Raw genomic sequence first — 116,888 nt, 5'->3', positions numbered from 1 at the left:
CAACAGACAGTGAGTTATTCCCACTGGTGTGCGCTGATGGTCACCAGTGGTCAATAATTCCATCTCAACTCCTGCAAAAGTCTCTAATGCTTCGCAATAAAAGGCCATTCGAGCTTTCCTCCGAGCTGGGAAGAAACCAGAAAGCATCTTGCTGTACTTATCCTAATGCACTCCAGCTGCAGGACCAGCTCCAGGTGCCAAGTTTGACCCTCAGAGCAGCCACTGAGATCCACTGAGCAGCGCTGCTCGGCTCAGGCCGCTGCTGATTGAAGAAAAAGACACCTCAGAACCGAGCACTCTGGAGCTGTCTACAGTTTCAGGAAGGCAACACTGCACTAGTTTTTGGTCCTGAGGTAATCATAACTCTGAAGGTTTGGGGTTTAGGTGTCCCTCTCCCAATCCTTTGGAAGGATGAGAGAAATTTATGAGCTCTCCAAAACCTATGCACAAATAAATTATGTTGACTCCCACAAACCGTTGAATTCCTACATATTACTAAAATAACTTCTCTCTAATGCTACAGCTTACATGAACAAGCATCACTCTATTTAAAAAACCAAGTACTTTTACAGTTCCACACCCTGCCTTTGCAGAAAGTTCAACCAGACAGAAAAGACTCTTTATTGTTACCAAAACTACAGAAAGGGGTGGGGAAGAAAGAAATAAATCCAGACAGTTACCATGTATGTTTCTAGGACTTGCACGCAGGTTAATAGACCAGTTAAACACTAAAATACATTGAAATGAATATTGACCAGAGAATAATACTAAACAAAAATTATATGAAGGAAACTGAAATTATTTTTAATTACCTTTTCCATCAATACAAAAGTTGTGTCAAAGTCCCATTAATAACTTTTAGATAAAATACATAAAACCTACATTCTGAAATGATTGCGTCAAAGAGATCTTGTTGTGCTAAACTAAATGATCCATCTCTATTTAATACTGACCCTAAACAAAGAGACTGAGCTCAAAAGATGAAATGCCAAAGAACTTCTGAGGGGACAGCACTGATGGCAAAAGGTTATCTGCAGACTGGAGAAGGCTTTGAGAATCTTAAGATAGTTGGAAAAAAGGTGGAAGACTGCAGAATCAACAGAACTAATCTCATGGTTATTGGATGGCCCACTGGGAGACACAGACATCCTACACAGGTCCATTCAGGGCTGGTTTGCCCAGCCCCTCCTTGGCTGAGTGATTAAGATACAAACACCATTGTGTTCTGACATCTCAATCCCACGGCAAGTGCCCATCTCATTCTTAACTCACATATCCAAAAAAAAAAAAAAAAAAAAAAAAAAAAAAAAAAAAAAGTACACAAAAAGAAGGCACAGCAGAACTGCTTCAGATGAGGACCTAAGAGGAAACAGGAAAGGAAACAATACACTCCAAACTCCTGGAAGAAACTGGACAAGGGGATGGATACAGTACCTGACAACCATTCTCTTCCACAAACACTGCTCCTACAAGAAGACACTGAAGAGAACTGACAGATCAGAAAACGCATGAGAAAGCACCGGAAAGGAAGAAATGGAAACAAAGAGAAAACCACTGCCACATAAAAAAGGAACATGAGAAACCAACAATTTATTACTAAACATACCAAGGAGGGCATTGAAAGGTACAACAGACAGCAAATCAAGAGGTCAGCATAGTTAAGAGCTTTAGAAAGAGCAGGAGATATGAAAGCAGAATATGCTTAGCAAAGACATACAAAAATGTGAAGAGATTAAAAACAAGACTGGGGAAAAGAAAAGGAAAACGGTGAAAGAAACAGGATATAAAAAGGAAGAGAATGAGAAAGGTAGGAAGGTGGGAGAAATGTAATGAACTTTTGAGGAACTGGCATAGGGAGCAGCAAAAAGGAAGACAAGCAATGTGTGTATTGGTTCAACTGAAGTTTTTTCAAATATACTTGGTAAGGTTTCTTTGCCTAGTAGCACAGACATGGTAAGAAAAGAGGAAACTCAGAAGTCATGGCACTGGAAGAAGGAAACAGGAGAGGAAGCTGAATTGTGCAGATTCAGAGAAGGAAGACAATGTGAACAAGAGATCACCCACTGCTATTTTCACTAACAATTAGTGGTAATGGAAAAAAAAAAACCAGTATGCACAGGGAACAGTATTCCTCAAGACTCTGTTTCTTATAAAAACACAAGGGATACTAAACATAAGGAATACCACAAAAGAAAAGATGAGGGTTTGCTAAGAGTATGGAATGAAGCAAGTTATTAACATCAACTTCTATGGGATGTTCCCAAATGTTTTATCCACATAGTGGCAGATTTTGCTACAAACTGGGTACACAGTGCACAAGGACAACATTTCATGCAGTTTAAGCAAAGAAAGGCACCAGTGCGAGTTAAAGGAGCCATATTTTCCTTTCTTCAGGCCTGGATCTTTCTTGCCTTATTCAGGCAGAAAGTCAATGGAATTATGTTGTAAAGTGAAGTGAACTGGGAGTCTGGTACAGGCTACAAGAATTGTGCCTGTTCTTTTTGCTTTATTAGTTTTATCTGTGTCATGCTATAAGCAACACACAAGCAGAACGAGAAGGGATGGAAACACCAGTGAACAGTGGGATCAGTCTCAGCCCTGGACTGGCTCCCCAGGAGCAAATGTGAGAAGCTGCTCTTGCCTTTGCCTGGAGAACAGTGGGACTGGGGAAAACAAGAACCATTCACCCTCTTCTTACCAGTGGAGATCCCACTGGAGCTCAAGGGCACCCTGCCCCCGTGTGTCCCACTGCACCCACAGCTCACACACTGCACACTTGTCTGGGGAGGAAATGGACACAGACACAAATCATCGGTTTTCAGGACGGTTTTTCCTGTTTGCAGAAACATTTTAAGTTTCCATGTGTAAATACAAAGGTGACTTTTGAATGTTAAAAGACCCTCTGGAGCTCCTGTCTGTGCAGCTAAAGCTCTGCATTGCTGGCAGTAACAGACACAGGTGGACAGGCACAGGCAGACCCAGTCAAGCAAACTGTTTTGCTGAGCCAGTTCACTGAAAGTGATGGAAATTATATTTAAAGATGCCAGAAACACTTTGCATGTCTTCTCAAATACCACAAAATACAATTTATTATGATGTGCTTGAGTCTGGAATAAAAATAACGTTAATCTACTCGTTTTTCCAGAATCCAAGTTCTCACCATACTGCATTATCCCATTTTAATGAGAGTTAAAAATATCCATAATACATTGTTGTAAGGCTTGTTTTGGTTATGTATATGGGCTTTTAAAATGTTTTTTTTACAAGAGTGACATATTCTTTCTTTGGCCAGAGAGTATTTTGAGGAAACTTTGCCTTTCAGCATTATCAGAGGCAGGCAATGTACTGACCTTCCTCAGGACTGAGGACAAATTCCAGCACAACAAACAAATGCATGACGTGTTTGTCCAAAAAGCTCCACATCTCCAGGATCTACAGCTGACACTGCAGAATGAGGCAGGTCCTCCCTCCACCTTCTTCCAATGCTCATTTATACAATAAGCTTCCAAATGAAATGTAAAGGAAGTGAACACCAGCAATGCCCAAGGAGCTCATGAACGTCGGCTGCTCTGAGTGATCTAATTTTAGACAATATTCAATATTTTGTTTTGTAATACAAGCAGTATATATACCAGAAGAATTCACATTCCAATCATCATTACTTTGCAAAATAATTTCAAAAAAAAGCTTCATAAGTAAAAGAAATTAAATAAAATTTGATCTGTCTTAGGCTAGATAACAAAACAACTTCAGGGATACTAAGGCAGTACAAAGAAAGAGCAATCAAGATACACCCCACACTTGCAGATAGAAGAGCATTTAAAAATTTCAAAGCATGTGTCACTACCTCTAGCTGTTAACCAGGAAGATAAATGACATAAACACACATCCATCAAATGTCAAAAAAACCTAGTAGAAAATACAAATATGTTTCCTGAGTTCTATGATTAAATCACTGGCACCAGCCAGCTACTAAATTTGCATCCAAACTATAGTGAAGATTTCTCTATAAATGAAACATTTCTGAATCTGATTCTTTCCAACTGAATGCTGAGAATGGACATTTACCACATCCTTTTGCTATGAAAAGACATGGCAACTTGCAAAAGTGTCTCTGCTTCATCACAAGCAATGGAGGAGTGCTAAAAAAAATAAAACCGGCCCTAAAAAGGGACTGGTGGCTCTACTGAAAGTGAACTGCACTGAATGTCTTCCTCTGCTGCATCACGTGCCAGGAGACACTCTGAGGAAAGCTACTGAAATGAATGTTGTGACAGCTCGTGTAACTTGATTCATTGTTCGGGAAGAAATCAGAGTACAAAGGCAGAGAATGCATCCATTTATTAAGGAGATGCACACAAGGGTTTGCCTATCCATTCACAAGTTCTGTATTTTCTTTGACTTCAAAGATCTTAGCATTTATGACAGAGAAGAAAATACCCCAGTTTCTAGAACCAATAAAGTACTCCTGCAGTCTCTTTCCTCGGCCTTCAAAACAAGAGTTTGTTCACTCGTTCCACCCCCAGTTACCAGAAACTGCACATTAGAAGATTTCAATTCTTGCAGCCCATAATAAATCCCCACTCAGCAGAAAATGCTCAAAGCCTTGAGGTCCTGCCTCATCTCACAAGGAACACTCCATGGTGAGGGAGTCCTCTAAGAACTTACAGGTTCAAGTACAAGAAGCAGAGCTGTCAATTTTGAGAGACAGCAGCTTTCAAACTCTCAACACCAGCACGGACACAGGAGCAGAGAAGCAACTTCATCTGCAGCTGTGTCATCTGCAGGATGACTGCTGTTTTCTCTCAAAGCAGACTAAAGTGCACCAAAACTTCAGGGAAAATGTTCCAAATGCCACATTCTCACCTTTGATGCCTCTGCTCAGAACTGCATTCAGAAGCAGCACTTAAGAAGTGTTTCAATAACACCACAAGATGTCAAAAAACCCCAAACAAAATCCTCATGACAAGCTGAACAGTGACCACCAGCTCTGCTTCTGACCTGGCACTACAAAGGCAGATACCAGGACTCTGCTAAAAGACTTTTTCTTGATCTAGCTAAATGTAGCAATAAGATATTTTCTTGTATTTAAATAACACCATCCCTTTAAAAGTTTTTCTGTTTCAGTGTGAGAACTCCACCTGGTGCCTTGCCATGGATGTGACTTAGTGAGGAATTCTGCCATTGGTGAGAAGTGTTCTTAGGAAGCTAAACCAGCCAGAACTTCTGTTAGCATTCACTAAGTTTCAATTGACCTGGTATAATTGATTAGTTCATTTATTTGCTCTATTCTTTCTCTAGCATATTGACAAAGGTTTCAGACTTAGGCATACAAGTAATTTTATTCTCAATGGAGCAGTCCATTAAAGCCTATTATATCATTAGCACAATGATACACATCTATCTTCCAAGCACTTACATCCAGGGATAAATCTGACACTTCTGTTCTAATCCAGCCACATGCCTAATGTATTGACTGCACTGAGAAAGTTTTCTGTCTGCACTCAACTACCCAAGTCCTTCTGTTATCATCACTGCAGCACTACCCCTGATCTCACGTTAACACTCATATTGATTTGAATTCATCAATTAGTTTAAGCACATCAATAGCAGAGTTAAACAGTTCTCCTGTCCTGACAAAAAGGTGCCTCTCTGATGTAAGTTTTCAAAGTGGAGTTGGGCAGATTTAGCAGCTCCACAGTGATGAAGGAATCCAAATTTTCCTTGCTACTTTCTCTAGCAATCATGTCACTCTGTCATAGATACAATGCTCACTTGACTGCGTCACAACCCAATTCAGCTCACTAACCTGGCAGAAAATTAATAATTTTTCTTTTGTGGTGACTTTTCTTTCAGTTTATCAGGCTGCTGCCAGGACAGTCAAAGTGGGAGGGAAGAAGCAGCAGCACATCACAACATTCATGCTATGTTTTCCAGCTTCACTCACCTCCCAGAGATGGCAAAACAGAACAGATCCAGTGCTGTGTGCACCGACACTTCTGATTTCAAACCCAACTGGAAACACATTAATGGACTGCAGCCTCATCTGAGCGCTTGATGTCAATGGGACTAAACATGTTAATGACTTTAACCACAAGTCTGCTTGATACAAGGAAACTTTTACAGCAGAAAGCAGCTGTATGTCTGGTAAAGTGGTGGAAGGAGACACAAAGTTCATTACATCCAAGTCAACAAAACCTTCACTACAGATGTAGCAACTCCATTTAAGGGACGCTTGTGCTGTGGTGACACAAACTGCCAATAAAGTTATTTCAAGACATAAAAGACATGATCCACATTGGGACTGGTTTATCAGTGCAGCGTTCAAACCTGAGCTGTGCACCAAAGCTTAGTAAAACAAACCCACACAAACAAGAGGTTCTATAATTCTAAAATCACTTTCTTTCAGTCACCACCACACCCAGCCTAGGCAGCCCACAAGGTGGTCCATGCCCATCAGCAACACAGAATCCTAGAATGGTTTGTGTTGGAAGGGACTTGAAAGATTATTTAGTTCCAGCTCCTGGCCATGGACACCTTCCCCTATCCCAGGTTGCTCCAAGCCCCATCCAATCTAGACCTGAACACTTCCAGAGACAAGGCAGCCACAGCTCTGGGCAGTATCAGGGCTCACACCCTCACAGGGAAGAATCTCTTCCCAATGCCTTAGCTAAACCCAGTCTCAGTTTGAAGCCATTCCCTCTTCTCCCACCTCTACAGTTCCCAACAAGGAGTCCCTCTCTGGTTTCCTTGTAGACACTGAACGTGCTGTGAGGTCTCCATGCATCTTCTCTGAACAGCCCCAGCACTCTCAGCCTGTCTGCACAGGAGAGCAGCTCCAGTTCTCTCACCAACTTTGTGGCCTCCTCTGGACGTGCTCCACCAGCTCCACATCCTTTCTGTGCTGGGACCCCAGAAGTGTACACAACACCCCAGGTGAGGGAGGGCTCATCAGGGTGGACCAGAGGGTCAGTCACCTCTCTCAAGACGCTGCCCACACTCCTGTGGATGCACGTCATTCCCACAGCACCCTGGCCCTTGGCAGAAATGTGCCATTACTACATAAATAAAGTTGCTGTGCCCGGTGGGAGCAGGCTACCTTCTGTTTAAAGCAGCGTCGCTCACAGAAACCAAAGCCTTCGACAGTTTACAGTGTTCACGTGGCCACACCCTCTGTTGTATTTAATTATCTCAAGCATTACCTAATGAAACTGTTGCAGCAACCAGAACTACAGCGAAGAGACAGCAAACCTTAGCCCGTCCGTGCAGACAGCCTAGAGAACATCGAGAACTGAATCCCTTACAGCTCCACAGGTTTGTCCCACAAACACCTTTGGCCACCCTACTTCGAGTTTTCAAATCACTACAACAGTTGAAGCAGCTTAAGATGCCACATCCCCCACCTCAACCTCAGAAACGACCAGACAAGTGTTAAATTTTCAATTTCAAGACAGTGGATTGTTCATCTACACAACGAAGGTATTTATTTGACAGACGAACCTCTACCTGCAGACTCACACACTATGCCAGGAGACGCTCGGCTGCTGAGCTACAGTTTATATCCAGACAGAAACAAGGAGAGAATCAGACGATACTCAAGGTTGGAAGAGACCTTTAAGATCATCAAGTCCAATCGTTCACCGAGGGCATCCCTCAAACCACACCGCCAGATCCAGACACATCCTAAACACCTCTGGGAGTGGTGACTCCACCACCTCCCTGGGCAACCCGCTCCAGAGCCTGACCACCCTCACTTATTCCACAAAAGCTACACCGACAGCAGGCAACACACCGCACAAAACTGCATCCACAGGAAAAAAACAAACGCAAACCCCAACACAGTCATACTCGTAGGGAAGCCTTTATGCCTCCAAGAGGCACAGTGGACGGCAGCGATGAAGCCAGAGAGCGCTCGGGGCAGATGCTGCCGGGGATGTCAGGAGGACTTGGAGCGGGCAGACACCGAGCGATGCCGCAATGCCGGGGCAGGACGCCCTGGCACAGCACGGGCACCAGCAAAGCGCACATTTAAACTTTAAAAGCGCCGTCCCGGTGCTCGGGGCGGCTCCGGGGGCAGCGAGGCCACTCCGGGTTATGTTTGTTTCCCCACAGAAACACCCGGGGCCGGCGGTTTCCCCCACAACGCGAAAAGACAACAGCGGAACGGAGCGCCCCGACCCTCTCCCTTCCTCCGCCACCCCCCGGCACGACAAGCAGCGGAAAACAAATTAAAACTAGAAAGAGACTTAACGGGTGAAGCGGATGCCGCGGAGCCGCCGGAGCCGGGCGGAGCGGCCGAGCCAAGTGACAGCCGGCAGCTCCTCGGGCCGGGCCCGCCCCGGCCCCACCTCGCCCGACGCCCCGGCGGGGCGGCACCGCCGGCCGAGCGCGGCCTGGGGCGGCGGCGCGGGCCGCTCCCGCCGCCTCCTCACCTGGTGGAGGCCCGCAGCGCCGGCGGCAGGTCGCGGCACATCCCGCGGGGCGCGGCGGGCGGAGCGCGGCTCGAGGCCGGTGCGCGGCCCCTCAGCGGGCCCTCAGCGCCGCCATTACCGGCCCGCGGCTGACACGGAGAGCGGCGGCGGCGGCGCACCGGGAAGTCTCGCGAGAACCGGCCCGCCCGACCTCCCCAGCATGGCGCCGTCCCGCCGGGGCCTCGGCGCCGCCGCCATCTTGGGTGCGGCGCGGCCGCCCTGCCCGCCCCAGCCTCGGGAAAGCCTCGCTCTCCGGTATTTCCCTCAAGCTTTTCTTTTTCCTCTCACAGTTCTACAGGCTCGACCTGCCGGGTCAGTCCCCTTTGCGTTGTCTGTGCGAGCCCTGGGTGTTGGTGCGGGGCCAGGTCTTGGCAGTGCTAATTAAAGCAGCGCTGATGTTGGCATTCCTGAGGCGGCTCCGGCCGAAACTGGGGCACCGCTTTTTAGTCATTTGTGTTCACAGCTAAGTCATCTTTAGAAAAAGAAATTGTTTTGTTTTGTTTTGCCAGTGAAAGCGGTCTCCAATTACACCCTCCCAAATTTAAATTTAAATAAACGTTTGCAGGACTTCAGAGACACGACTGGGCACCACCGGCTCCATTTCACTGTTAACACTCATTATGGACACGGAATAATATTATTTGTTAGTGTACTGACTTCTAATGCATGGATTCCAGCCCGAAGATGCATTAAAACCACCCACGCTTCAAAAATAGGTCTAAGATATTACCCAGCTATAGCAAAATTATTTCCACTGAAGAAGGAAAGTTATTAGAATAGAAAAAAAAATAATTTCTTCCTACAGTTATTTTGGGAATGTTCCCTTGAGGGCCTGTCTACAAGTTCCCCAGTCTGGTTTTCAGTCATTAGTGTGATTGTTTGGTGCCAGATTTCTTGGGGGAGCACGGGGTGGAGAGTTGTCTACCCCAACACCAAAGGATCACAGTAACTGCTGGAGATACTTATTTTGAGGTTGTTTTGTTTTGTTTTTTACTTTACTAAAAAGAATTAACCTATTTTTACATAGCCTCTCCTCTAGTAAATGGCCAACATTTTGCATGTAAGTTATTCCAGTAAGGGAACATCATAGGAAAAACAGCCTAAATACTGACAGATTACAGCTATAAAGTTTAGGCAATGCAGAATTTAATCACGTCACAATTATAGGATACTCATTTAGCCTTAATTTGGATCTTTTACATAGACAAGCTAATTACAGAGTGCATTTTCCTGCATAAGCACACCTCCTTGGAAAGAAGAGGTAAGCTTGAGATGTCAGTGGTTAAACCTTTGGAAATTATTTTGTTTTGCCAGATGAGGAGAAAAAAAAAAGCCTGAACATGGAAAGAGAAGCTCAGCTCCAGTGGGAAAGAAAGGTAAGTAGTGCCAAATTCCCTCCTGGGTCCTCAAAGAGCGAACTTGCTGCTCCCAAATGCAGGAGACTGTAAGTAATAATAATAATGGCAATTTCAGTCAATGAAAACAATATTACTGCAATGTATGGAAGCCCTGATTGCAGACTAGGGCAAATGAAATTATTACATTCCCCATCATCACATAGAGTTTGTTTAAATTTACTGCTTCATATTGCTGGACTGGCAGCCTATTTAAATTGTTCCGCACTTTCGTAATGCACTGCCTCTTTAATTATGCTTTTAAACATAGTTTCTCTTTTCTGCTTGAAAGCAGTTAGTCTAGTTTGACACTCCTTTCTCATCGGCAGGCAAACTTGGCATCCCATCAGGATTTTCTCAAATCACTTCGTTTCAGCCAAATAAAATTAAAAGGCAGTTGTTCCTATGCTGGTTTTGCTCCTATTTGTTAGATTGCACTTTCAAAGATGCTCCTTGCAGCGAGCTGAAAGCTCTGACGGGCGAGAGAAGAGAAAGAAAAAGACATCCTCGTGGAAGATGCAATCACCTTGTGAAATTCTCGGGGGTCAGAAATAAAGAAACCGTTTACCTGCAGACGGGCCCAGCTGAGGGGACGGCAGGAGTTGAACACTCTCCAGCTGGACGAGCTCCCCAAAGGGGAAAAGCAGCGCAGGAACAGCAGCGAGCGCTGTCCCGGCGCTGGAGGTGGTGCACGGAGACTCACACAAAGTTAAAAGTAATGAGCCACATTCTCATCTTTCACTACCTCGGTTATTGCAGCTTTAAGAGAGAGAAGTTTGGAAAGTTTTCCACTCCACACTGTTCTTGCACACCCCTTCTAAAATTAGAAAGGGGCAGCTGGCTCCTGCAGCCCAGAGCCCCCAGACTCCCTCCCCCCTTTCCCTGATTGACGCGGCTCCCGAGGGCCACGGAGGAATTTGGGGAAGGGTGCTTCCACCTGTTGGACATGGAATGAGATTTTCCAGGCATACAATTATAAATCCAACTGTCAAGAGCTGACAATAAAACAGGACGCAGGACAGCTGTGAGGACTCCGGGACATCCCCCTCCCTTCTGGGCACTCCTACAACTTTGCGAGTCCATCTGACAGCAGAAACAATGCATGAAAAATTGTTCTCTTACAAAATAAAGGCATCACTTCAGATTTCTTCCCACACTTTTCCAACTGTACCACTGGGTCCTAACACAGAATCTGGCAAGTTGTTCATATTTCTTTACACCAGTCCAAAACCAGATTCTTTTTCCTAAAAACAGCATGATGGCAATTGCACTGCAGATGGGGCAAATAGCTGTGTCCTGTGCAGAAAATAATTTTATGCCTGCCTTAACATGGAGCTCCCACCTTACCTTTTGCACTCAGTTTGAACTGAACTTTTCGTTCAAAACAAATATAATTTTCAAAAACAAGGACATTTTTTTTTTTAATTTGCAGAAAGTATTATTTTGTTGATGTGAAAAAATGGGGGGTAAAAATGAATTCCTTTTTCCAAACCTGCTTAGCACGCTCCAAACTCAGCACACTGTGACTCAGAGCAGGGTGTGAGAGACAAGGTAACAACAGCTGGGCCAGTGCTTTGTTCTGGGTCCCTTTCACAACCTCCACTGCTGAGGGCAGTGGGTATTTCCATCCTGCAGGTGCCCACAGGTGACAGCAGGAGAGGGGCCACACTCCCCATTCCACCTGCAGCTCCATCTGCTCACAATCCCAGGAGCACTTTGAGCATTTCCAGTCCAATTTTCAGAGTGCTGGGAATCTTGTCTGCAGCTTGGTGTGGAGCTGGTTCAGACCCCCCCCTCTCCAAAAGATCATATTCTACTCAAAGTTTTCTTTGCTGAAGGCCACAGAAGAAGAAAAATCCCCTTCTTGGTCTCAAGGCCAGATCTGGTGTCTTTGCTCTGTAAAACCACATTTTTTCTGTCACAAACTAATTTCCTCATCTGCTGACAGTCAGGGACACTTCAACTTCACAAGTGAGATTTCTCCAGAAGCCAAACTCTTTTACAGTTTGGAAAACATCAAATGACTCCGTTTGCCCGAGGCAATGAAATAATTATACAAGGAGGATAGTAATCAGCTGCCTGTGAGGAACACAGACAGACATTACTCTTCACCTCTGGCTGAGTAGGAGTTGCTTAATGAGATCTGCATTAAGTACCTGTGGATATTTAATGAGAGCCTTTTAAGGACAAAGCCACAAAAAGCTACAAAAGGACCTGCTGCTTCAAGAGCAGGAATTCTTCGAATCCTGAGCCTTTCCCCCTCCCTATGGAAGGGGGAACTGGCTATACCACCTTGTTTTTCACCTTTTTCATAAAGCAGCACAATATATTTGGAAATACACCCTTGTAGGCTTTCCCTACAGCTCACAACAGAAAAAAAAAAAAAAAAAAAAAAAAAAAAGTTATTTTCCTTTGGCTAGCCCAACATTAATCTTTAGTTTCCAGACATCTTCCTATTTTCTCTTGAACCAAGAATATAGCTCTTTAATACCTACAAGGAAGAGAAGTTTTAGAAACAGAAAATAACCTCTATTAAATTATTAAATATGTTTTAACTGTATCTGTGTGGAATCTCCTGTCTTCTTTCATATCATAAGTTTGTCCTGTTTTTTTTTTTTGGTTTTTGTTTGTTTGTTTGTTTGTTTTTGTTTTTGTTTACGGTGGCCAGTTCTGGTAATTCTTTTTTAAGTTACTTTTCAGTAAGACTGTCCCTCCAGTCAGTTCACAGTGCACCAGCTTGCAACACCAAAGGTACAGAACGTGCAGCTAGGAGTGGAACAAGAATGAAGTCATCCCTTTTGTCAGCTGCTGACTCTTGTATTGGGCTAATGAAACAAGTGAACCATATCTTATCATTAGTTCCAGCTGAAATCAGAACTGGGGAATTAGTAAAGAACACCAAATAAAAGACAATTCAGAGCCATTTCCTGAAACATTCCCTGCCAGACAAAAGCCCTGATATTATGAAATACATGCATCTGCATCCCAGTAGCTACCACTCCACTGAAGTTTCTTAAAAGTTCTAAATTTTGCAAAAGGTTGTATTTTAGGCATCTGTAGTTGGTCAGAGGTGAAATGAGCAATTTAAACATGGGGGAAAAAAAGTCTGACCACTTAAAATTCAATGGGCGAGTCTTAAAACAGCTTTATAAAACAAACAAGTGTGTTTATTTTGAATCATTACTAAAATAGTTTACATAATATACAAACAAATATGCTATGAGGAGACATTTGAAAACAAGTCACAGTCTTTTTTAATAAAAAACATTTGTCCAGTGAAATGTTCAAAATGTAAATGCCACCTTTTCCTTCCTGAGCTATTAAACATCCAGAACAACAGCACTTCCATGTCTTCTTACTGTTTTTATTTCTGCCCATTAAAACAGGAAACATTACCCATTGCTGGCTCTCAATAGTTAGAACAAATCCACCTCTGGTTTAAGTGACCACAGCTCTGTGTCTCTCAAACTCTGCTCTTTTATATGTTTCAGGTGGTTTTGGTCAATTCCACTGAACACCCCCAACCTTGCCTTGCACAAAAGAGCCAGAAGCTCCAGCCCCTCAACAGGTTTTCCTAGTTGAAAAGGATTTTTCTTTTTTTTGCAACAGGACAGTTTAAAGGGCTTGTGAATGAAGGATGGGCCAAACCTCTCAGCTGTTACAAGAAAGCATCCTATTAATTTGAGAGCATCTTCACATGTTCCTTCATACCCAATTAAACTAAATGGACATGGACCAATAGCTCAGAGCATGAAGTAACAGCAATGAAATGGAAGTGCTGCTATTCTTTTTAATTTTTTTACACGAAGTACTTAACAATAAAAGCAGGTTTTTAATCTGGTGTGAGGAATTCTTGACATGAGAAACTAAAAAACATTTTAAAAGCATGCCCTGCAAATCTGTTCTTTGCTAGATATTTATACAGCAAGCAGCCAGCACAGATACAAGGAGTTATTTTTTTCAGGATATCAAGTACCACAAATAAATAGATTCTCTCAATGCAAAAATAATTATCTTAGTAAAATGAGAAATGACCTATGTCTTCCTAAAGTTTTATTTGGAAAGGAGATAGTATGTACACAGGGATGATACTTTATCACTTTCATCCAAATTTTACAACTTGTAAAACTTTGAAAAAGAGTAGAGGACTCCTGCAAGCAGCCAGGCAAAGAGGTACTGAGCAATTATTTAACTGACACGAGTACTACTGACTTTAAGCAACCTTTGTACCTCAGCTTTTATCTTTCTCCAGAACTGGGGCAGGCTCATTGAAGGAAGAAATGCTTGCTGAAATGTTCTCTATGGGTCACAGACCTTTCAAGCATTTTTGCCACTTCTGCAAGTGGCCAGAGATAGCTGACACCTATGTTGTGATCCAATGGATCAGGAAGAAGCTCGTGCTTAGACTCACATCACTTTATCATCATTTTCAGTTTATTTCTTATGTTAGAAGAGAAGTAAGCGATTCTAGGAGATGAAGGTGATGGTTTTACATTCTGTTGGCTTGTTAAATGTGACACCAGCCTTATGCACCACCAGAGAAGGAACCTCACAGCAAAGCCAACAGTGCTTCAACACAGGTTCAGAGGCAGATGAGTAACCCTGATGCACAGCAATGCCCTGGTCCAGGACACCAAGGCGGAATACATCTCTGAATACAATTTACCAGCAACCAGCAAGTTCCTTGCTTACACTCTGGAGTTTACTTAGAGAAGTCCCAGTTACTGTGGCAGAAATAACCCTGCCAGTTGGTGCAAAGTCTCTGCACAGAAAGGACTGGTTTGCTGCTGCCTGAGCTCAGCACCCACACTAAGTTCTTCCCTGTTCTGCCCTGCAACACACATTTTGTGTCTGACTCCTTTTTCAAGTGCCCTCCCGCAACTTTTATGTGCATCCCTCCAGAGGAAGGCCCTTTTCAGGCCAAACAGGCAACACAAGATGAGAAATCCGGCTCCACAGTCCACTCAGCTTATCTGTGTCCATGCCATTATAAGAACTGGGAACATCTGAACTGATGAACTTTGCCCAGAGGAAATCCCGGACTTTCTCCTCCACTTCTTGGAAGGTGAGGCTCCTCCTCAGTGACTGCTCGTCCAGGAGCACTGTCAGCAGGAGGGCCACGTCCTTGAAGGCTGCATTCTCGTGGTCACAGTACTTGTAAAAGATCAGTGTGGAGCCTGCAGGCAGGGACTCGAAGCGATGCACCACTGCCACCTTCTTGCCCCCACTGAAGCCAGAGCTGAGCTCTGTGTCCACCTGCAGCTTGACAGTGTCGCTGTCCAGCACCGCCTTGTCTGCCCCGTTGATGCTGATGGTGGTGGCGTTCTGGGAGGAGGCAAAGGCATCAGCAATCTCCTTGCTCAGGCACCTCAGGGCCTTCTCAGCTTCCCTGCCAGCTGTGAGCAGCAGGATAGCCGGCTCCAGGTGCATGTGGGAGGAGTTCAGACGTTTCTCAAGGGATGCATGAGCTCTTCTCCACAGGTTGGGGTCCTGACTTTGGTAAGTATCCTTAAGTTTCTTCATCCGGGCCCGAAACTCTTGCAGAATTTCGGCATCTTTCCTTGAGGGGGTTCCACCTTGAATTCCACTCCACAGGACATAAAGCAATGGGACACTAATTAACAGAACCAGTAACAAAGTCCACGCCTTGTGAAATCCATTCTGCGATTCATCGACATCTACAGAGAGAGGGAGCAAACAAGAAGAAAACAAGGTTTTAAAAGGCATCAGAAGCCAAGTTCTTAAGTGTCACTTTCCTTAAGTGAAAGGAAAATAAGAGGAAAATAGTGAAATCATCCCATTCTCAATACTAGTACAGTAGTTGAAGAACATAGAAAAGATGATTAGTTAAAAAAAAAAAACAAACCCACAAAACAGAACGCAGTTTGGAACTTCTTAAGTCACTTAGTGAAGTGACAGCATAACATTTTTACATGTTCCCAGATTGACTAAGACTAAATTAAACCTTCTTCTGAAAAAGGAGCTCCTAAAGTTCACACATAATTCATTCAATTTAATAAAATCCAAACTAAGAGCTTAAAACGGTTCTGAAAAAGGTCAACACTTTTCCTGCATTCATGGTCTGCAGAAAAGATCCTATAGAAAACCTGGCTGCACCAGAATGGTTTCTGTGTTATTTCTCTTTCCTATTCTCATAAGGATAAAAATAGTTCCTGCAGCAATTTTTGCATCTCAAACACTGGCGGTCAATGCTATCAGAAAACGCTGTGGCCTTTGGATTAGTGAGCTTCACAAAGTACACACAGCAAATAGTGCACATCAGATATCAGATATTCTGATTTGGTTTTGTATTTGAACAGTAAAATTAACACTTGTTTCACATACTGCAAGCAAAAGGCTCAGTTCTGTTCCCAGTAAAATGAGTGACAAAATACATCCATCTTCCTGGAAACAGGAAGAACTGCATTCCTTTTGTTACCTTTTTACACCCTGACTTTTATCAGGACAGCAACCCAACAATGGTTAAATAACACCACCACTAGCCCTGCCTCAGCTTTAATCTTGTCAACATTACAGATGAAAGACCTCTCTCTAATTCAGGTGAAAATGTTACTCATTGTACAACACCCTTTCTTTCCTTCATGCTGATGACAAGTCCTGGCAAGTAAATCATCTGTTCTGGCAAAGGACCCTCAGCTTAACACCCACCCCCTGGAACTGAAATATTTGGAAAGGCATGGAAATGGTTAAATGTTACACAAGCACAAAACAGAAGTGAAAGCAGAAGTCTTACTTTTGGCCAAAGGCTGGGACTGCTTCTCTGTATGGGACTGATACCGAGATTTACTTCTGCCTGTTGAGAGATTAAGGAAGGAACATGAGAAGAACACTAAGACAATTATGACAAATCTTCCAGCAGGGAGTTGAAATCACCAAACTGCATCATTTCCAACGAAAAGCTGTTCCTAGTTACGCTTTTACCAAAAAAAAAAAAAAAAAAAAAAAAAAAAAAAAAAATACCCTGCTGAAGCAAACACAGTCCTGCTAAGTCAGAGCAGAGGTGAGGCTGTCACCTCATCCCAGGTGGGGCTGTGTCAGGTTCAGGGTTTTCAGTTCTCTTCCTCACCATTCGCTTGTCATGCTCAACAGAATCATGTTGAGCAAGGAAAATGACACCATCACCACATTTATTTTCCAGCCTGAGAAGTCTCACTCAACTCTCAGAGCAAATCTCCATCTCTGCTCTTTGCCAAATGCCAGCTCCCAAGCCATCCTGACAATCTCACCTGGAAAGCACAAGTCCCCAGCCTACCACAAATCACCCCCAAAGATTTTCAACTCCTGAAGAATTATGCAAATAAAACTCAACTTCAAGTACAAGGTGATAAAATGGAAGAGATTCAACAATCTGTTATTTTCTGCACAAGAATCTCACGTCTCAATTAAGTTTCCTGATTTTGCTCAAGAATTTGAGAGGTGTAAAAATGGAAACTTAATTAATGGACACACTAGATAAACAAATGCAAGACATAAATAGAAAAAACAAGGCAATATGTTAAATGCACAGTCTTATTTTCCCTTTCCATGTAGCTTGGGTTGGAGGCCTGCTTCATCAGCAGTCAGTTTCCTGGGATGAATTATGCTTTTAAAGCAAAGTGCAAGCTTTCAACTTCAAAATATACTTTTGATCTATTTAAATGGGCTCAGACAGCAAAGTACAAGAGGCATTATCCATAAAGTGTTATGAAAAACTTTCCCCAGAAGCCAGTATGAATATATACTGTGCAATTTTTGGTCAGTATGTTTTCTGCATTTAGCCAGTTAATTAAAAAGAAAGGAGAACTTATGTCTCCTTGTGAACTACAGCAACTGGTTCAAAGCTGAAGGCTCTTTAATAATATATAACCAAATCAGGACACTGTCAATGGCACTATTGAGAATAAACTGAACAAACATCCCCTGCAGTAGTTATTTAAAGACACTGAAATAAACTCTATAACCTTGTTTCTGTATGAATGTAATCACAGAAGGTGCTAAAAGCAGCTCTGGTTAAAGCTGGGGCTTAACTGGCTTAATGAACTGCCCTATTCTGTAATTTCAACCCCCTACCCCAAAAGGGCACAGCCATGGAACTTGTCACCGGCTCAGCTTATCTCAATCTTCTATGAGTTAACAGCTCAAAATCACCTCAATTCAGTAAAACAGAGTCAGAATGCAGCTCTGCTTGCACAGATCAGGTTTCATATTTAGATGACAGCTGTAACTCATACACTAAAGGGAAAAAAAAAAAATCAATAAACAGTCTAAGAATTAGGTCTTATTTACAAAACAGTTTTCATAAAGGCCCAGTAAATTTTGTCTTGCTTAATTCAAAAAGTCTAACTTCTGCAGACACCTTAAAGATCCCAGAGTTTTAAGTGATTTTCCAAGGTTCTTCACCCAACACACAACTAATCACTCCTACAGTGCCTGGAGTGGCACAGAAAAGTGAAAATACCAGACAAGAGAGAACTCCCTGCATCAATTAATTTTTCAAAGACATTTCACAGAGGTACAGCTACCACAAGATGAGCCTCTCTTCCTGAAGGCACCATGGTTTTCAAAAAAAAAACAAACAAAAAACAAAACCAGAAAGAAACAAAAACCCAAGCAACCCCCTGCAGGTTCTTCAGACTGAAATCTCATTTACAAGACTTTGTGTATCTATACCTGTTGAGGATAGAAACAAGCATCAAGATTTTACTAAGAATTCAGAACATTTTTTTTCTTCTTTTTCCAACAGAGGAAAAAAAAAAAAAAAAAAAAAAAAAAAAAAATAAAAATAAAAAAGCAAACCCCCAAAAAATCCCAAAACTCTGAAACACTGGGAGCTGATCATTAGATGAGCAGACTGGATTTTGCCAGCAAAGAAAAATGCTGCTCCTTTCCAAGAGTATAGAACAAGTAATTAGACCACAGCAAGCCACCCCTTCACAGGGAAAGGATAAATAGGGAAGGTTTGTGTACCAACTAACATTCACTGCCACCAAAAGGTGAAGGTTTTGTTCCCATCCTCAGCTTACTCCCAAAATGCTTCTCCTCCACTCTCTGCACTTACTGTCCCATAAGCCAACTCCAAAAAGAAAAGTAAAAGAGAAAGTGGAGCATTTTCTGTGGTCAGCAAGTTGAAGAACCTCATAGAAATGCTCTGACTGGAATGTGCTGCCTTCCCCAGCTTCTGTTTGAATCTGCTCCTGAGTGTCTGTCCCTCTTCCCAGACAGTGTCCCAGGGTACAAGAAAAACCAGCAGCAGAAGAAAGGAAAATAACTCTGTCCTTTTCATCTAATGACAGGGAAAGACTAGGTTCTCTTGTTTTACTTACTCTGTGGTGCAGCAGTTGAGTAGCACTCTTGATTTTTCTCAAGGAAGTCAGCCTTTATTTCTGAAACCAAAGCACAAATGGGAGAACTCAGTTACCACATCAGAGGTCAGAATAACACAGACCAGCCATTCATGCTTTTAGCTCTTTCTATGAAATCCTCAAAGCTTATTAGGGCAGGAGGATATGGGGTGCTGCCAGACCAAGCCTGCAGCATGTGAACAGCCTCTTGGACCCCTCTGAGCTGGAGAAAGCTACTGTTATCTATTAGAAAGGGCTTAATCTGGCCCTTCACCCTGCCTTTGCCAATATGATAAATCATTCTTATGTCTTCTTTTAAAAAGATATATAACTTCCTTCTGTGGCTCAAAATTATCCCATTTTTTTTCTCATTGTACCTTCCCACTGCTTCTGTAATATACACTGAGAAAAATCTCTGAGCAAAGTGCTCCCTCACCTTGAAATCACTTGGTGTAGCCACTGCCCCTGCTAAAGTCAAAGATAACTCACCTTTAAAAAAAAACAGCTTTAGTTTTCTTTGCCTGGGGCAATTAAAGATCCACTCAGAAGTTTTTTGAAGCAGGTATGATATTACTCTTACTTTTGTTTTGCTTTTCAAAAACCACACAGTTGGGTATTTATCAAAGTTGAAATCTGCCTTTTCTTGAACTTTGAGGTTTTTCACCCAAGCAGATTATCATCATATTATAATCAGTTTTACTTTGGCTCAGGCAGGAGTACACACTGAAACTTTATTAAAAAAAAAAAACCAACCTTTTTTATCCATTCAGATTTCAGCTCAGAAACTCCCCCTTTTCTAACAGAACTGAATGATTGTCATTTTACTACATTTAAGCAATCATTTGTTACACCACAGAGAAATTACTGATAAAAGCTGTTACCTTTTAATGGTGTAGAAATGTTTGGTTTCTCAGTTTCATTACTGTCAAAAGCCTTTGCATTTTCCTTTACTGGATTCTCTTCAAAGTAAACTGTAGTACCACCTGTCAGGAGCAAAAAAAGGAGCAAAAAGAGGATTGGAAACATAAATCTGAAAGACCAAGTTGTAGTTTCTGAATATCCACGACCTAAATCAGTGATTTTCCAAACTGTGAACTCCCAAAAGTCACTCTCTTAAAATGAAACAAAAAGCAACTAAGACTTGAAATGCTTATGGTAAATTTGAGTTCACTAGAAATACAGCTGTCTACACCACCACACACTTCTTTAAAAAAAATTAATTTTTTGAAGTTCTTGGCTTAAAAACATGAATACTTGGAGCCAAGAAATTCCTTACATTTGGGGGATTCAGTGTAAATGCCATGGGAGTATAGAGAGGTTTTCCCACAGCTTTGGGCACTCAACTTACAAACAATAATTGTGCTGTCTTATGCAGCATTGGGCAGAGGGGAAAAGAGACAAAAGCAAATATAGAAAATAAGTTCCCTTTTAATGGAGCCCAAGCCATCCTTTAGTTAGGTCTCATTCTCTCCTAATCCATACCAGCAACCTAATTTCACCCCTCAAGGAGCTGGAAAGAATCTAAACCAACATCTTTCAGCTGTTTGCCACATTACAGGGTCATTCATCTGTGAAACCCAGCTCAGTACATGTCACTAAATAGAGAGAGTAGAGCCCTGTGGAGTATCAGACGTCACAGGGCAAAGCTCAGGGCTGGGAAACCAAATGCAGGAAAGGATAAAGTGCAATCCCAGAATCAAGGGGCTGGTAAGAAAAAGCTCAGGTATAGAATAAAAGAAGCTATGGAACAATTGGGGAACAGAGATCATGGCACAGCTATCAAGCATCAGCAGAGCAACAGCAAAGGGAAGAATACAATTGGTAAGTTTTTTTTCTAACATTCACTCTGGGCCCTTTTACTCTTTAAACAGCCCAAGGTTCTGCTGGGGTTCAGTGTGTTTCTGTAGCTCTTTCAGCATATGCCAAGGGCAATGCACAGCTTGCCACCTAGTGTTTAGTAGTTTTACTTCAACAAAGAAAACAGCCTTTTTCTAATGTGTTCTGGCAGTTTCAGCACACCAATGTATGTCAAACATACTAAGGATTAAAAAAAAAAAACCAAAAAACAACCACACCAGACCCATCCAAACCACAAAAAAAGTGGGGAAAAGCTGTGAGTTTTAAACTATGGTAAGTCACAGGTGCAACAGTAAAGTATTTGCACACACTTAATGGGGCCCTATGTGTTAAATCCATCTTAAAAAGCTGTTAAGTGACTGATTTCCCACAAAGCTCAGAACTCAAAGCTACTCACCAAATTACTTTATTTTCAGGAATGCCAAACCACATATCCATAATATTTCATTATGTACCGAGGTTTTACAAGGAAAATCTCCTTTGTAATTGTGACCAGAAGACCAAAAAGATCTATGAATCTAAAGAGGGCTACTCAGGCAGTCCCTCTTAATTCCTTTCCCCTTCTTGCCATCTATCACTACTCTTTGTGTCTCAAAGACTTCTTAGAGTTGTAGAAAAGAAAGGTATAAGACAACTTCCATGGAGATTGCTAACGAGATTGCTAACATGTATCTTCAGCTCACTGACCTAGAAGCTGCCTGATTCAAGGCAGGGGTTTTTAGGCTCTTAAAATTCTGCAAGCTCTTCTTAAAGCTCTTAAAGCTTTTCAGCTCCCCAAGCATGTTGCCTAACCTGTATTTAAAACCTCTTAGTAGAGGCCAGGAACCAGTTTTCTCAAGGTGTGGTTTTGCTTTCCATTCTGTTCTCAGGGAAGCAGAACAATTATACCACCCTAACAACCCACCCTGCTTATTCCCCTGCCTCACTGACCAACCCCTAAACTCTGCAGGAAAAGCACAAACACTGCACATCTACAGATGGGAGGACAAGTAATCCTCTGCTTCTATATAAACAATTAGAGTCTGTTATCATACTTTCACACCTGTTGTGCCCATAATCCAATACAGCTGTTAAGAGCTGGGGAGGGTGAGGGGGTGAAGAGCCTCATTTTTAGAACCATCTAATTAAAACCCCAACCCTCAGCTGTACCTCCTGAAGCAGCACAGCCAATTAAAAACACTAACCCTATTATGCCCTGTTAGCCACCATGTGGGAGCAAGAGCTTTTTGCACAGACAAACCTCTATACTCATCATAATCCTGCTCTTCCTTCCTCAAGATAAGATTTTTTTTTCCATGCCTCCTGGAAATTCTGCTTTTGGAGCAGAATACAGGCAGACAGCCCTTGGTGACAAAAACACAGATGGGAATGGAGAACAGTGCCAGGCTAGCCCAACTGATCCCTAAGCACTGCCACAACTGATCACGTATACACGCCAATATAGAGTAAAAGGGAAGTACTATTTATTCATTTCCTGGCAGAATGACACATAATTGTGTTACACTGAGCTAGCATGTTTCTATAGTTTTGAGGAAGACACAGGTTTCATCAACTACAGCAACAAGTAGGTGCCACACAGTGCTAACACAGCAGCCTGTGCAGCCCAGTGTCCAGGAGCAAATCCCAGAGCACGCCTGGTGTTTCAAAGGAAGGACAAGCCCCAGCTGTGCACTTCCTCATAAGCAATGCAAGGGGCACAGCCACTGCGGACGGATATCCTGAGTCTGCAGCTCAGGATACCTCATTTAATCCTGCCTTTCAAATCCAAGCAGCGCCAGTAAAATTTGAATGCTGTGGTGAAATACTGCTCCAAGTGATGCAGTAGGACACCAAAGAGCCGCCTGAGGGTTTCGGCGTGCCCTGCACGCACCGAGCCTTTAGAGAATTCTCTGCTTCTCCTTCCATCCCTTGTATACGGGATAAGAACCACATGGGATTTCCTCACCTGTGTGCCAGAGCCACGGTAACACTGCCAAGGAGCCAGACCCCAATAAACCACATTTCCCTAAATTTGGGCCATTCCAGCCCGCTGCCCGCGGGGCGGGCTGTGAGCCGGGGGAGCCGGCGCCTACCTGGCGATCTGTACGCTTTTATGGGGGGCCGCGTCAGCGAGTCTGGGGTCCCAAAGTGATGCTCGTTCCCTGAAACGAGAAACGGGTGAGGGCCAACTCAGCTCCGGGCCACGGGGCCCAGGCCCGACAGCCTCTCGGGAACACCAGACCCGCCGGGAGCCCGCGCTGCTCCCGTCCCGACACGCCCGCGGGGGAACCACACGGCGCCCGCCCGCCCCGCTTCGCGCCGCCCCTCCGCGCCCTCAACCACAGGATCCACCGCGGGCCGCTGCGCCCGCCCGCGCCGCTTACCGCGCAGCGCGCCGTGCTGGGTCGCGCTGTCCACCTCGTCCCCGGGCCGCCCCTCCGGCCGCGCCGCCGCCAGCCGGGGGCTCTTCCGCCGCCGCTTCAGCCCGGGGCCGTCCTGCGGGGCCAGCCCGGGGCCGTCCGGCGGGGCCGCCTCCTCATCGCCGCTGCCCACCATATCGCCCGCCGCCGCCCCGCGCCGCCTGCCCCGGCCCCGTCCCCTGCCCCGTCCGCCCGCCGCCTGCCCGGGCCTGTGGCTGCCGCCTCCCCGCGGCGGCGGGGGCGGCTCCGCGGGCCTCACTTCCCGCGGGGCGGGACCCGCGCCCGCCGCTTCCGCCCGCGCGCCGAGCGCCCGCCGCGGCCTCACGTGGTACCGGGCCCGCTCCGCCATCGGCACCGCCCGCGGGCACCGGGATCGGCACCGGGATCGGCACCGGGATCGGCACCGGGACGGGCACCGGGATCGGCACCGGGACGGGGATCGGGCCCCGCGGGAGGAGCCCGGCGAACGCCCGTCCGGTGGCCCTGCGGCTGCTGCCCCCCAGTGAAAAAAATGCGGGGCGGGCGCGGCCCCCCAGGGCGGCGGGGCGGCCCCTGAGGCGGCCCTGACACACGGGTGTCTCCTGTGCGCCCCGACGGGAGCGGGACACCGGCACGGCGGCAGTTCTCGGAGGGAAAAACCCCACCGAACTATGAACACAAATAGCATCTGAACAGCAGAGAGAGGTACTCAGGGGTACTTTGCAGGATGTGAAATCCTCTGGCGCTGATAACGTTGCAGTGCTCTGTTCCTTACTGTGGGAATCATTTTGGTTAATGAGAACTGGAATATCTCACTAGGCATTTGTCTTTCCTTAGCAGTTTGTTCAGATGCATTACTGGTAATCAGGAGTTTTAAAATGTGTTTGCATTCTTGATAAAGCATTTTTACCCAGGCATGTGGTAAAGTTCCCATAACTGGAGATTTTCAGGATGCAATGTGACTGCATCTACTACAAGATCTCCTCTAGACCCCCTCCCTAGCAGCTCAAGACCACCTTGGAAATGAATTGCTAAGCAAATAGAGACGTTTTGCTTTTCCAAATTCACAGAATCACAGAATTGTTGTGGTTCAAAGGGTTGTCTGGAGATGATCCAACACGGCTGCCAAGGCAGGGTCACCTGGAGCAGGGGACAGAGGAGCACCTCCAGGTAGGTTTGGAATATCTCCAGAGAGGGACACTCCATGCCCCTCCCTGGGCAGCTGTTCCAGTGTTTGCCACCCTCAACAAAAAGAAATTCTTCCTCATGTTGAGGTGGAACTTCTTGTGGTTTAGTTTATGGCCATTGCTCCTTGTCCTGTCACTGAAAAGAGTCTGGCACTCCTGTGCAATCCAACAGGAAGGCTGGGTGAGGGAAGTGCCATTCAGCCTCCACTCCTGTGCCTGTCTTCTCTGTACAAAGATTTCAAAACAAAAAATATCTTAAATTCTTTACTAGCACACCGTAAATGCTGCAGTTTAACCCAAAAGCAAGTGAATATTTGTGAGATAAGTTATACGTACGTCCTACTATACCAGCAGTAAATATTGTCATTCTTTTCAGTCCTAAAAGCAGAACACACACATCAAGCATTATTTTCTAAAGCAAAAATAAAAGGATGTAACAAATACCACATCAGAAAAAAAAATCAACATAACAATATCAAGATCCTTTTTTGTAACTTTCGTGATGACTTCATGCCCTCGGCCAGCCAGTTAATTTTCCTGCCAAACAACTTTTTGGGAACCGGGTTCTCAACCTGCACAGGCTGAAGATACCCCTTGATTTTGTCACACACTTGCACCAGTTTTGTGACACTTGTGCTTCTGTGGAAAGGGTAACCCTCAACCCCAAACACCTGCTGTGTTGAAGGGCCTGGATGGTTTTAGGGACAGAGGGATAGAAAATATTTGGATTTTCATTAAGGCCTTGCCACCTGCAGCTCCTCTCTGCTGTTCCTTACTGATGGAGATCAAGTCAGGATGTGAGATTGATGGCAGCCAGGAGCAGGGCCCTCAAGGTCACCTTGTCCTGACGTTTTCCTTCCTGGTTTTCTGTTCTCCTGGTTTTACAGCCTCTGCTGCACCTGGTGAGAGGTTGGTCATGACAAGGGAATATGCTGAGTCTGTCATAGCCACTGTCTCCTCTCAGGCTCTGTGGGTGACAGAGGAAGAAATAAGGTGCAGTGGCCAGCACACCTCACCTCATCACCTTCCTGACATGAGCAGTGTCATTATTGATGCCTGTGCACATGCTGACAGCCCTGGGTAACATGGTACACACATTTTACTGACCCCTCTGACATTGTCTCTGTGCTCCCTGGGCCAGTGAGGGCTCCTCCATAGCATAAAAAAGTATTTTTTCTTCCCATTTGAACCTAACCTCTTACCTGTTTTACAAGTGCCTCCAGTACTAGTAAGGGGGCGGGGGGGATTTAGTCAAATTGAAACGAATCAAACATTAGTCCAATCCCCCTTTCAGCCCTCTGCTCCCCAGACTGAGGAGTCCCAGCCACTCCATGCCTGCTCCTCTCCAGTGCTCTTTCAGTTGTCTTTCCCTGTGTTTTCTCCCAGCCATTTGCTGCTGTGCTCCTCTGGGGATGCTGCTGAAAAGGCAGCAAGTTGAGTTTCTGGGGCATTTTTGCTGTCTCTGTTCTGCTGCTGCCTCTCCCCTGGTGTGCTCCATGCTGCTGCTTCCCATGAAATGTGTCCTGGGCAGGGGCAATAGGGAAGGGGTTGGAACATACCCGTTCCTATATGTGCCACTGTGCAGGCACCACAAGTTGGAACAGAATTTTTTTGGAAAAGCATTGCCTAAATGAGGCCAAGGGCTGACACACACACACCTGTCAGACCTTTGCCCCCTTTGCAGTCTCTGGAGCACTGCAGGGAACACTGGGTGGGCTCTGCATCCCTTTCCTTCCAGAGATGCTGAAGACCCTCCATTTCACATACTCCCCACCTCCCTGCACTGGCAACGTGACATTTCCAGAGCCCCGGGCTTTGCTGCCTACGTGTTTGGGTTGCTTTTCTTGTAGTAGTTTTCCTAAATAACTCCCAAACCAGTTCCCTCCTCGCTCTGGTTTCCTCGCTTCCACCCGCAACACTGTTACTGAATGCAGGAAGTAGCCGGTCATGCAATGAGCCCGAAAAAAAAACGCGCAACCACAGAGCCGCGGAAACACGGCCAAAAAAAGGGAAGTTATTGTTTCCTGAGGGCTCCCGAGAATAACTGTGGGAAGGAAAACTACAGCTCCCAGCAGGCAGCCGGGAGGCAGGGAAGGGCAGAGTTCGCCGTCGCGTTTGCAGCGGAGGACTCGGGGTGTGCGCTGGTGTCCTGCCGCCAAAGGGCCTCTGGGGCCGAGGGCAAGGGGAAAGGCCAGCGCTGGCCTCCTCTGGCCGCCCCTTTGCTCCTGATCGCCGCCCTGACCGGCCCCGAGCCTGCCCGGGTAAGCGTCCGGCTCCACTTTGTTGTGCTGACCTCCTTCTCCTGCCGGAGCGTCGGCACCGGGAACAGGGCGGGGAGGGCCGGGAGCCGGGCAGGGAGCACCCCGCGCCCCAAACCGTGTGCTGGAGGCAGTGCTGGGGGCGAGGTGCTCCCCTGCGCCGAAAAGCTGCCTAGGAGGCTGGGCTGGAGATTTCTGTACACAAAACCGCACGGACCACTCTCCAGCGGGGAAAGTTTCCTGGGAGTTTTCCATGCCTCCTTAGCTGTGCTTTGGAAAAGCCATCGGCTGGGTTAGGGCAGCGAGCCCAACCCTGTGTGTGCCCTGTCCTGAACTGCTTTACCCGGGGGGAACCATCTCCGGAGGGGAGCAGGAGCCAGGCTGAGGCACTGCTGAGCCCGCGGGGCGGTTCTGCCGGACCCATCCGACACTGGAGCGCGGAGTGAGGGAGGAGCAGGCTCAGAGCTCCCTGTCGGCCTGGCTGCGAGTTACCGGGTACCCAAAAGCAGCCTGCCGAGCCCCAGACTCTGGGCCGGCCGGCCGGGAGCGCAGCCGAGCCCTTCGGGATGAGACAGCAGTGCCTCACCCCGCTGGCATGTCCCGGGATAAAGGCGGCTTGCATTAACCCCTGCACTGACGGGAAAACAGCTGACGGCCCACGGGCTGAAGGTTCATGGTTATGGGCGACATCCGCCCGTTTTCACCTTGGGAACCGCGGAGGAGGAGCCTTCTCCACCGTGAATCACCGCTCCTGTGTTTGTGCTTATCAGGTTTGTGGGCGTGTAGCTGGAATTGCCCGGCCCGGGACGGGATGGTGTCTGTGAGGGGGGCCGGACTCGGGCAGCCTCTCCAACAGCAGCGACTTACAGCTCCCTATGAGCCTCGGAGAAAGTGAAACCAAACAGTGCAGAAGCCGCAGCTCCAGGGGAAAAGGAAAATGGAAGAGAATCCGAGCCTGGGTGTGCCTGGAGGTAAGTGAATCCTGGGCTTACTCCGTCTGCTGGGAAAATCCCTTTGCTGCAAGTTTCCAGCAGTGACATGGGAAACCTGTGCAAAAGAAAAACAAACCAGTAAAAGAATCCCATCTTTTCCAAGCCAAGGAGAGCAAGTTGCTAACACTTTTTAAAGGGTGAAAGATGAACAAATTACTTTCAGTTTTCGATTCCGATCTGCAACAGGTTTAGATTCTGTCTCAAGATGGCAGCACAAGGAATGCTGAAGAGAGAGAGATCCAGGCTGGAAGAGCTTTCTTCCCTACATCCTGGTGCTTCCCATCCTCAGATGCTTAAATAGTAAGCCAGTTTTCCACCACCTGTGGCTGGAAAAACTCTGGAAGAGGCAGGACAAGGAGTAGTTTGTGCCCAGCTTGAACAGCAGGATATATCCAAGTTTCCTCATGTTACCTTGTACTTCCATTCTGTGGGAGCCTTGTTATGACTAGGAGTGTGTCAGTACAAGGAGTGTGTCAATGATACAGTGATGCCATCACCAGCTCAGGTCTGTCCTAGATAGTCAGCAGTGTTACTGTAATAATCAGCAACAAAGAATGTAAAAACCATGTTCTGAAAAGTGCAGCTTTTCCTCTGTTTTCAAATTAGAAAGGAGTTCCTTGCCCTTTTTATCAGTGTTTATTCTAATTATAGTGTAATCATTTATGTCGTTGTAGTGCTTGATCATTCATAAGCAATTTCTCACAAATAGTGCCTGAAATTTGAGCTGCACTTTGGTTCTGTAAGGGTCAGAATATGTCACAAATGCTGTTCAGTCGCAGAATCTCTCTATTGAATTATGCTCCAGTGTTTGTTTCTAATTAAATGTTGCCATAGCTCTTTGGGAGGGCAGCTCCAGGACAGAAACAGAGACAGAACATGAGCAGAATTATCATTTACATTCAGACAGATGCTCGAAGTGCATTGGCAGAACTGTACTCAACAACAGCCTTAGGAATTCTTGAAATCCATCACTATCTGTGAAAACCCACTATCTGTGGAAGATGTGGTAACATATCCTACCACTTAAGGAAGGAATTGCCTGTACATCCTACCTAGGACATAAGCTGGGATTGAGTTAGCTTTAGCATGGCAGCTCTAAGTTCTGTGCTTTGGATTTGTGGGTTTGGAGAAATAAATGTTGAAAACAGAGCAGTGTTCTGGCTATTGCTGGACAGTGCTGCCACAGCACCAAGGCAATACCCTGGGTGGGCAGAATATTGGGCAGAGTCCCAAGGTGGGAAAAAGGTTATTGAATACAATATAGCAACAAAAACTGGGGCACAGGAAGAACAGAAGAGGGGGTGGGTTCCAAGGTGGCCCTTGCTGGGAACTGGTGTGGCCTCAGTCTCCTTGCAGGAGGTGGTGAGCAATTGCCTTTGCATCCTGATTCCCTCCTTCCCTTCACTCAGCTGTCTGGATCTCAACCCAAGAGTTTTCTCACTTCTGGTCACTCTGTTCTCTCCCATCTCACTGGGGGTAAATGTTTCTGCAATTTTCCCAGAATTTTCCAGAACTGGGAATTGTACAGGTGGTGGTAAAGCACTGGGCATTCTTGACTCCTGTGTGGCTCACTGGCTTTGTGAACTCTGATCCCAACAGCTGGACCAGCCCAGGGTGAGGTGAGGAGCACAGCAGAATGTCCTGGGCACCAAGAGCCCTGCCAGGAAACACCTGGGTACCAAGTGACAAGCAGGTGGCCTGAGACACCCTGCAAACCAGAGGAGGACTCTTCAGTGTGTGAATCAGCAGCTAATGGGGGAGAGACAACACTGTTGGGTTCAGTTGGTCCCACACTAGAGGAGAGAGCTGCCCAGGAAACTGAAGTATTGCCAGAAGAGTCTGACAAGACAAGAGAAGGTGTCTCAGAAAGACCCCTGGAAAAAGATGACTTGGATGGAGGTGAGTCTCTCCCCACCCTTGGGCCTGATAACTTGGGCCTTGGCTTAGAGGAGGCAGAGCAGGAGAAAGAGTTGTTGGTTCTTGGGCTAAAAGAGACTAAGTGTAGGTCTGTGAATTTTATTCCCCACAGCTGGGCTGGGCCATGAGAATGTGGAAAGCAAAGGAGGCAGCCCTGTCCACCAGGAAACACGGGAGCACCAGGAGGCAGCTGGGCAGTGTGAAAGCCTCTGCAAGGCAGAGGAAGATGCCTTGTCAACAAGCAAGGCACGGAACTCTGGCAGTGAAGTGACACATTTGGATGTGACTGGTGTGGAGGATGTCTCCAGGGGCCTCTTGGCAGAGAGGAGCAGCAGTGCCACTCTCCCAGACTGGGAGCCAGAGGCACCCAGAGAACGAGAAACACAGGACAGTGGGTCCCAGGACACATTAAGGAAAAGACCAAAAGGTGAGTTGGTGGCTGCACACTGCTGCTCTTCCACTTCCTACACTTTCCACAGGCATTAGAACAACAGTTGGATGAGATCTTTAGTAGCTATTGTCACTTTCCTGGTGTCAAGCAGGAAAGAAGGTGTAAGAAATTAATTGGCTTCTCTCTTTCTCTCTCTCTCTCTCCTTTGGCTCCTGTCATGCTTTGAAAGGCGTGAAGCCACGCTGCACTCTGCATTGTCTTTCTCCTTGCCCAGCCCAAGAGGAGAGAGCCAAGACTCAGGGCAGTATTAACCCAAAGCAGAATTCACTTCTAATGCTTTGCTGACTGCAGCTCCATTTACCAGTTCCCTCAGCAGTGAGTGACACTTTTCTTTTCTCTTGCTGCAGGGGACACAGCCCCAAACCCAGAGACTCTGTCTTCCCTGCAGAACATCACCAACCACAACACAGAGCAGGAGAAGGCCAAAAAGTCCCTCCTGTGGAAAGGTGAGGAAAAGAAGCTTCCCTTGCATGTTACTCATCGACCAGAAGGCACTGATCCTCCAGGAGCAAGTAATGAAGCACATTTAATTACTCTTCTCTCTCGGGACCTTTCACAGCCTCTTCTGAGGGTTTGAGAGAAAAAAAACATCCCCTTAAATACAGGCTCAGTTTGAGCCTATAGTGGCTTCTCCTTCAGCTCTTCAGCCTCAAAAGCTGGCATATAGTGGTCATCATGCTGTGAGTGCCCTGGGATGTCCTGGGAGGTCTGGGGAGCTGCTTGTGCTGAGGGTCCCCCTCCCCAGCCCTGCTCTGTCCTGGGGCTCTAAGCAGGAACAGTGATGCTGAACTGCATCAGCACATTTCTCATCTTAGAAACAGACCCTGCTTTGCCATGGAGAGAGACACAAGCCATTGTCTGGACCTTGCTGCCTTCTGTTTTCTGAGCAGAACACGGTGGCCTTTGTTCACTCACAGCATAGAGGAGGGCAGTGAACACAGGACTTTACCTGGCTCAGACACCTCCATGTGTGGTGCTCTGAACAGCCACAAACCCTAAAGGAAACAGAGGAGGGGGAAGAGAAGAAAGCTCGTGGGCAGCTGCAATTTCCTCAGGAAGTTTTACACAATGCTGTAGCCTTTCCCTCATCCCTGGAGCTGCAGCCCCCTCACCTGGTGTATTGGGGTGGGAGTCTCACAACACAGAACCATCAGCCCCTACACCTTTCCTGGCCAACTTGCTCCACTTTCCTAGTGCAGGGAGCAAGATCTGAGTGTTGGAACCCTGGAGGCTGAAAATTTCAGGCTTTCTGAGCTAAAAGGTGCTCATCCTCAAGCAAGAACCACATTTGACTTGAGGCCTTGGAACAGTCTCCCGAGATTGAGTGATGATAGTGTGGGGTTGTGGGTGTGTAGTTTGGATAGTATTGTGTGATCTCACAGGGTGAAAAACTTGAATTTAAGATTTTAGTATATAGTAATACATGTGAGTCAAGATGGAGGACTTTGGGGGTTGTCTAAGTTCTTCTTCTTCACCTTCTTCTTCATGGGTTTGGGGGATTTTCTGTAATTGGGTGAAAAAGGTCTGCATTGCGGGCCTTGGGTGGTCATTATTGGGTCAAAAGTATGAATAATATAGGTGTCACCCAGTAGGTGTTATTGGGTGATTAGTGCTTAAATAACCTTGGAAGGAGTTAGAAGCAGTCCATTTCACCTCATTTCTGTACTTTGCTAGTTAGTGCTCATGGCTCGTGAGTCTGTAAATAGATAAGAAATAATAGACATCCAAGTCCCAACACAAACTTCAACTCCCACGTATTAGTCCCGATCCTGGCAGGAAAAAAAGAAGCCAGAACCGTCACAGTCAGAGAGGGGAGAACGAGCCTTTGCAGCTGCTTTCCAGCGTGTCACTGCAGGTCCCTTGGCGCTGACTCCTGTTCCCCGTCCCGTGTCTCTCCCCATTGAACAGGGCTTTTCATCGCGGGCCTGGCCGTGCTCGGCTTCTGCATCTTCTGCTTCTGCAGCCCCACCTCCAGCTCGCAGCAGCCCCGCAAGAACCCCACGGTGGAGGCGTTCCTGTCCCAGTTCGAGCAGCTGCAGCGCAGCTTTCCGGGCCAGAGCCCGCACCTGTGGCTGCGCGGCCGCAAGTTCCTGCACAAGCACCTGAACGCGTCCCGGCACACGCAGCCGGCCATCGTCATCCTGACCGCCGCCCGCGGCGCCGAGCGCACCCTGCGCTGCCTCAGCGCCCGCCTGGCCGACTGCTACTCGGCGGCCGTGCACGGCAGCACGGTGCAGCTGGAGGGCCGGGGCAAGGCCGGGCTGCACAGCGACAGCGCCAAGCTGGAGCTGGACACGGAGCTGAGCGCGGCGTTCCGCGCCGGGGGCCGCGCCGCCGTCATCCACCGCTTCGAGCTGCTGCCCGCCGGGGCCACCCTCATCTTCTACAAGTACTGCGACCACGAGAGCGCCGCCTTCAAGGACGTGGCGCTGCTGCTGACGGTGCTGCTGGAGGAGGAGGCGCTGGACGGCCACATGGGCCTGCAGCAGGTGGAGGAGAAGGTGCGGGACTTCCTCTGGGCCAAGTTCACCGGCGCCGGCGCCCCCAGCGCCTACGACCGCATGGACTCGGACAAGCTGAGCGGGCTCTGGAGCCGCATCTCCCACCTGGTCCTGCCCGTGCACCCCGTGCCGGCCATCGAGGAGGGGGGCTGCTATGCCACAGCCTAGGGACAAACGTGGCCAGAGCCCCGAGGAGGGTGGGAAACACGGTCCTGGCTGGCTCTGGTACAGGCAGAGGCACAACCGGTGTTACTTCTCTTCAGCTGGTTTATTGTGGGTTCCTGGGAAGAGTTTGACAGGTAGAAGTTGATCAGGACATTTGGGCAGCTGAGTCCTGGAGGTGATGCTCACACTTCCTTCTGGCAGATGGGAACGGGGTATTTTAGAATTTCACAAGAGAACATCAACGTGTGGGGAGGCAGGAGGGAAAACAAGACCGTGCAGGTAGCGTTTCTATCGAGAATTAGACAAATAATGTTCACAATTAGTACAGCAGAAAGATGCTGTGAATAGGCAGCTCTTTCATCTCTCCCCCAGCTTGCTAAAGTTGTGTACATCAGTCTCACAATATACTTTATCCAGGGAGCTGCTAGAACACGGAAAGGTCAGATTCCTCAAAGCCCAACATTTTGAAGGCATGCTTCAAAAAGAAAAGCAGTTTGCCAGACAAGGGTGTGACCAGTCAGCCCCAGTAGAGTCCCAACTGCACAGCCTGACTGACACCAGGCAGAGCCCAGGTCCTCAAACAAACCTGCAGTTCAGAGATCCCCTAAACATCAGTGACAAGAAATTTCAGGTTGTCAGCACTTGAACACTACACTAATGGCAGGGATCCCATCATGTGCCAGAGAACAAGCTCCAGAACCAGAGAGCAATGAAACTGTTGCTGTCACCCTGATAGCGTGAAGCCTCAAGGGATTACACAGGTAAAAAGATAAAAAATACAATGTAATTTAATTCTACCTCTCTCTGAAACAGGTCCACTCAATCCCACTCAGCCACACAAAGGCTGCAACTCTCTCCTCAGGCCAATGCTTTGGTCCCACACAACAAATTGTTCTTCAGCTGGATCTCTGATCTGTGTGCAGGGCTGGAAGCTGTCTGCCAGCCTCTCCCCAGGTGACTTCTGCTGCTGAATGTAGATTATATGTTGATCTTTCAAACCATGTAGGGTAGCACACCGGGTCCTTGCCCTCCAGGGGTACATTTGCCTCCCTGCCAGGCAGATGGAGCTCTGGCATCTGCCAAAACAAGTAGGAGCAGAGCTGGGATAGCTGGTCAAGACAAAATCTCTGCCATTAACACTAAAAATCCTTGACAAAGCAGGTTAGTTTCTTTCCATTCCTCCTTTTCTGCATCCCAGGAAGAGAAATGCAGGTCCTGGAAACACTGTGGTTCCCCTGCACACTGTGTTTTTGCAGGTGTTGTGGGGCAGAACAGCCAACTCAGGAACACCTGGAGGGCAGGTGCGGGTTACAGCATTTATTATAACCCAAGGGGCAGCCCCAGGTGCCAGCCCCATGTGCCTGTGCAGAAGGAGCAGATCTTGGCTCATTTCCACAGCAGCAGCACAGACTGAGGCCTTGCAGAGCCAGGCTCTGTATCCAACAAGAACAAATCCACACCACCACGGGGTTTTTTAGCAGCTGCACATCAGGGTGCTCCTTACAGCAACTGCATCCTGGTGTTGGATGGATTTCCTGCCAACAGTGCCTTGCTGATCTGCCCCACCAAGGGCTCAGGGAGCCTTGCACCCTAAAAACCACAGCCTTTCTCTTCTTTCCCCCTGCCATGTGCCTTGACCTGTCTCAGGAGATTGGTGGCTCTTAACTTGGAGGAGGGGAGGTTGAAGGAAGAGGGAAGGTTATTTGTTCATGTTCTGGCCAAAGAACAGACTTTTTGGTTGGTTGGGGGTGTGAAGACAAGACCACAGAGGGGTTTTAACCGTGTTAAACACTGGGCTAAATGTGAGAACTACCTGTTGGAGCCCAGGGCATGGTTTGATAGCAGACACAGGTTGCTTCCTCCTCTCCCTCTTTTCTATTGCTGTACACTACTTTGGTGAGAGAAAACACTGTGTCCTGCTCTGCAGGGTTAAGGGTGGGTGTTGGTGTAAGAACCAGCAGAGCATTAATCATGCTATGCCAATATTTTGATGGAAATCTGTATTTTAATGTTCTCTGTCTTCATTTTGCATACTGTGTTTGTAGTGCATAATCCAGGTGTGCAAAGGCAACTCCCTATTGCTGGAAGTGTCATCCACCTGAGTTCTCCCAATACAGAGATATTATTATGGCCTTTTAAAGACAAATATCTGCTTGGTTCTGGAACAGGCCTTCTATTTAAAAATAAATGGTGAGGTTGTGAAAGAAGCCAGCAAAGTGAGACTGGAATCTGACTGTATTCCATTATTCTTCTTAGCTATATTCATTAAGCTAAAGAGATCATCAATTAGGCAAAGCTTTATTTAGGTCAGGGCTGTAGCTGTGCAAACAAAGTGAATATTTGCTTTTCCTGGAAAAAACTCTGAACAACATTTTCTCAGTTGTTTAGGGTAAGTATTTTCAGCTTTTTCAACTGACCCAAAATTAAAAACAAACCCCCAAAGAGCTGCTGGATTCAACCCAGCCTGAAACAACTGGGGTTTGCATAATGCTTAATGATAATAAAAGAAACTGAAATCCACTGACAACTGAAATGTTTTAGGAATACAAAAAGCAAATATTACTAATTTTATACTCAATATTACTCATTTCAGCAGATTGGTTCCACTTAATATTCCACCACTTCAGCACACACAAATTTTTACTTCTGTGATTAATTATTTTGCCCAGCTCTAGCCTAAACAGAGAGAAGTCTGGAAAAGAAAAGAGGATTTACCCTGTTAGTTTGGATTTTCTTCAGTCCCCTGACAACAATACTCATAACAATGGCACCTGCCTTCACGCAGATGTCCATGTGATTGATTGCCAGTAAAGATCATCCATCTCCTGTCGGATGCCAGAGGACAAGATTTAGTCCTACTCCAAATATTTACATGACAATCCAGTGTCCCCAGGTACAGCAATGCTGGAAGCAGAAACCAAGCTGCTTTTTTAAGTCTTGCACATGAATCCAAAAGCGAGTCCAAAGGGAGCAGCTGAACAAAGTCAGAGGCAGAAAGGTGCACTGGTGGGGATTTTTTTGAGTCCCAATCTCTGCAGCAGCAGTTCTGCAGGGAAGGATGTGTTGTGTTATAAATGTAACGGCAAATATCGGATTAACAAAGAAACAATTTATTAATAAAACGATCCCAATCACCAATAAAAGAGAAAACCACAAAATAGGATATTAGCAGCGCCGCGCCGGGTGGATGAGGGGTCTGCACACCAAGGTACAGGTCACCCAAATCCACACGGAGCAGGTCACAGCTTGGGGTTTTATAGGGGTTTTCATGTCCCAAGGCGGAACAGGTGCCCAGGATAGTCCAAATAGTCCAAATAATTTTCGGATGGGCTTCCTGGATTTGTCGGACTCTGCAGACCGTATTCCGGGAAGATCCTTTCACATGCGGATGGAGCTCGCCGGCCCATGGTTATTTCGATGTGTATTCCTCGGCAGAGAATTCTCCTTTTCGTTCGGAGAGGAATTTCACTGTCTGGGTTGTGATGCCGATTCGTATCTGGGTTGGCTAGTGTCTTTGTTTCTCGTAATGGTCCTTGTCCTGTTCTCTTCGTCTCAGGACTGAGGACGGTGGAAGCCTGGCGGGGGAATAGTTTCTACGGACCATACTTTTTCATATTTTATATTAACACCAATCTAACATTTCTTGCTATATTCTTTTATCACGAAATTTTACCCAATGTCACATTTATCACATGTTGCAATCAGGTGCTCAACAATCCTAAAAAAATTGAAAATTACACAGGAGCACAACTGAGGGGCAAAACCAGTCCTGGAAGGCCAGTCTGGACTGTTCCACCTCAAAATCAGCACTGATTATCCCTGTGAATGTGCTGCTGTCCTGGGAGCTGATGTAACTTTGTCACCCTCAGCATTTAAAGCCAAGTGGCCCAGGCAGTGCTGCCCAGTGAACCCAGTTCAGCCACATCTCTCCTGTTGAGCTTTAACCTCTGTGAGCTCATCTGCAGCTTAACCCTCCTGCAGCTCCACGCACAGGCTCTGCTGCCACAGGGCTGCTCCCTCGGGGGCCACTTTCTGGCCCACAAAACCTCCATTGTAATTGAGATTTGCAGATATTGGGAGCTGGAATCTGTTTTGATTCCCCACCTTCGACTCTGCAGGGGAAGCAGCTGTATAATGAGCCACACAAAGGAGCTTGGCCTCAGCCTGTGGGACGTGGATCCGAGTGATGAAAAGGCTCGAACAATGCAGCTTAAAAGTGTTCCCCACAGGGGGAGGGCGCTAAGCCATGGCAGGCATCCCCCTGACCTGCTGTAGCTGCACTGAGCAGTTGTGCTGAGGCTGGGGAGAGGCTCTGCACATCCCTCCTGAGGGCACTCAAGAGCTCAGGATCCGCTCGGAGCTAAAGCAGAGCCATCAGGAAAGCACAACACGAGGGATGGAAACAGCCTCCACACAGGTCTCAGTCCTTTGAGCTCTGCTCCATCCCCTGCCCCAGCAGCCCAGGGACCACTCAGACACCTCTGGGAAACAAAAACCAGGACGTGGCAATATCCACAGGGAGCAGACCTGGCCTCTTCCCACAATGAGCTGACTGAGAGTGTTTTCTGTGTCGACAGAGCTGAATCTTTAGGGCTGCTCAGAGCAGGAGAAAGGAGGATCAGGCACAGCCCCGGGCAAAGCCTGTGTCTGCAGTGTGCCTGCACCACACACGTTCCTCCTCACAGGGAGAGAAAAGTGCAATTGCTGCTGCTCCCAGGGCCAGGAGGGCCATCTGTCCTGGGGCAAGCACCAGGCTCCCTCCAGCAGGCTGGGCAGCAGCAGGAACACACACACAGAAATAAAGAGGTGCCTAAAGATCTCCACATACATTTTTCTTAACTCTCAACCTCTATAATTATGTTCCCAAGACTTTCCCTATGAGAAGGCAGCTGCTACCTACAACAGGTGAGTTGTGAGCAGAATGAATCCCTTCAGGTCATGCTCAGGACCTGATGCAACAGCAGCCACAAACACTGTTCCTCCGTTCCAGAGGCCTGTGGTTCCCCTCCTGATTGTGTTTGGAAGATTTTTGAGAAACTGTTGGCTGATGGAAGCAAACTCAATGAAACAAGAGGTTGAAATAATCCCAGGCAACTTCCAGAAGGCAGAGGATAAGTATCAGTCCCAAACAGGATTAGCATCCTGTAATGACAAACACTGGCTATGGATAAACAGCTGGGATTAGACCATGGGTGCTGCTACACGGGAGCTCCTCAAACTCACAAATCCTTCAAACATTGCCTGGTGGCAGTACAGCCCTGCTCTCTGCTAACAGGACATGTGAAACTGGAAAGCAACTGGGGAAAAGTCCCTTGTGATGGCACAGCTGAGTGCAGGACCATAAAGAGCTGCTGCACACACCAGGCTCTGTCTGCTCACACAGAACATATCCCACAGCAGAACCAGCTGGCCCAATTAGAAAGTGGCAGCTTTGCTTTATGGTCTGAATAAAGACAGTAGGGGAAAAAATAATTGGGAGGAGTGGATTGGAAATTATTAGGAGGCTGGGAGTAAGTTGTGGTGGCTTTGTTAACAAGATTTAAAATGTATTTAATCAGTTGAGTAACACTATCAAACCCTCCCAGACACTGGTTAATGTGGGTGGTGTCTCAAGAGCGCAAGGGAACCTTTGTCTCCCATATCCATTGACTGGGAGTATTCAAAACCTCCTCTGCACCTCGAGGAAACAACCACGCTGCCTAAACTCAGGATGTGAAATGACAAGCAGCATTTTAAACACTGTCTTTCTGCCTTCCACACTGCACTTGTATCGCCCCTGTGAGCACAGGAGGCTCAGGAGTGATGAAAGGGGATGAAAGCAAGAAGGGTCAGGAGAGAGGGGCACGGAGGGGCCCTGGAGGGGAGAGCACCGGAGGCCACATGGGTTTGCCCCATCACGGCAGATCCCCCTCTCCAAACCCTCCGGAGGCTCTGCACAGCTTCCTCCTGCCTGCCGGGGCTCCTGCTCGGCCGCTGCTTTTAGGGGGAGCTGAAGAAGATCAGAGGCACTGGAACTCGCTCAGCTGGAGCCAGCCAGGCACCCTTTTCTTCCCAGGCACAGCCTCTCCCCCAGCTCCGCGCCTCTCCAGGGCTCTGCTCATCGGCGGGGCAGGAGCCGGCTCCGCAGGGACAGTACACGGGGCTCCGCAGGGCAGGACAGCCAGGAGCTGACTGAAGCTTTACTCCCCTCCCCGCTTTTGTAGGCACAACCGTGTTCTTTGTCAGTGCTTCTCGCCCTCATTTTCTCCGGCTGGGTCAGAAGCAGATCTCCCCCTCCCTCCCCTTGCCCCTCCCTGCCAGCAAACAGCTTTGATCAGGAGTCCCCCTGCTGACATCCCTGTCTCTCCTCTCCCCTCCCTCCACCTTGAGCCTGAACCCCTCGGTGAGGGAGCGATGAGGGCTCGGACCGGCTCCCCGCACTAATTACAGCCCATCTGGCGGGCAGGGCCCGCTGCTCCCGGGCCACCGGTGCCATTTCTGCCCAGCCCGTGGCCGTGCCTCAGGGCAGGCAGCTCCCGGGAGGGCCCAGCGGTGCCAGCACGGTACTGGCAGCATCTTGCCAAAAGCTGCCTTCTGAGCACCAGCACAGCGAGGGGTAACCCAGAAAGGTGGGGGCGTGAGATCTGGGAGCCTCTTCCAGTGCCTAAAGGGGCTCCAAGAGAGCCGGAGAGGGAGGTTTTGTTAAGGGATGGAGTGACAGGACAAGGGGGAATGGCGTCAAACTGCCTGAGGGCAGGCTTGGGTGTGATCTTGGGAAGAAATCCTTCCCTGTGAGGGTGGGGAGGCCCTGGCACAGGGTGCCCAGAGAAGCTGTGGCTGCCCCATCCCTGGCAGTGTTCCAGGCCAGGTTGGACGAGGCTTGGAGCAACCTGGGATAGTGAAAGCTGCTCCTGCCCGTGGCAGGGGGTGGAACACGACAGTCTTTAATGTCTCTTGCAACCCAAAACATTCCAGGATTCTGTGATTCTGCCACCACCCCAGCAAGAGCAGGTCCCCGTGTCCTGGGGGATGCTGCGCTCTGTCCCAGCACGGAGCACAGGCTGCCCCAGTCCGGGCAGAGGGATGCCCTGGGGGGCAGAGCTTGCCTACAGAGGGCAGGAAGGAGGAATCGTGTAGCACAAGAGTTTTGTGCGGCAGGAAACGAACGGAGGGCTCCGCTTGGCAGCGAGGGGCAGCGCGGGCTCCGCAGGGACCTCTCGGTGCCGGGGCCGCTGCGGGGGGCTCGGGAAGGGTCGCACAGAGCGGCGAGAGAGCTCCGAGCCCGGGGAGCGGCAGCAGCAGGGCGGTGCGAGGGGCAGGCGGGGCGCGGCGGGGCCCGAGGAGCGCCCGGCCCCCATCCCATCCCTTCCCCATCCCCACCCCATCCCATCCCTTCGCCATCCCCACCCCATCCCCACCCCATCCCATCCCCACTCCCATCTCATCCCCATCCCACCCCATCCCATCCCCACTCCCATCCCCACTCCCATCCCATCCCCACCCCATCCCATCCCTTCCCCATCCCCACCCCCATCCCATCCCCATCCCACCCCATCTCCATCCCATCCCCATCCCCACCCCTCCATCCCATCCCATCCCCATCCCCACCCCCATCCCATCCCCATCCCACCCCATCTCCATCCCATCCCCATCCCCACCCCTCCATCCCTCCCCCGCCGAGCGGCAGCGCCGCGGGTCGCCGCCCGGCAGGTTGTAAAGTCATTAACTCCCCCAGCCATGCCGGGCCGCGCTCCGCGGGCCCCGCCGCGCCCGCTGCCGCCGCTGGTGGGCCGCCGAGCCGCCTCCTCCTCCGCGGCAGCGGCAGCAGCAGCGCGGCATGGCCGCCGCTCCCCGCCGCCTCCTCCTCCTCCTCCTCCTCCTCCTCCGCGCCGCCGCCCCCCTCGGCGATAAGGTAAGCGGCGCCCCCGCGCCCTCCCTCCTGCCTTCCCTTCCCTTCCCTTCTTCCCTCCCCTCGGGGAGCCGCGGCGGGGCAGGCACGGAGAGGGGTCCGACCCGCGGCCCCTCGCCCGCCCTTCCCCGCAGGTTTCAGGTTCCCGTCGCTCCGGGATCCCCGCGCTTCCCTCCCTGGCTCCTGCGCCGCTTGGGACGGGGGTTCCGTCGCCTGTCCCCCAGGCTGACCCCGAGGACCGGGCTCGGCCCGCTCGCCGTGCCCGGCACTAACAAAAGGCTGAGGGGGGTGCGAGGATGCGCCGAGAAGGGTCCCGGCATCACCGGAGGGACCGCGGGAGCCTTGCCCTGCTGGGGGATCGCCCCAAGCTGCCCACCACCTTCATCCCTCCTCGTTCGTTCCCAGCAGAAGGTTGGCTCAAGTTTAGGGCTGGAAACAAACAGATTCCTCCTTTCCCCGTCCCGCCCGCCACCCCGGGCACGGCTTTAGGCAGCTGCTTTCCCCCCAGCCATGGGGTGTCCAGAGCCCCGCGCTCCGCTCGTCTCTTCCCTCCTCCACAAAGGAGCCCCCAGCCCGGCCCTCCTCCCGTGGCACTTGTTTCACCGCAGCACCGAGCCCCCTGTGCCCGTCCCGTCTCTTTCCCGGGGTGAATCCCCCCGTTCCCCTGGCAGGGCCGGCAGAATTCCCGTCTTCCCGGCAGGAATCCCGAGTTCGCGGGGCGCCGGCGGTGCCCCTGCCTCCACGGGTCACCGCCTGCATTGTGCCTCCCGTTTCCTCGAGGGGAACCCGGCTGGATTTCTTTGCTGCCTAAGGAATTCTGCTCTGCTAAAGGAAGAGGGTTTTGGGTTGTGTTTCCCACCCCCAGACTCACGGCTGGGATAAAGCAAATCCCACATAAGCCATTCTAGACGCAGAGAAGACCAGACACTGCAGATTTACTGGGGATAACTCAGGCTTGAGGAGCAGCAGCGTCTCCTGTTCTGGGGTTTGTCTTAATTTTGAAGGTTTGTTTTTCCCTTCCCGCACATCTGCTCTCTGTTCTGTTTACCCCTGAGCTGCAGGGCTCAGTCAGAAGCTTTGGGCAGAGCAAGCCAGGTCAAGCTAAGCAGATGTGTCCCCTTCATTCAGGACAGACCTGGATGGACTCCTCCACCAACGTGTGTGCACGAGCCTTGGCTGCTCCCTTCTCCCTGCCCCCAGCAGCTGTGTTTGCACAACACCTCACACAAGGGCATCCCCAGCTGGGAGGAGGGCTCCCCAGGACAAACACACACCAGTTCTGTGCCCTGGAGATTCCCTTGCTCCAGGAGATCCCCACGGAGCCATCTGATCACAGATGAGGTGGTGTGAGTTGTCCTGGTTGCTGCTGCTGGTTGTTGTCCATCTCTGGTGCAAGGCACAAAATGCTCATTGGGGAATTAACCTGTGGTTCCTCCTGCCCTCCCGTTTTCCATGTAAAACATTATACAAAGAGTCAGAAAACCTCAATCCAGAGTTTGAGCAAGCAACTTCCAAACTAACTGCACTCAATGCCTCTGGTGATAGACATGTCTCCTGGTCACTGCCTGTCACTCCCTTCTCCCCCTTCACAGTTTTCCATCCTTTCTACCAGCTTGTCCCAGGAGAAGTGCGTTATACCTCTTGCAGGGAATCACCCAGCTGACCTGGGTGACTTTGTAATGACGTGCAGCACTTGCCTGTGAACTTTTTGTCATGGCAGGATTGTGAACAGAACTTGGTAGTTCTCCACTGGCTCCCGTTCACTGGTTTTCTAATTTGCTTTTCATCTGTGCCTCATTATATATCCATATTTTTGTTACTTATCTGCTGCAATTCCAGATCCTGAACAAGCTTCCATTTTCCCACAGAATCCCTTAAAAATATTCTGCATTGCTTATGTTACCTCAGGATACCTGCCCCTATGAGAACCTCCTCAGATATCTCGTTTCTGCTTTTCTAGGGAAAATTTGGGTTCGTGTCTGCTTATAATATGAATCTCTCACTGAGACTATCTAGTCTACATAAACAGAGTAAAACAATGGGTGAGAAATAGCTTTATACAAACCCTGCTTCTTTTGTAAAACATCAGGGCATAATTGCCACCGCTATTGTTTTCTCTCAGGGTTTTGGTAGAGTGTATCACCACAGCTTCAGTCAGAGAATGAGATGAGGGGAACCCAAACCAGGGGCGTTGAACACGGTCGTTCATTCCCAGATAATAATTTGCCATTCATTCCAGGCATTCAGACATCTGAAGCTACTTAGTATTTCAGTAAGTGGTGTGGTTTGCTCTAGAGAGAAGCCCTTAAAGTAAAGGGATGGTGGAAATTTTTGGTAGAGGACATGCAGTTAACAGCCTCGGAAAAGGTCTGGGAAGAATTTATTTCATTTTCAGCTGCTGTTCCGAGATGTGTTACGCTCTCAGACAGGGTTGAGCAGAAGATTTTATGACAGCTACTGTGCCCTTCAGTGTGAGCCAGCCCTCAAGGCTGCAGCAAGAGCCTTTCCCCCCAGCTCCTCTATTAAGGAGACATGTTTGTGGTCTCTCTTCCCAGACAGCTTTTTTTTTTCCAAGGCTCTAATGAATCTCAAGATTAGGCACAACAATAAGCAACACAGGGGACTGGGCCACCGACACGGTAATTGTAGTTATTCCCAGGTTTCTGGGAAAGGCAGTGCAGCTCTGAGCTGATCCAGAGCATGACAGAGAGGCAGCCGAGAATTCATTTCATCCCTTTCAACTCTTCAGAAAGGCCGCCTGGAAATCCGATAGGACGTCAGGCCGGGCCCACCCTTCTGTGCAGAGCTGAAGCATTTTTTGATTGTGGCAGCCTTTGTTTGTCAGGGGGGAGAGAGGAAGCAGCTGCTGGGCCTTTGCTTGGGCAGAAAGAGCTTTCAGTAGCACTGGCTTAGGGAGCGATGTTCCTTTGCTGCTGGCAAGTCTGGAGAGAGGCATTTTATCCTGGAAAAGTTCCCTGCAGGTTGGGATTCCCAGCTCTGCTCCCTATCCCCCTGGTGAGGGGATGGGAGGGCAGCCCTCACACAGCACAGGTGGGGAGGCACAGAATTCCTTGGTAGCCTCAGAGAGGAAAAGCTGCAGCTCTGGAACCACCAGGTGCCAAACCACAAGCACCTCGGGGGAAATTCTTGTGGAGAGCACCTGGCTGAACTGGAATATGCTCTGTCTTCTCTAGGGATGGAAATTCTCATCACCTAAGGGATCACATCTCCTTTAGGCAGAGCCCTTGGCCAAGCCCAGGCAGGGCCAGGCTTATGAAGGCTGGACCCATGTGCATCTGCTGTGCTCTGGTGTTTCCAGCTTGCTCCTTTTCCATGATTCTGCTGCAGAGCGCAAATTAGAGCAGCTCCAGCATCTCCCATAACCAGGACAATGCAAAAGAGTGCAAAATCCAGCCCCTCTCATTTCTCTCTCTGTGGGGAGTAAGTGGAGAGGGGGGATTCATTTGTCCAGAATCCACTCTTGGGATTTGTCCAGAGGCTTGGGAAACCGAAGCTGGGAGTTAATCTAATCTGGAGTCTGTCCCATAGTCTATAATTTATTATCTGGACTTTTGGAAAATGCATATATCTTCAATTAAAACCAAGAACCATTTGTGTGTCGTGGTCAATGCAGATTTATTTCTGACAATACAATAAATTCAGCCCAGATTGGAACCAGCTGCCCCAGCTCCAAGTACCTGAAGTTCCCACTCTTAGTCCAGGCCTAGAACTCGGATGCAGTCCTGCCATAAAGGGACATGGCCAAGGGGACAGCTCAGCACTGTCCTTGCTTACACAAGAAAATAAATGCTCCTAGGGAAGGTCTGACAAGGGAGCTCGGTCATGGAAAACCTGAGAGCCAAATCAATCTGCTTAAAAAGTGATTGATTCCTCCAGTGCAGAGAGGAAGCAGGAACAGGGATTATGGATACAGGGGACCACATTCTACTACAGGAAAAAGTCTCCGTGACCAGCATCTTTCAATAAATCTCTTTCGTCCTCTCAGTGAGGTGCAATGTGTCCTATCCTATCTGTGAGAAAGCAGTTCACAGATCAGGGATGCTGATCTCCCCCAAACCTCAGCTGTGCCCCCACAGGCCTGATCTCCTTGCACCCAGGCAGAACACCCCAAGAGCAGCAACCCTGAAAAGGAGCCTGCAACTTCTCACTGTTCCAAATACACAAACCCTGCTGCCTACCCTGGGGTAGGATGACAGAGCAGACTATTCCACCTCACCTGTTTTCCTTCTGCCCCTTCTCACCTGTTTGGATCACCAGATCCTCGGGGCAGGGCTACCTGGTAGGTTACAGCTACACAATAAAAATGGGTTTTATTGCCATTTGGAGAAAAGCTGTGCAAATGTTGCAGCTTTTGGTCCATGTGCCTCATGGAAGGGGTGGGACACCAGCTTTGGTTTTTCCCCCCAGCTAGGAGAGAATCAGTTTTGTGCTGAGCTCTCCACTCAGACATCACTGATAAATCACTGGAATTCTCCTTCCGGACAGCTGTGAAGAGCTCTTCCTCCCCAACCTTGAAATATGTATCACAAAGCACAGGAGCCGTCAGGGAAAGATTTTAGCTGAAAATACCTTACAATGAGAGACTTTTGGTTTGTTTCCTTTGTAAATGTGGAAACTGCATAGTCAGAATTTCCATTTACAGCCTGATAATATACAGTGAGACAAAAAATCACATGGGAAATTGGTTGAGATGATAGTTTGGAAGAACAAAAAAAGGTATTTTTGAGAACATGTCTGTTTCTTTTAGCTTCATTTTCCTAATGAGCAGCTCAGCTGCTGGCCACAGCATTTGGTCCCTGTCAGGCAAGTCAGCTCCAGCCAGAGCACTGAAGGGTTTTTCACACAGCAAGGAGTTTTGTTGTCTTGTTTTTGAAATCAACTCTTGCAATCACTGGAGAGCAAAGCACCAGGTAGCACGATGATTTTTTTGCAGCAGAGCAGGTTCCTTCCAACATTCTCTGGCCATCAAAAAGAGGCACTATGCACATTTCAACCATTTGAGTTACAACTTAAAAACATTTGCATAAACCAGCTGGTCCAATAGCACAGAGACTGTGCTATTGGCAGGCACTGAGGAAACACAAGTCCTCAGGCAGGAATTACACGACAAAATGAAGAGCACTTTGGCTTTGTTACACCGTGAAAGAGCATAAAGCCAAGAGACAGCCCAAGCAGTGAGCAGAGCACAGTCAGTGATGAGCAAACCCTGCTGGGTTTTCTCTCACATCCACCAGTTCTGCTTTGCAGAGGGTTGTTTCCAACAGGACCATCAGCCACTAAACCAATGTGGTTTGCTAACAGTAGCACTGATACAACTTCCCTGAGTCCTTGCTTTAAGAAAGCACACTTCACACACAGACACACACACAAAGTATTAATTTTCATCCATTAATATTTAAACACTTGGCATTTTAGCTGGATAAATCCCCTTCCTGTCACTGTCCTGTGTTAAACTCAGGGCTGTATTCAACACTACTCACAGCTGTGTTTCAGTAAGAACTAATCAGCAGATTAGTTCTTGCACAGGCAAGTTTGCCAAGGTCCCTGAGAGCTTTTAGACCATCAGACACTAAACAGGAAAAATTCTGCCAGGAAAAAAACCCCAACTAAACCACTGAATTGTTTACCTGCTGGGAATTGTGGAGGCACAGCCAACAGCAGCCTACTGCAAAGACCCTGCTGGGGCCAGAGGAGCTCGGGTTTGCCAAATTTAAAATCTAGTAAGGTGTGCTGAGAGAGGGAGCATTCCTCCTCTGAACATAGTGGGGTTCATGGGGAGAGGCTCTGGACCTTCTGAAGGTCTCTTGAAAATGATTTTTGTGAGGGTTGGGGGATGAGGTGCTGGATCTGAGCTGCTTTAGTCAGAAAGGGAAGGTTGTTCATGGAAATGCTGCTCTGAGGATTGACACCTGTGTACTCTCTGCTTCCCTGCACGGCCAAGAAGTGCAGCTCTTCCTCTTCTCTCCTGAGCCAGGTGTGAGCTGTGCTCTGCTGCTCTGCCTCACCCAGGCTGGGGGTGATGCTGTGGGGCCAGGCTGCAGCTGCACTTACTGCCACACATGTCCAGCCCTACAGCCCTTCTCTATCCCTTGAGATCCCAAGGCATCCTGCTTCCCAGGCAGAACTCAGTCTTGGAGGGAAGCTGTAATTTTGAGGTCCTGGTGTGGCTCCACAGGACTCAGATCCTGGCATGTTTGTCCCACTGCTGCCTGTTCAGGGGGCATCCAGGTGCCAGGACAGCTGCCTTTGGTGGTGAGGAGCCAGGTTCTCCAGCTAACAATGCTCTGTTTCTGTCAGGACAGTAGTGAGGCAGCAGATGGAGCTGGTGCCTGGGATGAAGAAGTCACCAAGTGGTGGGGAGAGTGGAGCTCCTGGTCCACCTGCTCCCGGTCCTGCGGCGGGGGGGTGATGTCCCGGGAGAGGCACTGCCTGAGACAGAGGTGAGTGTGAGCCTGAGCCCCTGGCCAGGAAAATGGGGTGCCCCAGAGAACACCCCTTGTGTTTTCGGGCTGAATCTCCTGGGTTTGCAGGGTCAGGGTTCCCTCCTCTGTGGCCTCTGGGAAAGGAAGGCAGCTGTGGTCTGCGGGCAGTGGTGGGGAAGGGGACAGGAGAACACGCTGCAGTGGGGCAGGTGACAAGTTCCCTGAATATGTCACTCACTCAGCTTGACTCATCTGATGGGGAGCAAGGGGCTCCTCTCTTGGAGTCCTGAAGATGATGGGGTTATGGGCTGGAGAAGGCTGGTTCTGCTCTTCTTCTCCTTTCCTTCACAAGCCCTCGTTGCCATGGCTGCTCTGACCAACCCAGCCCTGATTTGTGGCCAGTTCCTGTGCTCAGGATGTGGGCACATATTGCCAGACACCTTATGGAGACTTGATTTACTCCTGGCAGCAGCCAGCTCAGCCACATCTCAGCAATTTCCCCTCTTTATTCCCTGCAGAGCTGGCAAGTTCTTCCCCCTCTGTCATTTATCTGGCTGGCACCTGACAGCATCTGCATTTGTCCCCTACAGCTGCTGCAGTCCTGGGGTCCTGGGATCAGGACTGGGTTTGTGGGAGTGGGGAGAGCAGGGGAACTGCAGCTGCCTGAACTTCTGCTGTCCTGTCTGGGCTACCTTGCTAGCAATGCCCCCTCCTCCTCCTGCAGAGGTCTGTCCCCTGCTCCTCCAGGCCCCTGGGATGTTAATGAGAGCGGGCGTCCTGCAGCACAGCGAGCTTTCCCTTCTGCGTGAATGCACTCCTGAGCAGAGCAAGCTCAGGGCAGGGCCCCCGACCTGCCTCCTTCCTGCTGCACAAAACTTCTGTGTCCTGAGCTGGTTGACAGCATGGTGAAGGTCCAGATGTTCTGTAGGACCTTCCCTCTGCCTGTGACCTCCCTGGGTGTCTCTGCTGCTGCTCCTCTGCTCCAGCGCCCTGGGAAAGCAGTGGGGAACAGCACGGGGAGGGAGCCTGGGGCTGTTCTGCACCCCTAGAGCCAGAGCAGCCCTTCTGCCCTTTGCCTGCATCCAGAAGAGGGATTTTTCTCTCCATTTGATGCCAGCTCTATCCTTGACTCCACAGCTGGGGGTAGAAGGGTTTGCTGTGGTGTTTTAGTCCAGGGATCAAATCTGAATTAAAAAAAGAGAAAGCCCAGCCCAAAGGTTTCTGCAGCTTTAAGATGAATGGCTTAAGTGTGAGGCAGGTATGGCCAGGAAACAATTTCTGCCCGAGTCAGCAGGAAGCCTCTGCTTCTGGAAGGCATGGCACTTTTGAAGTGTTGCTGCAAATTTAGGCTCTGCCTATGTAATGTAAAGCATTGCTCTGGAGGGACAGCTGTAGTACCTCCAGCCAGGCCAGCCTGAATATGCTTAAAGTGTTCCTTGTATCCTCAGTTCCCAGTGCTGGTAACACAGTATCTGCTGCACATTTTTACACAGTAGCACTAAATTATTTTGTGCCTAAATTATTTTGCAGATCATTACTGCATTGCCTTAACCTGTGGTCTCAGCCATTCTTCATGTATCTTCACAGCTTTCAAGAATTTTTTTCTGTCTTTGCACCAGTCAGTATCTCCAGGACAGCTCATGCTGGCCAGAGCCAAAGATTCAAGTGTTGAGAAATTCCTATGGTTTTTGTTCATCACCTGCACCAAGCCTTCCCTGATAATCTGCTGGGGTGGCCAGTCCCCCTGGCAGGCACCATCTCTCTGCCAATTCACAGTGAAATCAACTCCCCCAGTCACTGCAAATCCTGGGCACATCCATAGGAGTGATGGACCATCAGCTTCTATTGTCTTTGGATCACATCAGCCCTTTTGGAGCTCAGAGGTGAAGGGACACAGTGGTGCAATTGCTCCCTGTCTGCTCAACCTACCCCAAAACAAGAACAGCCTAAAATCACAGCCCACATAAAAGCACTGAAGGTGTGTTTCAGAGGAGATTTTGGCCAGTCTAGATCCAGAAAACTGCTCTGATAAAACATCTGCCTCACTTCTCCCACTTAAGTCAGGCCTGACTCCTGTGTCATCCTCAGTACCAGGGAACTTCACAGATCTCCTGCTTATGTCTGGAAACTTCTGCTTTTCAGGCTCCAGATGCCCCAGGGAACAAACAGCACCATGTGTGTTGGTCAAGCCAAGCACTACCAGCTGTGCCAGCAGCAGGTGAGAACCACTTCCAATTCTGACTGCTCCTTACTGGGGGATGTGGGACTCAGGGGTCCTACTTGGAGCTGCAAAATCACCAGCACTTGGGGTGGGATTGGTCCCTCAGAGGACGGAAACAAGGGATGTGATCCTCTCTTGGGATGGTGGATGGTGTGCCTCTGAGATGGGAGATGCTGCTTTATTCTTTGGGACTGGGAGATGGGACAAAAGGATGTAAAATCATATTTGTTTTGGAGTGAGGGGAAGGATGAAGTTTTTCCAGGATGCTTTTCCCATTGCTGGAGGGAATTTTTGCAGGGCTGTTAAACACAGCTGTTTGAGAGGACCTTGGCAATTAAGGCCTTTCTGCCTCTCTTAGGGGACATCCAAGTCCATCACCAGTTCCTTCCAGGGTAGACAGGGCATTTTCATCCTGCAAGGATGCATCAGGGACAAGCAGCTGTCACAAGAATGGCTGTGAGATAGGGAGCTTTTTGATTGCATTTATTCCCTCCATAGCCCTGCCCAGCCAACACAGCAAGCTTCAAACAGCAGCAGTGCTCCAGTTTCAATGCCAAAGCCTTTGGGAAGCGCTATTACCACTGGATGCCCCTCTACCCAGGTGGGTTTGCACAACTTCACACAAGGGGTGAGGGTCAGAAAACACACCACATCTTCTTGGGCATAAAAAAGTAAAGCCCCAGGGGACAAGGGATGGATGCTCCTTGCTGCCCTGGATTGTTCTGAACAGGATGCTCATCCATTTCCTACAGAGTGACTTCACATGGGTGTCCAGCTGTCCCTTGAGGCACAGACTGAGTTCACTTAAGATATTACCCTGGTTCTGGACTCACCTGTTTTTCCATTAGCTGCCAAGGGGACACGGAACCACCTCCAGCTGCTCAGGTGAACGGGGCAGAGCTGGCCACCACCCCACACAGTCAGTGCCCCTCTTAGAACCCTTTTTCTGCTCTTGTGCATTTATGTGTGGCCTGGGAGCTGCTGATGCACATTCCCATTTTGGGCACAGTGATGGCACTACAAAGGCATGGCAAGGAAGAGGGTTTGCCAGCAAGAAGGATTTCTGCTTGGCACGGTCCCCAGTGCAGCCTCACACCATGACCTCTGCACTGCTGTAAAATCTGTGGCCTTGGGGTGTCATTGCAAGTAGCAGGAACATCCAGGGTGACATCAAACCATCAGCAGGGTCAAGGGGAAGATCCCTTTCCTTGCTGCCCATCTCTGGGCACCTTGACCTGCGTGGTGACCCTGTGCCTCTGTCCCTGCAGATGACTACACCAGTATCTCCAACAAGCCGTGCGACCTCCAGTGCACCACCCGCAGTGGGGAGAGGCAGCTGATGGCCCCAGCACAGGATGGTACCTCCTGCAAGGACAGGACCTACCAAGGGGTCTGCATCAATGGGAAGTGTGAGGTGAGGCTCTGCAGTAGAGGAACTGGGATTTTAATTGCATGGCTGGACCTCCTGGTCATTGCAAAGCCAAGGGGTCCCAGCAGGGAACTGAAAGAGAGGCCTCACATTGGATTCATTTAGTACAACTCCCAGAACCTCCCCAAAAGAGTGCAGTAGCATTTCCTGGGAAAGACCCTGCCCCTGTAGAGGTAATCTGGCCCCAGGAAACCTTCTGTCCTGGTTTAGGGCAAATCCGGGAGAAAACCTCTGAATAGGGTCCCTCTGGAAAGCAAACCCAAATGGCCCCTTCCCCAACTGGTCCAGGAAAGAACTCCCTTGGGGAAAAGTGGAAGTACTATTTATTTAACAAACAAAGTGCCCACAAGCATAAAGAATGAATAATATGAAACAATAAAACCTCTTGTTCTGAAGTAGATGGCAAAATTGAGAAAGTCCTTGCCGTGGGTTGTAGCTCAGCTCGCTCAGTCTCTTATCAGTCTTATCAGGAAAATGCCATCCTGGGCCCTGGTGGGCCACAGGTGTGAACTCCTGGTGCTCCCCTTGGTTTTCAGTCCAGAGCAGGTTTAAACAGTCCCAAGGAAAAAAAAAAAAAAATCCAGGAAACTTCTCTGCCTCAGCTAGGTAAACTAACTAAAAGCACAGGAGATCTCTGTCCTGCTGTCTGTCTGTACTGCAGACAGCACAGTCCAGGAGTGGAATGCAGAGGAGTCAGAGCAGTTTCTGCAAACAAACTCCTCACTTCTTCTTCCCCTCCTTTGCTCCCAGAACCAGTCCCAAAGGTGTAGATCTTAATATCCAGCACAAACAGAACAGACAACTGGGGGTACGTCATCACAGAGTCCCTCACCCCAGGACCCCTGGTGTTGTTTTGCCCTTTGCAGGCAGTGGGGTGTGACGGGAGCCTGCACTCGCCCCGGACCATGGACAGATGCAGGGTGTGTGGAGGGGACGGCAGCACTTGCCACCGTGTCTCGGGCACCTTCCGAAAGGCAATCTCACAGATAGGTACTCCCTGCTACCAGTCTGGAGACTTCACCTGCTACTTCCTACCACCAGCTGCCATAGAGGGGGATTGGCTTGAACCGTGGGTAGGAGCTTTCCCAGCTGCTTGGTGGAAAGAGTTGAGGAGTGCCACGATTCCTGCTTAATGTCTGTGTTTTGTCCTTCTCACTTAATCATCAGAGGAGATTGGTTTGATGTGCTCTATATTAGGCTGGTAAGGTTTCCCTTCACCTGTTTAGAATAGGAAGTAGCTGGGGATCTATTTGTTCCTATTGATTTTGGCATCTCGCCCTCCTTGGATAATGTGAAGAGATCAATGAATCTTCTTTTATTTGTGCTACGTGTTCATTTGAAACTTAAGCTATGATGAGGGTCACAGCATTTGTTTCCGCCTGCACTTAATCTCCTGCTTTCCCCAGCCCCGTGGCTGGCACAGCTGAGGGACAGTCCCCTCTGAAATGGGGCTGACATTCATCCCTGCAGCCTGAAGGCCCAGTCCTTCAACCACAGGAAGAATGGACTGTGGTCTGCTCATTAGTAATTAATGAACTGTGGTTTGAGGATGTTTTGGAACAACATTTCACACTGTTGTTGTTTCACTAGTTTGCCTCACTCCCTACAAACACCAGCCTAGAAAAGCCCTCAGGTCCCTTTCCAGGGCGGGGGTAATGGTGTTACCCCCTGTACCAGTATGGGTACAATTTTGTTCTCCCATTCCAGCCCTCATAGTATCTTACAGAACAGACAAGACTCTTGTTTCCAGCGGGAAGGACAAACTGCCAAACCACGCAACTTTAAGAGCCTCTTATTTCCTCTCCCTTTAAAGGTCAATTTTTATGTTACTCCCGAGACAAATTCCATGGAGTCAGGAGCTGAGGGGACCTATGGTCTTTTTCCACCCTCTGTTCAGCATCAGCTCTGATCACTACTAAGCTTTTTTTTCTGTGCTCTTGCCAAAAAGACTGTGAAAGCAAATTCATCCACACCCCTAAAGCCAGACTGTTTCATTGTACAGTTCCTTCCCAACTCCAAACCCAGCAGTGCTCAGACTGACATCCATAATGGTGATCTGTTACTGGGATTTCAGAGGTCTGGGATGAGAGCTCACAGACTGGTGCAATGTGCATTTAGGTCCTTGGCACCCTGCTCCTGAAGGGCAGAGCTGCCTCCCTACAAACACACTTGTCCCATGAGGTGCTTTTCCCACCCAGACCTTTTTTTTTCACCCTTGAGGTCTCCTCATGCTCTGTTCTGTTCCTCAGGTTATGTGTTCATCACCAACATCCCTGCTGGTGCCACAGACATCCTCATCATTGAGCGCAGGAAAACAGAAAACATCCTGGGTGAGCAGAGGAGCTGCGTGGGTGTGGAGACCCCAGTTCAGCTGCCTGGGAGGTGGGAGGAGGCTCTGTGCACTCCCACCTATGCTGTGAGAGAGCTGATTGAGAGCATTTCCTCCAGGGTAGCTACGTGGTTGCTTCATCTCTCCAAAAAACAAGGCTACCACATCTCCCGTGCCAGGAGAGATGTTTGGAACCCAAGTTCACTACGGGCAGGGCCTGGGGTTCTGTTTCTGCTGGGCTTTTCTCAATCATGGGCTCTTTCCTCAGTGCCAGAGTTCTGCAGAATGTCCCATTTGTCTGTTTTCTCTCTCTTTGAAGCACTTGCAGATGAATCTGGGCATTTCTTCTTCAACGGCAACTCCGCCATTGACCACCCTCAGAACTTCAGGGTTGCTGGCACCGTCTTCAAGTACCGGCGGCCCTCGAGCTTGAACTCGGATGGGCTGGAGTACATCATAGCTCATGGGCCCACTAACCAGTCTCTGAATGCCATGGTATGTGAGCAGCTACTTTTAGGCTGTTCTGTCTTGCCTGCCTCCCTTAGATAATAGGAATATAACCTGGTTCCAAACCTGCGTGTGTGGGTGGGTGGAGGAAGCCAGAGAGGTGTGCAGGGGGCTTTCCTTTTGGACTTATGAGGATGCTGTTTTCTCTTAATAACCATCACCAAACAGATGTGGCCAGAAAAGACTTTTGGGAAATTCATACCCTTAAAATAAAAGCAGTGTTGTTTTCTTTCCCCGTTCCCTCCAGTACTACAACTTCAATGGGAAAATGCCTCACGTAACTTACGACTACACTGTCCCTCGGACACCGCCTCTCCGGACTGCAGCCCCTGCCCTTGCCAGGCCCCTCTATCAGCACCTACCAGAGACCAGCCACAGCCATCCCATTCCAGCCAACTCCAGAGCTGCCCAGGACTTCAATGCCACGTGGCTCTCCTTGTCACCAGATGACACCAGTGAACAGCTTCCTCTAAGGGAAGGGCAAGAAGACTTAGACTTCAGTGCCCCGCACTTCTTCCAGACTAACTCTACCAGTCAGACCCAGGACTGGGGCTGGGAACAAAGTGAAGAGAAGGAGAAGTATGACTTTCAGATCAGACAGGTCTACCATGCAAACACAGCAGGAGAGGATGAGGAGGAGGAAGCAGCAGCAGCTGGTGGAGAAACAGAGTTGGGTTGGTTGCTTTGTTCTTCCCCCATTTTACTGACTGAAAGCAGATATTCTGCAGTGGAAATCTAAGGTGGCTTTAGCATCAGGGTGGGCAGGAGGGAAGGATGGTAAATAGTGGGGTGGAGACTGTCAGGGAGCAGCAAGGGCCAGTATCTCTGTGAGGGAAGGGGAGGCTGCCAGAGGGTGGCCACATTGAGTAGGTGTTAAGTCATAGGTTGTACTTGATAATCTCAAAGGTCTTTTCCAACCTAGTTCATTCTGTGGTTCTGTGATTCTGTAATAGGAGTTAGGCAGGGCACTCACTTGGTGCCTGAGCTTGGCAGGCAGGGCAGTGACAGCAACAGGGCCTAGCAACAGTCCAGTGATCATCAGGGGACAGCAATGGGACAGGTCAAATCCGAGGTTGATTTGGGAGAGCCATACAACAACTCAGGAACAAAGAACACGTGCAACATTGTGCAGCCCAGGACTGAAGGCCCTGGAGTTTAAATGGGGCTCCAGAGCAGTGAGCAGACAGAACAAGGGGTAGAAATTTTTGATTTTTAGGCTGCACACTGAATGTTGTTTTTGCCTTGTTAAATGCCACACTTGGATTGAAGTACAATCCATTCCACATAGCTAAAGCACGTATTTTAATTCCAGCTCTCAGGTTCAACCAGATCTCCACCAGCAGCACGGCCATGCCCTACAGCATGAGGAGACCTGAGCTGGCGGAGAAGAGCCGTGTGACATCCTCCAGGCTCCGGCTCCTCAGGCGCCTGTGTCACCGAGACCCCCACAATGCTGCCTTCTGCAGGGAGCTGTGGCCCCTGGCAGCCAGGACAGCCCCCAGGAACTCCACGGCTGGGCTCTGGCCCCGCTGGCCTCAGGGCCTCCACAGAGCTCCGGCTCGCAAGAACTCGTTGGGGGACTTGAAGGTGGAGGCGTTTGCTGGTGGTCAGGGGGAAGCAGCCAACTACAGCATGAGGGCATCTGTGGAGAGCCCTCTGCTCGGGGCCAGCCCCACCGCCAACATCAGCCAGGCAGAGCCCCTGCAAGCCCCCGGCACGGAAAGGTGCCACCTGAGCTCCTGGGATAAAACAGGGCTGGGGTGGTGGCTGGGGAGGGAAGGCCAAGCCAGGCCTCTGGGAGTTTCCCTGCTGTCCTTGATGTCCCCATTGGCTGGGGAGGGAGGGCCAAGGCAGTCCTCTGGGAGTCTCCCTGCTGTCCTTGATGTCCCCATTCACCAGTGTCTAGCCATGGAAGCTGCTGTAGGTTCTTCGTCCAAAGAGTGATTGTTACAACTGCCCTGACACGGAGCTTGTGGAATATATTTCAGGGTCCATTTAAATGGGTGCTGAAGGACCTGGTGTGGTTGTAAAGAAGGCCAGGAATCCATAGCATGTCACGTATACACATATACCATCACGTCACACCCCTCCTGTCCCATTCCTCTGGGCACATAAGCTTCTGAAGCTTCTGTAAACATTTGGCAGGAGACTGAGGACCAGCTTTTAAATACTTTGGGGATGCCACATATGAACTCTCCCCACCACACTATATGATGTGAGAGGGGCCTTGCTTGAGCTACCATTTCCAACCCAAATCATTCCTCAAGGTGAGGTGCAAGCTGAGGCTGAGGGAACCTACATGGCTGGCAAACCATGATATACACAAGACTCGCTATGAACGATGCTTCCTCCTTGCTAGTTGCATTTGGGAGGTGGATCAAGGCTTTTCACTCTCTGTTCATCAGTGATCTGCCTTGCCCAAGGTGGAGGAAATGGAAAGCAGAAACACTGGTTTTCTTTCCATCTTCAAAGGCAGCAGGAAGGAATTTCCCTATATTTCATGTTTGCAGCAATTTTTTTTCATTTTTAGCTCACACCACCTCCTTTTTCCACAGCAATGAGTTTGATGTAAGCCCCGTGGGCCACGACGACATCAGCTTGGCTGACATGTATCGGTGGAAAGTCTCAGCTTATGCCCCCTGCAGCTCCACCTGCACTTCAGGTAGGTTTGGCTTCAGGTGACTGACCACATGAGGTCCTTTTGGGCTGTTGAGGGAGAGAATCCTGGTAATTTTTTATACAACAGGGAGAGTTTCAGATGCAGTGAGCACGCCAGTTATTTAATGCTGGTGGGAGGAGGCTCTTGGATCTGATGGAGCGTGGCTGAGGGTGTTGCTGGCCCAGCAGGTATCAGCACCTCCTACGCGATGTGTGTGCGCTATGATGGAGTGGAAGTGGATGAATCCTACTGTGATGCCTTGACCCGACCAGAACCTACTCATGAATTTTGCACAGGGAGAGACTGCCAGCCTCGGTGAGTGGAAGTGACATCAGCTGTCCACAGGGAGCTATCTCTCTAAGGATCATTTTCTACTCAAGGGACACAGCCATTTTTGGGCTGAAAGGTGTGCTTAAACTAAAAAGACCTTGCATGCCCTTGTAAGCAAAAAGAGGGGAAGAATTAGGGACCTAAATTGCCTGCTAAGGGCAAAGCTGGTTTCAAGGCCAGCACATTTACTCAGATGTGATGAGCAGAGCCCCAGCAGCAGCTGCTGGGTGAGGGAGCCCCGGGTGTGCAGGCACATCCCTGCCACCCCATGGCCCTGCTCCCCCTTACTGGGTGTTCCTTTGTGCTTTCCCTGCTTGTGGAGGTGGGAGACCAGCCGGTGGAGTGAGTGCTCCCGGACCTGCGGCGAGGGCTTCCAGTACCGCACCGTGCGCTGCTGGAAGATGCTGGCACCGGGCTTCGACAGCTCTGTCTACGATGACCTCTGCGAGGCAGCCGGGCTGGCCAGGCCCATGGAGAGGAAAGCCTGCAAGAACAAGGCCTGTGGGCCCCAGTGGGAGCTCTCTGAGTGGTCTGAGGTAGGCTTTGCTCCCAGAGCTGAGCAGCCGGGGCTGGGTGGGGCCTGGAGGAAGGTGACTGGCAGATGTTGGGTGCTGAGGAAGCCCCTGGCCACTGCACGCTGGGGAAACAAGGAGTGCCTCTATCTGCAGCTGCCCTGTTCTGGCACTGCTCAGCAGACACAGCTCATTGCAAAACATTTTTTCTAAGGTCGCTTCTAAAGCAGGACAGTGACCAAATGAAAGCCCTGCCAGCAAGAAGCTTCCTCTTCTAGAGATCCAAACTCAGGGTCAATTGGGAAACAGTACCATGGGGTCGGAATTAATACACGGGAGTTGCAGTTCACGTTTGGACTCAGTGTTTATTAACTCTTATCTATATTACAGCCTCACAAGCCGTGAGTTCTGCAGTACCTTCAGTTAACAAGGGGCAGTAGAGTACCTCTCTATCTCTACAAGGTCTTTTTAAGGACAATCCATCCAATTGTGAAATGCCACCAAAATCACTTTCACTTTAAACCCAATAATTAACCACTTGAAGTCTGCAATGCAGACTTTATTAACCAATTACAGAAAACCATCCAAACCCATGAAGAAGAAGGAAGAAGTAGATGGAAAAAAAAACCAACTAACTTCCACCCTAAAGTCCCCATCTTGCCCCATATATATTACTATATGCTAAAATCCTAAATTCTACTTTTTCACCCTGTGAGATCACACAATACTATTCAAACTACATGCCCACAACCCCAGTGCTATCACTCAATTTCAGAAGTCTGTTCCACAGGCTCCAGTCAAATGCAATGCCTGCCTGAGGGTCAGTGCCCCTCAGCACAGAAAGCCTGAAATTTTCAGCCTCCAGGGTTCCAACACCATGGAGATACAGAAAAACTAGAAGCCCATTGCAGTCCCTCTGACTGACTTCCCATAGCCTGCTCGGGCTTTGGCCCAGCAACTTTGAACAGCAGTTCAGGCATCAGCACATTGATGTGCTGGAGCTCTAGGTCCCAAAATAAACGAGCAGCAAAGACAGAGGCAGACACACCTTTTTCTGTCCCTGCTGGGGCCCTTTCCCTCTCTCCTAGAGCAGCAGTAAGAAAACGGGAGGCGGCACTGCTGCCTCCCCAGCCTTGTTCTGTGGCGCTGAGCCCCGGGGCTGACTCCGTGTGGCCCTTGCAGTGCTCGGCGCGGTGTGGCACGCCGGGAACCATGAAGCGGGAGGTGCGCTGCTCCGTGGAAGCTCCTCTGTGCGACGAGTCCCGCAAGCCCAGCAGCGAGAAGGCGTGCACGGGCCCGCCCTGCGACCGCCGCTGGACCGCCTCCGACTGGGGCCCCGTGAGTCCGGGCATCCTTCCCCTGTGCCCCCTGCACCCAGCGCTGGGCTGGAGGGTGGGAGCAGTGGGATCTCTGTCGGCTCTCTTCTGGCAGAGGCCAAGCTACAGAAAGTAAAATAACCTCTGGGTTTTGCCCCTCCTTGCTGTAAATTTTGGTTAACTGAGCTGAGCTCCATGCAATAATCTGGGAAACTCAGGGCACCTGGAGAATGGAAGCCCCTAGCCAAATGAACTTCTAAAGCCCCTTGGGATCCAGTGCAACAGTCCCAGTGTCAGGCCTGCACTCAGGACTCCTCTACTGCCACCACCAACCCTGACCTCTCCAATTCCCTGCTTTCTGATGTGTCTAAATGCCTTTTGCTCTCCAAGTGCTCAGGTCCGTGTGGCGAGGGGCGCATGAGCCGCTTTGTCGCGTGTCGTAACCTGGAGGGCAAAGTGATCTCCAGCTCGCAGTGTGACCCGGCCACCAAGCCCCTGGCAGTGCACCCGTGTGGGGACAAGAACTGCCCTGCACACTGGGTGGAGCAGGAGTGGGAGCAGGTAAAGCCAAGCCCAGGCCCTGTGTCCTCAGACCTCCTTTCCACCCCTCCACCCCATATCCCACAGGATGTGGTGGGAGCTTGGTTCTCTTGGCAGAGCACGGTTGTATAGTGTGACCTCCAGGCATGGATTTGTATCCTTGTCCCAGCTCCTTTGAGAAAGAGAGAAGGAGTAGTGAATATCCCTGCCGTACCCCATAAAACCCCCAAAGTTTTATGGCATTTGCTGCCTTCTCAAGGAGCTCCACGGGAGGGCAGCAATACCTTGAGGAAACTGCTCTCCCACCTGGCTCCTCAGCAGAGCCTTGTTCACTCACCCCCACAGAGGACACGAGTTTCCCACCAGTAAAGAGAACATCTGAACAGAACCGGCTTAGTCTCTGATAAGTAAAAGCTGGAGTTAAATCTGAACCACAGCCCAGATCCCTGTGCTGAAAGTCAAATCCAGACCATAACTGTGTACTTGCTTCAGGGATGACATTCCAGTGAACATGGTCCAGGTGCTCTGTTCCACCCAACACTCAGTCTCTGGCACATCTTTTTACTCTCTTTCTGTTGCTCAAGGCCTAAAGACATCAGGCTTCCTCATACATGCTGATCCAAATCCCAGAGTATCCAAAGAAACACATTGAGTCAGTTGTGAGGCTTGAGCTTTTTCTTTGAAGTCTCGAGCAAAACAGGGATTCATGCAGCATTAAGGAAGAAGGTTTCTAGGATATAAGGGAAGCAGCCAAGCCCTCTTCCCTCCAATCATGGCTAAACCTCTCTTCTCACTTTGCTCCCTTTATAGCTGCTGATTGCATTCAGCTGAGCCTCCTTCAGCACCAGTAACAAGCACAGACTGGTTAACCTGGCACTTCCATACGCATCCCCTGCTCTGGCCCTCGGTGCGGGTCACACAGTCCTGAAGTGCCATTTTTAGCAATGACCCAGCTATGAAACTTATCAGAGCTCTGAAAGACCAGCTGAGCTCCTCACCTTTGCCTGTGCCAGCTTCTTTGCTGTGTTCTCTCTGCTGATGAGCTCTGAGTTCTCAGGATGACTAAGAGTGGATGCAAGCCAGTTGTGCTAGCCCTGCTGTGGTGAAAAAGGACTCAAAGCAGTGAAATCTCAAAATGGCAACTGCCTGCATGGACATCAGGGAGCAGATCCTGCCTCCTGCTGCTTTTCCTGGGGATGTCCTTAGGGAGAGAGCCCTCTCAGCTAAGCCTGCATAGCTCTGGGTTCAGCAGTACTTGTCTGTACACATCACCTGCACTGCACCACTTTGGTCCCCTTGGGCCCACACAAAGCTTGGCAGTACTCCAAGATGTAGGTTGCTACATGCATATGCTATGTGGTTTTCCAGACCATAGATACACATAAAATAAGACAGAAACAGCCTCTTGCAGTCTTAGCTTGGCTGCTCCAGGCGCCCTGTGGTAGCTGCTCTCGAGGCCAGCCAAGGTGAACTCAGCTGAACACTAATTACCAGCATCTGTTCCTGCTCCCTGGGAAATCACACCCCCTGCTCCTGTGGCCTGAGCAGCACTTCCCTCTGTCAGACTGGTGTTAGCACAGGCATTAAGCCTTCCTCCTGAGCAGAATGCCCTCTTGCCTGAAGCTGGAGCATCCTGTGTTAGCAGGCTGCTCTGTTCCCTGCAGTGTGACGCCAGCTGCGGGCGAGGGGTGAAGACCCGGCTGGTGCTGTGCGTGGGCCTGGAGAACGGGCTCTACAGGGAGTACCCTGAGAAACGCTGTGAGACCTCTCCCAAACCTGAGGAACAAGCTGCCTGCTTCAAGAGGCCGTGTTCAACGTGGTTCACCACCTCCTGGTCCCAGGTAGGGCTGGGGGTGGAGGGGAAGGGGCAGGGTTGGTGGAGCAGGACCTGTGCTGAGGTTCTCTGGCAGCCTGGTCTGCTAAGTCTGGATGGGACCCCAAGTTCTGCTCTGCCAAGGATCTGTCAAGTCTGGATGGGACCCTAAGTTCTGCTCTTCTGCAGAACAGGCAGCAGGATGAGATTGCTGCCTGGTTTAGATACCATATGTCTGTCCAATACAACCCAAAAAAGCCATTTTCCACCTGTCTGGTTAGTGTGCCAGTGGATGCTTGGCCAATTCTAGAAGAGATTGACAGAGTCATTCAAGGTACACTCGCAGGATCATCCAACATGAGATCTCTGGTCCCCAATAGATGCATGGGACTGGTGGGTTCCTCAGCTTCCCAAGGCATCTTGTGAACCCAAGGAATTGAAGATCCTTGGTTCTGTAAACATGACTTTTTGTGCGAAATTTAACTATACAGGGAAAGATCAATCTTTGGTCAAAGATATTTCTCCTTACCACTCTACATACAAAAATCAGACTAACTGGCAGCACATGCAGGCTGGAGAAAATATTGGAGAATCACGGGGGTTATTGCCTCAAGAAGAGCATGCACCACACTCCAGGCATGCAGGATTCAGCCATGTCTCCTCTGCTGCCAGGAGTCCATGCTTTGTCTTTCCCTCTTTCCCTTAATAGTAACTGGTGAACATTTAGGGCATGGGAAGACTGAGGAGATGTGTCTGGCTTACAGCAGCCATTTTCTCCATTTTCTGTCACAGCATCAATGCTCCAGACAAAACCAGTTCTGAGCTGCAACAGAAATGAAAAGCAAACTCTCCCTTGCTCTGCCCCAACCCCAACTCAGGGATGCTTTCCTCCAGCAAAAAAAGGGGAAGAGTAAGTTTGAGATCAGTGTGGCATTTGACTCAAACTTCTTCAAGAACAGGGATCCAAAGCAGGGATTGGGAGGCCTCAGTAGAGAAAAGCACTTGGGAGCTATAGAAAACCAGAAAATGCCTCTCATGCTGTCTTTCCTGTTTCTTGACCCCGACAGTGCAGCAAGACGTGTGGTGCTGGTGTGCGACTGCGGGAGGTGAAGTGCTACCAGGGGGAAGCCCTGGCCCAGGGCTGTGACCCCTCTGCCAAACCAGAGGCCAGGCAGACGTGCCAACTCCAGACGTGCCCCACAGAGGCCCCAGGTACATCTGGGAGGGCAGGGAGGTGGAGCAGCCCTTGGCTTTGTCCGTGATGTCCACGCTGGGGAAGCACATCTCCTCTGTAACCCCTCTGTGTGTGCTTGTGCTCCCCAGAAGACGCCTGTGAAGACAAAGCAACGGCCAACTGCGTGCTGGTGCTGAAGGTGAAGCTGTGCTCACACTGGTACTACAGGAAGGCCTGCTGCTGGTCCTGTCGCCTCAAGTCACCCTGAGCACTGCCAGGATGTACCTCCCTTCCAAGTTCAGGGGCAGCAGCCCCCTCGAGCCAGACTTTCCACTTGAAGCCACCCCACTTGGCTTGGCTGTGGAACCAGTCCCTGTAGAGCAGCCTGCTCAGCAAGGAAGGATTCTTACGACTTAGTCATCACTGTTCCCTCTCTGCTGAGAGGCTTTCACACAAGACAAACCATCAGTGCCTAGAAAGCTACTGAGGAGTGAGTTGGGAGAGCCTGTCCCTGCTGTCACCATCTCAAGGGCGTTGAGGCCAGCCTGCACCAGGACAGGGACAGGTCTCTGCTCTGCCCTGCAGTCTTCCTACTACAAGGGCAATTGCCAAAACACATCAAAAAATTGTGTCACAATAAAGAGATAAAACTATAAAACTGTGGATTTGGAATGCATGTGCCTAGGCCAGAGCCAAGGGAGGAGTAGGGGAGAGAGACAAGGGGAGAAAAAGCAGGAGCAGGAAGGGTGGGGAGGAAAAATCTTTGCACCAGTAGAGCTCCCAGGCAGCACTGGATAAAGCCCTTTTGGTGTTGTCTGCCAAAAGAACAGAAACCACTCCTGGTTTGTATTTCAAAGTCCTCATTTATTTCTGACATTGAATTTGGACCCATAGCTGAGCAACAAAGACAGAGAATAGTAACAGGAGGAATCTGAAGTGGAAAAAAAAAATCTGGGATCCCTGCCCCTACCCCATCCTGTTCTTCCACCAGCTCCCAAACCTTCCAATTCTCAGCTGCATCCCCTGTGTTTCCAGCCCTTCCAGACTCACCCATTTCCCTGTAGCTGTGCCAGACCCAGAGTGTGTGTTGGCTGCAAGGCCAACCCCCATCTTGGCCATCTGGCAGCTCTGGAACTGTCTCCCCAGCCTCGGCGTCTCGTTAGCCCGTGACAGGTCACACTTAATCTGCTTGTGACAAAGATGACAATGGAGTGGCCTTCCTTCAACCGCAAGGGTGACCCCAGGAATGTGTTATTCCCACCCTCTGGGGGTCACAGCACTGCCGTAGTGGTGGGAAGCCTTGTTGTGTGCCAAGAGGTAGAGTTGCATGCCGGGAGCCGCCGTGTCCTGTGCTGGCTCTGTGCCTGCCAAGGGGACGGAATCATGGGGCTGTCTGGCAGAGACCATGCTGGGACACATTAACTTCTCGTGGCTCCCAGCAGGATGAGACCTAGCTGAGCAGATGCTCTAGTGGGGAAGAATGGGATTTATCAAGTTAGCCAAGATTTTCTTCCAGTTACAAACCATGTTTTCAGGGAGGAGCACTGGCTGGATGGGAGGCAGTAGGGGTTACTGACTACTGACCAATGGGATCCAGAGAGCTTTGCTGCTGGTAACTTTCATCTTCCCTCCTGCCTGCCCTTAATGTGAGAGGACATTAAAACCTGCTATCACTATTTGGAGGATGGGAAGAGACTCTAAAATGCAGCCAGACCAAGTCTCTAGTTAATGGAAATGCAATGTCTTTTTGGGCTGGAGGTGGGAGACATGGTGCATAATATTTGCTCAAAAGTGTGTGTAAAATGCAGGCTGGGCCAAGGTGTTTGGTTACAAGGACCATCACCGTGGTTTGCCTGGCTCCTTTCTTCAGATCAGAGGTGCCAAGGCATGGGCAGGTCCAATGTGTATGTCAGCCTTTTGCCTGGTAACCTGGGCATTTGAGGCTGGAGCACCGTGTGTCTGTGCTGAGACCTACCTTTTCTGTGTGTGAACGGGGAGGTCAAGTCAAAATCCTTCTGTGAGCGGTGGGATGATTTCTAAATTGCAGTGGTGAAAATAAAACCCCGCCACTCACTTTCTGAACAGTCCTACCCCATATTGCAAAGGCATGGCAAGGGTTTCCTGCCATTGCCTCCAACAGCACCCGCAGGGATCACTGCTGTCCCTCCTCCCTGCTGTGAATGGGAAGTGCTCAGCAGAGTAGTCTCACACTGGTTGCTATGGAAGTGCCTGGGAATGATGGAGATGTCCCTTTAGTAATTTTTCACCTAATTTGATTTATGGAGGAAGAAGAAACTTTCCCACATTCATTTTTGTGGAAAGGCAGAGTCACTGGCTGTCATTGCCAGCTGCAGTGCCGGTGAACCCACATTCATAACATGCTCAAGACAAATCTGAGTCTTGCACCCTCTTCTTCCAGAAGCAAAAGCAGGAGGACCTCAACCACCTGAGCATCACTCTCCAGTGGGAGGGCCCTGCAAAGGAGACATGAGCCAGTGGGCTCTGCTGTTGCTGTCAAAAGCAAAATCTGTCCTAAAGCCAACCTTCCTCTGGCTGTCAGAGCTGTCAGGCTGGGGCTTTGAAAGCTGAAGGTGACCAAAACTGCAGTTATTTAGGAATTCAATTCTTCCCATTAGTAAAATCTTGCCATATTCATGGGTCCAAGTTAAAATTGCTCCTAAGAAAGCTTGTGAAGAGTAGAAGAGGTGTGGGCTTTGGCCGGAGAAGGACTGGCCCATGCCTTTTGGCGTGGGTGAGCACTTTCACGAGAAACTTTGCCTCCCACAGCAGTGACCTAAATTCAAATCCTGAACTTCTTCAGGACGTGCCAAGACCGAAGCAGGTGTGGGAGACGGTGCCCTATCTTACACTTGAACAGAAAAGCTAACTGCTAGCGGCAGCCAACGCAGTACGAGGGGAGCAGGATGACCTGGATCTTCCCTTCTTCCCTTGCCCATCGCTGAGGAGCGCTGCCATGCCCTGCTGGGCACTGGGAGTCACCGGGGATGGTTCATCAGCCCATTGCTCCCTGTGCCAGAGGCTGCGGGCATCGCCTCGGGGGCTCTGAGGGGACACCGACGGCCTCGCTGGGCTCAGGGAGCTGTGAGGGGACACCGACGGCCTCGCTGGGCTCAGGGGCTGTGAGGGGACACCGACGGCCTCGCTGGGCTCAGGGAGCTGTGAGGGGACACCGATGGCCTCGCTGGGCTCAGGGAGCTGGGAGTAATTAAATTAGGTTGTACTGTACATAGCCCTCGTTAGACAAGTCCCTTTGGGAGAGAGAGAGTAGAGAATAATGACACTTATGATGGACTCGGAGGTGGCCGGTTCAGCGCTGCCCTTTGAGGCGTCACTCGCCTTCGGGCCCGCGAGGCTGGGCCGTGCCGGGCGGCTCGGCAGGGCCATGCCGGCCCCGGGCCGGGCTACGGGCTCCTCTCCTCAAAGACAAGTGAACAGCCCCTTCCCTGGATAGAGCACCAGCTGGGGACACCCTGCGCTGGCGGCTACACGTCCGTGCTGATGGCCCGCGGGTTGGGGACGCTGTCGCGGAGGAGGCCGTGGCGGCTCAGCGTGTAGCTTTGCAGGGCGGCCATGCTGAGGGGCGGCCCCATCTCCTTGTAGCAGGCGGGGGTGTAGGTGACCCTGTCGCCCCCGTTGCGCACCATGTCGGCAGTCCGGATGTAAAACGGGGAGCCGTACGGGGAGCAGGTCGGGCAGTAGGGGTGAGCCCCGTGCTGGTTGAGCTCGCTGGGCGGCGCGGGGCTGCCCTGCCCGTCCACCAGGCGGGAGCTGCAGGCGTTACACATGACGAGGTGCGAGTGCGCGGGCAGGTCGGGCTCTTCCTCTTCCTCCTCCTCCTCCTCCTCCTCTTCTTCCTCAACGGAGTCATTTTTCTTACAGCAGTAGTACTGCAGGGAAGGGAAGGGAAGGGGTTGTGTGAGGGGAAGCGGAGCAGCCCTGACACATGCCCATCCCCTCATCCCCCTGCCAGAGGAACCCTCTTGCTGATCTGCTCCATCATTCCCGGGTCCTGTGGGGCGGCAGCAGCCAGACCGAACCTGGAGCTGAGGTGCTGCAGGACGCACCTGCTCGGGAACTCACCCTCATCCCCCTGTGAGGTTTGCAAGGGGAGTTTCACCCTGCCGGTATTTCATCCTGTCAGTTGGAAACTGCTCCAAGTAAGCGCTGTGCTTTCCATCACACGGGCATTGCTGCATGGCCCAGACTTCACATTAACTTTTAAAGAGCAGAAGGTTGTAGCTAGCCGTTGTTGAAAGCCTCCTCAGTTAACTTACAAAGGGGGAAAAAAAATTATATAAAAATCTCCATCTGGTACTGCAAACCCAGCCAAGCCTGCACCTCAATTAGCAAGTGCTGCAGAGCCTCAAAAGCCTCAGGGCAGTACCCCCCACACCTCGGGGAAGGAAGGACATCACTGCAGCACCTGCGGGGATAGGAGGTTTCACCTCCCTGCCATCACAGGAAAAAAAAAAAAAAAAAAAAGCCCATCCAGACCCTTCCTGCAGCAGCACCTTGGCCCAGGGAGCACAGAATTATAAAATAGCCTGAACTGGAAGGACTGAGTCCAACTCCTGGCCCTGCGCAGGACAGCCCAAAATTCACACCATGTGCCTGAGAGCATTGTCCAAGCACTTCTTAAGCTCTGGGAGGCTTGGGGCTGTGAGCACTGCCCTGGGGGGAGCTCGTTCCAGTGCAGGGTGAGGGTGGCAAGGTGGGGGACACTCACCTGTAGCCTACAGTAGCAGAGCACAGCAATGATGCACAGTAGGATCACCGTCGCTAGGATTCCCCCGGTGATAACAACAGTTCCCGCTGTCATCCGACCGATTCTCCATCAAACTCTGGAAGGCAGGAACACAAAACTCACCTTCCCTGGTTTTGTCATCACATCAGGGATGTGATGCCCACAAGCCATCCCAAAATATTGCATCCTCATTCCCCTTTCCCCAGCTGGAGAGGTATCATCTAATATTCTCCTCCTCTTCTTAGTGAGAGGACACCTGAATTGCAGCATCACATCCCCTCACTGTTATTGCTGTTCTGGCTTGGGGTCTTTGTCAAACACCCCACAGCCCACTGGCAAAACCTTGCCCTTACTGAGCCAAAAGGGACAATTTCCACCCTCCTGGGGCAGAAAATCCAGTTTCTGCTTCAAAATGCAGGAACAAACCTGGGTTTTGACCAGGCAAAGCCAACAAGGAGCCTTTGAATGCCACAACAGTCTGAGCCCAGAAATTGCACCCCGGCTGCTTGTCAGGCACTTACAAGGCTGAGCAGCCCCTGCCCCCATCCCAGGCCATGGCACCCAGGGGATACTCACGTTTAGTGACGGAGACGTTGGACCTGGAACAAGTGGAGGGAGAGGTTAGACATGGCCTGACAGCACCCCTTGCACCTGCCTGCCTTTCCCCATTTTCCAAGTATTTGCCTCAATTTGGGATCTGCAGGAAGCCCAGCTTCACCTCCGTGCTATTCTCTTTAATTTGAAGCAGGGAAAAGAAGCATTTCCCAAGCTGGGAGCAATGTTCTACAGGAACAGGGCACAGGCCTGGCTTAGTCAGCACTTGGCCTTTTCCACTTTAAAATTTATTACCAGGAAGACGGATGCATCGTCGCGCTGGTGTTTTAGGTGCCGCCAGGAAATGAAATCTCTCCTCCATCCCCTCCAGGACAGCATATTCCCCTCCCACCCCACGGACACTTACCCGGAAAAGGACAGGCAGGATGTCACAGTCACGCTGGCCCCGGGCCAGATGGTGAGGACAGGCAGCACCACATGGCCACAGGGAGACTCAGCAGCCCTGGGAGGAAGAACAAGGAGAAAAACTCCACTGTCAGCTCATCCCCCTACCCAAAGGGGCTGCCCAGTGTCCACATCTCCACCAATGCCACCTCTGTCACCACAGTGGGGCTAAATAAATTGCTTTTCTTTAGGAAGACTGTCAGGAAGGGTGACTGCTGCAGAGGTATGAAAAGCAAACTGCCAGGAAATGATGATCCTGTGCCCCAAACCTGCCATTTCACCAAAACTGAGGGCTTGTAGCAAGAAGTGGGTGCAGCCATTGCCCCATCACCCCCCCGGCAATGCCCAGTGCAGTTGCATTTCATTATTGGCCCCCGTGTCCCTCTGTGCCTTGTCCAGAGCAGGGATAATTGATAGGGCCCAAGTGCCAGCCCGTTGCAGCTGAGGAGATCTAATTACCTACTCACCACGTGGCCCTAATTAACGGAGAGAGAGGTGGCAGCTTCCAGGCGAGACCTTCCCAACTCTGCCCTGGCCCCTCTCTGCTGCGTGTCCCAGCAGGCACAGTGTGGAAGCTTCCTCCCCAAAGTCACCCACCCTCCTCACTCTGCTGTGGTGGTTTGCACATCCTGCCTGCCACAAATTGATTTTCAGCTCGTGGGAAGTTCCTGTAAGAAGCCAAAAGGCGAGCACGCATTGGATTTCCTCCTTGAGCCTCTCTCACACACGAAACAAAGGAAAAAAAACCCAAAGAAATCAATATGTCCATAACCCAGCTAATATCTCCATCCATCAGGAGACCCAGCACAGAGCTAATAATAGAGACCAACACACTCAGCTCCTGCTCCCTGTTACTAAACTGTACCCTGAACCACTGCCAGGAGTGTGAGGGGACACACTGGGAGCCTTTGGTATGGTTGTCACCTCCCCAGGTGCCCCCCTTAACAGGGAAAAGGTGACAGTGGGTGGCTGAAAGTGGCAAACGCTGACCTTTGATGACCCCAAGAGGGACACGCCACAAGCTGGGCAGTGATGGATGATGCAGGCAGCTGTTCACGTCCAGAAAACTTCATTTTATGGGAGCTGTGATTTGATTTAGAGCTCAGAAAGCAGCATCCAATTAGCCTGAGGATTGGAGTGAGCAGGCAGCCCTGGAGAATGACCCTGGGCAAGGAAGAACTAGCCTTGGAGATCCTTTGGTCACCTCTCAGAACTGAGTGTCTCAGAGGATGGCTGGGCTTCCACATGCCCCACCTCTGGTATTCCTAATTCTGGGAATGCTGGAATCAGCATTTCACTAGTCCTGCTCAGGAACTGGGCTCTCCTTTATTAAAACAGTAAATGTTAAACAAAGACAAAAAAAGAAGCACAAGAGAAGTGCTGCCTTTCCTCTTCTCTTTGGAGGGGGTGTTTTTCAAGAGGAGGAAGTTCTTGCCCTTCTCCCCTTCCCCAAACCCAGCCCACCAGCAGCCCAGAAGTTAATTTTCTACCAAGTTTGTGCCTATAAAATAGGTTTCTCTAGCCCACAGCTCTTTCCTGCATGGATGAAGGGAATGGAACACCTCCCAGGGAAGGAGCAAGAGGCACAGTCTCAGGGGTTTGGGGAATTACAGACAAAATATGGCCACAAAGGGGCAGGACAACTAGAGCAGCCTTTTCACATCTCTGCCACCAGGAACCAGCCCATACCCATTTTCCATCCACCCTTCCCAAACACATCCTAGCCTGCTGGGAAAGGAGCATTTTGGGCTCCACACAGCCCCACCACTCCATCCCAACAAAAGGGCATGCATTTTTATGGATCCTGTAAAAGCCTGGGCTGCACTGTGAGCTGAACTGAGCTCTCCTGGAGCAGGACAGGACACAGAGGCAACCCAGGGGGATGCACAAATCCAATTGCCTGAGGCACAGTCCCTTTTCTCCTTCTGGCTTAAAAATGGAGTGGAGAGTTGTTTAAATATTTAAATACCCCAGGTTGAGCAGCTGCCTTGGCACTCACTGCTCACCTGCTCCCAGGTAGCTCAGGAGAGGCAACAACCCAAGGGTGGCCATGGGGACCCTTTGGCACACAAATCATCTGGATAAAATCAGGATTTGTACATTTTCTTCAATTGATGTTGCCTCACAGCACAAAGTTACAGTCTGAAAAGTGACTCTGGGAACGAGTGGCATCTCAGGCTTCTATATTTATTCTCCTTCAGTGACATCCATAGCAGATTTGCACGGTCTGCAGGTTGATGGGGAGGTTTTGCCAGCCACCAGCACTCCCAGCCCAGCTGAGACACTCCCATCCTTACTCACCCTGGATGTCCCTGCGGCCTCGAGCTCATCCCTGCCACCCAACAGGGGTCAAACACTCACCCCAGAGCTCAGGAACTGGTTTAGGCTGGGGCAGGGTATGGTTATACACCAAGAGCATCATGCCCAACCTTGCCATGAGTCCTGCCCCTACCCAGGCTCTGCTCTCCTGGATTTGCTCTGCAGCTCATGGGATAATTCAATGAAATGTCTGCCTGGTAAATTAGCCCAGCCGCTGCCTCACCAGAGTCATCTCCCAGGGCCTAATTGGAAAAAACCAGCATCAGGGGCTGCCTTTTCAAAACAGATTATGGCAGCAAACAACAGGGCAGCTCCCAGGCAGCTGCAACCTGCCCCACACGGAGCCAGCCCAGAGATTCAGGGGGATCAACCCTCTGCTGCAAAGCCCCAGCCATGGGGCAGGATGGGTGCTCAGGCAAGGCTGGGGTCCCCCAAACTCCCTGCATGTCACTGCTTTGTGCTGCAAAGCAAGGGGACAAACCAAGGTGTGGGGGAGCAGAGCCAAGGAGACCCCTCCACACAAACAAGCCGAGCCAAATGAAATTTTACCCAGAGCAATGGCAGTGTGGGATGCAGCTGGCAGCCCCCCAGTAACCTCCTTCTGGTCCCAGTGCTTGTCCCCAGGCTTCCTGCCCAGGTGGCAAACCCCTGGGTCACTGTAAAGCCAAATCAGCTGAACCTGCTGCTGGAGTTATACTGGAGCCTGGACCAGTCTGCAGACAGAAATCACAGCAGCAGTTGAGAAAACTTTTATTTCTGCCTGCTGCAGAGAACTCCAAATAAGGTTTTTCCCATCAGAAAGCGTGTTTCCTGTGACCCATTTCCTCCCCGAGGCTTTTTCCTGCTGTGATGCCTTTGGTGCCTTGAGCCCTGTGGGGTTTTCCCAGCAGTTTTGCTGCAGCCAGCACCCTGCTCCAAGATATTACAAGGGCAGCCAGGTCACAGAGGTGACACTGTCCCCCAGCTGAGGCTCCAGTGACTCATAGTAAGTCACCAAAACCAAAAATTCTGTGCCCTGATGCAAATCTGCTCTTGCTTTCCCTCCACCACCTGGACCAGCTCCCCAAGGTTGCCTCTTCCCAGCCCAGGGATGGGAAAGACAAAATACCAATGAGGATGTGAAACCAGCTCTTTTCTTGCAAATGCTTTGTGGAAAGGGCAAGATATTAATCACAATTAAAAAAAAAAAAATCAAACACCTTCAAAGGTGGAAGTTGCCAGCCAGACCCCAGCTCCCAGGTGGGCACGAAGGGCTGCACTCCTGCTGTAACCCTGCTCCTGACCTGTCGAGCCCAGGAGATCCCTTTGCCTGGCCGTCAAACTCCACCAAAAACCACCTTCTCACACACCCAGGTTCACTGCCTCCCACACCGTGCCCCGTCCTGCCCCGTGGGAGCCCAGGAGAACTTCCCTGCCAACAGCACTTTGTCTTTACAGCCACAAAGGACCAAGGATCCCCCTCTGATCCCTGTCCAGGTGTGTGAAGCCCTGGCACACCCTGGGACCAGCTGGCACATCTGCATTCCTCTCCCTGGGAGACCTCCCAGCACTTCTCAGACTTCTGGAGGAAGGGCAGCTTTGCAGGCTGGGACGTCTCAGGCACGGATTATCCTGGTATCTCGTTACTTGGGCATCTCATCTGCCCTTTATCTCCTTAAGCGACTATTCAGATCCCGTCTCGCCTGCCTGCGTGGAATAACCGCAGCCACGGATACGATGGAGGGACACAGAAGGGACTGTCACCCCACCCTGTCCCCAAAAACACACACACCCCTCAAACCCTGCCGGCTCAGCCAGGGCTACACCTGGATCAGGCAACTCTCTATATAATTACGGCCCCATTTGCAGCTCCTCCTCATTGCAGGGCGGGAGAATGGCAGCTCCCTCCTCATCCTCCCCCCCACGTCTCCTACCCGCTGTGTTTGCTCGGCCGGCTCCCAGTCAGCCCAGCTCGGGAGCCGGGGCGGGTGGATGCGGTCCCGGGAAGGGTGGAGAGCAGCCCCGGACACAGGGAAGGTGTCAGACGTGGGCAGCCCACAGCAGGACGCGGGATGGGAATATCCTCGGCCCGATCCACACGGCTCATCTCCCGCCGCTGTGCCCAGGGCTCCTCCCGGGGCAGCTCCTGCCAAAAGCCCCGGGTGGCCAAGGCCAGGAACGTGTGCCGGGGAGCCGCTCTACCGTGGTCCCAAAATAACCAGGGACAAAACCGGCGGCATGAAGCCAAGTCACACAGAGAAAGGCTTTTGAGATTATCCTGCACGTCAGATCCCCACGGGAGCTCCGGAGCCAGGCAGCACCTGGCCAGCATCCCTGCTGCAGGCACCGTCCCTGCCAGCAGCCACACATCCCCACGAGGAGCAGCTGCAGCAGCCGGGAGTGGAGCGAGCCAGGACGCTGGGTGTGTCCCAGGTGAGACTGACCCTTGCCAAAAAGCTGGAGAATTTCCCCACACATGTATGCTAAAGGCTTGGGACCTTGCCCACAGCCACGGCCTGAAGAGAGCCAGAGCCCAGGTTGGATCCTGCTGTACTGTGGATCCCTGGAGGATACAGACCTGGAGAGCCAGGACTTGGATCTTATTTGCAGCCCATAATTGTCCCAGCAAAAGACATGGATCCTTGTGAGATCAGAAAGGAGCAGGAAAGGATATTTGCTTCCACCTTGATTCCACCCTGGTGTTTTTACCTTGCACTGCTGTGGGTATCCCACGACTGATTTAACCCCGTGGCAAGGCACCAACACAGCACAGGTATTCCCCAGCATCAGCCAGCATTCCCAGCATTCGTCCCAGACTCTCCCCAGCAATGTGATGGAGCCAAGCCTCCTGTCAAGGATGCTCCACTATTCATTCCCAGCCCGGGACAGGTCTCTCCAGCATTCTCATTGCTTCAAGATGAAATCTTCAACTTCCCCCACCAGTGGGCTCTTACCATCAGGGCAAAGACATAAAGACCTCATCTGAACCCCTCCATTCCCTGGGGACTGCAAACACACTCTTTGGATATATAATCTCCCTGGTTTGATTTTCTTGCTCCTCTCCCATAGGAAGGTGCATGCTCTGCTCTCCAGTGGGAGATTCCACCAGGACTGTGACACCAAATGCATCTTCATCCCGGGCACACAGTGGAAGAGGAGGATCAATCCCAGAAGCATTGTTTAGAGAAACCTCACAGAGTATCCCCATCAAGATCCAGCTGAGCAGAGCAGTGAGTTTTCCTCCAAAGATTTTTTTTTTTTCATTAAGTCAGTTTCTCAGCAGCTTTCTGTGAAACAACCCCCAGGGCAGCTTCTCCTCCAAGACATCACTTCATCATCACCCTCCTTGCCCTGGACATCGATGCCATCTCGCCCTTCCCACCTCATTCCCACCATTCCCATAAAAATTCTTTCCCCAGTTTCCCAGTTCCCACACGGATCTGTGCTTGCTGCCCTACCCCAGCTCCTCCCAGCCTGACACATGAAACACAACTTGTGCAGACCCTTTCCGTGTAGCAGCAAGCTCTGCTCCCGAAAGCAGAGCCCAGGGGAAAAGCTCTGGATGAGGCTGGAGCCTCTGTAATCCCATCAGCTGCAGTCCCCCTGGCACGGCACACGGGGCGGATCCCTTGTGCCGCGGCGTCACCCAATTTACGTGTTTTGCTAAAATAAAGCACAAAATAAAATCTCTGTCTCCCCCCCTGGGTTTAACCCCTGCCCTCCCGCAGCCTGGGGACTGGTGGCTGAAACAGTGGGTGGTGTTTGAAGGGTGCTGCTCCTCAGGGACACGCAGGGGATGTCCCCCTGTGTTTTGCCAGCATCTGCCCTCCTCCTTGCATGTGTGTTTGCTAGACAGCCACTGTGGAGGGATTCAATTAGCATAGACATCATTAGGGGTAATTGCGCTGTTTACCAGTTAAGAGGAATGAAGGGAGATGAGCCTTGTGTGTCTGCCCATAGGGTGAGGGGCCACCACCACTCTTCTTGGCTCAGGAGATCTTTAAATCCCGCTTTACAGTAGGAAAGCTATATGGATGCCTATCGGTGATTCACTGCATTTCCCTTCCACATTTTGCTACTTGCCTTATATTCATCTCCATCCAAACATGGGGCCAGCTGAAATCTCTCTCTGGTAGGCCCCTGGATCTGCCTACCAGATCCAGGGAAGGGTTAAACAGGACGTGGCCATCAGCATCTCTAACAAACCAGGTACATCTCTGCCCACTTCCAGCTGGCCAGGTGCTCTTTGGCACCAGGGAACAGACAACCCCCCCCCCCCCCCCCCCCCGCCCCAGATCACAGCTCCTCCAACAAAAAACACAACTCTAGGGCTGGTTATAGTTTAATCCCACTCTCACAGTAACTGCTAATCTGCACGGTGTTTGGGAAATGTCTTTTTTTCCAAGGGAAAGGGAGATGGAGGGTGCCAGCCCTGGGGAGGAGGGCACGGGGAAGGGCAGCCTCTTCCCCCACATGATGCAAGACCTGCTGCTCCGACTGCCAGCATCCCCCCGGCATGTTCGCTTGGAGTAGAAACAGAGATTTATTTTAATGACTCATTAAAACCTAATTGCATTCAGGCAGCAATACAGAGAGAGGAGCCTCCCACGTGCACCAGTACTACAGTCAGGAGGGCTCTCGGAGCCTCCCCGAAAGCACAAGGCAGACAGACTGTCTCTTTTTGGTGGGGCCAGACATCAGGGCCAGCTGCTGGCTCTGGAAGTGTGGCTTTGTGATCAGGATCCAAAAACAACCCAGAAAACTCTCTGATCTTCTCTTCGTTTGCCTCTGTCTGCCTGATGTGGCAGCTGCCACCAGCTGCTCATCCCTGAGCTCCAGGGAGGAGACGTGACTTGCCCAGAGCTTGGATGCCCATCTCCAGGGCCTCTGGGTGACCATGTCCTAGCCTTGGGGACACAAGTGTTTGTTATTTCCCCCTGGGCTTCCAAGGGCCCCCTGCCAGGAGCAGGGTGGGATTTGCACAGGAGCAGGTCACCTAGGCAGAGAGCTGGATGTGGCACAGGGATGAGTTGCTCCTCCCATCCCGAGGGCACCACTAAGTGGTCCTGCTAAAAACCAGCCAGCCTGGAGGGGAACCAGCCCAAACCCCACCACTGGCCATCCAGGGAAACCCTTGCTACTGACACCACTCATGAGGAGCCCACATACCTCATCCTTCCCAGTGGGATCCAGACCCAGTGACAGCCACGCCACCCATGGGAACAGGAGTTTACAGCCACTCTGACTTCCAGAGATCCCCATCCTCAGGACACACACTGGGAAGCCACTCCTGCCCTTCTCACCAGAGTGAATCCATTGACATCGACCTGAGGTTCTCTCCTGCTGGAAAGTTGCCCCATGCAGGGATGGGAAAGCCATAAGTCCCCTTTCCTGCTCTGCAGTTCAGACACCCACAGTACCCACAATGATGCCAATGGTGTGCTGTGGGAGGACAGCCCACCTGGAAACAAACACCATATGGAGTGGATAGGGTCACCCAGCCACAGCTCTGCTTTCCAAGCCACCAGGGATCCATCTGTCAGAGGCTGCCCATCCATTGGGATCCTGGAGCACAGCCCCATAGCTGCACACAGCAGGGGAGGCTGGAGCCACACATTGCTCTGGGGTCAAACACAGGGCACAGCACCTGACCCAAACCCCACTGCTTGTGGTAAAGCCAAGTGGAGTCATTCCAGGATCAGGTCCAGGACTGCCTTTTCCATAAAGCTACGGGAAAAGCTCACCTGCAGTTGCTTTACAAGACTACTCCCACTCCCTTCACCCACTGCATCCCAACCAGAGCAAGGAGGCACAGTGCAACCGGGCACAGGCGGGCCAGCCCTGCGGAGCTAAACCCTGCTGGATTTCAGACCAGGTTTTTTCTTTTTCTCGTTGATTTATCACACAGCAGGGCTACAGACTCATCCATCACTCAGGATGCTCCACCTCACGCAGCCCCATCAGGCGGGAGCGGGGCCGGCCGGGGTGGTCACGCACACACCGACCGCCACACGCGCCCAGTGAGAAGGAAAACCCGACGTGAAGTCTGTGAGTGTCTCCCGCAAATGAAGTGTGAAACTCCCTTTCAAGAGAACAAGGGTAACGGAGCCACGATAAATATTTCATCCTGGTGGGAAAGCAGCGACAGGGAAGGTTAGGAGGGCAGAGATGCCAGGAGGGATAGGGGGCAGCAGGGATGGAGGATGGAGGGGGAAGAAAGTGGAGGCAGCCAGGGCAGGGAACAAAGGGAATACCACAGCCTGACCTTATTTCTGTTTGCCACTTGCCCAGGGGGCTATCAGATTTGAGGCATGACCACAAAGAAAATAGGAGCATATCTTGTGTTCCTGTTTGTGTCCACGGCTAAGCTGGGTGACCCTGCACCAGCTGGGAGCAGCTCAATGCTCCATCCTAACTCTTCTCCAGCAGACACATGTAGCTGTGTGGTTCTCCTGTCAGTCATATACCCAAAATGCCCCACGCAAAATGGCTGGAGGATGCTCTGCATTTCTCCACAGAGGAGGGTTGGCCGAGTGGAAAACCCTTCACACCTGATTTCCACCCTGCAAAGGGTCTTTTGGGCTGGAGCAGTGCAGGGCTGAGCTGCCTCTCCTAAGTGGGTCTCTGGAGCTGGCTGTCCTCAGGCTTGTAGCCAGGCTGAAATCCAGCACTTTGGAAAGAGATGGACAAGGACTTCACATCCCAGCAGTGATGGTGCTGGAATAGGATGGGACTCACTGATCTGATGTTCACCGTCACACTGAGAATGGCAGCCTATTGATGCTTTCCCCTCTTGGATTTTCAACAGGTGAAAAAGTCCTTCCTAGGAAAAGCCTTTTCTCCCAATCTTTGGCAAAGCCCAGGTTAGAACCCTTTGGATTCTGCAGGAACAACGCTGAATGCCAACCAGCAGCCCCAGAACACACAGAATCCTTCAAACAGCATCACAGGGAATTCTGAGGCTTAGGCAAGCAAGGGGCAAAGCTGGAGAAGGGAAAAAAAAAAAACAGCCCCAGAAACACAAGCCTCGGTCAGGGTGGAATATTCCACCACCCCTTAGAAAATCTCTCTGCTGGAGAGACAATCAATAGTACACAAATGAAATACAGCTGAAAACACTAAATGTTTCCACATGCCCTTTTGGAGGGAATAAAATCCTCCAGGATAACCTTAAGAGAAAACAAAAGGCAGGCAAATAGCTCAGGCACAGGTCTCCTTTAATTACTGCAGCCCAGTGAGAGATAAAACAGAGATCCTTCAGAATAAACAAAAGGATTTGATTTCCTCCACTTCAGCAAAGGCAGCCACCATTTCTGTGGAGAGGTTTGGTGGTGAGGTTGGGGATTTGATGGGCTGATATGTCCTTGATGCATGGCAAAGCTTTGGGCCCCAGGAGAGGAAGCAGAAGGCTAAGCCCCTGTCTTGGGACTTCCAAAACTTCAAGTGGCTGCAAAGAAGTAGGTTTAGAAACGGCAAAACTCTGTCCTACCCACCCGAGCTGCCATCAGAGTTCACAGGGACTGAACAAACCCATCACAGTGCTAAGTCAGACCACACAACCCTGAGAAAACGAGTCAGGATCTTGTAGGGCACCACAACCCCAGAGCTTCGCCCAGACGAAGCTGTGGTGCAGGGACTCGGTGCAGCCCTGGAATGCAGGGAGCAGGATGATGCTGGGAGCAGGATGATGCTGGGAGCAGGATGATGCCGGGAGCATCCCACCCGAGCATCCCAGCCCGTTGTGCTCGGCGCCCCCACCACTCGAGCACCACTCGGCTTTCCCCCTTCCCATCGCAGCCCCAGTCCCTGCCAGAGCCTTTCCCTGGCCCCGAGGCCCCCGGAGAGCCGCGGAGCGGGGGAGGAGGGCGGCGGGGTGCCCGAGCCCTACCTGGGCGCCCGGGCCGGGCAGCAGCGGGCGGCGGCGGGTCCGGAGCGCGGCGGCGGCTGGGGCGGGGACGGGCCGGGACCGCGGGGGAGGGCCGGAGGAAGAGGAGGAGGACAAGAGCAATAACAGCGGGAATAATAAATAATAGGAAGAAGAATAATCACCGGAGCGGTGGAGCGGGAGCGCCCAGGCGGGTCCGGCCGCGGGGGAGGAGTTTGCCGGGGCCGGAGCTGCCGCCCCCAGCACCGCCCCCGGCCCCACGGCAGGGGAAGAGGGGGGACACCCACTCAGCACACACAAAGCCTAATCCTCTCCCGGGGGAGCACACACTGGCAGCACCTCCGAACTCTTGGGTACCTTCAGGCTACCCCCAAAGACAAGCCCTGCAGCACCCCAGTCACTCTCAAACCCACAACATCCCCGTGCCCGGATCCTGCAGCACCCCAGGCACCCCAAAGCCACTCTTGCAGTGCCCCGAGCACTCCCATCCCTAAGAGTGTCTCCTGATGTCAGCACTGCTGTGGCTGCCTGCTGGGTGTCCAGAGGCTCTGGCTTGATCCATTCACCATGTTCCAGCTACTCTTACTCCTTTGCCTCTGCAAACAGCCAGGAGAAAAACCCATCACACACACCGCTGCCACAGGGATGAGCCAGGCCCAGGGGTGAGGATGCCGAGCCTGTCCACCATTTTCAGACAGAACGAGCCCCCTTCCCATGACTCCCTGTAGAACACATCTCCCTTAGCAGACACTGGCTCCCCAGTGTGAGGCCAGAGCCACTGCTGCCTTTGCTGCCAGCTCGGCCCATTGCTGTGTGCTCCAAGCCCGTGTTGGCACTGGGAAGCCACACACACATAAAAGGTGTTGTCCCCAGTAAGAGTTTCCAGCTGCTGGGAAGCGTCGAAGCTCCAAAGCAAGGGTTTAAGCTGGAGAAGGTACAGCTTGCAGTTGGCATTGCCTTTGGAAGCAGAGAGTTGCTCACTGCTGGGAGCTACGATAAAGATAATTGAATCTCATGCCTTGCACCATGAGCTGACCACTGCGAGTGTGAGGATTACTGTGCCAGGAGAACATGTGTCTGCCTGCTTCTCTCTGATTTTGGTCTCAACAGGGCATGAAAGCCATGGCAAGGCAGTGCAGCTTGGTGGGATCAATGCAGAACCTCTGCTACAGCAAGGCAGGCAAACTCTCCTGTGCTTCAGTTTCTTAAGGACAAGACACCACGGATACTTTTCCTCCCTGCAGAGCAAGCTATGAAGCTGGGCAGAAAACACCACTCACCTTCTCCTCCGTCACCTTGCCGTCCGTCAGGGCATCCCGTTGGGCACGGATTGCTCTCCCTGTTCTTCCAGCCCAGCCCTTGCAGCTGCTGGCTGCCCGTGCCAGGAGCCTGACCCGCTGATTCCTCCCCGGGATCCAGCAGCAGAGCCGAGCCGGGAGGAAATGAAAGCTCGTTTGGATGCAAACGGCTCTGCGCCTTCAGCAAAAGGGCAGGATGAATTATGAAATGCAAAGGAGAGATAAGTGGGTCCTGCCACAACACTTACCCTCTGTGCTGCAGGGTCCGAGCGCCTGCTGGCTGTGGGATGAACACACCAACACCTGCACTCAGCCCGGCCAGGGACAGCCTCCCTATTCCCCTGCCGGTAGGGGAATCCACATCATCCACTCCAGCACATCAGAGGGCTGGCAAATTCAGAGGAGTGCTGGGCGAGAAGAGCGAGCACACGGAGTATTTCTGCGCAGGGTGGTAGAGATGCATTTTCCTGTTAGCCGGGTTTCAGAGCTGCTGGAGGGATGGGAATTAGAGACAGCCAGGCGAGCACGGAGGAGGAGGCCAGGAAAAGTGACAAAGTCATTTCCTGGGCTGCTCTGGGCAGGATGCGAGGAGGTGATGACAGCCCAGGATGCAGGGAGAGCCACTTCTCCCCCCAGCAAGCGCTGCCAGGGCCATGGGAGGCGTTATTACAGCTAATTCAGGAACTGACATTTTGCCGTTTCCATGGATGGACATGGAAAAAGAGTTTCTTTGGGATTAAGGAGTCACTTGGTTTACAGGGAGCTGAGATTGCCCAGATCCAGATGATGGTCCTCCATCAGCCCTGTGGCTCTGGCCCGAAGCAGGGCACTGCAGGAGACCAAAACAAAGCGAATGTGAAACAGCATCGCTCCAGCGAGCAGGTTATCAGCTCGCCTGATTCCAATGCTGGTCTCATTTTTTTCCCCCCTCAAGCTGTCTTTCCTATTGTTGTTTCATTATTTTTTAAAGCAATGCATGGGTGACCAAACAGAACAGAGGAGGTGGGATTCCCCACTTTGCGGTGGCTGGGAAAAGCTCAGAAACAGGAGCACCAGATGCTCCGCAACGGGGAGGAAAATGAAAGCCAAAGTTTTTGTTTTCAGTCGATGTGGTTTTAAATAAAACACACGGTTTGGGAGGCTCAGCTGGCGTGTTCAGAGTGTTTGAGGTTAGCACTACTGGCAGATCAAGCAGCGGTTTGATACAGAATACTTGTCAAGGTCTTCTTTCAGTTTGTTTTGGGGCAAGAGCAACACAAAGCACCTGCAAAGCATCCTGCCTTGTTGGCATGCCGGGATCAGCTGCTGCCAGGGCACCACAAACAGCTCAGCATGCCCAGGCCCCAGGAACTCAGGTACCCTGGCAATAGATGGATCATGAGCCTGCCAGACTCTCACCCTCTGCAACCCTCAGATGTTGCAGTACCCACACCTATAATTGACTTGAAAGCTTGTAAGTGTTGCAGCTAATCCAGTATCAGCATGGGAAGTTCTTGTGGGTTTTATAAAATCCCATCTTTCCTGTGCTGGAAAGGGTTTCGCTGACTAGTTTAAAAAAACAAACAAACCATAAAATACTTTTGGTTCCTTCTGGGTTTTTCTCTGTTGTAAAAAATCTAAGGCCCCAGCCTTTTCTTTCCATAATGATACTTCACACCCTTATTCATGAGGATGAACATTCCGGTAAATAACTCAGTGAGTCCTTAGTTTAGGTGCTTCTTCTATATCTGCACATGCAAAACCCAGGAGATGCCCAGGTGTGTGCGCAGAGCCCCAGCCCTGCTGCAGAGCCCTGCTCAGGGCTGCCCTTGCCTTGGTACACCTCACCCCGCTGCACTCCAGCACATCAATCATTTCCTTCCTGTTCAGGCCAGCATTTCCACCAGCCCAAAACGCTGATGCTGGAGGATGCTCAGGAGCTGAACAGCTGCTGGCAGGAGAATTTATTTCATTCTGTTCTGGATCTTGCTTTTATTTTCATTTTAGCAGATCCCAAGCCTGCTATATCAATCAGAAAAAGCCTGACAGTGCCAAATTCTGTCCTCACCTGCATCTAGCCCACTCCTCATGGGTTTCAGGCTCTCTAGTTGCCTTGTGCACTCAATATCAGAGCTTCTGGGCTGAAAAGGGGGGATTAACGCATGGAAAGGTCCTCGGGAGCCAGCCAGAGCTTGTTTCTGTATCTCTGGTTGGGAGGTGAGTCTATGCATAGGTTACAATATCTCAGCACGATCCTGTGATACCCTCACCCCTCACTGGACCTTCATCCCCATCCAGGAGCATATGGCCACAGCCTCCCAAGCCTGCCTGCTCCCTGGGGAGAGTTTAGGGGAGCTAATGCACAGCTTCCCCCTGCACAGCACATTTCCCATGCCAGATGTGCATTCATTAGTCATCGTACACCTCGGTGGGTTTGCTTTTGCCAACACTGAAAAATGAGCCCAGCCACACAAGGAATATTCAGCAGGAGCTGCCCAGCAACCCAAACATCTCCATTGTCTGAGGGATGTGCCCATCCTGCAACCCAGGGATCACACACAGCCAGGCACCAGTGTCACAGGAAGATCTCTGTACAGCTGCACTCCCCCCCCCCCCCCAAATCTGATGTGTTTAGGGGGCTGCAGAGACCCCCCCCATCTCAATGGGCTAGGGGGACGATGTGCCATGGCACCTGCACACCCACTGACTGAATAGAGCAGATGGTTGTTTTCCCCCAGGAGCTGGTCAAGGAGGGGTGCATTGCCCAAAAGAGGATCTTTCTCCATCACCACAACTATCTAGGAACTCCAGCCTGGGTGTGGAGGACCAGGGCTGTGCACAGGGACACATGGGACTGCCCATCTGTCTGTGCTGAGGAGAGACAGAATGAGCCTTGGCTAATGTCCTTAGCCAAGAGTTATGCTTTCTCCTTCCCAAAGATAAAGATCATTAAAGCTCAGGCTTGAGTATTTTACATCCAGAGCTGCAATGGTGCTCCCCTGGGGTAGGGGTTCACAGCTTTGGGCTGTGATTAGGCAGCAGGGTAGTATTAACCCCTTGCACTCCCAGAGCATCAGCCTGGGAGCAAGAGCTGCTTCCCCCATTCCCCCATCCCAGGGACATGGGAAGAAGGTTGAAAGTCCAGGGGGATCAAGACACAGGATTTAAAGCTGTGGAAGGCAAATCTGGGTAGTGTATGGGGTACTTTACCAGTGTGGTCCTAGATTCTGCCAGGAGCTAAGGATGCACTTTACCTTACCTTGACATAGTTCAGGTGTGTGGAAAATATCCCATATTACATTTTAGACTGTTCAGTCTAAAACTGGGATGTTTGTCCTGAGCTGGGTAAATACATCCCTCCAGGTTCATCTTCCCCAGGAAACACAGAGTGAGCCACACAAAGGGAACAGGCTCCCTCACATGGGGTTGGAGAAAGTTTGGGATAAAAAAGGAGGAAGAGACAGCACCACCGGCTGTATCCACTGGGACAGCTAAGAGAATGGTGGTGCCCATAGAAAACTTGGATAAATTAAAAATCCTGTTGATTTTCACCCTCCTTAGCCAGCACATGTGAGGAGGCAGGGTTTTCCCAGCCAACACAGGGATCCCACGGGGAAAGTGCTGGTGCCCTTTCCACCACTGGTGGATACAGCTCTGGCATGAGACACAGCTTTCCTTTTGCCCACTCACAAACATGAAGCCTAAATATTTGATGGGTCTGAACCGCTTTTCCTGGCTCCAGGAAGGAAATGACCCACCCTGTGACTGACCTGGGGCTCTCCTTCAGCAAGGAGGTTTTACCCTGCTCCCCTGGTTAGGGGAGATGAGCAGCAGGGAGATGATGCTGGTTGGCTCTCAGGGATTTCCTTGGTGCATTGATTGCTGAGGGGTCTCTGTGCCTGCCAAGCCACAGCCCTGCTTGTCTTGGCAGAGGCTTATTGATCACTGTGGGCACAGCCACAGCACTGGGTTGGTAGGGAAAACATGCCCAGTGGGATTTGTGGTTCATGTGGCTCCAACCAAGGCCAGCAGAAGGCACAGGGAAAAGCCCATCCCAGCCCCAAAGGGGGAGTTTGGGTGATTCTTAGCCGTGTAGGAAGGACAGACAGAGCGGAAAATTAACTCCTTGCAGCCAAGGGTGACCTTACCACACATACACCAACCACCTCTCCAGGCTCATGGTGACACAAGCTCTGTGGCTTGGTTGGAGCATCCTCCCAGGAGTCACCCACAGGCCATCCATATGAAAGGGCAGCATGGGGCAAACCCACAGGGAAGAGGTCAGGCTCATACACGGGCAAGCTTCAGGAGCCATCAGCAAGGAGCAAGGGGTGCAAGTGGTGCTACCCCAACCCAAACCAGCACCCCTAAGCCCCTGCACAGGGTGGGGCTAAGACCTCCCTGGACTGGAGGTCCAGAAAACTGGAAGGCTTTCTCCCCTCTTTAGGGAGCAGAGCCCTCTCCAACCTTCCTGGCTGCACAGGAGCCTTTCAAAGTCACACTCTGGCCATAATCAAGACAGCAGTGCTTGCCCAAACTCTGGCCTTGGGCAGACAAGCCTGGCTCTACTCTCCTCCAGCGTAGGTGAGAGGGAGACCAGGGAAGAATGGAGACATTACCCCAGTGACCACCCAGACAGCCCCCAGGAGCCTTCAGGGCTCTCTGTATTCTCACCTGCCCTGCCCTTCCTCATGTTCTTGTAATATGTCAGCTCCTTTCCAGGGAGCTGCAAGCACACGGGCAGACAGAGCTTCAGAACTGCTGTGAATAAGCCCAGGAGAGCAATGATGAGTCAGGCTGGTCGTAGGGCAGCCCCCTGCAGCATATGGGCCTGGAAATCCAGGGAGCTACTCATGGGACATCGGTGGCTAGGACAGAAGGTGTGACATCACCTTCCCCTCGCACTGCCGAGCCGTGCAGCCCAGTTTGCGAGGCTGGGAAGGACGCTCAGCCCCGGTTCCTGCCCCGTTCGCTTCCCTTCCCGCAGCCCCCTGCGCTGGCTCGGGCTGAGGAGCCGCATGCGGCAGCAGGGGAGGGATGCCCGGCTCCGCACGCAGCCCGGCCACGGCCACACGTGTGCGGCAGGAGCGGGGGGAGCTCGGCCCCGGGTCACCCAAAGGCAGCTGGAGCAGCGCGTGGGCTGAGCCTGCGGCACCGAGAGGTTTCCGAGCACCTCCAGTGGCTGGGGAGCGCCTCTCTGCCGTCCCAGCTCCTCTCTGTCCCGCTCCCAAAGTGGCCAGGCCACCAAAGCGAGCTGGTCTCACACTTCTTGCAGCCCCTCTCAATGTCTGGAAGTGCTGGGGAGAGCAGTGGGGGCACCCACAGCCCCTAAAGCATCCCTGTCTTCCCGGCCCCTGCTCGCTCCAGCGTAGCCCAGACTTGTCCTCATTTCAGGCTGGGCAAATGGCGGCCCGGCCCCAGAGGTAGTGAGATGATGCCGAACCTCCTAATGGAGCTTGACAGCAGTGGGATTAAAAGCACAAGTGAGATCGCAACCCCTCTGCAATCAGCTTCTGCCCTGGAAGAGCTGAATCAGAAAAGAAACCTCCTGCAGCAGGGAGGGGGTGAGGAGCCCACTCACCAAGGGTGAGGGCAGCAGGGGCCAGGGGAGCCTCGTCCATTCCAAGCCCTCTTCACTTGCCCTGCCAACTCATTGTCACTAGGAAGGAGCCAATCTTCCTCCCCTGCAGCAGCACCAGGAAAGGGTTTTGCCAGCAGCAGTCCCAATTCCAACTGGTCCTAAACTTTGGATGCAGAACAGCCCACACCATTTGCCCCCCTTCTTGCTGCCTGTGAGGTCAAGGCATTCCACAGCGTCCACAAGGAGCTCCCTCCTTTTCTTCCTCTCCTTTGAATGCTGTGCTTGGAGTGGTGCCATTGACACTGGGAAAAACACCTGAGCAGGTAGGTGCAAGATGGGACAACTCATCTGGATGCAAGGGGCGCTCAGGAGGACACCCACAGCCCCTGTTCCTGTGGGACAGGGTGTCACAGATCCTTGCTGCCAGCATCAAACCCCAGAGCAGAGCCCTGGTTCAACCAAAAGGCACCATTTCCCACCTGAGGGATGCTCCAGCAGAATTGCTGCCCCACACATTCCTTCCTGCCAGCAGGAATATCTTTGCATTTCCCCCAAAGCCACCCAAATGAGCCTTTGCAGAGATGCAGTGGTGGCCAGCCTGCACGAGCCATCCCAGGGATGTCCTCCAAAAGGCCAGCAAGGCACAAGTGCTGTCTGCATCTCTGCTCATCCAAAACCCAGCAGCCAGAGGCTGCTCTCCTGCCTGGCAGTAATTTTCTCCCAGCAAAATGCGAGGCAAAACCAGGACTTTTTACTGCAAGAAAAAGGGAGCCACTCCTGGGACCGGCGGGAAGAGCTGATGGGTCTTGGCACAGTGCTCAGGCTGAAAAGCTCCAGCTCCAGACCTTATTCTGCAGTGACCTGTACCAAGATTTGGCTTTTCCCTTTTTCTTGCCAAATGGAAAGAAAAAGAAAGCCTTCCAGGTCAGAGGAAAGAAAAGCATTTACTCGTGGGTCAAGTGAAACAATCTGATGCAGGGTTGAATGCACTTTTATCCTCTCCAAACAAGGAAAAGATTCAATTTCCATCTCAAAGAAAAAAATAAATCTAAAAATAAAACCACAAACGTTTTTAGGGTCAGAAGCACTCAATTTTGGTTTTCAAGCCCAAATGATTTTCTCAGCTGAACCCCACGTTGCAAAGCATGGCTTGACTCAAAAGTGCAGAGGGGTGGGGAGGGATGGGCTGAGGCATCGATCTGGAAAATGTCACCCTCGCTGAGATGGTAGAGGCACAGCGACCACCGCAGGGCCAGCCCAGCACCGCCCGTGTCCCGGGAGCGCAGCCTGGGAGCCCCGAGCTCCGCTCCTGCCCGGCCGCAGTGGCGGGAGGGAGGGACGGGGGAGGGAGGTGTTCGGCACCTCTGCAGCACTGCTCACCCAAAGCGAGCTGTCACTTCCCATCCTCCTCGCCAGCCAAATCCTTCCTGTCATCCCGTTTAAAACTCAAAGTACCCAATTACCGCTGCGGCCAGGAGAAACTCTTCCGTAAACACACCCCCCCCAAAACAAAATCCCTGTCCGAAGCACCCTCCTCACCCTTCCCAGGCCCGCCCACCTCCCGGGGGGACCTGGGTCCTTCTTGAGGTGCTCCAGGTGTGGCTCTGCTCTCACGGGCATGGCCCCAGCCACAGGAACACCGCGTTTCCTGCTTCCTACCTGCCCAGCAGGGGAAGAGCCACCCGCCCCTGCTCCATCCACCTGCCAGGGCTGACCCCAGACCCCTCCCGTCCCCGAGTCCATTAGCAAATCCCTGGAGCACACACCTTGCTGGTGTTTTGCTTAACCCCGGCTTTTAGGGAGAGCTGTAGAGCTACGTTGCCTTTCAATTTTTAATTTCCTCTAAACATTTTGGTCCTCTCCCCAGGGAGCCCGAGTCTATCACCTCTGCTGGCAGCACAGCTGCCCCACAGCTGTGGGAAAGGGGGAAACCAGGGCCAAGGGAGGGGAAAGCAGCTCCACCCCAAGCTCCTTTGGAGGAGCAGGACCCCTTTATATGCACACCCTGGGATGAGGGGCATCCACACTGGGCTCCCCAGTGCCCCATGGAGATGCTCCACAAGGAGGAGGAGGAGGGGGTATGACTCCAGATCCCTCCAGGAGAGACATGACACCTGCAGGGACAGAGCACCCTCCTCCTTCCATCAGACACCTGTGTGGGTCTGGGTTCCCCCAAAATTGACAAGAAGGTTTATCCCAGTGCCTGGCACTCCTTCCCCACCACCTGGCACAGACACACAGCAATGCCCAAGAGCAAGGACATGAATACAGCATCACTTTCCAGTCCCTGAGGCATCTTCCTCTTTTTTCCACTGCCTTAGGCAATAAATGTATAAACAGGGACCTGCTGGGCATGAGGAATGTGAGCTCAACCGCTCTGGGAAGGAAGATGCTGGGAAGCGCAGCACGGATTCACAGAGCTGGGAAGAGCAGCTCAGATCCCCTTGGAGCAGGGGAGCAGGTCCAGGTGGGTTTTCTGTCCCTCCGGTGCTGGGGGGTCCAGGCTCAGGGTTAAGGTTCAGTTCTTCACCTTTTATCTGGATTGAAAGTGCCTAGAAAACTAACCAAGCACTTGCAGACAACATGTGAATGGCAAAACTGCAAAGAATAAAAAAATCCTGATCAGTTCAGCATGAGGAAAGTACATGGAATAGGAGCAAGGCCTTGAAGTCCACCTTCAGCAGGTACCCAGGGTGCAAAAAGAGTGATGTGCTGGAAAATGCTCCCTCCACACCCAAACTGGCAGGTTTGGGAGTTCCCAAATCACAAGGATACTGTTTAACACATGCTGCCTCTCTCCCACAAATTTGCTGCTACCCTTCTGCACACATGTAAGCTCCCATTATCCCCACAGCACCTTCCAGACCCCCTGGTATCTCCCCATTCCCAATGTCCTGAAACAGCAGTGGGACTAATCCCCAAAGCTCCCAGTTCCATGCCCAGGCAGCCTGGGGACTGCTGCAGGACAGAGGCAGCTCCTGCTGGGCACGGGGACCTGCCCTCTGAGCAGGATGTTCTTCATCCCCTCACCTCCCTCGCCCTCCCGGGCCCCCAGAGGAGAGGAGTGTGAGGCTGCAAGGAGCGGAGCTGCCGAGCACTGGCCTCGGCTGCCACCTAGCAGTGACCCAGCAGCAGCAGGGACACGCTGCCAGCTTTTCCAAGTTCAGATCCCTGCTGCAGCCCAGGGAGCCGACAGAGGATCTGGAAATCTCCTCAGGACAGCCCACCCTGGCCCCAGCTGGCACCTCCCTGAAACCAAAAGGGGGTTCTGCAGCAGAGGGTGAGCTCTGAGCAGCTCAGCTCTGTTACAGTGATGGATGACAAAAACGTGCAGTGAGTGCCCCAACCCAAACGTGGCACCAGGGAAGTCAGGGAACCTCTGAAGCTCCCCACAGGGTTGGACAGGCCCCCCACCTCAGCATTCTCTTTCCATCTCCTTCATTGGCTTTCTCAGTAGCCGCTTTCTAACCAGCCACAGATTTTTGGGTTTTAGCTGTTTCACATCCCAAACCACCCTCAAATACTGAAATAAAAAAAAAAAAAAAATAAAAAAAATAAAAAAAAAAAAAAAAAAAAAAAAAAGTGAAAGAATCATACAATGGTCTGAGTTGGAAGAGAGTTTTAACAAACATTTATGCTGGGCTTTTAGCCATTCCAGTATTACTGCTGGTATAATTCAGCTTTTCTTGGTGGTTTGCAGAGGAAGATACCTCTGGCATGGTTGCAGGTGGACACAGAATGGCCCCTGAAGCCCCTGAAGATGTGAGGAACACCCCAGGTACCAGAAAAGCAGCTGGATGCCAGCATTCCTAACCAGGGCTCTTCTGTTTTCACAGCTTTTCTCTGCATTAACACCCATGAGGATCACTTGCCACAGGCAAGGAACTACACAAACTTCAGGCTCTCTCTCACTGGATTCCTTACAGATTTTATTCCATATCTTTAACATGAGATTCCTGACAGTTTGTACACAAGACATCCAACAAATCATCATCAGCATCTTCTTCTTGGGGAAGGAGGTTTCTTCAGCTCTCCTCACAGCAAGGAGTGTGTAGAGCAGCCACTGTGCTAAAAAGCAAAACCACATCCCCACACAATGTCAAAACAGCTCATGCACTGAAGGAGGGAGGGATGGGCAGCCAGCCTCCCTCTCCTAAACTTAAAGGATACATAACACAATGTGACACTTGGATGTTCTCCTGAACCATTATATTAAAGAGCAGTAACTCAGTATACCACCAGTACAACAAAACCAAACTATTTTCCTGAAAGTAAAACTAACATATATCCCCCATTTATGCTGGGCATACCTGAGACATCACACTCCAGGTTTTTTAAAAGGATTAAACGTTTCTGAAGAAAAAAAAAAAGAAAAAAAAAAAAAGAAAAAAAAAAAAGAAGCCCAGACAGCATGGTCTATACATACATATACAGAGAGACTGTGCTGCTCCAGACAGCCTTCCTTGGCAGCAGCTCCAGCTTCTCCCCTCTTATCACACCTTCCTTCTCAGGCTGGGCAGCCACTGGAAGTGGGCATAGGAAGTGACCAGTCATGCAGCTGCCAACACTGCAGAGAGCAGGGCAGGAGGGACACACAGGTCCTGAGGTGACCCTTGGTCACAAGGCCCAGAGCACTGCAGAGGCCGACCACGAGACTCTTGGGGAGGTCTTGGTCTTCATGTTTTCTTCATCTGTATAAAGAAGAACACAGAAAAGATCAAACCTACACAGGCAAATCCAAGAGCTCCAGTTTAGACTGAAATCCCTTTTGCCTGCACCTCAGCAGGTCATGGAAAGAAGACTTGTTATTGCACACCTATTTGATTAATCTGACATGGTATAATGCAAAAACCCCTCTCCCTCTCCTCCTGCTGCTCCACCTCCAGTTCTCCAGAGGTGGGAAATCAGATGTGAATTCAGTATTTTTGTCTAGGGGGCTCCACAGAGAAAGTTCCAAGGCACAAACAGCAACTGTCTTTGGCAAGTCACTTAATCCTCCTTGTAAATCGAGCAACCCTTGTATGGGTGCTGTAAATTCTTCCATCATTTGGAAGATAGAAGACAAACACACATACAGTGAACTCACAGGATTTACAAAATGCTTTAGTTCCTTATGGCTGAGGGACTGGGAGACTCAGTATGAAATGAACACTGGAGTGGAGAAACAAATGCTTCTGCACACAAGCAGCAGGAAGTCCAGAAAAGAGAACAAAACCCAACCATGAGAGAACTAACCCTCAATTCATTTGTTCCCATTAAACAATCAGAAATCCATTTTGCTGCACAAAGGTCAGCCCAACACATTGCAGCCAACTCTTTATTATGGTGGCATCTCCAGCCCACAGAAACACCAACATTTCCATCAGTTCCAGCAGCACCAGCCTTAGGATACCCATGAGGGGCTGCAAAACTCACAACACAGTAACAGACTGCTCAGCTTTCTGTCAGTCAGTTTTCACTGATGGATCTGTTTATGCTGTCAAGGGGGCCCAGCATGGATAGTGCTGCCAGGAGTCCAGCAGTGGGATGTACAGCTCCCTGAAGTCGGGCCCTGCTGGAAAAAACTCTGACCTGAGACATCTTGCCTCATTTCTGCTGGTTGCCTGGAGTAAATAAAGGAGGTGTAAAGGTCCTCCACTGACTTGACTGAGACAGCAGGCATTGAGGACTCTCCAAGAGAATGAGGTGTCTGCAAATGTATGCAAAAAAAAAAAAAAAAAAAAAAAAAAAAAAAAAAAAAAAAAAAAAAAAAAATCGAGAGGGTGCAATTAGTGCACACTCAGCTCATTAGCTGCCCCAATCTTAATTATCTCTCAAAACTTATAAAGAAGAGGAAGGTCAGCAAATGGATGATTAAAAAAACCAGAACAACAAGACTACACAAAAATAATCCCCCAGTCCCCGTGGCCAAAGGGCAGCTTTTCCTCCACAGCAGGCTGGAAAGAGCCACAGATTATGACAAGACACAAGGCACCCTCTCTTAGCACAGAATTAACAGCTGTCTCCTCTCAGCAGCCCCACGCAGATCCAGTGACAGCAATGACAGAGGGAGTTTCTGCAAGGAGGCAGGAGCTGAGTCAGAGGAAGCTCCTCTGCATTTTTGTTTAAGAATTCAAATTAAATCTACATTTCAGGGATGTTCACCCATGTCTCAGCCACAGATGAGAGCTGATGTTTGTATTAACTCAGTATGGAGGAGAAAACCAGGGAAATGACAGACAAGCAGCAGTTCAACCACAGCTATTCAAAACTTGGGTACTTGCTCTCTAGGCTGCTTCAGCTGTCAGGGCACAAGAGGACTGTGAGGCACCCCTGCAGCAGCAAGGATGGCTGGGCAGCAGGAATTCAGGGCTGACAGGATGCCAAGACAGGCATCACTAGAGCCCAATTAGCCAACTACTCAGCTGGATACCAGCAGCCCACTGAAAACCTCTGCTTAACATGCAGGAAAAAATACCAGTGTTAGGACAAGGTTACAAGGTGATTTTTGTCTCTTCTTGCTGCCCACGCCATTCTTGCTGAGGGACAGGATGAATTTACATTCCTCTAGTCTTCAAATCACCACCTGTGTCTGATATCTGTGAATCTTGCTTCAGTCAGCTAGGTGAGGAACCCTCCAGACTCTTGCATTTGGAACACAAACTCAGAATTGCAGTCTTCCCCACACTGCCCTCTTCCAAATACATACAGTAAGATGATGGTTTGTGTCTTTCAGTTCATTTGATAAATTGAGCAAGGACATTAATATCCAAGACATACAGCTTAAATAGAGATTCTCTAGCACAGAAACCTAAGTTGACTAGAAAAAAACAAAAAAAAAAAAAAAAAAAAACAACAACAAAAAAAACAAAACAAAAAAAAAAAAAAAAAACAAACACCAAAAAAAACCCCAAAAAAACCCAAACAAACAAACAAACAAAAAAAAAAAAACCCACAAAAAACCAAAAAAAACACAAACTAGAGAAAATGACTACTTTACAAGTTACTAGCATTACACTTGTTTTTACTCTTCTTTCAGAGCAGTGTCAGGAACAGCCCCAGAGCAGGCCCACTGCTGAACACTTCAACAGCTGACACTGGCCTGAAAGGTGCTTTGGTCCCTGTAGTAAAATGTCTCATGAAAACACTACAATTTAAATAACACAGAAAAGGGGAGAGAATCACCTGTAGACAAGTGCTCTTGGCGTTTCTAATGGTTTCTAATACCCTAGAGTGCACACAAAGACCTGGGGTTTACTCCTTGCTGACCTCTCTGTTCAGCAGTTAATCAAACTGTTAAATAGCCAGGGGCTTCTCTTTAAACATGTTCTGAAACCCAAGGTGTGAAGCATACACATAAGCTTTACATTCACCCTTAGAGTTATTGTTTTAACAAATCTGTAGTTGTACAGAACCTTACCTCCACCAACAACCAGGACTGCAAATCACTTCCTTTCAGGTCAGTTTAGGATGAGCAAGACCCTTAACTGCAAATATTCACCACCAGCACTTGTGGTCTTCTCCTGTATTCACAAACTACTGCCCTCAATTATTTCACATCCTTTGCCAAAACCCTGAGATCTGAGAGGGAAACACACATTTCCTGGCTTCCAGGGGTGCAAAACCATGGGAGTGGCAAGTCAAAGTGATCACAAGGATCTGGCACTGCTCCGAGTTCTCAGAGTCCACTCTCAAACTGAAATATTGTGGTGCACATACGGGAGCTTAGAGAGAGCACAGTGACTCCCTGAAGCCAGCAAAGGGATCAGAGGACAGGCAGCTAGAAAGGTACTTATGACCCACATAAATAGTAGTTTTCATGTTATGTTTCTGCTTGCTTTTTATAAAAGCAGAAAACCAACTCCACAGAAAACCTCCAGGAGACTAAAACAAGACACATCAGCTGAGACCTGGATTTTTCATGGAATTCATTCATTTCATGGAATGACAGTTGTGCCAAACTCTCACCTGGTCACAGCTCAGCCCCATCCAGCTTCAAGGTTGCTGTTTCACTGTCTGCCCCTTGAGATTCCTGCTGCAAGCGAAGGTCTGGCTCCATCACTTCAGCATTCCCCTGCTTTTCACTGGGCTGAATATACAAAGCTGAAGGATTCAGTTCCTCAAATTCCTAGAACAAATAAAAACCATGTGAGAATAGTAAAACAACTCCATGTTGTAACTACTAAAGAATAAAAAGGATTCAGCAAATCTCTAACAGGTCAGCAAGTGGATGAAGGTGCACAACACACAAGATCTAGCTCTAAACTCTTGCAGAAATGGCCTTATTAAGAAAATCAACTCCTCTTTTGCCAGCAGTAAAATGCCCCTATCCCCCTAAAATGGGCCTACACATGCAAAAATACCATCACAGGATCTAACCCTGTCAGAACATGAATTCTGTACCTGCTGAATAAAACAACAGATAGAAGCACTCCAGGCTGTAAAACTCAGCTTTCTGCTGAAATATAAAATCATGCCTTTCCAAGGGTTTGCATAATCCACAGAGTTCTCATTGGAGCTGAGCTGAGACATGCAAACAGTGCCACAGGTAAGCCTAAAGCACAAATGATCTGGCTCACAACTGCTGTGACAATAGACAATTACCCTGGTTATGCCATCGAGCACTGTACCTTTCACTGGTAAAGTATGACAGTTTGTAAACCAAAACCATTTCCATATCAATTTTTAATCCACTGCTAGAAGACAGGATGGAATCAGTTTGTTCTACTAAACAGAACATCTCTGAGGTACCATCAGATTCCACCTTAACCAAAAAGCAAGCTCTCCCCATAGAGTTAGACACTCTGGGATGCAGTCACAAAATGAAAAGTTACAGGAAAGCAGGGAATACCAGTCTTGCTCTTCACAAAACCACTTGCTTCAAGGTAAGAATCTTCCCCTTACAGGCACCCAAATAGGAATCCTTCCCTTCCCCTTCCTTTCAGCCTCTCTCCTGACCTGGGAAGGAATGTTCTCTCCACAGATGTCAGCATATCCCATATCCCTCAGGACAGAGTGGAAGTAGATGTCCTCCTTGGTGGATGTGTCACACAGGAAGAGATACAGAACACCATCCACATATTCATCCACAATGCCCACAAACTCCTTGAAGCGACAGAGGTGCTTGAACAGGAGAATTGCTGCACTGGACCAGGTACCCTGAAGAGGAAACAATGTAAAGTTACCATCAACAGACCAGTGTCCACCACCTGAGACTTCTCCTGGTGGTGGGCACTTGTCAAAAGCCAACTGAGCCAGGCCAGGCCAGTGGCAAACACAGGGAAGTCATGCAGACAGGATTCCCAGCATGAAACTAGAGCAAATTACCACAAAGCCTGCAATTCTCATTACACTGGGAATGCCCTTTCACCCTAAATACCTACTTCCAAACATAGTTCCGTGGCATTCACCAGTGATTTTATCCCAATTGAATAAAATACAATTGTTTTATTGGGTTTTCTTTTTTAATTCCTGGAATCACAAGACTTTTCAAACATTAAAAGTATCAAAAGCTATAAAGATGCTGCTAAGCTGCACCACAAGGTGATCAACCCTCAAAACCTAGGGGAAATAACTTTTTAAAAGCAACATCTTTAAAAACACACAGGCAGCAACTCTGCTCACATGCCTTCCTTCAGAGATTGTACTTCCCAGGCTTCTTCACCAAGAGGTTTCCCATTACAGAGAAACTTTCTTATGACCTCCGTAACTCTGGCTGTGCTAACTGCATCAAACCAACTCACTTAAAGCTCTGTCACAGAGTAAATTTTTAAAACAGAGGGTTGGAGCTACCAAGGCTTCAGAAGGACTTTGGGGAACTACTGGCAGGGAGAGGAACAAGTTTGCTGTGTTCCTCAACAGTAGCCACCCGTTTCTGCAAGAATATAAGCAGGAATGCTCTGATGGCAAGGGAGGCAGTGGAAGGGTGATTGCTTGTAGAACATACTCACCCAGCACATTCTACTGAACACAACAGCACTAATTCTGCTGTAAAGATCAACAGGACCTGACTCCATCCAAATGTTTGCCCTTGGCAGGAGAAAAAGACAACCTCTACTTGATAACTCCTCCACCTATGTCAATAAACAAAACTGTGTGTGGACATGTACCTCCACAGGTTTTACCCATGCCAAGGAACACGGGATGGCCTGAGCAGGAAGCTTCAAGTAGTGCCACCTAAAATACAAAGCAAAACCATTACAGCAAAAACAGGGATAGATCAGCAGAACTTCCTCTTCTTCTGGGTTTTATTACCAGTTTAGGAATGCAGAAGCACACATTGGATTGTGCACTCATGACTAAAACCCAACAGCAGCTTCAGAAAACACTCCACATCCAGAGAATGGGCACAGCAAAACCAGCAATAACAACTGGTCCCTTATGCATTCCCTGGCCCAAGCACCTCCTCACCAAAACCCTTCATGGAGACAAAATTATAGACAGAAAATCATGACTTTTGAACCAAAGAATGCCAACAGCCAGGCACAAGGACAGGCAAATGAGGAGGAAGACACAAATATGGAAAATGTGCTGAACTGCAGAGAAGAAGTACCTCTGACATTACAAACAAGTCCCACTTGGGGGATGTGCCTTCAGCAGAATGTGTAAATCCATTCATGCAACCCAGGAAGGGGCATTAGGGAGGTGGCACCAGCAAGAGGACAGACTGAAGAGGGAAGGCAGACACAGGAGAGGATTTAGCAGTGCACCCCAGTGCTGGGTCCAGCATTGCTCAATGAAAGCCTTCATCATCAACCTAGGTGATGGGAGAGTCTACCCTCAGTCTGCTGATGACACAAAAATGGCAGGAGGGGCTGATGCCCCAGAGGGGCAGGTTGCCATCCTGACAGACCTTGACAGGATAGAGAAACGGGCAGACAGGAACTTCACAAAGTTCACCAAAGTCCTGCACTTGGGGAAGGAGAACACCATGCATCAGCACAGCGTGGACCAGCTGGAAAGTGTCATTTTTACAAGGAGAGTGACTAAGCACTGGAATGAGTTGCCCAGAGAGGTCATAGAAACATTCAAAACCCATCTCAGCATGGTCCTAGGCAGCCTGTTCTAGACAGCCCCACTCCAGCAGGGAGCTTGGACAGGATGACCTCCAGCAGCCCAACCCAACTTCAGCTGCTCTGCGATTCTGCCACCCACGTGTTACTCACTTGAGGAATCTCAGCGAGGACTTCTGGACAATCTGGAGGTGCCCATAGTCTGCATAGAAGACCTCGACCTCGTGGTCATTGAGCACACGGTGGATGATGACACGGTACCACCACGTGGAGACCATGACACAGCAGAGCTGCCCGGGCCGCACCGCCGACTCGGGCATGATGTATTTATCAGACGCGACTTTGTGGGAGTACACGTGTCTGCAAAAGGGCACAGGAGAAACCAGCCTTAGGAGGAGGCACCAGAATTATATGGGCCATCAAAAGAATCCTGACTTTTTAAAGTCCCCATGACAAGAATTTTCAGGAGTTGTTTTAGTAGACCCTTTATATCTCTGTTCTGCCATGCTTAAAACTGAAATGTGAATCAAATTGCAACCCCAAACTTTTAATATTTGAATGATACTCTTGGGGTCCAACAAAAAGTTAATTAACGGGGATTAATCAGAGGCTGAACAGAGTCATCCTAACCATTACTTTTTTACCATTACTTTGACGCAGCAGCATTTCTCATGAACCAGGCTCTGGAGTACTGGCCCAGGTTCAGGGTTGGAGGTGGAAGTAAAAGCCTTAACTGAGCAGATTAGCAACAGCTGCACAGACAAAGGAACCCTTTAAGCTCCTTTCCATAACCCTTCCAGGCATACAAAGTCCAGAACTGCTGGGACACAGACAAGCCACAGGAATTGCTGGTGACCACACTTACTGCATGTTTGTTAAAAGGAATGGATAAACACTCTTGAGTCGTGTTTCAGGACAGCACCAGCACCTCTGTACCAGATGATGAATCCAGCAGTGACCATCACCAAGAGCTGGGTGCCTGGTTCCCTCAGCACAAACACCCCCTGCACTGCCACAGCATGCTCCCACCTCATCTCAAACATCAGATCCTGCAGTTTACTGGACGTTTCTGTGCTGCAGACGTGGATGTAGAACTGGCTGGGAGAGACGACAAACTCCACAATGACTCCCACCAAGCACCTTCTCTTCAGAGGTGGCAAACTGCAAAGCCTCCTGTCCTGAACAGCGTCTGGGGGGATTTCTGGAGTCGATGGGAACTGCTCAAAACCTTGATGCTGCAAGGGGATAAGTGGGAGAAGACATTCAGATGCCTCATCATACACTGAACACACATAATTGGCCTCTCCATTAATTTAAAGAATTGTTCTGCTTTCCTGGGGACTTGTGAATTACTGAATGTCAGAGAATCCCAACAAATTGGACAAAATTGGATGAAAACTTTCCCTGTGATAGAAACAATCATTTTCACACTCTCTTTCTTCCCTCTAGTGTTAAAGAGAGGTGCAACAAAAAAACGTTTTGCATATTCCTGCAAGGAATAAAGGAGAGGAATTTAAGTCAGCTCACGTATTTAGACAAAAGTAGTGAAAGACTATTGCCAAAAAAGCAAAACAAAATCAAACCCCAAACCCAACCCACCTTTGCTGGATTTTACTGAAAAGATATTATTTCTATGTTCCATGACCAAGAAAAAGTACATGATTGAACCAGCAAAACTATCTGAAAATTATTCCAAAGTGACAGAAGACATGAATGCATCCCCCTTTCACACTAGAGCTACTTCCCAAAGACAAAACCAGTCAAAATCTACAAATTCTCTTCTCTCTTTAGACAAAATTTTAAAAGTGAGCTTTTCACACAGCTTTCAATTTTTCATTATTCTAACTGCTGAAAACATTATTTCACATGAAGTAGGATGGATGGAAGCCTTAATGAGACATCAACTACTTTCACTGCCTCAGGAGCTTTCTTTTGTGCCAGCAGACCACACTTCTCCAATGATGAGAAGTCAAAAATACTTCAATTTTCCTCATTGTGAACACAGTACAAATTATCACTGCATTATACATCAGGCAAGGTGTGGGCAATTCATATTCCAGCACATTCTCTGTTGCTTATATCTAAATTCAACTGCAAACAATGGGGTTTTGCAATAGTGGCTCTCTTAATCACTTTGTAAAGGTGCAGATCATGGAATCATAGAATATCCTGAGTTAGAAGGCACCCAAAAGGATCATCAAAGTCCAGCTCCTGGACCTGCAAAGGACCACCCCAAAAATCCCATCATGTGCCTGAGAGCATTGTCCAAATGTTTCTTGAATTCTGGCAGACACAGTGCTGTGACCACTTCCCTGGTCTCTCCTTCTCCAGCCTGAGTAAAGCCTAATGCCCTTCATTATTTGGAGCTAGAAACTTTGACTAAAACATTTGAAATAAACAGTGAGTTAACATTTTTGAGTCTAGGAGCAACTGAGGGAATTCTGGCCAGAGCAGCAGCACCGCCTCTAAAAACCCCTTACAATTTCACATATTTCCCCTGTGTAGGTGGCATTTCTAGGGGACAAATTTGCTCTAAGAAAGCTTTTCAGATCAGACTTTTGAGGGCACACATGAGCTTCATATGCAAGCTCACATACTGTTAGGGACAACAGACATTTCTCTGAGAGACTTGGCGGATGTGCTCTCCAAGAGAAGCTCACAAAATGCAACAAAGTTATAAAAAGACAAAGCAGGAGTACACAGTGTAAAACCAGGCTTTATAGGAGGTATGGCTTGCGAGAGTGGCTGAGTCCTTCCCTCAAGTTGGATTGGCAGCTGCCAAGAGTGGGATGGGTGACACTTTTCCTTCTGTCACAGCAGCAGGAAAAAGCTCCTGAGTGCAGCAGCTCTGTCGTCTTTATCCTTCTTGGAACTGAGCAGATGGACTCAGCCCTAGTGCCCCACCTGACTCTGGAAACACTTCCAGAACACCTGGCAGCAAGGCAGGGATCAGGCTGCACCTTTCCCCTCTACCTTGCAGCATCCTGATGACCAAATGTCCATTGCACACCCAAACAAACACATTCTAAACTGCTTTCCTCCTCTTTGGAGTATTTTAAAACAAAACAGCAAACTTGGTGTTTCGTGACAAATGGAAGTTGTACAAACACCTTCCAAGTCTTGTCTTGGCAGGATCTTTAAATGGGTTCCTTCTGCAATACCCAGGAACAAAAATCTGGGGCTACCTAGACCACATCTCCCCTTTCATAGCCTTCCCACAATCAGACTTGTGGTTTGACCCAGGAAAATTCCCTGTGAACCTCATTACACCAAATGAAAAATTCTTTAAAGGGTCAGAACAGGCTGCCAAAAATGTCTCAAGGGTATGTTTTATCAAGTTCTACACAAAGTCCAACTCACAGTTCCAGGCCTCCAAGCTCATTAGTACACAAAACACCAAAGTCAGGAGGAGCCCTTGGGATTCTTTCCCTACCTCTAAGCTCCAATTGTACAGCTGGGTATAGCCACAGGACAAGCCTGGCAGAGGAAACAATTCTAAGCAGCAGAATTTTCCTGAGAAAAAGAAGGCCTAAAGATGCTCAAGAGAAAAAACATAAAGGAGGGACAAACAAATTCTGCCAAAAAGATTTGGCAGTTCAGAGCCTCTGCACTGCCACTCTCCATCCCTTTCTGAAAACACATTGCTAAACAAAACAAAGTAATGATAATTACTTTATAATTACAAATAGCAGACTTGAGACTGCAGGAATCAAGGTCACTGAGGAACATTCCCCAGCTCTGTCAAACTGGTTGACACTGAAGCCCTGTCAACAGCAGCAGGGGAAATTTCACAGAATTTCACAGAGGCTGGAAGAGACCTCAAAGATCATTGAGTCCAACCCAGCCCTAAAACACCAAAACTAAACCATGGTACTGAGGGCCACATCCAGTCTTTCTTTCAACACATCCAGGGATGGTGACTCCATCACCTCCCCAGGCAGATCTTTCCAGTACTTTATCACCCTTTCTGTAAAAAACTTTTTCCTAATATCCAACCTGTATTCCCTTGGCACAGCTTGAGACTTGTTCTGTCATTTGCTGCCTGGAGAAACAGACCAACCCTCACCTGACCACAACCACCTTTCAGGGAGTTGTAGAGAGTGATAAGGTCACCCCTGAGTCTTCTTTTCTCCAGGCTAAACACCCGTCTCCCAGCAAAGTTATTAAAGTCCAGTTACAGGTAGCTCTGTCCAAAGGTAACAGCACTCTTGTAGGCGAGCAAGATAACACTTAACTGGCCCTGGATGATCTGAGAGACCTCAAGACCAGAAGGAGACCAGAAAAAGACTGACTCTGGATGCCACATAAAGCTATCCACCAGGTCACTACAAGTCTGGTTGCCTCCAGAGACATCTAAAACAGGTACAAGAATGATTGGAAGCAGTGGTGCCTCAACAACACAAACTCATCAGAAACAAAGGCAGTAAAAAGAGTATCACCCCTTGAAATGAACATGAAAAAAATCTACAGATCATTTGTCCAGCCACTTACTTGTTTGGGATGATCACCCAAATCTACTGCTTGTGTTTGCACTGGCTCTGAATGCACCAGATGTGCTGCCTGGTGGAAGCTCTCTGTCTCACAGATGGGTTCCACAGGAGGCATCTCAGCTGCAGACACTGCTGTAAAGACAATAATTTGGCTGTTGTTCTTCCTTGGACTGATACAGTGTTGCATATTAAACAGAAAGGGAAAACATTAAAAAATGGAAGTCTGAAAGCACCGGTGTTGTTTCCCTCAATGCTTGTAGCATTCACAGCCACATTAATGAGGATTCACTGTGTCAGTAAGATAAAACAAAACAAGAATCACTTGCTCTTGTAAGCAAGCTAAGGGTTAAAATCCATTGCTAGGATAATGTTAAAATGAATTTTCCCCAGAAAAGCTGTGAATTTGGCAGGAACTGTATGTGATTATCCACCCTCTCCTATAGGTTTTATGGCAATGGTGAGGGCATTGGCAGTCCTGTCACTTGTGGAACATTGTAGCCAAGCCTTTCAGGCCAGTGTTTGATCTTCAGTCTCAGAAAGTGGATGGCAAAAGCTTTACCAGCCTGCACAGCAGACATTCAGAAGACCTTTCTAGTTTTTCCACCTATTCCCGGGAATGACAAGAAATCCCAGTCCTACACACACATTCAGCAAGTCCACACTCTGAATGGGCTGATCAGCCCTTCTTTCACCTCACACCACAAAACAGTGGCAGCATGTCAAAACCTTCCCCTTGAATTCTCTGCTACCAAGACAACTGCCTTGTGACAGCTGCTTCTGCAGAGCCCAACAGTCCTTCTGTGCTAAACCCCAGGGGAATCAGGACTTCTACAGCAACTGGAAATGCAGCAGCAGACACTTGAAAGGCAGCTGCTTGGCTACAGAGCTTGTAAGAGCTACGTGCTTTCAGTTAAACACACCACCTACCTTGCAGCATGTCTTCTTCCTGTGCCTCACCTTGAGGGGTCTCTTCTTCCTGTGCCTCACCTTGAGGGGTCTCTTCTTCCTCACCCTGAGAGGTCTTTTCCTCCTCAGCCTCACCTTGAGGGGCCTCTTCTTCCTCACCTTGAGGGGTCTCCTCCTCCTCAGCCTCACCTTGAGGGGTCTCCTCCTCCTCAGCCTCACCTTGAGGCACCTCTTCCTGCTCAGCCCCACCTGGAGCCACCTCCTCCTGTTCTATGGTCCTTGCTAAGTACTTCCTGAGGACCAGCAAGGAGCCTGCCTTTGTCTGCTCAACGACGATGGAATCAGCCATGCTCCTGAGGACTTCAAACACGGACAGAAATCCGTACTGCCTGTACTGGAACGCCCGGCCGAAGCGTCTGAGGAAGGCCTTGCCCAGGTCTGCCAGCAGCAGTGGTGAGGAGCTCAGCAGGTCCTGCAGCTCAGCCTTCACTGTTGCTGGCAGGACAGGAGTCCCAGCACTCAGAGTTTGGAAACTCTGTGGATTCTTAGAGTTCTTAGTGGGAAAAGGAGCATTTGCCTTCGTGGCAGTTTTCTTTGACGCCTTACGAGTTTTTACTTTCTGGTTGGCAACCAGCTTAGCAATCCCTTTGGTGGAGTCATCTGCAATGGCTGCAACAGAAAGAAATAAACAGACAACCAGAACAATGAACCATTAAAACTTCTACACTGGTAAAGCTCCTCTTCTTTCCTTTCTTTCCCCTTCTCCACACCCTTTCCAGAAGTCTCCTTCAAAAGCAATCACGACTGATGTCCAGCAACCCCGCTCTTTGCAAACTGGACTGAACTATTTTTAAAAGCTGCAACCAGTTTGCACCCTCATCCCTAGAAAATCAGACCAGGCAGGAAGGCAGGTCAACTTCTTGGATTTAGGATCACAAACAGAAACCAAGCTGCTGAGAGTTTTGTTAGGAAAGCAGAATCACAGTAAACTCTCATTACGGAGCCCCCCTTGCCCAGGAAAGATCTCTGTGGAGAACAGCCCAGGTCTTTTCCAAGCTTCTAATCAACTTTTTCTTGTGTTACTGTAGCACTTAAAAAGCCCCCAACCATTTCACCCTTCCCAATCAACTCTTTGCAACTGTCATTTGCTGTCACAACTCTTCCCCACAGAAAAAGAAAACTAAAAAGGTTCTTTGATACAGGCTAAGCTTCCTATGGGGTCAGGTATGGAAACCTTCACAGCTTCTCTCAAGAGGCCTCATCCCTGGTTTTGGCTCCTGCTACAGTCTGCATTTACAGGAAAAGTGATGTTTACTAGTTCTAGTGTATCCATAAGGAAATATTACATCAATTTCTAAACCAAGAACTGAGTGAAAAAGTGTACAAAAATAACTAGAAGCATGGGTGACTTTTTCAGGAGGGAAGAGCACAAAAGTGTTAAAAGGCATATCAAAATACAAGAAGAAATATCAAAGACAAAAAATTAACCAGAGTTGTATGAGAAACAGATTAACAGGCATGTGACATATAGTTCTGAACATCACTTCACTCCAGTGTGAAGCTCCAAACAACTCCTCCACCCATTTGGAAACAAAACCTCACCTTTGAGGATTAAAGTGCCATTCTTAGAACAGATTCGGACGACTTCAGGCATTTGTGTCACCATCTCCAGGGTGGACTGGAAGCCCAGGTCATGCAGAGGAAGAGGTTTGCAGACCATGGCCATGTACTGCTCCTCCAGCTGCTCGGGTGTCAGGCCCGCTTTGGCAGCTATCAGCATGGCCCTCACCTCCTTCTTCAGCACCTCCATAAGCTGCGCCTGCCTGGACGCCTCTGTACTAAAGGGGAACACAAGCAAGCAGATGACAACTTGTACCACAGCTGCCCACAATCATGTGCAATTTTAACTTTTCTCCACTCAGCAGCTGCAAGCTGGCAGGGGGAGCGGGCAGCAAGTTCACCACCGACCCCTGTATTCACTTGCCAGCACCCCTGGAGTTCAGTGCACCGCTAAATCTCTACCAGCGCAGACACCCCGCGTGTCCAAAGGACACCCCACCCACCGCCGGCATCAGCGCTCCTGGCGGAAACCTCTGTGACCCCCAAGGCGGGGTTTCGCCCCTCAGCTTGGCGGGGGCTCGGTCCCTCTGCACGGACATCCCTGTTCCCTCAGCCCCACGCCGGGACACCCCCACGTTCCCACACGCACGGCGCCATGGCTGCGGCCTCCTCCGTGCGCCTGCGCGGCGCCTTTCCCGCCTTTCCGGGGCGCGAGGGCGGGGCGGGGCGGGCCGCCCCCCCCACCCCACGGCAGGGGGGCGCCGAGGGGGCGCGGCCGCTGCGGGCGGGGTAGGCTTCCCGCTGCCCCGGGGTGGGGGGGACCGGCAAGGAGGTGCTGCCCTTGCCGTCTTTAAAAAATAAACAACAGAAAACCCCCGAAACGATTGGAGAAGATCTGGGTGGACGTGATCGAGTCCGTGACCCAACACCACGATGTCAGCCGGACCAGAGCACCGAGTCTTTCCTTCAACACCTTCAGGGATGGTGATGTCCCCGCCTCCCTGGGCAGCCTGTTCCAATGTCTGACCTCTCCTTACCATGAAGAAGTTTCTCCCTTGTCCGACTCAAGCCACTCCTGGTGGACTGGAGATTGTGTTCCCTTGTCCTCTCTCTGTTTGCCGGGGTGAAAAGCCTGATCCCCACCCGGCTACACCCTCCCGTGGCTGTGGTTGTAGGGAGTGATGAGGTCTCCCCTGAGCCTCCTTTTCTCCACGCTGAGCTCCCCACAGCTCCCTCAGCTACTCCTCGTCGGCTCCAGACCCTTCCCCACCTCCACTGCCCTTCTCTCTAATAATCCTAATGTTATTAAGAGGAGTCCTGTATTTTGTAAGAGGAGTCTTGTATTGTACGGAGTCTTTATATTTTTTTTGTCCCATCTAAGAGGAAAATCCACATTGGAGACACAAAAAGCATGTTGCGAAGGAGCCACACAGAGACATGACCAGTTCCTTCAGCCTAACAATATTTAAAACCAGATGTGGTTATTAAGAGGAGTCTTGTATTTTTTTTAGTCCCGTCTGAGAGGAAAATCCACAGAGGAGACATTGACTTTCCAGAGTTCACAGAGTGCACTTAAAGAGGGGTGCAATGGCTGTTTTCTAAGGGCTCACAGATATCTGAAAACCCCTCAACTGCACAACTGATTTCCACACAGGAGTACTTTTCAGACTAAAACAGGAGCTGAGCCTGTGAATTTTGGGGCACCCATCAGCATGTGCTCTCAAAAAATCTCCTCGTTTCAAAGTTAGCTACCAAACACATCTCCCAGGCATGGTGGAGTCAGGACTCACTGGTTGAATAAAATATTAGACAAAACCAGCATGTTGCTGGTTTGAAGGTGTTAAACATGCCAGGGTGCTTTTGACAAGACACCAACTGGGATCCAAAACCAGACCTGAGCTGCCTTTTGCTGTTGCTGCTTAAAACACCACCTGCCTTTTCAGCAGCTGGAGATCATCTTTGCCAGTCCCATGTTGGCCCAGTGATAAACACAAAGTGCAAAAGGTTTCTGGAGCACTTCCAAAGAATACATACTGTATAAATTTATTAATTACACCCCATTTACACCCAACTTTTCTCTGCCTCTAGCCCTTTCCATCCATTACTTCCCTGGTGACCTGCTGACACGGCACCCAGCACAGGAGAGAAAGCAGGCAGCTGGTGCTCCTGCCCTCCCTGCCTGCAATATCCTGACTCCGGGTGGAGCACAAGTCTCCAATAAAACAGGAATCTGTGAAAAAACAAGATCAGCACCTCTCCAGCTGTCTTCCCAGCTCGCTCCAGCCACTCCTCCACACCAGGGACCAGAATCCCCGAGCTCAGCCCTGCCCTGCATTATATCCCAGGTGTGTCTTTCTGTAGTGTAAATTCTAGCCAGGTGCTGATTTCTTTAATACAGTTGGTGACTTTAAAAGTGTTTCTTTCACAGGTTTCTGCAGATGTCAACATAGGCTGAGCAGCATGAAAAGAGAAAGACCCTATGTTTGATCTGCTGTGCTCCTGCTGTTGAAAACTAGGGAGGCATTTAGGCACAAACTCTTCTGGCAATTTCTATTCAACAGCTCTAACTCTGTGATGCCTCTCATATTAACACCCATTCAGGTAAGCTGGGACCAGTTACTTTCCCTCCTTGCTAAAATGTGCCCCTAGAGAGAAGGGGCTTTCTGCCAATGGGACACTGGCTCAGCAGAGCGGGGTGAGATGGTATTCACCCAGATGTTCACCACAACACCTCTCCAACCACTCCTTAGTAAGCCACTGGTCTCAACAGCAAAGGATTTTCACCCTGGTGTCTATTCTGGGCCACTCTCACCTTTTGATATCTTTCGGGCCATGTGGCTGACAGTTACTTTTATGTTGCTTTTCAACAGCTTTGCAGAAACTATCTATGAAAAATTGCCAGAATGCTTCTGATTGTATTTTATTTCCAAAAGCAGGAAGATGCAAATAGAATGTCCTCCTGGGATCCACTCTTTCCAGGTGTCTAACTTCCCACCCCCACAGCAGTGCATGATGAGAGCAGAGCAGCTGGAAACAGCTTGCTCACTTCATTGTCCATTATGCCTGACAAGCCTGTGATGAACTCAAAACAAGCCTCCTTGATGTGACACCTCCCCTTCTCTCCTCCCCTGCCCGCTTTTCCTGCCTGCAGCAATAAATTTGAGCACGTTCTCATCCTGCCCCCCAGGCAGCTGCGTGCTGCTCGGCACAGATGAGGATGGAGAAGAGGTCTCGGAGCTCTTCCAGGGAGTCTCACAGAAGGCGCAGAGAGTCCCCGGCTGCACAGAGCAAACGAGAGAAGAGAGAGAGCAGCAGAGAAGCTGGTAAAGGAAAGGGAGATGTAAAGCAGGAGAAAGCCAAGGAGACCAAGAGCACGGCGGGCAGTGACGGTAGGGTGCACACCTCCACAGTGGTGGACGTGGATGATGTGGTGTCTGATGAAGAAATGGAGGCGATGGCACTGCTGGATAGTGAGCAGCAAGAGGAAGGTATGGCTTAAAGAAGGGAAGGGCTTGAAAAACTGTGAGCTATTTGATGCTGTGTGGGTCACACAGCTCTCTTCGACAGCTCTCTGCATGGTGTCATCACACCCACTTTGCACAGATGCGGTAATCCTCAGGACAGGATATGGGAGACTCCAGCCAGCCTCCCAAGCCAGCTTCTCCAGGCTCATTAGCACCATCCAGCAAAGCAGTGAACCTGGATATAAGCAGTTACATTCCCAGCATCCTTCACACTTCAGCTTGCTACTCCTCAGCTCTGTTCATGCTCTGGTCTCTTCCTTTTCTTGCTTGGCCTCCTTTAGGTGGATGGCATTGGCCTTTACTGCCAGTTCATAGCCCAAAGGACCTCTCTGCAGGGAAGAACTGCCCTTGAGGTGCACACTTTCCTCTCACCTGCTGGATAACCTTTAAGAGCAGCTCCTCCCCATGTGTTTGTTAGGCACATTCCCAGCCTGCTACAAAAGAAGGGAGCATTGTGATCCTTCTGGCAATACAGCTGGGCCTGTTGGGACCCAGCAGCACCACAGGCATGGCAGATGCCCCACTTGTGCCCTTCCACCTCTGTTGCCCCAGAGTGACACAAAGGTTCAAGCTTGCTCCTGACTCCCTAGGAACTAGATTTTCACAGCTTCATCTTTCTGCCTCCATTACAGGAATTACAGCTATTGGGCAGTGCTTAGGAGCTCTGGGTTCTGAAGCTCCCTCAGGGCCTGGTGGTTCTGTAAAGTATTTCAAAGGCAGAGGGGCAGAGATGGAAGGGTTGGAAAGGGTTAAAAATGGGAGGGATGCTAACTTCACAGTTGGAAATCCTGATCCGCTCTCTGTCTCCATCTGTTTTCATGCCATTCCTGCCGATTTTTCCCTCAGACAGGAGCACAACGGAGGGCAGACAGAGCAAGATGACCCATACTCACTTTGGGGAGATGTAGAAAGTAATAATAATCTGGGCTGACCACCCCGGTCAGCCTCCAGCACCTTGGGGTGACTTCTTAGAACACAGGAAGATTTTACTGGCACCAGAGGATTCATCCCACTGCATTAGGGAGCTGGGATGCAATTAAAATCCTATTTCAAAACAACCTGAAAGGCCCTTCAGGCTGTGCATGTTTAAAGCTCTCTCTTTACAATCTTTGTCTTTAGTTCATCTTTCCAGCTAAACTTCAGGGACCCAGCTCAGCAAAGTTGCCCATTCTGAGCCTTTCAGCCCTGCTTGGTAGCTCCAGTTCTTCCAGATAAAGTCTGCTCTCTAGTCAAGCAACCATGGAGAAGCATGGCTCAATTTTTGTCGGGAAAGCAGAGAAAAAAAATCTATCCATCCATCCTTGCAGCTCCTGGCAACCTGGGGCGGGGAATGTTCCTTAACTCACCTCCAGAGAGAGCCAAGTGGTTCATTTACAGTGAGTCCAGGCGGAGGATAACTGTGAAGCTGATATGTGCAGGCACTTGTCAGGCTATCACTATTTCAGGACCAGTTCTCTTCTAACACAGTCCTGTTGGGTTTCTCCCTAGGTGTAAAGTCTCCTGGTCTGGGTCTCTGTGAGTGGCTTTTGACCATCTTGTCTTTCCTGTTCATCGTAATGACCTTCCCCATTTCTGTCTGGTTCTGCATGAAGGTGAGAACAGCCATGGGGCCCCTCAGGATTTGGAGTCTGATCTGGATGTCACACACTGATTCAGCATGTGTTGGACATGAGCATAAAAGGTTTTTTTGGTATAAGGTCCCTATTTATATCTCTTCAACTCACCATTAATTTTGATTTATCCTTTATCTCGTGTTGCTACAGCAAAGGCATCTGACCACTGCCTACCAAATACTCCTGCTGAAATATCAGCAGGGAGAAACTAAGGTTTCTCTTTTTTGAAATAACTTGCAAGTCTGTTCACTTTCAGACATGTCCCTTAGTCTACCTAGCCCAGACATGGCTGCATTACAGCAGCAGGGTGAATAGGCTTTAAATTCAAAATTTCAAGAGAGATTGATCTCTCAGTTAATAGCAGATTTTCCCTCTTCCTCTCATTTTTATTCAGATTCATAGCATGGCTACAAGTAGGCACTTGTAGGAATTTTGATTCCCACTTCTCAGGAGATTTCACATTCATCTTGTTATCAACAAGAATGTCAGAATTACAGCTCAGCTCTTAGGATGAGCACATGTTTGCCTTGGAGAGAAACAAGCAACATGGAACATTTTAACTCAGGTTATTTAAGTTTGGCCAGGCTATAAGGAAGCAAAATTCTGCTCTAACCAAATCTCTCTCTGTCACAGAGCTCCTCATATACGAGGCTGGCCAGCAGTTGTGGGCAAAGGGTAAAGTGACTCAGTGAGAGGTGATGCCACAACCTGCTGATATCCTCCCTTTGCAGGGCTTTCCCAGAATAAATTTCCTTCTGTGCCAGTGAGACTGCTTTTCCCAGTCCTACTTCTTCCTCTCCAGCCCAGCTTTTGTTTCCCTCTGCAGGTGGTGCGGGAGTATGAGCGAGCCATTGTTTTCCGACTTGGGCACCTCCTTCCTGGCAGAGCCAAAGGACCAGGTAGGGTGTTTACTGAGCTCCCCCAGCCACGCTGCTCCTCTTCTGCGTTCCTTACCAAAGCTCACCTGCTGGTGGCCTCCACGCAGACATGGCCAGACAGGAGATGGGATGGATTTTGTTCCCTTCCTTTTAAAGGCCAATAGTTTCTGATGGCTTTTCCATCACAGAAGCAGCCTGAGAAATCTGAGCCTACATACTACTTGTTCTTTTGTAGTTCTGCATGTTAAACCCTCCCCTGTTCTCCAAAACAGAAGAGGTAATTTCTGTAGTTCTGATGATTACCTGCTGTCTTTCTCTTCCTCCCACAGGCCTTTTATTTTTCCTTCCCTGTTTGGACACCTATCACAAGATAGACCTCCGCCTCAAAACCCTAGAGATCCCCTTCCATCAGGTATGGCTGACACCCCCTCTCTATATTAATTTTGGGATCTTTTTAATGTAAAATCTTACGCTTCCAACCTTCATACTTGCAAAGAAAAGTTTGAAAAAACATCTCAAAGTAACCTCTAGTTTGCCTGAGATCAGTCAGTAGCAGAGGTGGAAGCTACAAAGACTTTACCATTCAGCCAGTCTTCATAATTCTCTCAGTTGTGTGCTTTTCTGTGCTACCTTAGAGTTGCCAGGACCAGCTCCACTTCCCCTAATGTCTTCTACTTAGGTGGTGACCAAAGACATGGTTACTCTGGAGATAGATGCTGTCTGCTACTACCGGCTGGAAAACGCCTCTCTCCTCCTCACCACCCTGACCAGCATCTCCAGTGCCATCCAGCTGCTGGTGCAGACCACCACAAAGCGCCTCCTGGCACATCAAGCCTTCTCTGAGCTTCTGCTGGAGAGGAAGAACATCAGCCAAGAGATAAAGGTGCTTCCCTGGGGAGGGAGACAGCAAAGCAAGGGGTGGATTGAGGCTCCGCAAAGAAGCTCAGGTGGCCAGTCCCTCAAAGTCACAGACACTAGTTTGAAGAAGGCTTCCATGCTTGGAATCAGTGTGGACTCTAGTTAAATACCCTAGACCCTGGGATAAACAGAAATGGGAAGTGAGGGCAGTAATTTTATTTCTGAGGGGCCTTGCCCACTGAACCTGATAAACCTGTCTTTCAGTCCTGCAGTTAAAGTCCCTGCCCTGCCTTGCTCCTTGTAAGGGGCCTAGGCCAGGGCTGCTATTCTCCCCATGCTCTAAAAGTATTTGTCTTCATAGGTGGCTTTGGATGCGGTCACAGGATGCTGGGGAATCAAAGTGGAGAGAATAGAAATGTAGGTAGGAAATGCCAGTAGAAGGAAACTCTCTCTCCCTTTGCAAGTACCTGTCCTGTGCTGCTCACTCTCACCTGCTTTTCTTCCTGTTTTGCCTCTGGCTCTCTCCCTGCAGGTGTTCTGCACAAGGCAGAGCCCCCCTCTCACCTTCCTATTTTCCCTGCCCTTTTTAGCCTCTGCCTCATGTAAAATTTCCCCATGTAAGACTGTTCTTTCTCCTGCCCTGACAGCCAGAGCAGGATCCTTAGCTGGGATCTCACCACCATTTCGCTGCTGCTGCAGACAGAGTTTGCACCCAATTCTGGTAGCCCAACAGGCACAGCAAGGCACTGAACTCTTCATGGCACACTCTAGATCAAAGGCCGCCCTGGGGTCTCAGCACTGGTAGGGATGGGCTCATCACTCAAGTCTGTGCAGAAAGGGGCTCACTGATCACACAGAGGGACTTGGAAGAGAGAACCAAGCACTGAATAAGTAAATAACAGAACATTCCAGTGCCTGTCTTGAGAGCTGTCTCCTAGTGGAGTCTCTGCTGCCTCACAAAGAGTGAGCTTAAACTATAAGCCTCAGAGACACAGAGAGGTCTCCCTGCTGCCTGTGATCATGGAAGCCTGGTCACTAGAAATCTAGGCTGAAAGAGAAGCTTGGGAATGGAGGTAGGAAGCTAAAGTGAGACGGCAAAAGAGGGATGCTCAGGGGGCAAAGGATATGAATGAGCTGCTCTGCAGAGACCAAGTGAGCCCATCCCAGGCCTCAGACTGACCATGCAGTGCTGCCAGGAGAGCCAAGAGCCCAGCTAATGGCTGTCTTTGCTACCACAGCAACAACGTGCAGCTGCCTGCTGAGCTCCGGCAGTCCCTGGCTGTGGAAGCGGAGGCCCAGAGACAGGCCAAAGTGCGGGTATGCCAACATCTGAACACTCCTCATCTCCTTCCAAAGCATTCCTCCTCCCTTTCCCACCTCTGCTCTGGGGTCCCTAGGACATGCCACACAGGCACATGGCTCTGGGTTTGTATGTGTCCTTTAAGTCTTGAACAAAAGCTGAGTCTAACAAGGGGAGCTCTGTTTTGAGGGTCTATAGGTCTGGTTAAAACATGCCAGACATGAGCTTCCAGACTTCTGGCAATGCCAAGAGGTTAGTACACGCTGTGATCTTCAAGGAACAGGAATGTTATAATCACACTGACCCTGAAATTTTCACCATGGCAACCTCCTTCTGTAACAAAGTGTGTGTCCCCTCACTCCCAGCCTCACAGAACCTCCCTTCTTCCCCTGCTTGGCAGGTGATTGCTGCAGAGGGGGAAAAGGCTGCTTCCGAGTCCCTGCGGATGGCAGCTGAGATCCTGTCCAGTGCTCCAGCTGCTGCTCAGCTACGTTATCTCCATGCACTGCACTCCCTTACCACAGAGAAACCTGCTGCTTTCATCTTGCCCTTGCCTCTGGATGCCATGAACCTGGTCTCTCCAGCTACCCACAGCTCTCCAGCTGTGAGCAGCCTCCTCACAGGCACCACAAAGCTCCCAGAAAACCCGAAAGACAAGAAGGACTCACCTATGCTCTGAGAGAAATGGTTCCCACATTGCTCCTCCTCAGAAAGGAGCAAGAAGGCTGGCCCACCATCAGGTTCTGACCTGGAGGCAGGAGGGAAAGCAGCCCAAGCCTGCAATATAAAAGTGGATTTACACGGAAAAAAGCCTCTACTTGTTTTGGAAAGAAAAAAATGTGGGGTGCAAGGAGGCCTGGCAAGTGTGTGAGCAGGGGGTTGAGGGATGTAGGGTGTCATCCCATCCCCTCCACAGAGCCAGATGCACCTTGACATGTAACAGCCCAGCTCCCAGGGCCTGATCCATCTTGCCCCATCACCTTGGAAGGAAGGACAGAGCCTCCCGTATGTCCTTACCTGTCCCCATCTGCAAACCAAACAGCTGGGCAGGTGGGAGTGGGAGCACGACTATCTGTGAGGGAACAGCACACAGGCAGGATGGTGGGTGCTGTCGTCCTGGTGGTTCTGCAGGGAGGGAAAGAGCTGGGTCTTGGTGGTGTCCTGAGATTTCAGTAACCACCCACAAACATCCCCACAACCAAGGCGTTTAGCCCTAGTTCTGGGGTAGGAGGAAGAGGAAGAGGAGGAGAGGGCAGCCTTTGAAGCTTGATGCTTCCCTGCCGGGCACATCTGTGCAGAGGAAAGGCTGTGCTGCTGCTCGCTTCCACAGGGTGGTGAGGCAGGACAACGTCTGAGCTCGTGGGTAATTGGAAAACGTAAAGGTGACCTGTTTAACCAAGGCCCACTGGGCTGACAGGGGGAATCCGGCACCACTGGCCGAGAGCCTCGGAAACAGCAGCACTTTTGTCCGCCCGCAGTTGCTTTGGTAGTTTTCACACACGGAGAACGAAAAGAGAGAGTTCTCGAAAATCCTAGAACCCACAAAACTCCTAGAACCCACAAAACTCCTATGTGTCTTTCCTGCCTACAGCTGTTTGAAATGGCCAGGAACCTACAGGTATTGCAGTCCTTTCCCTTGGCAAAAATCTGGAGCACTGTCAAAGGAAATAGCTCTGCACTCAGATTTTCTGATCCTGGTGCCCTTTGTGTGGATGTCAGCTCTGCTCCTGCCATTTTACTTGACCTACAGAATCTCCCCTTGCTTCAAAGCAGCTCTCCCTGCACAGCCATTCCCAGCTCCACTGTTCTGCTGTTGGTGTCCTGTACATGTCAAGATAAAGGGCACTTTGTTGCCCTTCTCCTAATTGCCTCCACACTGCTGGTCATGATGCCCTTGCCTAACAGGGGATACCCAGCCAGTTGCTCACTGTTGAATTTTCATTTATTCACAGCTCTTTGCCTGCTGGTAACTCTAACTGCTCCCATGATACTCAGTCTACAAGTATTTGCCAGCATTTTTACAGCAAGGACACCTGGCCAACCAGCCCTCTTACAAGTGGCTGGGAGGTGGGAAAAATCCACCTCTGAACTTGTCAGTGACCACGCAAGTGCCTGATCTCCAGGTGTCACCTCCTCCTTACATCATTTGCCACTGTAGCCATCCCAGGGGAGGGGGCAGCAGGATCACTGTGGCTCCTGCTGGTGTGTCTGCGATAGATCTCAGGAATGATCTGCTCATGGAAAATCAGCTCTGGGAAGCTGAACAGCTCTGCCATCTTCCACTGGGGAACATGAGCTGTGCAGTTACTCCTCTAAAGCTGGTTCTGGTTATTTCTCATGCTGCTGGAATAGACCCTTCTTTCCCAACTTCAAGGGCATAAGAACAAAAGGGCATAATACTACAGTGTGAGATGCAGCTGATTCTTTCTCTGAACACTTTCTGGCTACATTTCTAACTCTATGTAAAATGATCCATCCCCACCCATTCTTGGCACATGGAGGACCAACAGATTTACAGATAAAGTCTCCAAGGAACAACACTTAGCCCACGAACTGACTGTCAGGAGACATGCAGCACTACGTCAGGACACACCCATTACCCTGTTTGCACTTGTATCTGCAGAAGTCAGGCATGGGTTTTTCAAACATGTAACTTTCTTACAGAAAGGCAAATTATAGCTAAGAGCATTCTCAGTTCCAAAAAGCATGCCTTATTCCAGCAGGATCTTCTCTCTTTCACAAATACAGAGCCAGCAGAAACTTGTCATTTTACCATCAGCAGATACTATGCTCAAAAGCTTTGCAGAAGGAAAGCATAGTTTAAAAATGTACTTAAGGGTTAGTGATAGAAGAACTTTCCAAGAGAATTTACTCTGGGGGAGTGGGCAGGTGTTGTCTGAGCCAATGTGATTCCTGACAGTTTCACTGCCTGCTCTTCCAAGCTGAGAATGGGTCAAATTGCAGAGTCATCTTGATTCTTGCACATTTTCCTCCTGATCAGTCAGACAGCTGGTGGAGCTGCATCATCTGAAACTCAGAGGAGGGAGAGGGTACCCATTATTAGATACATAACCAGGCCATGCTGGCACTGAGGTAAAAAACCCCTCTTCATATGAGAGGGAAGAGGTGCAAACAACTTGCTTGCATGATCCAACAGGAATGAGGCAGAAGGAAATAAAGCAGCAAGAAGAGGTTGATGAGTGCAAACAGGCAAGTGAGATGTGTTGTGTAGAAAGTTGAAACAGCAATAGTTTTACAAGGATGACAAACTGTAAAGATGTTAGAGCTGTGGCAGGAGGTAGAGGACAATCAAGACACGTGTGGAAGTGGCAGAGGGAGGAAGAAGAACAGCATAAATGCTGAAATGGCAGAGACATGTCAGGGTAGTAGGTAAGGAGTAACAGCAGCAGATCAGGGTGAAATGCTATTGAGAATGGGCACTGAGACACTACTGAGCCATTGCTGTTCTTCAGTGTTTGCTTTTTCTGGATCCCTTGGCCTTGCTAGAGGTAGAAGCTTTGGGAATTGAGCAGGCCACGACTTCTGAGATTTTTTTTTAGAAATTTTTCTGAAAGTAAGAACAGCAAGCCAAAGCCATTAAAAATACCCAAGTTAAAATGTGCCCAAGGTATCACATCCTTAACAAACAGGTTAGCCCCTCCTCCCATTTTGAAGTCAAAGGGACAAGATACACTGAAGGACAAAGGGAAGAAATTTTAATTCCCATTCTTTCTCCTTCTCCACATTTAAATCTTGTGGCTCTAGTTGAGAAAGGACACAAGGAAATGCTTTCATGCCTAATAAGCTTATGATCTAAGGAACTCAACTGCCACACCAAGTGGGCAAGAACAGTAGGTAAGCAGTGTTCAAATACCTCCTAGAGAAAGCAAGTGTCCCATGCTATAAACACAAAAGATCTGTGGTCTCTGGAAGGTAATTTCTTTCTAATCCAAATTCAGTGATCCTAAACAGATCTTCTTGGCTGTCACAGGGAGTATTCACTCACAGGGAACATGATGCCAATCACAGTGATCTCCTAGATATAGACCCTATGTTACATGTCAAAATCAAAATTAATTTCTCTCAAAACTAGACCATGTTCAGTAGTTTTTTCTGCCCTGATCTAGAATCACATTAAAAGCCTCTTTACTTGACCACTGACAGAGTTGAGACAAAACCCCAGGATGTGTCCAGCAGGGAAAGGTTCTGCATTAGACAGATGAGTGAAGTGTCCTCAAAGATTGCTTCAGTTTCCAAATCTGGAAAAGGTTCAGAATAGTGATTATCTTGGCTTCATCCTTCCTTGTTTGTTGCTTCCTGGATGCCTTCCTCATCTCTCTTCAGCTCACACTTCAGCTCTTGATCCCTGCAGAGCTTCTTCCTGCTTCTCTTCAAGACCTGCAAATCTTTCCTCTGCATTCTGAGCACGGATCTCTGTTTCTTTGAAACACAGAAGCAAAGTCAGTGTAAAAACCTGAAATCCAAGGAGCTGCTGGCAGGAGACTCAAGAGAAAGATTTGGAGAGCTGAAGAGTCCAGTGGGATTGGCTGACTCTATAAAACATGCTTATAGTTTCAAAGAAGGGCATTGTTAAAAGACCTACAAAGGATTTTATGGCACATCTATGTAAACCTTGCAAATTTAATTAATTATAAAATTTAGTGTTTGCTAGCAGAGGGTGAGATGCTGGTCTCCACTGTGAGAGGATAAAAACGGGGCAGAGTCAGTTCTATGAGCACGGCTAATGAGATGGGATTTCCCTGGTTAATGGAAGTTCTCAGATAAAACAAACACCTGCCTGAAATGAAACCCTGCCCTGCTCAGGCCTCCAGCACAGGACCAGTACTTTGAGCAGCTGCACTTGCAAACATTCCAGTGCTGCCAGGATTTCAGTCTTCCTGAGGAAAGGGAGTGGAGGACTTGTTAGCAGTCACCTCCCCCTGGCTGGAAAGGGAAAAGCCTTTTTTTAAGTGAACATGAAACCAGCAATGCCACGTTTCATCAGCAGCGTGTGCCTGGTTTGATGCTGTTGTCTCAGTTCACAGTCCCAACCCAGGCAAGAGCTTTGTGTCAGCAAAACATGTAAAATCAGAGGCCAGTTCAGGCACTGAATGCATCTTGGTGTTAAAAACAGATTAAAATCCTTTTCTGATGCAGATATGAAACTCTCACTGGCTCACAGTCCTGGATTGCTGGTACAATCACTGGGTTACAGAGGCTGGAGATGGCAGTAGCTTGACCAGGAGCAAAAGAACCCCCAAAACAGAAACCAAAATGTTTGGAGAACAGAAAGAAGCAGCTCCTTACAGGGTCCAGTAGGCATAAGTCAGCTTTCAACCATGATTTTTCAGTAAAAGTAACTGTTGAAAGTTTTTGCTCTAAGCCTTGGAAAGTAATTGTGATTTCTAGGAATTTATTTCTGTAAAACAAATCGAAGTCCACAAAGAAATGCTCCTGCATCTTCCACTGGCATGCAGAACTGCTGCCCTCAGTCAGATAACTCATACCAGCACCTGGCTGCTGCTGAGAGAGAAAAGGAAATAGGAGAAAAGGAAAGAAAAAAAGAAGTAGGAGACACCACTGATCGAGTGGCATTCAGGGCAGTTGTAGGGCCACATGTCACATCACACACTGTGAGTAATAATAAAAATGTCCTGCTGGGAAGTAGCACGTTGCAACTACTACAGTCACCTGCATAATAGCAACCTCCTCTTTTACTTCTAATCTTTCTTTCTCTGTTACAGATTTCCTATTGGTGTTGGCACCTTCATCTTCAAACTCTTCTTGAATTGAAGAAATTGTAGTACTTTAAGTCCCTAAACTTCAGCTTTAGTTGCAATTCTTGTAAGGCACTATCAGGATCAGGTTAGTAATGTGCTCCCTTTGTCCA

General features: G+C 49.7%; 6 protein-coding genes across 12 annotated transcripts; 3 read left to right on the top strand and 3 right to left on the bottom strand.

Moving 5' to 3' along the window:
- Positions 1–13,010: 13,010 nt before the first annotated feature.
- Positions 13,011–23,811, bottom strand: LOC310912734 (torsin-1A-interacting protein 1-like; the record flags this gene model as incomplete). The annotated part of the gene is made up of 6 exons (XM_083867520.1): positions 13,011–15,543; positions 16,620–16,679; positions 19,189–19,248; positions 20,088–20,189; positions 23,136–23,204; positions 23,427–23,811. 6 exons carry the CDS (start codon positions 23,809–23,811, stop codon positions 14,750–14,752), a joined length of 1,470 nt encoding a protein of 489 aa, XP_083723646.1. The 3' UTR covers positions 13,011–14,749.
- Positions 20,239–35,132, top strand: TOR1AIP2 (torsin 1A interacting protein 2). 4 transcript variants are annotated; one of them, XM_083867210.1, is made up of 6 exons: positions 20,239–21,027; positions 27,657–27,857; positions 29,478–29,777; positions 29,908–30,222; positions 30,594–30,758; positions 32,155–35,132. In XM_083867210.1, exons 2-6 carry the CDS (start codon positions 27,824–27,826, stop codon positions 32,913–32,915), a joined length of 1,575 nt encoding a protein of 524 aa, XP_083723336.1. In that variant the 5' UTR covers positions 20,239–21,027; positions 27,657–27,823; the 3' UTR covers positions 32,916–35,132. The 4 variants fall into 4 exon arrangements, with proteins under 4 accessions (XP_083723336.1, XP_083723337.1, XP_083723338.1 ...); XM_083867211.1 differs by lacking the exon at positions 20,239–21,027 and adding an exon at positions 24,099–24,146; XM_083867212.1 differs by lacking the exon at positions 20,239–21,027 and adding an exon at positions 26,721–26,889 and having other exon boundaries at positions 30,594–30,692.
- A 5,596-nt stretch (positions 35,133–40,728) lies between these two features.
- On the top strand, positions 40,729–62,341 carry LOC310912622 (ADAMTS-like protein 2; the record flags this gene model as incomplete). Its single annotated transcript, XM_083867331.1, has 18 exons — positions 40,729–40,803; positions 47,119–47,261; positions 49,386–49,461; positions 49,963–50,065; positions 50,733–50,878; positions 51,760–51,883; positions 53,143–53,223; positions 53,542–53,717; positions 53,977–54,403; positions 55,042–55,453; positions 56,285–56,391; positions 56,577–56,703; positions 57,041–57,254; positions 58,413–58,568; positions 58,937–59,107; positions 60,751–60,927; positions 61,967–62,111; positions 62,223–62,341. 18 exons carry the CDS (start codon positions 40,729–40,731, stop codon positions 62,339–62,341), a joined length of 2,979 nt encoding a protein of 992 aa, XP_083723457.1.
- Positions 62,342–65,513: 3,172 nt separating this feature from the next.
- Positions 65,514–79,444, bottom strand: FAM163A (family with sequence similarity 163 member A). 4 transcript variants are annotated; one of them, XM_083867175.1, is made up of 5 exons: positions 79,301–79,444; positions 67,800–67,895; positions 67,415–67,437; positions 66,821–66,935; positions 65,514–65,981 (listed from the first exon to the last, which is right to left on the bottom strand). In XM_083867175.1, exons 4-5 carry the CDS (start codon positions 66,911–66,913, stop codon positions 65,577–65,579), a joined length of 498 nt encoding a protein of 165 aa, XP_083723301.1. In that variant the 5' UTR covers positions 66,914–66,935; positions 67,415–67,437; positions 67,800–67,895; positions 79,301–79,444; the 3' UTR covers positions 65,514–65,576. The 4 variants fall into 4 exon arrangements, with proteins under 4 accessions (XP_083723301.1, XP_083723302.1, XP_083723303.1 ...); XM_083867176.1 differs by lacking the exon at positions 79,301–79,444 and adding an exon at positions 78,185–78,216; XM_083867177.1 differs by lacking the exon at positions 79,301–79,444 and adding an exon at positions 78,024–78,070.
- Positions 79,445–92,829: 13,385 nt separating this feature from the next.
- TDRD5 (tudor domain containing 5) lies at positions 92,830–103,482 on the bottom strand (the record flags this gene model as incomplete). Its single annotated transcript, XM_083867519.1, has 9 exons — positions 92,830–92,985; positions 93,816–94,016; positions 94,967–95,033; positions 96,023–96,229; positions 96,899–97,104; positions 99,936–99,949; positions 101,485–101,934; positions 102,868–103,103; positions 103,475–103,482. 9 exons carry the CDS (start codon positions 103,480–103,482, stop codon positions 92,830–92,832), a joined length of 1,545 nt encoding a protein of 514 aa, XP_083723645.1.
- A 1,757-nt stretch (positions 103,483–105,239) lies between these two features.
- On the top strand, positions 105,240–111,816 carry NPHS2 (NPHS2 stomatin family member, podocin). The gene is made up of 9 exons (XM_083867213.1): positions 105,240–105,426; positions 106,013–106,313; positions 107,838–107,941; positions 108,789–108,861; positions 109,170–109,252; positions 109,520–109,723; positions 110,060–110,115; positions 110,937–111,015; positions 111,399–111,816. Exons 1-9 carry the CDS (start codon positions 105,400–105,402, stop codon positions 111,675–111,677), a joined length of 1,206 nt encoding a protein of 401 aa, XP_083723339.1. The 5' UTR covers positions 105,240–105,399; the 3' UTR covers positions 111,678–111,816.
- Positions 111,817–116,888: the final 5,072 nt, after the last annotated feature.

The sequence above is a fragment of the Zosterops lateralis genome (assembly GCF_965231275.1).
Source record: "Zosterops lateralis genome assembly, chromosome: 9".
NCBI classification, from domain to species: Eukaryota; Metazoa; Chordata; class Aves; order Passeriformes; family Zosteropidae; genus Zosterops; species Zosterops lateralis.
This window is presented reverse-complemented; position numbering and strand designations above follow the sequence as displayed.

What these genes read in the sequence shown, in the direction of transcription:
- NPHS2 (XM_083867213.1), top strand. Translation starts at nt 105,400, where the DNA reads ATGCCTCTCATATTAACACCCATTCAG. An exon ending in TAGTGAGCAGCAAGAGGAAG is followed by an intron (nt 106,314 to 107,837) that starts GTATGGCTTAAA and finishes GTTTCTCCCTAG; the next exon opens with GTGTAAAGTCTCCTGGTCTG. An exon ending in TGGCAGAGCCAAAGGACCAG is followed by an intron (nt 108,862 to 109,169) that starts GTAGGGTGTTTA and finishes TTCCTCCCACAG; the next exon opens with GCCTTTTATTTTTCCTTCCC.
- FAM163A (XM_083867175.1), bottom strand. Translation starts at nt 66,913, where the DNA reads ATGACAGCGGGAACTGTTGTTATCACCGGGGGAATCCTAGCGACGGTG. An exon ending in TCTGCTACTGTAGGCTACAG is followed by an intron (nt 65,982 to 66,820) that starts GTGAGTGTCCCC and finishes CCTTCCCTGCAG; the next exon opens with TACTACTGCTGTAAGAAAAA.
- TOR1AIP2 (XM_083867210.1), top strand. Translation starts at nt 27,824, where the DNA reads ATGGAAGAGAATCCGAGCCTGGGTGTGCCTGGAG. An exon ending in GAGCCTGGGTGTGCCTGGAG is followed by an intron (nt 27,858 to 29,477) that starts GTAAGTGAATCC and finishes TGATCCCAACAG; the next exon opens with CTGGACCAGCCCAGGGTGAG. An exon ending in ATTAAGGAAAAGACCAAAAG is followed by an intron (nt 30,223 to 30,593) that starts GTGAGTTGGTGG and finishes CTCTTGCTGCAG; the next exon opens with GGGACACAGCCCCAAACCCA.